The sequence below is a fragment of the Anarrhichthys ocellatus genome, unplaced genomic scaffold (genome assembly GCF_004355925.1).
Source record: "Anarrhichthys ocellatus isolate YVR2014 unplaced genomic scaffold, GSC_Weel_1.0 scaffold46, whole genome shotgun sequence".
In the NCBI taxonomy this organism is placed as follows: domain Eukaryota; kingdom Metazoa; phylum Chordata; class Actinopteri; order Perciformes; family Anarhichadidae; genus Anarrhichthys; species Anarrhichthys ocellatus.
In genome coordinates this window covers 2441877-2561389 of record NW_022280076.1, presented here as the reverse complement: position 1 = coordinate 2561389, position 119513 = coordinate 2441877, and the positions used below count along the sequence as shown (strand labels likewise).

Below are 119513 nucleotides of genomic sequence, written 5' to 3'. Positions count from 1 at the left end.
GAGAGAGAGAGAGAGAGAGAGAGAGAGAGAGAGAGAGAGAGAGAGAGGTTTGATCAAATGCTGTATTTTTCCAATTCATCCATCTTCTACACAACTTATCCTGTTCTACTTATCTCATTGTGAATTAAGTGACAGAAAATGTACAATCTAGACAAACTGCCATTATGTACATATATTCATATTTGCATTCACTTCTCAGAGTATTTGTAAAGTTTCCAGTTTGCTATTTATTTGTCGGTGTGGGAGGAACCGGGTGTTACTGGTAGTCAAGCATTCAAAAACAAAACAGTGCAGGGAACAGTACACAGCAACATTGCGACTGAATGTAGAATCCAAGCACTTCAATATTAACAGTGCTGTTTAGTTTCACTTCAATAAAACAAAGTATTATAACTTTGCAGGTTTTCCACCCCTAGATCTGTTTTAAAAAAAGATATCATCAATGACAGATAAGCTTTGATGATATCTTTCAGACAGATGTGAATCACCACTCTGAAGTAACAATGGACTTTGTGTTGTAGATACATTCAGTATACTCAGCTGTCTTTATCTGCTGTGTTGTAAGGTACTTTGAACTCTGATTCTGCTCAAATGCTTATTTTGCCTGCTTATTAAATTTAACTTTGAAATTATTATGATAATAATTTTAGCTCTCCATAATTTGTATATATTTGTCCCTTAGTCCCAATATTTAGCACTCATTTCCCATTTCACTCCTTCAAGTAAGAAGTGCAGGTTTCCAAAAACAAAAATGTTAGATATTAATGTGCACATTATGCACTTAAATTCTATGAGTCACAATTGTTGATAAATTTAAAGCAATGAAAACTGATTATATGAAATCATAATATAGTACTTTAAGTTAATCTACCTTTCTTTATATTTTTAAATCATACAAAACGAGTGCTTACTTAATATAATAATCATGTATTGCTGCACTATATTGACGACATAAACATGAGTCATGACAACATCGTCCCACCCAGCTAATCAGTTAACTCTCCACTCACAGGCACAAGTCAAATAAAAACAGAGGAAAAGTTTACTACTGTAATATTCAAAGCCTGTCACACAAAAACACAATACAAATGACTGATACACGCACTTGTACCTATGTTCTAATTTCATGTGTCTTCACCAAGTAATGTCCATTTAATACATCCACAATCTCCTTTACAGGACTCTTAAGTTGTCATTTAATTATTATTTGAAGTGTAAATAGACACGGAAGACACATTAAATATTGACAGAACAGGACTTACCCTGTGAGGGCCACCTCTTTGCCTCTGTGGTGCCTGCTGTTGCTGGACGTTGCTGCCTCGGCCTCGTCTCTTTCCAGCCATCCCGGATGTTCTGCTTCCTTGACTTCTAACGACGCCACCAATGCTCCCACCTGTCGCTCCTCTCTGCTGGCCTAACTAGTGCACACAGGGGACTTCTAAGCATGTGTGTGTACTTCCCATCGGCCTGCCGACCCTGATGACGGGAGAACGTGGTGAGCAAAGTTCAAGCCACTCCGGTGAAGGTATTCAGAAAGGCAGATTGCACTTGACATCAATATTGAGCTGGAAAAATGAGTTCTCTTTCTTCATGGTGGTAAAACGTAGGCTTGAAGCAACAGGGTAGTGTATGCAGTGTTACACTATTATTAAACTATATAAACAGTCCAGCTGTGACACGTAGAGAATAGCGGCTGCTAATAATGTAACGTTTCGTGCAGAAAAATGCAAGATAAGACCAACTATGAATGTGAGTATGAGCCCAGAGCTTTCACATTGGCTGCCTTTGGGACCAAACACAGAGGGACAAAGCTGTCCCAAAGTAAACATTTAGTCAACATCAACTGAGACCCAAGGACCAAGTGACACCATGAACCCTTACTTTTTTTCTATCAATTAGTTTGTAAAGTAAAAAAATACAATACTATAAAACACATGACCTACACACATGTACATTAACATTATACACATATAGAGATGCATTCATTTCAAGTAAACAAAAGCCTGAGTCTGACTGGTTATTTTGGGGTGAGATATTCTCCTCTGCAACAGTGACACAGTCTTGGAAATGCCCAAAATATGTTTCACTTTCCCTCTGATTTCTTGCTCATGAATAAGGATGGACACAGTAAACAGAGACTGGGTTGTTTTTACAGATCAAATGATCAAGAGAGACACAAGAAACTCTCATAACCGGTTTGAGTACCTGGGAACCAGGAGTGACTTCCAAGGAATGTTTCACCTGCAACACAATGACCTGGGGCAAGGGGTGTGGTTATCCTCGTGAGAGCATGTAGGACGGGAGTATTGCTTTGCTGTACAACCTCTCACTTCCTGAAGTGAACACTGCCCAAATATGTGGAGGTACAAACAGAGGATGACCTGTAATGTTCTGGACCTTTAACCAGAACAGGAAATGTTATCCTACGGCAAAGGTAAGACTCTGATAAGAGTTACATTTTATGCTCTCTGGTTGTTGTCGTCAAATGTGTTCAGTTAAAATCTAAGGAAGACACTGAACACTCAGTAAACATGAGGTTTCTACTGCAGCAGAAGGAAGACCAGATTTCTGCAGATTTCAGTTTCGCTTATAATCACGATATCATTGGTTGAGATTATTCACTGGAGGTGGGTGTTAGAAAATCAGATGTTCAAGTTATCGTCTGGCACTAACAATATACTCAATCATACCATTGGAAGGTAAGTAGATGATCAACTAACCTCTTACCTTTGCTTTAGTCGAGTGAGATTTGCATTCAGAGCAAAAACAAAACAAAACTGCAGCCTGTGGTGAAAAATACAAAGTGTCAGAGAGCCACCTGAAGGGTTTGAACAGTATTCTCCCTGTGTTGTGGTGCCTGTTGTGTAATTTCTGTTCTTATTACTATGGGTCAAATGTTGTCTGACTGGTGTATTTTTATATATTTTTATGGTCTGACTGATAACTCTCTGCCTGCAGATCATTTACATGTGCTGGTGTAAAGCATGTTCCTGTGGCAATATCTGACACTGCTCCTGCCGATAACTGTTCAAATATGCAAAGGTAAAGCCCAAAGCTAACAACTTTGAAATGTAAATATATGTGGACAAACACACAGCCGTTATTGTCAATAAGTGTAAAGCAACTGTACTCCATAAGCAACATTTGAAGAACTAAAAACCAACACATTTCAGCAAATGGTTGTTACTGTGGTTTGCAAAGACCAATGGCACTGTACAAACATAAACGTGTCTCTCAGCTGATAGACATGCAGCCATGCAACGGTGATTACATGGAAAACCACATTTATTGTGTAACAGTTGCTGAGAACAGCTGATGGATTTTCTTAAACATGAAGCTACTCTTCCATCTCAGTAGAACTTTACATACTTGTTCATTTGAGTGCTGTTTGTTTTTAGTCAATAATCAAATGGTTGAGACTGTTTTAAGCAAGAAAAGAAACAATCTAGATAGTTCACATGCTGTAAAAATACAATAAAAAACTTTATCCTGTTGTAAACACACTTCATCGTTTAATTTGCTCAGCAGACTGTTAGCAGGAACAGAGAGGGATGTTTCTGTTTTGAACGTCTATTGGTTGTTTTGTTCTGTTATTATGAGCTTGATAAGTGATATGTTATCAGATTGTGTAATGCTACTGAATGAAGCAACACGCATCACATTCTTTCTTGCTTTTGTGGTTGGTTTGTTACAAACTGTACTGTGAGCACAGCCACGTCTTAACTACAAACCACCACGCCATGTGATTGATTGTGGATGATCTTACAGTTTGTCATAACCATATCCTGCGCTATTCTAAGGCTCTGTGACGAGATGTGTCAGTGATCTACTTGATGTGAATTGTCTGCATTTTGCGTATTGGTCCACTGAGCTCAGTGTTGTTTCCCAGTTTAACTTGTTCATGACGTGTCTGGTGGGCGAAGCTTCGTTAGAATTCAGTTTCAACCTTGTGCCGCACTGAACACTCCCACACTGAGTCACAATGGGAATATATCACTGATAATGCCAGGAGCTTTGGATGATAAGTCACTAAAAATGTAGAAGGGTTTCAGGTCAAAATGGTCAATGTCTCTTGCAGGAGATTCTTTTGTCATCCTCTCCTAACCAAATACACCTTTCTCTGCTCCTTCTGTTTTTCTCACCATCACTTCCAGCTCAGAGATGTGACGAATTTTCAGATCTAGATCTCAGTCACGCGATCATTGGAACCAGCCTCAAGACCAGGTTGTTGCTATACACCAGGGATAATGGCACCTGTGGCACACTGGTGTCCCACACCGACCTGTCCGCACATCCCCAGTTCAACTCGTCCAGACCGACCACCTTCATCATTCATGGGTATCGGCCAAATGGATCTCCACCGATGTGGATGCAGAAGTTCACGGAGCTGCTGCTGGCCAGGGCAGACCTCAATGTCATAGTGGTGGACTGGAACCACGGAGCTGCCAATCTCAATTATTTCAAGGCAGTGGAGAACACGCACAAGGCAGCCGACAACCTCACCGCGTTCATTGAAATGATGCAGGTATTTGACATTCTCTGTGACCATCTGATGTGTTGTGTGTAACAAGACTAATGGCCGATCTTTTTCAGAGGCACGGCGCCACTCTGAGCTCCATCCACATGATCGGAGTCAGCCTTGGGGCTCATATATCAGGCTTCGTAGGCGCCAAACTGAATGGGTCGATTGGAAGAATTACAGGTAAGAGTGTGCACTTTCAAACTCTTTTTTTTTCTCTCAGAACAATCTTTAAACAAACCCCTCAGATATTGGAAAGAGTAATTAGACAAGTATACTTGGTAAGATTTTGCTTTTTTTTGTAAGTTGACATCTACATCAGTAGAAGAAATACTGCACATATTGTCACCACAATTTAATTAGTTACATAACTGACTTATCAGGTAATAAAAATTATAGTTGTTGGCACTTGGCTGAGGTGCTTATCAAGAATATTTCATTGTAATTGTAACACTTAAATGAACTTTAAGTCTTAAATTGCTAACATAACAAGCAACTAAGAACACAGAGTGGCAAAGTCCTTGCTGACAAAGAGTTTGTCAGATGTTGAGAATGAAGGTTGAGTTGCTGAGTTGTGGCCACATATCATCGATTAGGTTTTGGCCATCTGAGCAGTGTCAGTGACCACAGATATCCACATCAGCACATCTGGAGTTCAGTCATATAAAACATAAACCAGACATGATGGTATCAAATTACTTCTGTGTGAAAAATAACAAAATATGCCTCGAAAAGAGCAATACTTGTTTGTCAGAAGTAAAGGGTCTTAAACTAAGTGAAATCATTACATTAAGGTGAAATTCAGTCTGCCCAAGCATGCTTTTTCTAGCTCCCACCAGCTAATGTTGGGTTTGAGAATAAACTTGAAACTCTGCTGAGATCTAATGATGTGATGTTTGCAGCTCTGGATCCAGCTGGGCCTCAGTTCAGAGGCACCCTTCCAGAGGACCGCCTGGACCCCACAGACGCCCAATTTGTCGATGTCCTGCACACAGACATAGATTGTCAGTTAAACTAAAAATACTGTATAATTTCTTCACTCAGTTATTTGCAATCGTTTTGAATTTGTTATGTAAGTTATTCCTATTAATCATGTCACGACTTACGCAGCCCTGGGCTTCAGAGAACCTCTGGGTCACATTGATTTCTATGCTAATGGTGGAGCGGACCAACCCGGCTGCCCGAGGACCATCCTTTCTGGTAAGGTCTGTAAAATAATGGTTGAAGTTGGATTTATAATCATGCACACAGGGATTTGTATTATAAGAAATGGAACAAAGCTGTGTGGTAACAATTCTGACTTAACCCTGTGCAGGAGGATCCTATTTTAAATGCGACCATCAGAGGTCAGTGTTGCTCTTCTTCGACTCTTTCAATGGGACGTGTACCAGCAGAGCCTACCCCTGCACCTCCAACAAGGACTTCCTGGATGGTGACTGCATGAGCTGTGACCGCTTTGGTGCTGCTGGATGTCCTGTCTTTGGTTGGTGCTTTAATTATCGCTTCGTAATGAAGAACACACATTCAAAAATAAACATGTCCAACACTGTTATTTGAATCATTCAATGAAATAGATATAAACAATAAATAAATGCATCTTGAAGCATTCTAGATATTTATGGTCTAGATAAAAAAGAAAAGTAATGTGATGGTCTTTCTACATGGGTGTGATCTGATGCAGCTGTTTCACTCAAATCCAGGGTACGATGTGACAAAGTGGAGAGATGTCCTGCTGACGCTGGGCCAAACAAAAACCTTCTTCACCACAAATACAGACCCTCCGTTCTGCAGTAAGTAACAGAATAATAATCATCATCATCATGCTTAAAAACTTCACCTCAGTACATCCACATATATTATTCATGTTTTAAGAGATTCACATTAAGCTGCATATCAAATATAAAAATGCTTAAAGTTGCAAATGTTTAACACTTCTCTAAAAGCAGACCTGGTCAGAGGATTTAAAGAAAGAAGTAAATAAAATGTAAAACAAGGCCAGCTAACAGAAATGTGTTTTATGTCTGAGATCCCTTCCTAACTAAAAGGAGTAAATCAAATCTAGCAGCTATCTTCCAAAGTCCAAGTCTTCTCAGTGTGAAAGCACCTCTTTGTTTCACCGGGCAGTGAGGAGAGTGGAAGACTGATTTTTCTACCTCATACTGCCATTAGCTTCAGATGATCTCATTAGAAAGGGATCTCTTCATGACCTTAATAGGATGGATGATGTTTTAAATGTTCATGTGGGCCCCTAACTATTATTTTAACACACACACACACACACACACACTCCTGTATGTATAGGTTTGATTTTCCTAATCATCTATCTTCCCTTCACACTGGAAATGCAGCATTAGTTTAGACATAATCAAAATAACATAGAACTTTGAACTGAAGTTTTAGTGGCATCTAGTTGTTTGTGGTAGGTTGCAATCAACTAAACTATGTTTTTTATTTTTACTAAATGCAAATTTGTCCCACATTAATGGCATTCAACTCTATTTGGAAACCTGCACCTGCAACCACCTGTGGCTACATGTTAATGAGTATAAAATAAAAAAAATAATTCCAATTTCATCTGACAGTATATGTCATTCATGAGGGTGATTTGAGCCAAAAAAGGTCATAAATGGTCTGCGATCAGTTCTGAAAGGAAGTGTATATATATATATATATATATATATATATATACATATATACTACAGTAGTACATTATTCCTTTTTAAAGACATGTTTATGTCTATAAAATGTTTTTAAATGGATGTCTTATTTTTTAATGACAGGGACAAACTACAGGGTGGAGGTGATGATATGGAACGGGGATTTACGTTTTGGATACATCACGATTAAACTTCACAGTAACGGTAAAGAAGCAGTGGCAACCATTGACCAGTGAGTCCTCACTTTATTTATCCTGAATTCTGTAGCAAATAATCCCGCATGACTTCTCTGTGTCCTCCTGTTGCTGCTTTCTCTCAGTAACGTCTCTCTTTTTTGTTTTTACATCAGTAAAGCATCAGAGTTCAAGAAGTACACAGAGACCACGTTGTTGGCCCAGTTTGACAAAGACATTCAGTCGGTGAAAGAAGTGTCTCTCAAATTCTCCACTGGGAATGCATTGAAGCCCAAATATAAGCTCCGTGTCCTCCGAATCCGTCTCACACATCTGGAACGCGAGGAGAGGTATGCAACACGAGGTTTATTAAAAATGTGTAATTTTTTTCGGAAATTTGATCTATTTGAAATTGAATTTGAAGTGTTTTCACTTTAGTAATGCTGACTCTGTCCTTTTATAGGCCTCTCTGTCGATACGACATTCTGCTGCAGCAGGACAAAGAGGTCTCCTTCAGGCCAGTTCTCTGTGAAGAGTCCAACTTCTGAGACCAAACTCGACACCATGTCAAACATTTTAAACTTTGCTGGTGCTGGCAGAGATTCAGCCGACTGTTCAGTCCCTCCGGGATTGTAAAAGAAAACAAAGACTGTAAAGAAAAAAAACTAACGTGGCTGCATTGTGATCTTTTCGGATCTAAAAATGAAATGTAATATACTTTATTATGTACATGTGTTTTTAAGAGAAAATATATAGTTTTTTGATTGAAAAAAAAACAACGTTATTTATTTGCATTTCATTTGTAAGGGGACTTGGACTTTTCGAATTGAAAAATAAATTCATCTCATAATGACTTCTGATGACATGTTATCTCAGCAATGGATGTTGAGACTTCAACAACTTAAGCAATCCTGGTTTTACACATTACATTACTGAACTAATACTAATGAATGACTTTCTTTCCATAAAAAGTGCTGCACTTATGTTCGAGAGGACGTTTCCTCGATCACATCACTAGTTACTAATATTTAGTTGTGTGTATGGATGCCTTAATCATTAATAAAATCTCAAGTCAATAACCGGAAATATTTTTAATTAATTCCCCATCATCACTACATACTGACAAGCTTGGTCAATACATTGTTTGTACGATCAAAAGGCAAATTTACATTTTTGAAAATGAAATGCACCCAAAATAGGAAAGAAGCTTCATGTTTGTGCCTCCACATCACATTATTATAAACTAAAGATAGCTGATCAACTGCTGGCTCTCATTTTATATCCTCATATGTTTCACTGTCAAATGTTTTCCACACATTTAGATAACGGACAAATCATTGAAAACCAATTCATCAGCGATGATGTACGATACATATTCATGCCAACAGTCATGGGAAACAAAAAAAACAAACATTTTTTTCTCTTCATGAAAACCTCGAGACAACTTAGACAACATTTCCCCCACTACAGGATGCTGTAGATGCTGTAGTTATTAAGAGTCCATCTACAGAGATATACAAAACAGTTTGAGGGTAAAACAGAGCAATGACCTGCTCATTTCCAGAGATAACGGTCAACAGATACTCTGCTCCCACGGTGCCTCATCATTAAAACATTCAGCCCCTTTGGCTATCCCATTCACCACTCCAGAAATGTTCCACCGAGGCAAAAACGTTTTTCTAATAAATACAATCAAAAAGGAGTAAGGAGTATTTTTCTAAAACTTAGAAAGTGTACAACAGGACCTTTAAGGGTGTCTTTGATAATGGAGACGTTCTCCACTCCACTCATTTAGACATGTGCTTCTTCATACGTTGAATCTCCATCTAGAACAAAACAAAACAAAAATCAAACAGTGCAGTGGGCAAAAAAAGATGATCTAATAGTGTCACCTTAAAAGGTGCCAACAGCCACACTGCTTTTTATATATTATTCATAATAACATAGAAGAACAAAACAACATTCTCTTGAATTCCTTTGTTTCTTCTTGCGGTATACCTGCAAAGTCAAGCGAATCCTTTTCTCCTCATCGAGCTCATTCATCAGCAGTTTGATTTCTTTGCTGGAGCACAAGATTTAGTCAGATTAGTGCCAGAAGGCAGTGACGCAGTGAACTTAATGGGCCGAGGCAGGGCAGGTAAAAAGACAGAGATTACATTTTAAAAAGACATACTTGTGCTGAGTCTTCATTAGCTCAAACTGGTCCCTCAGGTCTCTCAGGTCTGTCTGCAGTTGTTCCAGGTTCGGTGGATGTCTGCTCGGCGGGCGGTCGGAGTTGAGGCCTGGAGGAGCCGCCTGATGTAGTACAGCAGAGAGAGCCTTTGGTAACAGGGAGGTGAAGGACTGCATGGGCACACTTTTGGGTGCTGCTGCCTGTGGAGAATAACCCATTACTGGCTGACAACATCAAATCTGAAATATTAAATTGTATTTAAAGTGCGCAACGCCTTGACTTTTTCTGTTACACTAACAGGCAGGGCAGACCCATTGGGAAGTGTTTCCTGTGAGTTTTCTTGAGGTGTTGAAGAATCCGGCTCTTCACTCTGGTTTTCTTTTCTCTCCTCCATCATGAGTGTTACCTGTAAGTTAAGTCTAGTTTGAGACATCTGATAAGTAAAAGACATTTAAAGGGTACTTCACCCAATGTAAGTACATAAAAAAACAAGTTTCAATCCAAGTACATTTTATTTATTAAACTAAAGTACTTTTTAACCCTGTTTTGAGTAAGGAGTTACACTGGATATCCTTCACTGCGGTGTGTGTGAAGCAGCTCAGAAAAGTTAAATTTATCTCAAGGACAGGTGGGACACAAACACACCAGACCACACACTTCCTTACAGTGAGCCAAGCTATGATAGTAGTGTGTATGGATAATCTAACAATTCTATTATTAAAAGGTGTATACTTGCCAGAGTCTGAAGCTCTGACTGTAACCTCTCGTCTGCAACATGAGCTACCTGCTCATTGAGCTTCTCCGCGAGCGACACAACTGAATTAAACTCTTCAGGGTCTTTGAGAGAAACGGAGAATGAATGTTAAAGCGCACCTCGTAGAAGCTAGAACGTATTTAAATCACTGTGGAGAATATCGGCCATTTTCACAGCAGTAAACCTACATCTTTGTGATTCCAAGGCCTGCATTAACATGCAGCATTCAAGCATGGTAGTGTTTCAAAGTATGGTGCAACAGATAGTTGGAACAAGAATAGTTGCGAGGCTTACCAGGAATGAGGGCTGAGCTATAGCTGCCCATCGTGACAGAGGGGAACACAAGTGTAGAGAGTGAAAGACAGAAAAACCTGCAGAGTCTTTAAGTCTACATCTACAAATAAAAAGATTGGGGCAAGTTAGAGGAGCAGAAATCAACAGATGCTTAGTCTCACATCATGCTACACCTTTACATCAATTAGAGAAATAAATATGCCAATACAAATATGATGTGCTTTTCAGTTCGTACATTATCCTCAGATTCTAAGTGCTGGAAACCACGTGTGGGTGGTAGACTAGAGGCAGCTGTTTCTCTCATGCCACAGCAGAGAAAACAAATGTGCAACACATGCTGCGACCAATGCAAAGAAAAGGACCACAGTCACAGATTATATACTGTACAATCTTTAGTTAACAAATAACCAGATTATTGTCAGTTACAGTCAAGGATCTGGGGCACACGCTCACCTTGTTTGGCCGGCGACACCGGTGAGATACAGCAGCATCTGTGGCAACGCGACACCGTCCATTGTAACCCACTGTGGTCAACAGGGTATGTTGTGATGAGGAGGGGTAGCCTGCCGTCAGGGCTAAGTTTAGCTCCACTCTGCACAGGCTGAAGGGCGAGGGGTGTGTTTAAAGGGACGAACCAGAGCACAGTTACACAAGCAGTGACGTTTAAATCGGAAACAGACCAAAAGCAGAAAGGGTGAAGATTTGCTTTTATTGTGAAATCTCAGTATGTGTTTTGAAAGGCTTTCCTCAGCTCTTCATGAAGAGCACTAAGAGGAACATCCCACTGTTAAGCATGCAACGATTAAATGATTGTCAATTATTAAACACAAACTATTTTGACAGTCTGTTAAGCATTTTGAGTTTTCAAATTTTCTGATTCCAGCTTCCTAAATGTGAATGTTTCTTTACTCTATGACAGTAAAGTAAATATCTTTGAGTTGTGGAAGGAGGACCCACATGTCATCGGGGTTATCTTAGCTTAGACTCAAGATTTGACAGAAAGTGAGTTAGAAAAATTGCATTATGAGAAATGCAGGATCCAGCGAGCTAAAAACTAGAAGTTGGGATCTCTGCTTCAATTTTGACCAGTCGTGTTCAGGTCAGTTTCTCTTAAAGTTAGGGAATAAAGCTGTCAATTATTTCCAAAAATAGAATATAAATGAATTGCCATAGTTAAGATTTTACAGCTTTGATTCTTAAAAACAGTATTATTTCATTTCTCTTTTGTCAAAATCTACTAAGTGGAAAAAAAAAAAAAAAAGACAATCTCAAAAAGAGCGTGTTAAATTTGGTTTTATTTCAAGTAACAATAAACTGAACATGTGATTATACAAGTAGTAGCTAAGTGTCATTGGACAAGCTGCCGAGTCTAATCAACACACCCATCAATCAAACAGGACATTTCATGAGATTAGTCTTTACAGACAGTACGGGTGACATTCTAAAGTAACCGTTTCTTGGACTTCAGACCTGAAATCGATTCCTGCTGGTAGACAAAAAAAAAAAAAAAAAGCTAAAACTACCTCAGTAAAACAAAGACTGCCAAGACCACAGGCGGCACTCCTAAATAATTACACTCAAGAACAAAGAAAGAGCAGAACAATAGAACGCAATGGCATAAGTCACAAATACCCAAAAACAAAAATACTGCGATACCTTAAAGATGCAAATGAAACATTTGTACCAGAGAACAAATGTAAGCGACAACACTTCCACAATATACAGGCAGGTGGAGATTTCAAATGAAAGAAAGGTTTGTGCAGTCCACCCAGCAGAGAAGAGATAGATGATGAAGATGTATCCCGTCTGCAGACTGTGGGAAGAAGAAGAATCAAATTATAGATCGCTTTGTTGTGATAAATCCAGATTTCCAAATGACAACAGACCTACTTATGGCCTGAAGGTGGACAACTATCCACTGTTCACAGTAAACGGCCTCACGTGATGGAAACTCACCAGAGGTCATCACCAGCGCTGCTGGTTGGGCCCTCGGTTGTACGGCGCTCGCTGCTGACGCTGCACTCTCATGCTGCGGTATTTGGACATGATGCAGTGACTCTTTCTGAACACTGGCCTCTGATTTGGGAAGGGACGCGTCACTAAGCTCTCCTTATTAAAAAAAAAAAAAACACAAGAGATTTAAATATTAGTCATTTAGAAAAGCAGAGTCCATAAGCCATTTCACATTTCCAAAAAAGAACAGAGCGATCTCCGAGGAGGGCATGCGTACCATGAGAGGTCTTCTAATATTTCCAGACAGTTCAGGGCCCGTCTTCCTGGGACCACCGGGGAACCGTGGTCTCTGTAAAACAAAATGATACAGTATGTATTTAGCTCCCAACTCACTCACTTTCTTTTAGTCATATTTGCTTTTGCAAAACACTTGAATATAATGAAACATTTCAAAAGTGTGACATAGAGATCACAGAGAGGCACAAGCTCTGCACAGACGTATGCAACAGTTGTTTCACCTGCATGGGTCCTTGTCCTGGTCTCCTGAAGGGCCTCCCGGGTCTGTAGCTGTCCTGCATCGTATTAAAAGGCCTGCGAAGATGTAAAAGGAACATCAGAAACAGGACACAGGTGCTGCATAAAGCTTGCATTTCACCCACTGGAAACGCTGCACTTCTTAATAAATGATAAACTTGTTTCAAACACGGAGACAACACTGACTGTATGAAACGTACCTGAACACCCTCTTGTCCATGTAGCCCTGTCTGCGGTCTTCAGGCGACGATCTGGAATCGTTAGTCTTTGAGAGTCGGCTGTTCGTTGTGCCCTCTTGATCTGAACTGCGGTCTACAAGAAGAAAAAGAGAGAGACAAAATAAATAAACTTAATCAACAGACATTTTTTTCATTATGTCTTTATACTATCGTTTATTGTTTTGCACCAATCACCAAATGAATCATTCCTTCTATGTGCAAACAAACAGCAATAAACCGTTTATGATTCCGATAATAAACCTGTATCTAAACCTACAGAATAAAGAATATGTGGAAAGGAAATTGATATGAATCATGATATCAAAACAATGTCACAAACACAGGCCTCTGGTCGCACGAGGACAGAAACAACTCACCGTTCTTTGGGCTGCGATCCTTCGTCGGCGAGTCGTCCTTAGAGGAGATCGGCCCGGGAGGCCAGTGGGACAGAACAACGAGGTCACGTTTCTCTATGGGAGAAGAAGACCTGAGGAGAGATTAGCGAGGGACGCGTTAACGACATCAGCATTCCTTTTACCAGTATCACGTGACGCCTATGTCAGCGTATGAACATCTTAAATGGTGGCCTGGATACATTAACATCAAAACACTGAAAGTTATCACAGAGGTTTAAAAGAGAACGGATTGCAAGTAAAAACATAAAATCAGCTTAATTCTTAGAAGCAGTTTAAACCAGTAATGAACAGCACTGTTTTGCAGGCAGAGAAATGATCATAAAGCCACGCATCACATGGGTACTTACAAAAACCATGGAATGTCCATGCTGCTTTACTCCTATTTTTGTACCCTGAATCAATCTGAGCCCTCTTCATTTACTCAGTGATCGTTAGAGCGGGCTTCTAGATATCGGTCTACATCACCATATCTTCTATCCTCCCTCTCTCAGGAGCACAGGAGGACAACGCTTTGTTTTCACGGTCGGACCGACACTTTGTTTTTCTGAACTTTGTCATCGGGTCGCTCCTAGTTCGTTGAGTTGTCTTCGACCTTTTGTCATCCAAAGGGTTTCACGTGATTGGAGTCGCTCCGAAGTGAATTGCTGTACATTTCCAGGCGGGTGCTCGTGTCGGATTAACAGCGTCTTTGTTGTAGTCGTGCGGCGGTTTTAAGAGATGATCCGGTGTTCATCTGCCTGTGAACGAGTCCAGGTTTCAAGGCAACTGACCACAGCCTTCGTAGTGCCCACAAGCGAGACTTCTAGTCCTTAATATCTCCTATTCATCTTACGTTTGGGGGGCATGATTTAGGAAAAGGCGGGGATTTAATAAAAGGTCTGATTGGGTCTGTTGTTATATCACAGCCAAGGAGCCGGCGCTGTCCTCTCCATGTTGTAGTTTCAGGTTACAGCGGCGTTAAGAGCAGAGAATTGAATGAGAACATCTTTTGTCCATCATCAATGTCTTCGCAGGTTGACATGTGAAGGTTTGGGTGAGAGACTTTGTAAAGCGGCTACTGAATACTCAGGCTGATGGTGTGCACCTCTGAACATTACATTTAGGTCACGTCAGATTAGATTTAGGAACTGACGACGGCACATGCCGACCTGTGGGTCCAGACCCAATGCAGTAAGAACCCGGCAGCAACAAACTGGTCTTGCTTCCGTCCATGTCGTATCAAGTTGGGATTCTTTCATCTCGTTCTTGTCTACTTTAAATCTCTCGGGTCTGTCTTGTCATTTTTTAAGAGCTTGATGTGTTTTGTTCTCAGCTGCTTCATGAGATCTTCTTTCAGCCATTTAAATTTGTCACATCAAGGCCTGTTTCACTGCAGGCGTTGTTGATATTATTACAATAGAAGTGGACAAATAACTGCTTTATGGTCGCAGGTTTGACTTGGGAGCGGTGCGTTTCATCAAAATTCTCCAGCTCTGACACGGTTGTCTGAATGTGTCCTTGAAGTTCTCACGAGTGCAGAGAAGCAAAAAAAAAGCTCCAGTACTTGGCTGCACAGTATGAAGTCGTAGTTAAGCTCCTCTTTGTTCTGCCGAAGGGGAATTTTGGACGTACACAAGGATTCAAACGTCAGGTGGTACAGAAATGTGTCTTCTATTCTTTTTTTTGTCACACAAAAATTTGGCATTACTCAAGAGCCTAAGGTTCACGTGTGCACGTAGGTGCACGTTTAATGAATGTGTGAGGATAAAAAATCCTGAATATGGTGATTAATGTGCTGTATTAATCAACAAAGATCAATTGTTTGCCGACGCATTTGTCTTGGCTTTAGAATGTTTGTTTTTGTAACTTTTTTTTAAGTCCATTACAAAATTACATTTCATTTTTGGTAACTTAATGTCCATAAACAATGGTTATGGAGTTATGATCACTTAATTTATCAGTAAAAATGAATGCAGGTGCACGTTGTCATCTAACTCTGATGGTGGCTATTTATGTCCTTCAATATAAATCTCTCTTTGTTGGCTTTTGTCGTCTTCTTCGTCATCCAACGATCACGTCATCCATCTTGATATTGTAATTATACAAATCCCACGATCAAACACGCCATTTACTTGTAACTTTGCGGCCTCGTGTTTTAGTTGGTGCAGTTAGTTATGCATCTCTTTTTCCGTGGTCCACGATTGGCTGACATGTTGCCAATGGTTTTAAAGGGGCAGCGCGACAATTTCGCCGTAATCGGTTTAAACGGAGTCCTTTTCCTGTCTTCGTTTTCCACACAGACTGTTTTACACTACGCGTTGCACCTTCAGCTCCAATGTGTTCTCTAACGAGGAGGAAGGAGTCTTCACAACATACCGAAGAGCACTTCTTTCAAGCTTAATGCCGACAAACTGAGGAATCCTTCAACAGCACAGATCAACTATTTCTCCACACTCGTCATCGAGGGTATTAAAACATTTGTCGGGTTTTAAACACGTTGACTTTATCGCCCTCTCTCTCTCTCTTCAGCCCGCTTCTGAGGAAGGTATTTTGTAACATCGGGCAGCGCGCAGACAGGGAGGCATTTGAAAACCTTTTTGCAGTTTCTCATCAACTGAATCAGTGTTGCACATATAGCTCATCCCGATATCTCCATTCTCCACAGCTGGCACCCCCTTCACATAGAGACATTCTTTCTTGACTTCCTAATCATCATCATCATCAAGCCCCTGCGAACAGTGCTAGAAGGAAAATACCATACCTGTGTGTGTTCAGGGACCGGCGAGACTCCACCTGTTCTTTGCCTGAATCAGAGTCCCTCGAGGACTTGCTGGCATTGCTTTCTTCTCGGGGGGGTGACTGCTGTGGTTTGCCTCTCCTCGGCTCCACTTTTTTCAGGGGACCTGCATTTGCCTGGAAGCGTCTCTTCCGGACAGCAAGAACAGAGCCAGCATTTTCCCGCGCGGCGGGGTCGTCCAGGCGGGGCCTGGGTCTCACGGATGTTGGTATTCTGAGCCTCATGAGGGACTCCGCTTGGACTTGTCCGTCCTTAACCGGGTAACTTCTATCCCTAAGAGACACATGTTTACCACCGAACGGCCTGGGAATACCGAGCAGCTGAGGCCTCTCTCTTCGCGGTTGTTTCTGATTGCCGTGCTCCAGTGCCGGGTCTGGCGAGGGCATGCTGATGTCCGATATCCTCCTCTTGCGGGGTCCCGCCACTTGCCTCTCCTGAGGGTTCCTGTGGTAGGAGGACGATGGTGACGGACCCCCTTTCCACGAGGGGGCTCTGAAGGGGGGCGGGTGAGGGACATCCTGTGCCCTCTCTCTACTGTGGGATCTGCTGCCCTGCCTCCCCACCGGACCACGCTGCCGCCTGGAGTCTTGCTCAGATGACCACCTGCACATCCATCAAACAATAGAGAAATCATTACAACGATAGATCCATTGCCATGTTTAGTGGGAGGCGGAACTTTTTTTAAAAACTTTTATCTTAATGCAGCCCCTTCATAATGCCATGACAGAATGAAACAGGTAGGAGAAGTAAATTTTCAAAGAGCATTTACGATGAAACACTCCTCTCAATGCCAGGTGAAACCACATTTACATCAGACCCCCATTAATCCCCTCTAATAACTACGAGTTGGGGTAGAGTAGAGGTAACCATTACGACCCCAGTGACTGGGAGGACTGGGCCAGCTTCAGGCCTCCTCTTAATAATTTTACCCAGCTGGGGCTGCTGCTTCACTCCTGTACCTCTCTGGACATGAGCCTCTGCCATGCATCTCTCTGGGGTTCCTCTGTGAACAAGAGGGCCCGTGTTCTCCATTGTGTGGATGAGAGAACGCTCCGGCCTCGTTCCAGCGCTTCATGCCGTGACCTGAGTGCTCATAGGGCCTTTCTCTGGGACTGTAATTCCCACGAGGGTCTCGACTCCGCTGCTCCTGATGCTGAAAACCGGGCTGCCTTTTGGAGCCCCTGAAGGAGCCCCTGAAGGAGCCCCTGAAGGAGCCCCGGTATGCTGGTGCCGAGCCGGGCCTCCTGTCAGCTGGGTGGTTGCGAAAATGTCTCGGGGAGGGCGACCTGTGACCTGAGGGGTGGCCGTGGAGAGGCGGGCCCCTTTGACTCTGGGATCCTTGTGCAGGGCTGCGAGAGGATGAGTGGTGCTGGACATGAGGGGAGCGATTCTGCCTGAATGGAGAAGGCCTCCTCTGGCTGTGGTGGGGTTCCATTTTGGGAGGGTACGATTGAAAGGAATCCTGATTCTGGGACCTCCAGTGATTGAAACGTGGCTCCCTTTGTTCTCCCATCAGGGGGGCTCTTTTGACTACTGGGGGACGTCCTCTACCTCTGGAATCTCTCCAGTGAAAAGGGGCCTTTGCTGGGTAGCCCTGGACATCTCTTCGATTTTTGGAGTGAGGGTTGAAATTCCCGTCATTAGGTCCAATGCCGTGACCCTCTCCGTAAGGTCTGATAGGACACACGAAAAACAAACACTTTTAGTTCACGACACATTGTATAAAGATTTACCAATCATGAACATAATACCAAAGGGGCATTACCTGGGCTTCAAACGAGGTGGTCCAAAATGTGGTCGAACCATCTTGGGAAGTGAGTGAATAATCTATGAAGAAAACAGAAAACATATTGAGTCTTGGCAGCCTTAAGTAGAAAGAATGCTAGATTCCAAAAAACAATCTTTGAGCCAACCTGACTCCATCGTCTGAAGCTGAGTCAGTTATGTAGGTGTTAATTTAATCCATGTTTCTTTTACTCACCATTTATTTCTTGTTCTCTTTATCTCATTCATATTTTAGACAAGCTGGGTCATCAGTTAAAGTTACTATAACATAATGAATATTAAACAGCAATCCAGTGCTTGTAAACTGCAGTCAAATAACAAAAACTACATTGTACTTTGGAAATGATCAATATTCACAAGTACATGCGGTTTGAAATTGATGGTATGAAACAAGCAAAAGCACTTATATCATTTAAATTACTATTCAAATGTTAAAATGCTAGTTTAGAACTTATCACAATGTATATAACTTACATCAAATTCAACTTTTTATATTATAAAATGTGTGTATTAATAGTAGTCAAGCTACATTAAAAATTGTAAATCAAACCATCACAAAAAAAATAGTTCAGAGTGCATTTTCCTTCAACCGTTTTAAAATATCTAAAGACAACCCACAGCAATATGTAATATATCAGCCGGAGACAAAGGTCCATTCACTTAACTAACCTAATCAGTACAGCCACAGATAAACAGAGACGACTCATTGCAATAGACTCCTAAATACTTTGTATTGACAATATGTAAACGCCACGATGCAACTACAGTGGGCCTGAAATCCACAGAAGAGAGAACTAAATAAAATACACTAAAACATATTTCTACATGCTCATATTTGTGTCCTCGATACTAAAATGTAAATCAGACTGACCCACTGTTTACTCTAGATCGTTATCAGACGCAAGATCTTAGTGGACAACGTACAACACCATTTTAACGTAAAGAAAAGATGAAAAATCAAAGTAAGCCCAGCAACCAAAATGGACGTAAAGGTAGCTTCGAGCTGGTTTCGCTTGAATGTGTCCCTATGGCCGCAGTGGGTTCAGTTTCAGCACTTGATCTCTAAATCCTGGTGAGGAATCTGGGCAAGCTCGTGCTTCCATTTTTGGTGCTAACTTACTGACCACTAGCTAGCTCAGAAAATAACACGACACAGTCACTGTTTTCTTCACGTGGGTGACAAACAAGCCCTTGGCTGCAGTAGTGGGTATAACAGTGACGTTAGTAAAGTAACGTTAGCTCAATCTGTCGGTCTTGTTTAGATTTAGCGACTAAAAAATAAACGCAGGTCGAGCTAACCAGCTAGCTAGCCTGTGTGCGTTGCGCTAATTAGCTCCCAAACTCTACTGAGCTCTACGTCACGTCGTGAGACACTCGGACAAGTCGGACAACAGAAATCCCCAAACGTTATTTGTATATCACTACGTGAAATTTCGTTCACTACTTACCAAAAGACAAATCGTCGACTCGATGAAAGCTACGTGCCGCTGTTCTTCGGAGTGGCAGCTGAGCTACCTCGCCCCTCATCAACACAGCGTTCACGTGTGTCAGCCAGACTGTAGCGCCACCTACCGGCTCGGAGTATGTACTACACGGTCTACACACTTTCAGGAAGGTTTTTTAACCTCATAATATTCAGTTTCTGTTGGGTGTTGAGGATGTGTCTTATTAAATTGTATCTACCCCATTTATATCAGCAAGGGTAGACTGTAGTTTAGACACATCTCTTATTGAAACAACACATCCCCTACAACCATTGAACAAAAACTTAATGAGGATATGCTGCAGGTTTTATTGCAGGGCTTTTGTATCAGACAGCTTTGGTTTTAGCTTGTTGTGTTTAAGGACAACAACAATACATCTGTTGGTGTGATTTCTCTGAAGTCTTCCATCTCTTCACTTCATGTTTTTGTGCCCGATGCTATTAACGTCTCCCCTTTTTAATTGCTTAATAACACAAACACACATTAACACACAAACAAAAACACAGACTTCCCAATTTCACATTTTATTGTTTCGGATGACATTGTTATGACCATGCTAACCATGCACAAAGTCTAATTACATAATTTAAATAGTTAAGCTGACTGTGAAAGACTGTTCTGAAATATGGGCGTGAGCAAAGTTGAATACTTTTTGAGGTGGTTGTATATACTGTAACATTTATTTATACTCATTTGCTTTTCTTTCAAATTAGTCCCCTTTAAAAAAAAAAAAGCATAACTTAAGTCAATGTGAAACAGCAGTGTTTGAATATGCAAATAAACAGCCAATCCTCCCTTTCAAATATTGTATGCAACATATATATATAACGCAATTTAATTTAAGAAGATTAAATCACCTGTTTTTCCAGATGATGTATTGTCTGAGGAACACAAATCTAAATGCCCCTTTATAATGACATCATAATGTGTATACGCTATTGGTATAATTGTTTTCTGCAGCATGGCACAGGTTAATTAAGCGTTTCCAACCAGGGTTCAAGTACAGGTCGCACACGCAACAATCCCAGTAGCTTAAACAGAAAAGATACACAGTCAGAAGACTGTAAAATGGTTTGCACAAAAAAAAAACAGTAACTAATCGGTCCCTCACAAGGCATCTCTACTGTAATCACATGTAGTTAAAGGAGCCGGCTGGATAATTCCTACACAGGACCACACAGATGATGGAGGGGAAAAAACTTTAACAGCATCTTTATAGCTACAGGGCACGCTTACAAGTTGATTGTTAGGCAAACATTCCTGCCACAGAGCACTTCAGTCTTACACATCAACCGCCAGATATCTATTGATTGGAATCTATGTACTTTACTGTATGTCTAATAGATTAATGCATCCATTAGCGCTGTGCCTTGGAAACCCTTTACATAGCAAGGCACACCTACAGAAAACTTTTTAAATGACATGAAGCTGCTCAGCTGTCACTATTTTCATCGCTGGAAATCCATGGAATCACTGACGTTAAATACGTTTTTATGAATGCAATTACTGTACATTCACAATAGAGTCCAAGTGTTCACTCTAGTCTGCAGCAAAGATGTAGTATAGGTATGTGCCATCATTTGTGTTGATGCCTGATTTCCTCAATGTTCGAATATTCAAGTCGACAGCTTTGGAATAATCCTTCTCACTTACGTGCAGTTAGAAAAGTCCCAGTTAAAGATTAAAAAAAGGATAAATCATCTCATAACAATCCCGCGGTCAGACCTTGTTGGGTTAGGAAGAGTAAAGGAGTCCTGCTGGAGTCTAGTTAGCCAGATAAATCCTTTAAATTCCAGCAAATCAATCATCAACACATGCACGAACAACATAACCTTGGAGAGACATTTTGGAAGTATTAAAAATGAGGCTAACAGGAAAATGAAATAGTCATGCCTTTCCCAGCAACATTGCATTCGATTTAAAGGCTTAAAGAGGGCACGTGGAAAGTTAGAGGTATAAACGCTGTCGTCAATGCTCTGAGCTTTGGTACTCCTGTACTGAGACTGAAGACCCAGTGAGGAATCTGTGCAGAGAACATTAGAGATTCTTACCATACATTAGCAATGGTGTGTTTTTCCTAAATATCTATAATATTTAAAACCCTGTCTTTTTTCATAATTATTTCACAAGTCCAGACACAGCTTCTCTCCCTGACCCTCTGTCACATGTGCTCATCCAGCAAACGCACTATTAAACAAAATCTTTCACACATACTTTCAAATTGTCAGTTGCTACGTGATTAGAATATAGAATATTTGTTTTCTTTATTTTGCATGTCGTTGTTTACAGTTTATTTTAAGTCAATGTCTATGGCTCTATTCCCATAAATGTAGTGACACACACTCAAAATGTGACGTCCCGTGAGTGAAATTGTGTGACAGAGAGAGTAGGAAAATGAGAGAAAGCAAGCGAGAGAGAGAGAGAGAGAAACAGAGAGAGATTATTAACGGACTACTGGATGCTAAGTTTATTTGAGGACGGAGACGACATCCCAATGAGCTTTGAGTCCGCCATGGGACTAACAACACCCTCAATCAGGTTCTTGTTGCAGTCGCCGACGTTGCCTTCAGAGGACATTTTGGGATAGGTGACGCTGCCTGTCAGGTCGATCAGGTCTTCGAGAGCCCGGGTGTTGCTCACGCTGCTGTGCTGGATTTCGTTGACTGGCGAGAACTTTGGGATTGAAATCAGTTCCTCCTTTGAAACGGGGCTGGAATATCATAATAAAGAAAGCAATTACATATAATATTTGTGTCCTCGAAGACCACGTATGTAATGTGGTCAGTATCTCTTTAATAATAATATTAATACAGGGTTCCCTGATGTCTCACCTCACCTCCATGGACTGCACCTCATCACATGACCCCATATTCTTCACACCTAGGGGCTCCAGCTTGATGATTGGTGGTGATAGGTGTCCCAGCGACAGGGGCCCCACAGAGGGTCTGATGACCTCCCCTCTTTTAGCAGCTGTTGACACATGCAGGCTTTGCTGTTTGCTTACCTCAGCAGTTAGATGGCTTCTCTTCAAGGCACTTCCTTCACTCTTCACCGCTCCATTCATCATACCGCCCTCCCTTTGGTTGACTTTAGCATCTGCTGTCGTCTTTTTATTAGTTTGGTCTGCGGCTCTAACATGTGCTCTGTGCTGCTTGTTTACATTCATTTCCACCACTCTCTCCTGCTGCTTGAGAACGCAGGCTTTGGCCTCTCTGTTCAGTTGGCTGCCTTGCTCTTCACTGGTTTGTTTGGTGTCCGGTCTCTTGTCAGGAACACTGTGTGTTGGTGTCACTTGATGGGTGTTGTTTTTAACTTGCAAACTCTTCTGATTGTCCATCTGTGCTGCTGCTTCTGTCTTCCCCAGGACACTTTCCTTCGTGCTGACCTGCTCTTTAACCTGAAACTCAACCTTTTTGATTGTTTGCTCATTCACCTGAGCATTAGTTTGAACAGTCTTCACTTCACCTGCGGAGAATGAAAAACATCACAGTGGGCTTCACTTTGTTTGGACTGTCCATTTAACATCAACTGGATTTCATTTGAGTCTATTCTCGCTAGCAGTCATATTGGATGCCCCATATTAATAGAATAATTACTGGACAAGTTCATGCTAAATATTGACTTTGGCTCATTTGTCAAACCCAAGTCAGTTGAGATTTAACACAGGACACTCCAAATAAAGCGTGAGGCTCACATTTCGCAGAGCAGTCCCTGAAGGAATCTTCCAAGGACGTTTTCAAGAGCGGCTAATTTTACAGTCAGCTCCCAGGACACTGCTCGACTTTAAAAGGTGCCCTGTCAGCACCAAGAGGAAAGTCCTTGGCTGCTGCTCCATATTATACAAAATAGTGTATATCCTCCACCAGATGGTTTTAAATGAATGGCCCAAAGAACAAACAAGTTGCTTGGTTGATGTAGACAAGGGTCATAGCTGTTCATCCTTCTGCCAATGCATTAGAATTATTGCATAACAAGAAAATAACAAGAATGCTGGAAAAAAAATATTGGCGTGTGTCCATAAACCAAGATTTCACACAAGCCAAGTCATAAAAATGTACATTACTGCAGTGCATGCTCTAAATAAGCCAATTAACGAATCCCATCATAACCTATACATGCCCTGTTTGCATTTTTACAGCTGCAAGGCATACAGAGCGGGGTAGAGAAAGCAGGGGCAGCAAGCAAACGTAAGTATTGGCAGGGTGACTGAGTAACATACTAACCTGGTGGTGAGACAGGCTTCGTCTCCACCTGCTCCTCCTTCTGATTCAATGCAGAACAGAGATGATCAAGTCAATGTTTGTGGTAATCAGGACACAAAACCAAAGTATCACCAACAAAATAATTTAATAAAGATGATAACAACAGAAAGTCAGAGTCTTAATAAATGAAAGTTGAAAAATCACATGATCAGCAGGTGCTTAAAGGCAGCCGGACTACTGTACGAGAACAGGGGGCGTCTCTCACAGTACCTTCAAGTCAGCTTCACCCTTCCTAGTTCTCTTCATGATCTCCTCGATTCTCTGCAAAAAAATACATTAACAATCAATCACTGTGTGAACTTTCCAGAATTCAGAGTTTAAAATAGTTCAAGTGCAACATGCAGTCAACATGAGTGCTGTGACTGTCCTCAGGATGTTTCTGTTTAAAATGACCTTTTTTCTCAGTTGCCTCTCCTCCTCTTCCTGTTGCGCCTGCAGTTCTCTGTCTTGCCGCTGTCGCTCTGCATCCTCCTGAGCTTGGACTTGGGCTTTTTCTTTCTGTTAAGACAGAGCACAATTTACACGACGTGCCAAAGATTATCCTGAAATTCACATAGAAACTACCAAAAATCTAAATCCAATCAATACAGTGACAGGGCAAAAAACAACTGCCTCTTATCATCTCTCACCTCTTTGTCCATCTGGCTCTGGTGCTCCTTCTCCTGCTCCTCCTTCTTTCGTTTGTCCTCTTCTTGTTTCAGCTTGTTAAGATCTTCCTCATGTTTCTCCTTTTCCTTCAGTTGTTGAGTCTTTGCCTCCTGCTGTTGCCGCTCCTGTGCGAGTTGCTTCTTCAGCTGCTCTTCCCTGTATCTGATGGTACATACATACACTTATTGAAAACATTCAAAGATTTAAATCCCACAGACAAATCATTGCAGCCTCTTACTCATAATTTCTTCAATGAACTCACCGTTCCTCTTCCTCCCGCTTTTTCTCTTCCAGTTCTTTCTGAGCTCGCGCTTGACGCCTTCGCTCTGCCAGCAGCCTGGTAGCCTCCTCTGCATTTGTCATGCCAGCTGCCACTTTCCCCGTGGACGCACATGCTGATTCTGTCAAACACACAGAAAAGACTGGGGTAAGATCATCCAAGTGTGCTTCAAAATCTTAATGCAGTATAAGGTTACAAATACTCTGCTGTCACTTGAATGAAGCCCACCTTTTTTCTTGTCTCCATCCTGAGCGTTGCTTTGCATCTTCTTCTCTGAGAAATCCACATTGGGAGACATGTGGTCCTTTCTGTCAGGGGACTGGTTTTTTTCAGATGTGTCAGCTCTGAGATGCTTATCCAAGGTTTCTCCTTGAGATGGTCTGGATTTAGTGATTTCAGCGTTGACCACATTTTTCACATCTTGTGAAGATGGATTCGTGCTGTTGATGTCGGTATTCTTTCTCGCCACTTTGGATTGTTCTCCGTGTCTCTCCAGCGTCTTGTCTTCTGGTTTCTTATCATCCGGTGACAGGTTTGAACGTTGTCTTGTAGGAGAGTAATGGTACTGATGTGCATTGCTCGGAGAATGGGAACGCATTTTAGATGCCAACCTGCACACAGATAGATTTTTGGCTTAAGAATGAAGTGTTTCATGACAGGAGAGATATGTTAAAATAATGCTGTGTGAACAAGGTAATGCTCCCTGCTGACAGCAGCGTTTGCCCGCCTTTTAACAAAAAAATAATCTTACTTTGAGGTAGTAGGGGAAGTCAAGTGCCTGGTGACATTCGCAGGGGATTCGGATCTTCTCAAAGGGGATCCACAACCTGGAGATGCAGTTCTTCTCTCTCTGCGCAGCCGCTCTTTCTGTAAGCAGTGTTAGAGGGATTTAATACATTTTGCAGCTCGTATTCATTAGTGTTTGATTCTTACAGATGTTGGCATACATACAGTATGCTAAGGTAGAGCACATGTATGAGGTCTGACCTTGGGGGTATTGGGAGTGGACTGAGAGCCTCCTTGAAGTCCAGCTCTGTTGTGATCTGCGGGGTTCAGGGAGCCGCGGAAAGGTGACCTGTGAGGGCTGCAGGGCGCTACATGACGACAAACACCATTCTTATCAAATCTCAAAGTGACAGAGGGGTGCTAATACAGTAGCCGGGGGGAGGGCTTGACTGGACAGTGTGTGCTGCACCCAGCCGAAGCTTACAGACTCATGTTTTGCAGCCAAAGTCAGTTGGCAGGTCTGTTGCAAGTCAGAAGGTATAAATGTATATGGGATACAGGCATCCATGGTCTACTGAGTGATACGTTTTATCTTCTGTGGTTGAAGTTGTGCTAATCAGCTTTTTGGGTAGAAAACCTGCAAACTTAAAGCTCAAATCTAGAAAATATTTCTAAGAGGAACGTTGTCCAGGTCAACGCCCAGTCAGCACCTCTGTCCTGGAGGGACACAGTTTTGATCTGATTCAGGCAAAAAAGAGGACATTGATTTCCCAGAATTGGATTAGAACTGACTGAGGGTCTGCTATTGAACACGTCTTTGTCCTTTAACTGCCAGTCTGTTCAAACGATGCAGCCAACCGTCAGACATAATGGGGTGTGTTAATGCCACTGCTATCTTTAGGAATTAATCCTGAGTCTGTATGCTACTATGCAGTGTCATGCAAGCACACACATCTCTCTTTGCCACACCCAAAACAATGACAGCAAATTAAAAACCACACACACACAGACCTTTTTTCAAACTCACAAACACAAAAGCAAAGGCCCTACGCACAGAACAAAGATCTTATTGCCATCTCTTGTAACTTCTCATCCATCTGTCACCATCTGTAAAGAGTAATCTCCAAAGACTACAGCCCTCTCAGTGAGATGGCTGTATCTGTGTCTGTTTTATGTCGATTCTAGGTCATGTGCAATTAATCCCCCAAACCGTCTGCTCCAGGGACCCGGAGTCATCGCCACTCAGCTGCTTTCATTTTGAAAGATATGTTACCGAAAATGAAACAAATACTTCTGACTCATCTACAAGCTGAAAATAATACTTCTAGTGTTTAGGATCATTGAGATTTCCAAGTCATTCTGATCTGTTGTCCTTTAGCCTGTTTGTAATTTGTGAGAGGTTACTAATCTGGGGAAACTAATCCGCAGTTTGACTTCTAGGGAAATTTGAAAGAGAGTCATGTATACTGAACATGTGTTCTTACTTAAGCAAACATACAGGAAAGCCAGGCTGAAGGGGACAAATTAACGGAGCAAAACATGTTACTGCTGAAAAGATTCAGCCGATGCTGTTGCCTTTTCTTATTGTCCTCTTTTTCCTGCATGCTGGTCCGCTTGCAGACATAATGCAGAGTTTGCCTCTCAAGAGAGGGAAGAATAAAAGTCCCTCGAGAACATTAGGAAGATGGAAATGTTTCCGCTTGTTTTTGCCTGAATATGAGGTTACATTATAGTTTGGATATGTGCCAGTAAATGCTCCTGCACCGATAACATGTTCCTGTTAATTTGCATCCCTGAAGCCTGTCTCCACAGTGTTGCTATTCCATTTTGTGACAGTGGCTCAAAATAAAGCCACTGCAGCAGAGCACAAACACAGCAAACATACCAGCCTAAGCCTGCAGAAGTACTTTATATCTCACTTGCACAGAGGCTCAACAACAGGGCAGCTTAACATGCATGCATCACAGGAAGAACATGTTTGCCTTTGGTCTAAGTTTCAGCTTGCCAAAAGGCAGACAAACACAAAAATGGTAACTGTTGGTTGAACAGGAGGGGTGATATATTTGGGAGGGTCAGGGGGTGGGGGGCTTAACTTTACCAGATTCGCTGACAGCAGGAAGGGGGGAGGCAATGCCATGGGAAAAGGCGGAGGCAGCAGAGAAAGGGAGTGGGGCATTCTCACTGTCACCTATAGGCAGCGGGCGGAGCAGAGCAGAGCAGACAGAGCGTTATGAACAGTTTATCTGGGCAATTCCTCATCCAGCTGTCAAGACCTGGATGGGAGTTAACATACCAGCAGGGATGGTGTGATGTAATGCCTTATGTTGGTCTGATTTAAAGCTACGTTGAGTAGGCTTTGAAAATCTCCAACTGTGGTGACTCCCCAGCGGCTATCGTAAATGTCACTGTGGCAGACAGTCATGAGCACAGATAATTTCAGTGTTGTTTTCCCACCTCCATTATGTCAATCATCCACCACAGTTTAAAAGGTGTGATTTAGTGCTACATGGACACCAGTGCAGATATGTAACGCCATCCCGTCTCTGTGGGAATCCAGGAACACATTTCTGCTCATGCATACTTCAGCAGCCAGGCTATCAGCAATGATCGGGCCATGAGAAAGGCTCTCCTTTACACACACACACAGACAAACCTATAGCATACATACACACATGCATACTGTGTCATGGTGTCTCACAGAAATACAGCAAAATGCAATCCCTCTGGAAAAAACTGTTCTCCCATATCCTGCTGCTTATCAGTTTCAGGTCATTCAGGTCTTGCATCCATGCCTCTTCTATCCCAAACCACCTCTGTTTGCAGCTGTAAGCTCTTTTGTACCTGCTCCTGCTGGGCAGCCTCTGCTCCAGCGTTTGGTCCTCTGCTCCAGCTGAAGGCTGCGCTCCAGAGAGCGTTTCATCAGGGCCTCCAGTCGCTCCTGAACACAACACAGCTTATTTGGAACACTGTCACCTCACTATTTTGTTTTTTTGTCATTTCTACACACTGCCAGGGATGAGGCACATGAACAATCTTTCTATGTATCTTTCACACACACACAATCACAAATGAGATAGGCAATAGTGTATAGTTAGATTAGAATTCATTATGATTTTTGTTAAGTCAGCTGACCCTGTCCTCCTCGAGCTGCTGCCTCCTCTTCTCCTCCACTGCAGCTCTGCGGAGCTCCTCTTTCTGCCTCTGCTCGTCCAGCCGCCTCCAGCGTTCCTCCACTGTGCGTTCGTACTGCAGCCGAGCTCTGCGCTCCTTCTCCCTGATCAGCCCGTCCCTGGCCACTGAAAGAGACACGATAAATTCTGCTCCAGGTTTCATGGACAAAAATCTGAGTTCATGGTCCCGTGTGGTTGCCGGTGGCTTTTTACTATTTGGCTGGTCGTGTAGAGTTCAGAATATATACCACGGAAGAAATAAAAGATGTTTTACTATTTTGCAAGAAGAATTTGATCAATTTTGATCTCTCTCTTCAAAATCATTTTCAGTGTATTTTTCATGTAACTAAACACTCTTTAATCACATCCTTCAGTATTATCTGAACTTCTATGTGTGTAGTGAGTTTGTATCTGTCAATACACACGCGAGACTATCATGTAGATAGAAACCCTTGTCATCATGAGGCAACTGCTGGGACTGCATGATTACATGACCTACTTTGGTGGACTTTCCTATGTTACTGTCCCATTGTCTCAAGTGACATAGCTCATCATATCAAAAAGCCAGTGAACTCAACTTCTACTGGCTAGCAAAGTCCTTCCATAACCAATTAAACTGTGGAGAAAAAAAATGTCACGACAAAAAACGTTGCAGGGAAAACTGCACTGAAAAGATAATCCCAGCAGGAACAGGAATTTAAAGGCATTTCAGATTTTCTCAGTTCAAACAAATCAGCCTGTTTATTTGCACAAGAAAAGGACATAACCTACCCAGGCTTTTCTCCCGCTCCTCACGTCTCTCTTTGGCTAATCGCATCCTGTCGTCTGTCTTCATATAACCCTCCACAACTGAAAGATGAATAATGATGTCAGAGAAAAAACATGGAAAGGAGAAAGAGAGAAAAGCAATTTAATGGAAGCAAAAGATAGAGACTTACTTTGTTTACCTGCATGGTTGTTATTGATGTGTGAAGGCGACGCGTGTCCATTTATTTGTGGCTTCTTCTCTGTGTTAGATGGAGCTGGGATCACCATGACAGAAGGAGAGAGAGCACAGTCAGCCTGGTCTAAAGAGGAATGACATCAGCACCAGAGTACTGACCTGCAGTGCTGCTTTGATACCAGAAGAGGGAAACATTTTGTCATCTCTGTGTGGGGCTGCTCTATGTTAAATGCATTGTGTTGCAAAAAGCCTGAGAAGCCCTATGCCTAGGGCAAACTGCAGCAATATGCAGGAGAGGGGAGGAAGCTGTCCTTGATGTGACAGTCACTCCACAGATGCTGAATGCCTCTTTCGGTTAATGTTGCTTGACAACAGAGCAGGCCTGATTGTTGTATAGGCCTACAGAGTCATATAATGGTGTAATAATCCAAATAACTGCGTAGTCAGTCATTTTCATCCAGATGAAAGCAGTTGGAAGGAAAGAGCACATCGTGTGACAAAAGCTGGAGAGGATTACTCACTAGTTTTTCCAGTTCGGGCTGGAGAGCTGTGACCGTTTGTCGGAGATCTCTTGTCAGGAAGTAGAGTGATGGACGGTGATGCCATCTTTTCACCTAACGCAGAAAACAAACAGAAGAATACAAGGAGCATTGATCGAAACAGCAAGCTGCTATTCTCACATCAATATCACAACGGTTGTAAATGGTTGAACATAGAAGATGAAGGAAACCAGAGTGAGATCACAGGATAAAAGTATTAGACACATCTATTATGTAATATGGTGATTAAGAGTTGATAACAGTCTCCAAATAATGACATCCAAATCTTGGACGTGCCACTAAATTGCCACGTGAACTACAGAAATAAAAAGACGTTTAAAATGCACTGAATGAATATGTGGCTGCCATAGTAACTGCCTCACTTAATCAAGTGAATTTCTCTCTTTTCAATCAGGGCTTTTATTGTGTATACTAAAACCGAGGAGACAACACCGAGGCCCTCTTAAAGGACCAATGTGTAGGATTTAGTGGCATGTAGTGGTGAGGCTGCAGAATGCAACCAACTGAACCTCTCCTCTCACATCTCCCTTTGTAAGCATGTCGGAGAACTTTGGTGGCCTTCGGGTAACGTAAAAAACACAAAAGACTCTCCCAAGAGCCAGTGTTTGGTTTGTCAGTTCTGGGCTACTATAGAAACATGACGGTGCAACATGGCGGACTCCATGAAGATGACCCGCTCCCATATGTAGAAACGAAGGCTCATTCTAAGCTAACAAAAACACAATTCTTAGTTTCAGGTGATTATACACCAATGAAAACAGTTATGTTGTATTTTATTTCTGCTAATAAATTCCTCTAAATCCTACACACTGGCCTTTTCAATGTGGTTTAGCTGATGTCAGACAGGAGAGCTGTTTTTTTCACTTGACCTAAACTTTTATGCTCTCCTGACTTAACGTAACATATTCATCATGCTTGTACCATTTATCATTTTCCAAGATGACATGTTATTGATTTCTACAGTACTAACAGTGTGACAGTGGTAGCTATATAGCTTTTATTATGAGGGGAATATCCCTCATACTCTGTTATGTATTTATTTTATAGAGCTGTCCAGACATTATTCTGTAACATTAACCCTGTTATTGTAAAAATACAAGCTGTAAAAACAAAATAGTGTGCACAAGATGCTTCCATAGACAAAAAGTCAAACATTGATGATTTTCTTCTTGAAGAGTTCCAACATAAAATGCCTCTTCACCTAGTACTTTCTCAATGAAGCAGCTAATGTGACAGAGGAAAGTCTTTTCTCCTGTCTGGATAGAGTTACACATAATTGTGTCAAATTTGATTATCAATCTGCAGGGAGATTTTCCTTCTTTCAGAGCATAGAGGGTAAATGCAATTTGAGACCCAGTCCTTCAACCCACAAAGTCATCCCGAAATGATTTGATGCTCAAACAAAATACACAGTATAATCCATGTGCCTGTGTCTTAGGAAACAACCCAGCCGTCCTCTCTCTACCCATTTGAACCCTTTTATCCAATTGAGTTGCGTCATCACCAAAAAACGGCTACACACATGATTTTGCTTGAAAGTGACTTAAATCTGTAATGATGATAAATTGTGAAACTATGGCAGAGGACAGAATCACACAAAAGATGCACCCCAGTTCTGTTTTGCTCACTTTCACTCGTGATAAAAAAAAAAAACGGCTGGGGTTTTGCGTTTATTCTAAAGGAAATTAAAAAGTGCACATTTTAGACCTGCTTCCATTGAAAACAATCTGATCAGAGCCTCAGAGAATAAACAAAACAGTGGTGCCGGATCATGACCGCACAGCCTGCATCGTGCACAAAAGCAGTGGATTTGTCAATTGCGTCATTCATGAGTCTGCTCTAAATCGAGGAGCAAACACAACAGATCCCGACAGCGCGATGACACCAAACCTAACAAACGTTACATCAAGCTCACCTGCTATTTCACTGGATGATGTGGCTGTTTTCGCCATAGCAGCTGTCACAGGAACAATACACTCGAATGAATGGACGTGCTGTCACCCAAAACAGTCCGCAGTGATGTCAATGCAGCACAGGTTAACGTTGCCCTCCGCGGCAGCAGCAATACGCACAGCCACAGCGGGAAGAAACAAGCACACACCATTCAACTGGTCTGAAGGTCATTGTGCAGGCTGGAGATGACGGGCAGGACACGAGAGTATTATGTGTGTGAATGGAGGAGAGAGATGCAGGGGCTGGAGCGGAGACGATGATGCGCACACAATCGAGTGTACCGACCGACCGAACACACTGTGCGTCGCAGCGTATAAGCCCGCCCTGGTACACAAGCCATCAGCAATTCACCGGTGGATGTGGGGGGGGGGGACTTCCTCTGTGCGCGCAGCTCAAACCAAATTTAGCTGCTTTAATGCAACAACAGGCTGATGGACAACACGCAGAAACACTGCGTGCTCGCCTATAGGTCGAGTTTGCACTGTAGATACATTAATGCAACAATTAACTGTTTCCGAACTTGATTTTATCATAACACACAAGAAGTTAACCACAGATTACCTTGAAAGTAGATTGAAGTCTCGATTAGTCCCCCTCACTCTTAAATCTCACTTGAAGATATTTGAAAAAAATACTGTAAATAATAACAATTATTAATTGTTATTATTATCATTATTATTGTTGCTGTTGTTATTAGTAGCAGTACAGTTGCATTTTCTGTTTGCATTTTTTAAAAGATCAATCTGGGAGAGCCATGAATTAAAAAAAGGCTCATTGATCGAACAAATATTGACGGCTAAGGGTTAGTGGTGCACACACAGGTCTGTACACCAAGCACCATTCTGCTATCACAGCTTTGTGAACCATCCAGCATAGATGTATTCACCTGTTTGAATAGTAGTTTTGACAGTATCTGACCATGATAAAAGCCTTTGCAGTCGTCACAGTTGGTTCAGGGCCTTGGGGCAGAAATGAGCTGCGGGCCCCCAAATGCTCCCCATTCTTCCAACTCTCTGCACTGAGTGAAGGTAATATTGTCTTTAAGTGCCCATCAACTAAAGTGCACTGCAGACTACACATGTCAGCATTATTTTGTCTGTAGTCCAAAAAACAACTTGTATTCCTTCTGTTGAAGCACATCCCAGGTTTACTGTGAGTCAGATAATACATGAATTTAAGAATATGTACTAATATGAGGTTAAGCTTTAAAAATGAATTTGACAGGACAATAAAGCAGCTGTGACCTGAAGGCTCTTGTTATTTCTGAAATCTCTAATCAGGTCACAGAATATGATGGGTTACAGAATATGGTGCCACACTATTTAACTACAGGATAACTGCTCTGATGAAAGTCTTTTGGACCGAAAGCTCAAATAAAGTGTACTCTGTATAGATCTAATTGTGCGGATATCTATTCTAACAGTCACAAGTGTTAATTTCAAATGTTCAGGTTGGCCTCCCTCGAGACCCAGGCCCTCTTTAAAGCTACAACAAGGAGCTTTCATTTTGTGTAGATTTTGGCAGTCCCTGTGGACAAAAGTGGTAGTGTTTCCGTGCACCACGTCCCCTTTACAAAACCTCTCATTTCATTGCAACAGGGGTCTGACAATCTGCTCTGCTCAGTCCAGATTCTGATGCTCCTGTGCCTCGCTTCTCTCCAGCAGGCCCAGCAATATGGCCTCGGCCTCCAGCTGCGTGGTGTTTGCTCCTAGTGGGGATTGGCGGAGCAGTTGCCTGCGAATTGGAAACGTGCAGTGATATTACCAATATTAAAGTTGCAAATAGTCCAGGATATTACAGGTCCATTGCCCTCCCATCAGTGTTGTGTAAAACAATGGAGAGAATGGTGTGCTAGTTTATATTGAGAGGAGGGTTTTCCCCCCTTACCAAAGGAGATTTAGGCTGGCACTTTCTATAATTGAGTACATATTAATGCTAGATTTGGATATAAGGAGAGCAGTGGGGGCAGTTTTGTGTTCAGACTGTGCTGCTTCCCTGATTGTAATCAGCTGGGAGAGATTGAGGGCAAAGGCCAGACCTGGTGGAGAAAATCCTGACACAGATTTATAGGCCGGAGAGGCACTGATGCAATGCGGGTTATGGGTCCATGTAGGGATAGAGGGAAATGAGATAGCAGAATGGCCAAGGCAGCATTAAGATAGGGGGACATTGGTGTCAGAGTTTCTTTTGGCAGAAATGAGTGGTAGTATACAGAGATAGAATAAGTAAGAAATGGCAGAGAGAGTGGGAGGAGGAGGAAACGGACAGACATTCTTTTTTCCATTCAACCAAGTCAACAGTCATAGTTTAGTCAAGTTAGATGATATCAAGTCAAGGGCCCTGTGGATGAAACACAAGGTGGCCACTCAAAGTGGCCAAGTTGGGAGTGGATACTTATTCTTTAAGACTCTGCGGGGGAGAGTAAATATAGAAGCCAATTTGCTAAAAATATATAATTTATTTTCTTCAGAATATACTCCCTATATCCAACGATGTGTGCCATCAGGAGATGTGGTGACTCCTCCGTCCAGAGCGAGGAAGCAGTGAGCTGCACGCGTTTAAAACCAACAAAGAAGAAGAAGAAGAAGCGCGGAGCCGGAAGGATGTCGCTTGACAGAAGGACCTAGCCGTTCCCTGTGTGGATTGTTGTGAGCTAGCTCAGGAAAGATGCTGACCAATATCTCTAACGTGCTGAGGGCTTGTGCTCAGAGAAATGTGAGTACATACAATCTAAATAACGGACGGTGTTAGCCAATCACTGCATGACAGTCTCCCTCTGAGACCTCCAGCGTTCACCCAAAACAACTGTCATCGCTGTCCTGACCTTGTGAGGCCGAGTGATAGCTTGTTTTGCTAACAGAGCTAAAGTCTGCACATTAATCAAAACTCTTAATGATAGCTTCAGCGGTTTGGGTTTTAAATGCCGTGTCACGTATTTTATCCATAACGCACATTTTGCGTAACGTTAATTTAGTCTCACTAAACGGTAGCAGATGCTAGATCTGGGTGTCAACCCTCGGTACTCTTTTTGGTACCAACCCAAATGTGTTATGTGCAGAATGTCAAGTACTGAAAGCTGCCATCAAATGTCTGGTCAGACTCGTACTGTTGTTTACCTATTGTTGGTCATAAAGGTCCTGATTTAAATCCATATTCTGTTTAGACAAAGCTCCACTACAGCTGCTTGTGTTTAGTACATTTAATTAATTGGTTAATTTTAATATTATTCTATTTCATTGAATACTTACTTTTATTGTATATATTGTGCATTTTTATATTTTATATTTTTTATTTTTAATATATTTTATTGCTTTACCTGTACCATAAATGCTGCTGTAGCGAAAAAATGTCCCCTTCTGGGATTAATAAAGTATCTATCTATCTTTATCTATCTACAACTTTTGACTTATTTTGTTGAATGGAAAAAAAGCCTTTTCACAGAATGCATATATTCTACAGTAAGAAATAAAGTATTGTTTTGTGTCAATATTGAAACTCAGAAGTCGTTTTTGGCTCTAGTGTTGATGTAAAAATGTAAAAAATCTTTGTTTCCCACGGCAGGGAGCTGCAGCGGTCGTGTCAGCGCGCACGTACGCCGACTTCACAACCGAGGCCACCTTTGAAATAAAGGTAAGCTTTAAACATTGAGGAGTTCTTTTTTCTGCCATACTGATCCAACACACATGGCAGGTTGTGTGTTTTATGTTTTTTTTTTCTTCCCTCTAGAAATGTGACATCCACAAGCTGGATGAGGCTCCGGCCACTCAAGTGGTTATGACTCGTGACGAGGGTCTGCAGTACTACCGCGTCATGCAGACCATCAGGCGTATGGAGCTGAAAGCAGATCAGCTGTACAAGCAGAAGATCATCAGAGGGTTCTGCCACTTGTATGACGGCCAGGTAGAGTGACCTATAACTGTTCCTAGACTAGATGCTGGAGTTTCACTTCTATGTTATAGCAATATTTATGTTTGCTGCTCTGGAAAGAACATATAATGGCATTAAAGTAAAGTCTGTTTTGAAATGCAACCGGATATCATATATTACTTTAAAACTGACGATTAATATCTCTGATTTATTTGTTTTTTCGGTCCTTGTAGGAAGCCTGTGCAGTTGGTATCGAAGCAGGAATTAATTTGACGGACCACCTGATCACTGCGTACCGCGCCCACGGCTACACGTACACCAGAGGAGGGACTGTGAAGCAGATCATGGCTGAGCTCACCGGTCAGTGTGCAACGCTGAGACATTTTAGTTTCTGAGATGATTTTTGAGCTCCATCACTGTTGATTCTGAGAGGTTTTTTTTAATTTACAGGCAGAAGAAGTGGAATTGCAAAGGGCAAAGGAGGCTCTATGCACATGTACACTAAAAACTTCTATGGAGGAAATGGAATTGTTGGAGCGCAGGTATGTCACAGAAATGGGTTTGAACATAGATTTGCATGTCCTAACAGTATGTCAGTGTGACGACTAAAAGCAGGTTTAACTGGTAGATCTGCTTTTATAGTTTTCTGAAATTCAGTCACAAACTTTCTAGAAATATTATGGCAAGAAACTAACAACAAATTGTTGATTATCTGTTTTATCATTCATAAGTTAACACTGAACTTGAGGCAGCACCCAGACGACGTTATGTGAGCACCAAACGAATCACAAGAACATAAGATTCTGTGTTTCTTGAAGCAGCTTCTTATGTTGTTTTAAAAGAGAGCTTTAGGGCCTGTGTCGATGTAGCATGTTGTGATGTAAGCATGAGACTCTCTGGCAACATTAAGTGTCCGCCCAGCCGATCAGCTCCCTCAGATGGGCTCTTTGTTATGATAGTGTCTGTGGGACATATACATTTTCAGGATAGACAAACGTTGCCAAAACAAGCTTTTTCCTCCATTTTCTACTACAGTGACATAACCAGCGCTTTTCTGATAAGTTCAGAGATTTTCAAAAAGAGGATCTCGAAGCGGCTGCACAAAAACACCCAGAGTGCTCAGAAAAAAAAAGATGCTGGGTGCAGCGCTTCTTCTCTAGACAGTCACAAACACTCTCTCCTCAGTGGAAAATAAAACCGCTGGCCCTCAGGAAAAAAATCGCTATGTTGACACAGGCCCTTCTACATTAAGATTTACATCATGTAACCTGAGACGTCTCTGAATTCTCCTCAGGTTCCCCTGGGTGCTGGTGTGGCTCTGGCCTGCAAGTATCTGGGCAACAATGAGCTGAGTGTCAGTCTCTACGGTGACGGCGCTGCCAACCAGGTATTGCACAGAAAGAGGTTTTAGTCGAGCTATGTTTAATTAATGGACGAAATCAACAGCAGCTTCGTTCACAAGTAGGGGGCCATCTTTCTTCAGTAGTGAAGGTTTTACTTTACTACTGTACTGTTCCTCTGTGCTCTAACCTGCTCATCATGTTCAAGGGAAACAGGAAAACATTGGATTGGCAAGTTTATTGATAAATACATTACATTGAACTAAGTCTACTTATGGAACATACGGTTTGTCATAAGGAGTGAAATGGTACAACTCCCCAAAAAGATCCAATAAGACGCTTCCTAAGCTGTCTGTATAAACAGACGTGTTTAAGATCTACTTTGCTTTGTTCTTCTAGTTTAAGCTCAATGATGTCAACAAAACAAAGCGCCATCATACGTTTGTGCTATGTTAAGACATGCTTTCTGTCTTTCACAGGGTCAGATTTTTGAAACCTACAACATGGCAGCACTCTGGAAGCTGCCCGCCATCTTCATCTGTGAGAACAACCGGTATGCCATGGGCACCTCAGTGGAGAGGTCTGCAGCCAGCACCGACTACTACAAGAGAGGAGACTACATCCCCGGTCTCCGGGTACTGGTTTTACTCTTTTAACCCCCCGCCATTCATAAAACAGACTAATAAACAGACAATAGAATTAGTTTAGTTTAGTGAATTTGAGCAAGATATGTCTGCCACTTCCACAAACGACACAATGCCCTTTATACAAACTCACTTATTATTTTTTGAGATGTGAAACTTGTTTTTAAAAAGTGTTGGTTGGTGGGTGTTGTTATCGTTGTTATACAAAATGACTATAACGTGTTTCCTGAAAGGAGCGCATCATAATTAAATGACATTTGGGGGATTTGTTCTTGTGTCCAGGTGGATGGGATGGATGTCCTGTGTGTTCGGGAAGCAACCAAGCTCGCAGCGGATCACTGCCGAGCTGGGAAGGTGAGTTGAAAACATTGAATTATATCAAGCGGGACATTGGATCATCAGGTAGCCATCAGTTATTTTTGTCCTACTTTTCACCAGGGTCCCATTCTCATGGAGCTTCAGACCTACCGCTACCATGGACACAGTATGAGTGATCCTGGTGTCAGGTAAAGGATCATCTTTTGTCATTTTTTATTTGTTCAAATGTAAGTATTTGCTGTAACTAATTACTACACGTGTAATATCTGTACAGCACTTCTTAATTGATTAATAATCTGACCTCCCAATCTCGTCTTCACTGTGCTGCTGCCCCTTGCTTCTGCCACTGTCCCACAGTAGTCTCCATGTACCCTCCTTCCCGCTGTAGTGGACTTGCTATACCCAGATTTTCAAATCATGAAGTTGTAGCACTTGCATTTTGGTGTCGGGTTTAAAAGAATATATTGTATTAGTGCATCCCCACAACATCCCTGCACCAATCTCTCTCCTCTCAGCTACCGCACGCGTGATGAGATCCAGGAGGTCCGTGGTAAGAGCGACCCCATCTCCTTGCTGAAGGACCGCATGCTCAGCAACAACATGGCCAGCGTGGAGGAGCTCAAGGTAGCAAATATCTTCAGTTTGTTCGATACAAATAAATATGCTGCTAGGACAAGTTGTCCACTGAAGATATTGTACACTGTACACTAAAAAGTCCGACAGCAAATGCCTATAATCTTGTGTCTCAATGTGTCTGTAGGAGATCGACGTGTCGGTGAGGAAGGAAATTGAAGATGCTGCTCAGTTTGCCACCACGGATCCTGAACCCCCACTGGAAGAATTGTGCGACCATATGTTTCACAACAACCCACCGCTGGAGGTGCGCAGCACGAACCCGTGGACCAAGCTGAAGTCTGTTGGCTAAAGTTTTATCACCCACTGTTTTCGTCACGTCATTCACCCAGTAATATATTAGCTGCCCCTCACATATACACACACATCATACAATGTACCATAAAATGGTGCCTCGGACCCAGAGCTCGAACCATCAACAAGTACATTTATTTCGATACTGTACAGTTTAACAGTTGGGCCACATTCACAAAAATGTTCTGAGGATGAAACCAAGATTAACAAAGACACTAAACTGGATACTCGTTCAACGGTTTCAGTGGACAAAACACCCTAAAGTCTTTTTTTTTTTTTTGTCACAGTGTTCCATAGTGTCATGAAATTCTGTCCCATATTTATTTATAGTTTTAGTAAAAATATTAACTTGGTAGCCAACTCGCCTATTGTATAGCTGTCGTAATTACAATCACCATCCCTGACGTTGGTGGATTATTTAAAGTCTTCTCCTCCTGTATGAAGTACATGCACCAGACGATATGAATTAATACCTGTGAGTAATTCTATTTATTTTAGAGGGAAGCTCAATACGTTACTGAAGCTATTTTAAGGAATCTCGAGGTCTCTTAACATTAAGCATTTAGTCAGAAGGTTTTTGTAAATCTGGCCCTAAGTGAATACATTTAGTGGATTGTAAATCTGCTTGTTTGATGGTTTTCTCTGGTCACCTTTGAGGTGTAATGAAGTGTCCATCCATCACTGTTCATCTCATAAAGAGACTGACCTGTAAAAATCGGCTTTGTACTCTATACTGAAGTGTACGTGATAAATCATTCACTTTGAGTTAACTAGTTCTTGTCTTTTTTTTTTTAAATTATTATTTAACCCCTTGTTACAAAGACACCATAAAAGACAGCAGCTTAAAGACCATTTATATTTCTTTCAAAATACTGTATGTGAGAGAGTGTGTAGGGAATACCGAGGGAAAAGTTTGAAATATTTCAATTTGTCTTGCCAAACCAAACGTGCCTGGCAAAAAGTTCATCAGATGAGCTTCTCTGTTCACATCAAGTTTCCAAATCAAAGAGGGATGTTGGGTTAAGTATTGTTGGTTAAGTAGCTTTATGGGCTACTTAAATGTCTTGTGCTATTTGACCACATCAGCCGTGGTACATTATTGGCTCAAATGTACAGAGATGCATGGATATTTTAAACTTCAGTCTATTTTTTCTTGTCAAGTACTTTAACACATTATTGTTAAAATAAAAGGAAAATGACTGCTGACAGCTCGGGTAGCAAAATAGAAACCTTTTCGTTGTAATGTGAAAAGTATTTAGTCAAATAAGAAGATGGACTAAACTTTGAAATGTCAGTACCTGTCTTCGTACAGCTGCAAATACCCACAGTGGGAGTATTTGTTGTTACATCGACGCAGGCAAACACTCTATGGAAACCTTTTGTTTTATGTGTGTCCCTGTAATAAAAAGACTAAGATACTGAGTTTTTGTACTCTTCTTTTTCTCAACTTTGACTGTTTAATGAACAGTAGTCAATGCATGTTACTTTTTCAACAAAGTAATTACTGGTTAATAGATGCAATAGGGTGTGGCTTTCAACTTAATACCTTTTCATATAGGAGGACAATACCAGTAGAGGTAGCACCGTTACTATTTTTTGGACATTTGAATATTTTTTTTAGGGTGAGTATTAAGTCCCATGTCGGGTGACTTCAAATAAGAATAAAGATCAAATATAGACAAAGTGAAGAGAATCAATAATACTATTTCAGATAAAACTAGATAAAGAAATAATTAGAAAAAGTAAGGACTAATGGAAGCAAAACCACTTAAAGTTTGTGATAAATGTCAAGCATTTAAAAGTAGATGTATGCACTGAGACATGGAGCTAAGGAAGAAAAGGTTTGTGGAATTATGGCCAGGCAGTTGTATTTCTTTTCTGTCTATTTATTAAGGGTAGTGGGTCAAAAGAGAAATAATGTGGTAAGAGGAAGTGGGGCGTCGGGAGCTAATTGGCTCCAGAAGATGGCAGTAATGCAACGACAAGGATGCAAGCTGCTGCAAAACCTGGATCGAGAAGAAGAAGAGGAAGAGGAGGAAGAAGGCTCCTTAAATCCTGCCCAAAAGGCTGAAACACATTCCCCATTCACTGGTCGGGTGCGCTCAAAGCGACGACGCCATGGAGTTTCTCTTGCACACTAATATACAGAAGGAGCTTTTCCGCGCGCTCTGCGCCGCTCTCCTCCTCCTCACCACTTCATCTGCAGACGAAGGCGCTAATGTGAAAAACTCCCAGTGTCACAACTACGCGGGAGGACACGTCTATCCCGGAGAGGCTTTCCGCGTGCCAGTGTCCGACCATTCCCTGCACCTCAGCAAAGCCAAGAGTAAGTTTTGTCTCGTGAGTTCATCCAGAGGTGGAAAGTTGGCGCCTGCGTAACGAAAGTGCGCAGTGATATTGTTATTCTTCCTGCAGCTTCAGCGTGGTGATCCGTCCTGCTGTCAGGACCATGCAACTTACAGACAGTGTCCGTCCTTCTGCAGCTTGTGCTCGCATTTTATTGGCTGTGTCTTATTGTTTAATTCTTAGTTGACCGTTTTAAGATGTTGGTGTCACTCACACAGGAGGCCTGACTTGTAAGCAGATGTTTTTTTTAAGGACACGTCATTGTGTAAAATTCATTGGATTGCGTCTCCCTCCGCCCCTTCGACACATGACCAACACTGCTGATAACTTAGAAAACCATCGAAGACGTCTATAAAACTCACGAGCACATGTATACGTTCATATGAAATGCAGTCCTGTAAGCAAATGTAAGTGTTTAAGTGTCTTCACATGAATGATGGCATTTTATGTCAGATAGGAAAACTGCAAAGCAGGGCAGGACAGTAAAGATTTTAACATTTATAAGCGAACATAAATATCCATATCACGTGCAATATTACTTTTCAATATCATTGCCAATATTACTTCACTATTTTAGTTTTTATTAGACACTGGTGTCAGTATTGCTTCTTATACATTTTATATTTTTCTCCTGTTTTTATTCTTATGTCGCTGTGATATACTTTTTCTATTTTAGTGTAGTTATTTTACCTTACTCTTGGACTGGAATAGAGAACAAAATATATCATTTTAGAGAAGCGTTTCAAAAAGCATATACAGTAGGTATAAGAAAATAATACAAACAAAGAGCAAATGTGCATAATACTGAGCCATATGGGACATGACATAATGCAGAACAAAATCTGAATAGAAACATAAATAATACAAATGAAGATACAGAATTGAAAGTAATAAAAAGAAAATTATACTGTCTTTAATTTTTCCCGGCACATTTATGTTGATATAACCATGTTACATGTAGTCATTTGCAGCATCTAAACACATATCATAGATGTTTTAAAGTTAAAGTAATAATTCCTGGTTTCATCAATCCACATATTTTTCTTCCTACCTAAGTTTCAAAGCCCGCGCCGCACTGGGAAGGAACAGCCGTCATTAATGGTGAATTCAAGGAGACGAAGCTGTCGGACTACAAAGGCAAATATCTCGTCTTCTTCTTCTATCCTCTGGACTTGTGAGTAACATCTGAGACACACATGACATAATCACTTCATTTGTGTTGTTGCACAACAGTCGGTCCTCATGTAAATGTGCTCCGTCTTTTGCAGCACATTTGTCTGCCCCACTGAGATCATTGCATTCAGTGATCGCATGAACGAGTTTAAAGCCGTCAACACAGAGGTGGTCGCCTGCTCTGTCGACTCCCAGTTCACCCACCTGGCCTGGTAAGATCGTGTCCCCGTTACACCGACAAGATGCACTCAGACTTAAGACAAAACCTAATAACAAAAGACGTCCTTAAGTGGAATAATTATCAAAATACTTTGGAATTTCACTAAATTAATTTTAGGGGGTTCAAGCTGATGTTAAGGTGTGAATCATTTATATGAATTGTACACTCAGAACATAGCTTTATATTTTCTTGTTATTAACAGGATCAATACGCCCAGAAAGCAGGGTGGACTTGGACCGATGAGAATACCTCTGCTGTCTGACCTCACTCACCAGATTGCCAAAGACTACGGAGTCTACCTGGAGGACCAGGGACACACACTGAGGTACGGTTTCACTTTCACTGTTATGGCCTTTCTCTATGTTTTTATAGGCGATTTAACTTAATGAAACAATGTTGCGCCACTCTGGGAGAACAAAAGCCGATAAGTTATAGGTATGAAACACTTTAAAATGTATACGAATGACATGTGATGCGTCTGCAATGTGCTTCATAACTTAGCTGGTTATTTTAAGAAGTCATTCTTGAGTCTCACTTATCTGTCCGTCTCTCTCTCTCAGAGGACTCTTCATCATTGATGACAAAGGCACCTTGAGGCAGATCACCATGAACGATCTTCCGGTGGGAAGATCTGTGGATGAGACTCTGCGGCTCGTGCAGGCCTTCCAGTACACTGACAAACACGGAGAAGGTACGACGAGCTCATTTTACCGGCAGTACCAGGAAATTAATAGCTGGTTTTCAGTGTGTATCTCAGTGAATTTTTTTTTTAGCTATTTTACTTGTGCTGACTGCAATTGTGTCATTGTCTTACAGTTTGTCCAGCCGGATGGAAGCCTGGCAGTGACACAGTGAGTATCACTGACTGATTTGGATCCTTGGTCATTAACTAGTGTTGTTCAACGACACATCGACGATCTCAGATCGAGAACCACGTGTTTGCAAATCAGTCTTTGTGTCCAGTTTTGCAAAAAGCATTTACATTTCAGGTTCAGAGAAGTGGACGGTGACCATTGCCTGACTATTTAGTTTGTGGCCTCACAGGAGATTTACTAATTTACTAATATTCGGGAAACACACGGAAAGCAGGGCTAGTTTGTTGTCAGGGATCTGCATTAGTCACAGCCTGATTCAGAGCATACACATAGTATATTTCTATCACTCATTGTGCACTAATTTAATGAATTCTCTCCCACAGATCATTCCCGACCCTTCAGGCAAGCTGAAGTATTTTGATAAACTCAACTGATCTGCGTTCCTGTCGTCCAAGTCTGTGAAATCCATCACTTACTGAAAGTCCAAATAAAATGTGTTTTCCTAAAACGCTGTCTGTCTACTCTGTTGGTTTCATTAGGTGACTGCTCTAACTGGAGAAACAACTAACAAAGAGTCATCCGACATATTGGCATACTTGCTGGACCAGTTATCTGTTTTGAATTTGCTGCGATGTGTATGTGCGGTAAACACAGCTGCGGGTTTATTCATATTTAAATAAATGACAAACAACATCGCTTTACTGCCTTGTCCTAAATAATGAGGGAACAGGAGAATGGAAGTGTAGTAATAAAAGTGAGAAACGTATCAAACAACATGCCTGGGCTGAGGTTTTGCGTGTGGGGAACATTAACTGAAAACGTAGATGAATAATGAAAATAACATTATGTGATATTCTGCAAAGTTAAAGAAAAGTAATGGAGTTTAAGTAATTTCTGGACGTTCGCTAAGCTTATAACACTAATTTAAGAATACTGCGAACAAGAAATGTCCAACTAGCACTTATGTACAAATGACCAAACTTTTTGAGAAGATTATGATTGCCTGATTAGGCTTTGCAACTGAAATATCATGTTTGTGAGGGAGGATTATGGTTTGTACATAGTAGCAGACACACGATTGCATAAAACTTGATGCCGAAAACTAGACACTAACTATCCGTTGTCCCTAAAAGACATGCTGTCATTTGATCACACCAAACAGTCGGCAGAATATCATCTTAAGGGAAGCTACCAAATTTGAAATTCTGATTCTGTTTCTATCCAAGCGTCACTGTGCGAGTCCGTCTGGAGTATCAACACAACGTCCCAAACATTTGACTTACAGCTGCTTTCCTCATTAATCATCACAACAAAGATGTCGCCACATCACAGGCCAGTTCTATAATACGGAAAGCTGAAACCAACGATGTCTCAGATATCATGCGACTCTTTCAGGGAAGCCAAATGCTAAAGCCTAATATTTTAACAAGCTAAAATAATAAAATAATCGTTTATCAGTCCCACAGTGGGGAAATTTTCAGTTTTCCGCAGGAGAAGGAGATAGTAAACAACAACATGCATCAGCATGCAATCATTTTCCTGTTTATGGCATGTGCATGTATTGGGAGCATTGTTGATTGTGCAGTATGAGGAAGGAAGGACCTGTGGTATCTGTCCTTCACACACTGCGGGTGCAGGACATCCCGGGACACAGCTGGCCTTCTTAACCAGCCTGTTGAGTCTCTTCCTGTCAGCAGTCGAGATGCTGCTGCCCCAGCAGACCACTCCGGAAAAGGTCCTCGGGAGTGCTCCCTGCACTCCCGAGGACCTGAGTCTCTTCCGCAGATAGAGTCGGCTCTGTCCCTTTTTGTGAAGTGCATTTGTGAACCAGTTTATTGTTCAGGTGAATACCCAACAATAGGAAGTTTGGGCCATTTGAAAAGAAAACTGTTATAATTCTACCGCTTTCTTGTTTTTTTTTGCCTTTTAGGATTTTGCAAAATTCATGGAGATGGAGGACAAAGCCACACTGACCAAGAAAGATACTTTAACCTTTTAACTTTTAATGTTTTAAATCTTCATACATTCTCATAAAATCAATTTCCCACTAGATCTAATTGAAGACGGCTTTGATGATCATCCTACTGTTTTATTGCTGAAGTCCCAAAAGAGCAGAGCTCAGAAGGTAAAGACATTTCTCTTAACACACAACTTTACAATTTAGAAATCGTATTCCTTAAGGAATAGGTCAACGCTTAAAATTCAACTCTTCACTCATGGGGTTTTCCTCTAGGGCACACTGTGATTGGCTTTGCACGACTTCACATACGACCTTTGGATTGGAAAGGTATGATACATCATACAGGAGAAGGTTTGTGGTAAGATTTTCCTCAAGTGCTGTCATATAATGAGGGTTGAGGTTAATGAGTTACAGAGAAAGTCTGAAGGGGCATTTTTACACACACTCATGAACTAAGTGTTATTTGTACTCTTCACAGTTAATTTTTTCACCAGGTTTCGGCATTGGTTCACAAATCATCAAGGTTCGAAGTGAGGTACCATTACCAACGTACAGCTAAAGCTTCTCAAGTGACAGACTGTATTCAATACTTCATATGTCCTATTTTTTTTCCACCAGTAGACAGCAGTAAAGACTCGCTGTAGCAGCATCTCCGTAGCACAAAACAACTCAAAGACTAGTGAGTTCTACAAGCGAAGAGGAGCAGCTCTCCTCTAAGAAGGATCTGCTTAAAATAACTGCCAGATGGAGTTTTCTGTGTATTGACTCGTACTGACTGTTGGTATTGGCAATAATCATGTTTTGTTTGGTCAGTAAATCTGTCTTCGATAATTAAGTGGTTTTCCGCTCATCTGAATCTTTGCTGATCAGTGAATGAACACATGAGGTTTGGGAATATTCTTACTATACACTCAGAGGCCTGTAATAGTAAAATGATGTAAACATTTGAGAAAAGCCACAAAGTTTTTGTTTAGCAATCATATTTTGTATTGCCATTACAATAAATCCATACTTTTTAAAATAACTTCAAATAACTCATGTGCCAGTAGTTTATTATCAGTAGTTGAAGGTCTGAGATCCTTTAAGTAAAACTTAAAGCAAAAGTCTGGTTTTGAATATGTTGCTTTATAAAGTAGAGAAGTATTATCAGCTAAATGTATTTAAAGTAACACAATTAAAAGTACTCATTGTGCAGCAGAATGGTCCCTGTCAGTACTATGTATTATATATTGTGATATTTGATTATTACTACTATAAACTGGGGGCTAATTTTAACTATTCCACATTTGTTAAATGTTTGATTTTAAACAAATGTGTTGAAAGTAGATAAACACTTTGTATATAATAGCCTATATTAATTTGTAAATAAACTGTCAGTTCAATGTATTTAAGTAAAAATGTATAGATACTCTATTAAAAGTTAAATACTCTATTAAAGTAGTCATTAACTTGCAATTAAATAGTCTTTTTATAAAAAATAATTCTAAAACCATTTCTTATTTTTGACCAGGAAGCTGAGGTTATTGTGAAGAAACAATTTGGTTGAAACTACAGTTGCGATTAAACTGATACTGTGACAGGGTGGAAAACTAGTCAGCGGTTTGTTTAAATGTTGGGTACTCTCCGTCTGGAGGTCATAGTTTAATCACTTTTTATTGTCCACCTCTCCGTCGCATACAAGTCTGCTGTTTGGGGAACCGAAGCAGTCCTCGACCCATTACTAGCTAAACCAACCTCGGGGCATAAACTAATTAAAATTAACGCCACACTGCACGTTTTGACGAAACCCCGTCTGAACAGCCGTCCTCAGATTATGGCCTGTTTGGTGCCTGCCGGTGTGATTTCCACCACAACCCTTCCGCATTTTCCTGCTGCTATCGGGCTGTGACGTGTCGTGCTGACGGCGGCCTCGGAGCTGGAGGAGCGGGGGGCTGTAGCATGACAAGATCTGGCTCCAGACGTCCTGCTTTGCTTTCAGCGGAGCTCCAGAAACAACCCATAACCCCTCCTTCTCTGCGCCTCTCCGGCCCGCCCAAATAACACAAAATTCCCGACTGAATCCTGCCCGAGTCTGGGGGAACCAGGCGGCCGGGGAAGCCGAGGTGCGGACGGAGGCCATCCCTGCAGCATACATCTGGTACGCGGGTCGTTTTTTGCTCCCGTTTGCAGAGTTATGTTTGCATGTGTGCGTGTTTCTTTGTTTTTGCATGCATGTGGTATTTTAATTTATTTCTTCATTGTCACCGAGAGGCCGCAAAGGGTTGGGCCTTTTCTTCTCAGGCCCGGGCCTCAACAGAGGCCGTAATTGGTAATTCAGGCCTATCCGGTTAGCTAGCCAGCCCGCTTAAAGGAGCGGGTTTTATGTAGGCGCCAGTCGTCGCTGGCTCACGTTATTGTAATTTTATTTAACAGTAAATGTGCATTACAGCATTCTGCAGAAGCGCATTTACCATTCCTCATCGCCAAAGGGGTATTTTTAATCGGTGTTAAAATTAGCATTCGTCCAGACATCAAGCTAACAAAATGGCGGACGCTAACGGCTGTCTAATGAAAATCTGTTGTGGAAAACGAGTGTGTATGTGTGTGTGTTTAGCAATTTTCCCGCTAGCTGGCTACTACAGAGCCGCTTCAGTGTAGAACTAACGTAACATCCCTTACTATTTCATAGTTTTATGTTACTAAAAACATGTCTGTGCAATCTGTGTTTTGTCCGCGTCAATCGGGACTGTGCGTGTGTATTCAGTGGCAACGCTGCTCAAGTGGTCAGTTGAAGACATTACCGTTAACGGTAACCGTTGGTTTAGTCTGACATGAATGAGTATCTAACTCAGCCCGATCACAATGGTAGGTTTTAATGTGTTTGCTTCATCTTTCACCACACTTGATGCACTGTTGTGCGCCACAACGCCTCACAACCTTGCCATCATTTTCCACCTGGAGGTGGGGGATGGTACGTTCAGTGTAAATTAAATGGCACCCTGGCAGCATCGTCCACACCACTGTTTACATCTCTGCATCCCCGTGTGTGTGAGAGACAGGGAGACATTTTTATCACATGCTATCTCACCTTTATCTCCATGGTGAAGGTATGTTGGTGCCAATTGGGCTGAAGTATTTGTTTAGTTTTGGTAGCTATGGTAGTGACAAATTTGCCATTTCACTTGCTGTCCTTTGCTGCAGACACAAGCTAACACTGGAAAACTATCTTCTTTAATAGTAATTTATTCGGTTGTGTGTTTCCCCTCTAGAAATGCTCTATTTGCCTGTGAGGCCAGATTTCTCTCCAGGGCATTTCTTTACAATATCAGGTGTCCTTATCTTATTTTCTATCTTTGTTTGTGTGGAATAAAAAGCCAAAACAAATGAGGCTCTCTACAGAGGAACCCACAACAAAGCACAGTGGGCTATTAAACAGAAGTTACTATGGCTTCAACTAACAATTACCTAATATTAATACAATATGTATTATGCAAATGCATGTCTTATTATGGAAGGATATTGAATACTAGTGCTGATTCAATGAATAATAAGTAAAGTGTTTTTCTGTTATACAATTTCAAATAGTTTAAAATCACATGAAGGACCATGAGCGTTCATGAGTTCTGGATGCAGATTCAATTGCTTGAGATTCACAGTTCGAACGCAGTACAAAGAAAAAACAACTTTTTAAGACAGTTGTCAGTACGTATCATTCTATATTATACAGTTTGTTGACTTAAGTCACCTGCTGCAGTGCATTGGTCCAGTCTGCTTTTAAGGAGCATCATATTGAAGGAAAATGACTATACATGTATTAAATAATAAGTGAGATTTAGTAAGTTACTTTGGTAAGTAACAGCATGTTAATGAATAACTTATCAACGGAGATTTGAGTTTTCACGGTTCTTCTGTTACGCTTTGTTTCCAACAGTTTTTATCACCAAATATCTAAACCTCTCTGTCATCTGCTTTCAGCTGTTCAGTAACAAATGCAGTGTGAGGACAATGGATGAGGATGTCACCAGGCTTGCAATACATTCTGAAGAGCCCAAAATAATATTACACGGATCGGGTAATTGACCATGCTTATATTGAATCTGTCTTTGTTTACACAAAGTTTGTTTTTGGGGGTATGTGTGAGTTCATGGTAACACCGCATGGTAGTGGTTCTTTGATTAACTAGATAATGGGACAAGTGTTGTTTGGTATGTTGTGGTTGCATTATGTCGGTAGGAAACAACCACACATAATCATCTGATTTACGGTGTGATCCTGTTTCTTCCAGATGACGGTGGTGCCGGCGGGCAGGAGTTTGTTGTGGAGCTTCAAGAGACTGTGTTGGTGTCCGAAGGCGAGGGGGAAGGCATGGCAGTTCACAGGTTTGCCCCAGACGAGCTAGTCATCCAGGATGCTGTGGAGGACGTGGTTTCCGAGTATGTGCACTGTGATGAAGATGAAGATGTCGCCGTTGAAACCTGCGTGATGGCTCTTGAGGGGGACGAGGAAGGTGTCGCCATGGGGGACATCCCTGAAGATGGGCTGGACTCAGAGCAGCAGGACGACGACCAAGATGGGTGTGGAGACTATCTCATGATATCCTGTAAGTTTACGTCTCTGCTGTTGTGGGATTGACTTTAAATGTGCCTTTGTTGTTTGAAGAACTTTTGACTTAGATTTCAAAATATTGACTCTCTTTACAGCTGACACCTGTCCAGCTACACAGTTAGTAGACTATTACAGATTGTAACAAATGCTAATTTTAAACATCTCTGGTAAATGGTCTTGCAATTTTCTAGTCTTCTGACGACTCAAACTGCTTTTAGCACTAGATGTCTCCATTCACACTCATTCATACACTGATGGTAGCGGCTACCATGCAAGGTGCCACCTGCCCTAACTAATCATTCACACACCGCAGCCACAGCCTGCACATGTTCTAGCGGAGCCGGGGATCGAACCACCGATCCTCTGATTGATCACTGAGCCACAGTCGCCCCGTAGCAGCCAGTTTCTATATATTCTGCAATAATTTCAGACCCTAATTGGTACCGGGTCTGAGGATGGGTATGAAACACACTGTCGTGTGTGTGTGTGTGTGTGTGTGTGTGTGTGTGTGTGTGTGTGTGTGTTAGTGGACATGCAGAGAGATGAGATGAGATGACAGAAATAGTGAATTTTAAGCACAGCTTTGATTTTCTGTTGTATTAATAAACCAAACCTACTTCTAAACTGACTATTTTTGAGAGAATTCATGGTACCTAATCTCAGACTTGACTGGGTAATATTTATTCAATATTCAGACAAGCTAGTTCAACAACAAAATATGAATTGTGATACATTTCCTAGAGTTCATTGATATACTGAAATGGTGAAACTATATCCAAGCTTTATCTTCAAATAGTGATGAAGTATTAAGTTGTCACATGTTGTAGAATTAACACTGTCACCAGCTCATGGCTGGCAGATCTCACACACTTGCATGTCTTTAATGAAGTGTGTGTGTGTGTGTCCGTCCGTCCGTCCGTTCGTCCTTCCGTCTCGCTAGTGGACGAAGCGGGAAAAATGGTATCGGAGGATGGAACGGAGGTAACGGTGGAGGGAGCTGTGGAGGACCAGGAGGTGGAGAAGGATGAGGATGGGCAGGAAGTGATAAAGGTGTACATCTTCAAGGCTGATTCTGGGGAGGATGACATGGGTGAGTACTGGTTAAGCTTAAACCTCTATTAGAATAACAAAGTGCCTAATTATAGCCTGAATACCAGTGATTCCCACAGGATACAATATTAGATTTGGGTTTTGTTTCTGAAAGGGCTTTTAGATGGTGTAAGAATATACGTATACCAAATTAATTAAAATACAGTCTGCTCCTATCTAGGTCACTGCTTACATTTAAAATAAGTACTAATTTGTAGTGTTAAAGAGGTATTTAAAGGTCTTAAATGTAACTTGGTGAAACCCTGGAAATAGTTTGAAGCCTCAGTTTTCCACAGGTTGACAAATATCATTTTGTGACAGATTTGCCAAAAATGTTGAGGATTTAGAAGTTGTGTTTTAAATTCTGCAGGAGAATCGGTTGACATCAGCGATGGAGACGCGGAGAGCGTGGCGTTAACGGAGTCTTCAGGCCAAACGCTCCGAGAGAAGATGGTTTACATGTCAGTCGGGGATTCTCATCACAATCAAGGAAACCACGGTGAGCTCTTGGATCTAACGACGGGGGGGGCGTGACTGTCATGAAACTAAACATTACTAGTGTTTTGGTTTTGTACATGTTGGGCTCATCTACAGGTGGGTCCAAGGTGACTGATGAGGTTTATATGGAGGTGGTGGTAGGAGGCGAAGAGCCAGTAACTCACGACCGCTCGTATGACAGCGTGTCTCTAAGCAAGGACTTCATGCCTGTGGCCTGGGCAGCTGCTTATGGTCAGCACCCCTGTCTATTAAATTGCTTAAAAAAACAACACTGGCAGCCTGTGCATCAACCTGAGTTTCTTGCCTCTGAGTTTCTTGGCTTAAGCTTTTCCAGATGTTGGTGTTGTTTATTTCCGTGTTAAAGGCGTTGTGTCGGTCTCACAGGTGCGGAGGATAGCGAGAGTTGTGAAAACAGAAACGGTGCCGCCAGTGCACTGCTGCACATTGATGAATCCGACGGGGTGGATGAAATCGGCAGACAACGTAACAAGAGCAAGAGACGGTCGGAGCCTCGCCAGGTACAGACAGGTAAGAGCAACGTAAAGTTCACGTATCTGGAAGCTGTCTGCTGTTGGTGGCATAGCTAGCGAGCTAATTGCAGGCTGTGTTCTGTACATCGTGTTGTAACTCCCGATCGAGCAGCAGAACCACTGATGCTCCGAGCTCTAGTTTTGATTTGGTGTTGGGGGACCGGTCATGCTGAGGATGGCTCCAGGGAGTCATCGAGCCTTGAGGTCAGGCCCTCCCAAAAAACACACAAATGGTGGAAAGCGGTTAAACCGTCTAAATTCACAATTCAGTACTGTATTCTTTTCATAGTTTTTCAGCGATTATTCTCTAGCTTGTGATTACAAACAAATTACTTCACCCACACTTTAAATGTGCAGTTTAACCAGCAGTCAAACAAAAACATTTAGAGTTTTAATACAGGAAAAAAAAAAAGAAAGCGATGCATTGCGTTTGTTGTGGTTTGCAGCTTGTGACTTTAGCGTGACTGCAGCCGGTGCAACCAAAGTTTAACGAGCATATTTCAGTTGCCTTCTACTAGTTTATCCTGATAATTTAGAAAAATATTGTGAAGATGCCTCAGCACTGGATTAATAATGTGTTGCAGGTATCCCACTTATTCACTGTAGTACATGCATAATGATTATGTAGAAGTAGGGCTTCACCTAACAATAATTTTTCAATCATAACAAGATTCATTTTTTTATTACCTGATAAATATAACAATTAGTTTACCCCAAATAGATGTAATAAAGTTCTATTCATTAGTCGCATAGATTCATTTTAATTGCTGTATGTCATAGCAACCCTTTCCCCGAGCTGGAGAATCAGTATTTTCACATAAGCACTTCACTTAAGATGGTGATTACATAGCTTATGTCCTTCACACAGGCGTATCAGGTGTTTATTGTGTTCCTTTGTGACAGTTAGCTTAGCTTCTAATACTGAGAACCTCTCAATGTGGTGCATGATATATGCTGCTGCACTCAGCTAAATCTTACTTGTTGATTTTCCATTTTTTGGTTTACAATTGTATGAATTTCCTGATTCCAGATGGTATTGATCTTAAATAGCTGCAATCCCAGAACAATCTTTGAACAACCTTAAAGAGTGATTCGATTAGTGATATCAGTTGTTTTTATTTGATTGTTATTGATAAGGAATATATGGTTCATATTACCCTTTTAAATAGACCAACAGTTTACTTGACGAACATGTTTATGGTCATGTTGTCATTTGCGTCTCCCTCTTTCTCATTTTTCTCTGCAGCCATCATCATCGGCCCGTATGGTCAGCCTCTGACGGTTTACCCCTGCATGCTTTGTGGTAAAAAGTTCAAGTCACGAGGCTTCCTGAAACGCCACACCAAGAATCACCACCAGGAAGTTCTGACGAGGAAAAAGTACCAGTGTACAGACTGTGACTTCACCACCAACAAGAAAGCCAGCCTCCACAACCATATGGAGGTGCACGCTCTGAGCAGCAAGGCCCAGTTCGAGTGTGAAATGTGCGGCAAGGAGTTCCACCAGCAGGCGGCGCTGTTTTCTCACCGACTGCAGCACCACCATCGAGAGCCCAAGAGCCAGCCGCCTGCGACACCAAACAAGATGCATAAATGCAAGTTCTGTGACTATGAAACGGCCGAGCAAGGGCTGCTCAACCGGCACTTGTTGGCGGTTCACAGCAAAAGCTTCCCCCACATCTGTGTGGAATGTGGAAAAGGCTTTCGACATCCTTCAGAGTTGAAGAAACACATGCGCACGCACACGGGCGAGAAGCCGTACTCCTGCCTTTACTGCGACTACAAGTCGGCCGATTCCTCCAATCTCAAGACGCACATCAAGACGAAGCATAGCAAAGAGATGCCGTACAAATGTGAGCGCTGCTTCCAGACCTTCGCCGAGGAGGAGGAGCTAATTCAGCACGGACTAACGCACGAGGAGAATAAGACCCACCATTGTGCCCACTGTGATCACAAAAGTTCCAACTCCAGTGACCTGAAACGCCATATCATATCTGTTCACACCAAGGACTATCCACACAAATGTGCCATCTGTGGTAAAGGCTTCCACCGGCCGTCTGAACTGAAGAAGCACTCGGTAGCCCATCGCACCAAGAAACTCCACCAGTGCCGGCACTGCAACTTCAAAATTGCAGACCCTTTTATTCTCAGTCGCCATATCTTGTCTGTCCACACTAAGGAGCAACAGGCCTCTCCTGAAAAGAGTGAGCCAAAGAGGACAGAGACGCACACTCCTGTTGCGACGCCTAAAAAGTCTGCACCCAGCGCGTCCAGCGCCGCCGGCCCGGCCGGCAGAGTCAGTGCAGCCAGCTTAGCCAGCAGTGTGACGGTAGTTATCGGTAAAGGACAAAAAGAAAGGCGAATCTACCAGTGCCAGTACTGCGACTACAGCACCGGGGATGCTTCGGGTTTCAAGCGACACGTGATTTCCATTCACACGAAAGACTATCCGCACCGCTGCGAGATCTGTTCGAAAGGCTTCCGACGACCCTCGGAGAAGAACCAGCATATCATGCGTCACCACAAGGACGTGGTGCAGGCAGACTGACTCTGACTGAGCCAAATACTGTGCCACAACCAAGAACAATGTCGAAGTAACCATCACACCCTCAGCGCGCCACCCGTCACATTGAAACGATGTGGCGCGTGTGTGCGTGCTGCACTTAGTCCGTTCTGTTGTTTTTCTCTTTTTTTTTTTTTTTTGATCCTCAGCCTAATGTGTGTTCAGAAATGTATACACGTGTACATAACATTAACGCTCTGTCCAAGATAGCAACAGGACCCTTCTGTAGATTTGCACTTTTAACTGCATGTCCCTTTGCTGGTGACAGTGTGCATGGCAGATTGTGCAGATGTCTCTTTTGTAGATATACATCATTTATTTTTTTTTTATTTTTTGGAGGCAGCAATCAGTTGTCAATCACAATGGTCCTAATTATTTGTCTCGAAACTGAAGTGTGATTTGCAAAAAACATTTGCATCATTTTGTTAAAATGTACTTAAAATTGAATTAGCAACCTGTTCCCAGTAGCACTTGCCGTCTTGGTACAGATCACGATGGATGCAGTAATCGAGTCATGTGTGTGTCTGTATGAGAGGAAGAGTGAATGACAAACAAACATCTGTTGTGCTTCCTGGAGCTCCAACCCCACCACTCTGTAACATAGTGCTTTTGGTTGTGTTGTTAAAAACACAAGGCGGGCTGTGTGCGGCACTCGGAGAAAAGCAACAATCCCTCTCTGCACAGCGGTCTACGATCCTTCAGTTCACAGTGGATGTGTCATGGTAGTGAATAACAGTTCACATATGCACCTATGTCACGATGCCATCGTTTCCCCGTCACTTGATTATCATAAACCTATGATATGTCCGTCTCAAGTCAGTAAGTGTACTGTACATTGTTCAGAAGCAGCAGAGATTGAAGCCCTGACTGACAGTATTTCTAATCCATTAATGCTACCTGGAGGGGGAAATCCCATTGATTTGGAAAAAAAAAACTTTATTCACAATTATTACTGATGACAAGTGGTTTCTTTTTCCATAAACAAACTTGTTTCTCACATGAATTGACATGATATCTGTTAAATCACAGAAGAAAACCTCATCTACAAACGTCTGTATGATACCGACATTAGGCCGGGTTAAAAAAAACAAAGTTCACATCAGTGTCCAAATATGAGTATCTGGCCTAAATAGGAATCATACCGTGTAACTGGTGCTGCTGTTATGAAATTATGGATTGAACTCACAGATGTACTTTTGCCAGTAGAAAGGGAAAATGTATATCTTTTTAGATGCAACTTCAGAAGACAGGTGCTGGTGGTGTACTTGTACTATGGCTTTTTACATTTTTGTTATCACCTGTGATTATTCCTGTTTTTATATTTATTTCATTTACAAGTTGTTGTATAGTTATGTGTAACTAGACTTCTATGGGACGTAAATTATTGTTTTGTATACCAATCTGTACAAAGCGTGTAGATGTAAACACTTGATAAAACGGAAATCTGAACTGTGTTGTTATGGATGTACTTCAACGTATTTGTTAAAGATAATAAAAGCAAAGTATTTTAGCCGTTTTGTTTTCAATTTGCCACTTGGATATTTGACGTTGTACATTTGTATTTCTTGTAAACAAACTAAAGTTTTCAGTCGGTGTTACTCATCAAAACACATCGTATGTGTCCTTCAGGTCTGACAGACGGTCCGCTGAGATTGGACGTTTCAGTGAAGTAGGAGATATATTGTGTTAAACTTAAAAATTTATATATGGATTTTACTTTTCTTGTGGAAGAAACATAGCCGACACATTACTCACTGCAGAGCATTTTAATTCTTCAAAGGAAAAGTATTGTGTATTGAAACCAGGCTTTACATCATGTTTTGTTGCGCTGGAAGCTTTTCTTCATACAACAACTGAGAGAGAGCAGAGAAGATGAACTGAACTGATTGATTGTAAAATATTCATCAACGTTAACATTAAGTCTTCAGACAGCCTTGTGACAATGACCGGTGGCAGAACACTAAGCAGCTGGGCACTCCGCTAAAGAGGGATGAAAACAGCAAAGTAAGGAGAGTAGGGCAAAACATCTCTCTTAATCAGAGGTTGTTTTCAACATAAAACCTCTCTATTGATATGAAACGTACCATTTTTGGGAAGGAAAGCAATATTTTCAGGCAGGATGCCAGTCTCCAAGGAGAACTGCCTGAACTTCTCCAGCAGGTCAGCACTGAGGTCCATGGCACGGCCTGTCAGACCACATGATATTAGTACTGCTTGACTGTACTGAAGATTACATTCATAGGACAGAGGGTAGCATCATGGCTAATGAGAACATTACCATATAGTTTGTTGACAACGGTGGCATTACTGCCCTTGCTCTTCATGGTGTGAATCAGTGCGTACTCGTCATACTTCACATCGACCATGCACATGTCTTTCATTTCCCCCAAGCCTGACAAAGGGAGGAGGGCGAAAGAGATCATGTGATGGCAGAAATTATTGTTACACGCATGCCTGTATGTGTGTGTGTTTGTGCGCGCATGTGTGGGTGCACTCATGCTCACTTGTGTACGTGAACTTCCCAGGCACATCAGTCTTCTTAGCTACGTTGTTCAGTCTCCAACAAGAGCCGTCGGAGCTGCAAAAGAAAACATTGAAATGTGAGATGAGCACCTTAGTTTTTACCCTCCTTTCTTTCTCTCCCTCCTCTCACACTCACTTAAGACTGGTGTAGGAAAAGTCCAGTTCCCCATCAGCAGTTATGGTCAACATGGCAGTGCCCATCTTCATGCTGGCTCTGCGGTTCACAAACCACTCGGTGTTAGTGGCAAATCCAAGAAGGTACCACTTCCCTGCTATCTGCGGACACACACAAGACAAACGTTAACACCATCTGGAACACTCACGGTGGTCTGAATTTAGTAGCAAGTGGCACATTCAACTTCAATTGTCTTTTCAAGTGGTCATCTGTTATCACAAACAACTTTAGATGTTTACACTCAACAGTCTGTTAGTGAACAATAATGTGATGGCAGGTTTAGAAAAGTTGGTTCCTCATTATTCCCCCTAAATGTCACTTACTTATTGCAAACATGTGACAAATGCACAGCAAACTCAAGTACATAGCTGTTAAACAAACTGTCCTGGAGGGATATACAAGTCAAAGTCAAATACTCCTTGTCTTACATATTCTAGCAAATCTTGTGCATGCCATCAAATAACTTCCTTTGACAATTTAATAATCATGTGTCACTTTCTTGCCAAATCCTTTTTAGCCGGTTGGGAGCAGGAATTTAATTTAATAGGCAGCATGAATCAATATTGTGACTAAGTCTCATAGTCACCCATTTAGGTGTCTTACCCCCTGTACATCGAAGTCTGCCTGGGGTACGACCTCAGAAGAAACCGTCAGGGAGCAGAGCAGAGCTCCCAGCAGCATCAGCGGGAAAGTCATAGCTACTGAGGAGCAGTCGCAGAAACGATGATGGAGGAGAGCGTGGAGGAAGATCTGTTGTCGAAGTTCTGCTGACAACCCTTTATATAGCGGAGAGTGAGATTACCTTTTCCCCTGTCAGCCAGCACACACACACACACACACACACACACACACACATGCACACCCACAAAAACGCTAGAGCTGGGATGGGTTCAAACAAGTGAAGGTTATGAAAAACACACTCACAGTTTCACAGCCACAAGGTCAGCTTTGCCAGGGCAGAACTCAATCAACCACATGACAGTAGACAGAATGCAGCACAAACTATATAACCTGAATAAGAATTCGGGTGGAGATTATATCCCGTCTGTCACATTTCTGAGTTGGACAGTATTTGTTAATGCAATTGATGAGCATGAGCTGTAAAAAAACGCAGTAAACAAAGCAGTGGCTGCCTTCCAGTGCTTTCTGTGGCAAGAGACCACAGAATCAAATTCATCTGTCAGCAGTTGCGATAGTAAAAAAACACAGAGACAACACAAATGCCCTTGCAGATTAGTTTGGTAATCATGCTTCACCATGATGTGAATTGAAATGCTTTCCAGGGAAACTTTAGTGTCTCTTTTGTGGGTTTAAAGAGTGTAAATACTTTCCCCTCCTCATGACCTGAACAAAACAAATGACTAAACAAACCAAATACCATCAACAATAGGACGATGCTGTTACTCAACGCGAGGAATAACTGTTTTATCACGTCTGTATTCATTTAATTTGTGTCTAGTTTTTATCTGAGAATGCCGTATTGACCTTGATGCCTTGGCATCATTAAAGTGAACTTTTTGATAAGAAGGACAAAGTCACCCACACTTAGCTGGCCTTCATATGTGTCCAAATAAGTCGCTCTCCCTCAGTCTGAAACTCTGTTGAAGACTGTCGATTGCCCGCTTGCAAGTGCAACAGTAACTCTCAGAAAGACACAAAGCTGCTTTGTACGCCTCGACGCCAAGGTCAGTTCTACCCAACTGCAAACTTTGACTGAACATATAATTATTAAATTCATGCTTACCTTGTCCTACCTGGTGAAAATGATGGTTTTAACTGCTGTATTTTATTTAACCAACTTATCATCTACTGCTTCAAGAGTAGCCGAAAACAAAATTTGTATAATAGTACTATATACTAAAACATATAGTATTAAACATTATAATAATAGTATATATTATTCTGAAACGGTTCCTTCTGCATAATGAGTACTTTTGCTTTTGATTCCCTTTATTGAAGATCTTTCCAATATATATATGTCTTACTGTGACTTTTGTGTGTGAGCTCTCCACTTTCTGCCGGATTTTCCCCCGCTGCACAGATGCAAACACAGATCCAGTGGTGATGATGAGGAGATTTATCAGTGCGATAAGTTGCAGCAGTCAGGTGCAGGCCGATACATGCCACAGTACAAACAGTCCTCCGACCTACTGTACATACCTTTCCAGTTTAAACAGGTATGCCTTTTGCCCCAAGAAAACAAATATTTAAAGTAATGTTGTGTCAGAGTTTATATTTTTAATATAATATTATTTATATATATATATTATATTTCATAAAGAGAGGCTCATACAAACCAGGGCAGCTGCAGGAATCTATACACAGAGCCCATTTACCAGTCATTTCTAAATTGTCACAACTAGTGCAGATTCTTAAAACTACTTTAATTTAGACAATATATTGGTTTGTTATTTAAGTATCATGCAGATTTACAAAAGCTCAAATTAAAGGCACAGCGTGTAACATGTAGGGGTATATATTAGCAGAAATGGTACGGCCATGTTTCTACGGTAGCTCAGAACTGACAAACCAAACACTGTCTCTCGTGAGGGCCTTGCGTGTTTTTTTACTGTGGTATCTCCAGCTGCTGTCTGACTTCCATCGCCCCTAAAGTAGTGTTATGAAGTATGGTTGGGATGGCCTGTTTCGCACTCAGCAGCTCGTGTTACCTTGCGCTTGGATAGGGAGGAGTGAGCAGAGGGGTATTCAGTTGGTTGCAATGTGCAATATTTAGTGATAATGTGATAGGGTGATGATGACTTCATGCCATGTTGGCAAAATGGGCAAAATGAGAAATCCTTCAGTTATTCCAATGTGGGAGCATTTACACATTATTTCTAAATTGTTCCCCGACTGCTATTCATTTACAACAAGCCTATAAGCATTTGTGTTTCTATCAGCTCGTTAACAAGTGAAAGCAGAGGCTGAAATACAATGTAGCCCCGTCTTGATGAACTAAATTGGTTGTATTAGAGTCATTACGGGATTTTATGTCACTAACTGCAAGTGACGCAGGTGGCTCGGTAGGCATTTTCCCACCAGTTCGTAGATACTACTGTCGTTCTTTTCACCAAGCTGTCAGAAACAGGCTCTCCCATTTGGTTGTTTGTATTTACAGCCTGAACGAAATTGAACGCAGTATTATTCCTGACATTTTTAATAAATAAATAACTTCCCTTTTAACAGCCTCAACTATTAATACAAATGTAAATGATCACAGAGAAAATATGACTGCATATTTTGTTAACAGCTCATTGCCCAAAGCAATCACAGTCTCTTGTCTGTCACAGGATACATCTGTCCTGTGTGCTCCGAGGCAGGCATGCATACTCGCATACAGTACACGATCAAAGTATATACTGTACATTCATCGAGGTCAAGATAAAGAAATGAGTGAAATGATCAGAAATTAAGTTTATGGGAAGATAAGAATCAGGGCATGAAAATAAAAAATGGCAACGAGGTATAAAAAGGCGTGGTTTTATTGAAGTCAAGACTTTATTAATATGCTGAATCTGTTTTGTTAAGATCATGAGATTTCTTCTGGATGAAGTTGAAAAGAAGGTAAAATTCTTGTGCCAAGTTCTTGTCGACTTTTACAGAGGAGCAATAGAAAGCATCCTGACTGAAAACATTACAAACTGGATGAGCAGGTCCCAACACAGAAGGGCTCTACAGCAGGTGATTAAAACCACCCAGAATCGTTGGTACCCATCTACTGACCATCAGTGACATTGGTGACAAGAGGTGCCTGCAACGAGCTTAAAGGATATGAAAAGACAATACCCACTCCAGCCACAGCCGGTTCACCCTGCTGCCATCTGGCAAGAGGTATAGAAGTATCAGCTAACGTACCACCAGACATCAGAGTAGCTTCTTTCCTCAGGCTGTGATACTTCTTAATTCATCCTATAATATAGTTTCTGTGTTTTCTTGTGCAGCAAAGTAGGACTACGAACTGCATTTTGTTCCCACAACCTTGTTGTATGATGACATTAAATGAACCTTGTAACCCGAGGCGGGTGCTAGAGGAAAGTTCATAGAGTGACCAAAATGAAAAGAGTGTTTCCTTTGGGCCTTGTCTTGTCTGGAGCAGCTTGAATGTGTACAATGTCGTGGTGATGCTAGTGGAGAGGCTTCAACTTGTGAGTGCAACTTAATTCTATAAATGTACACAATTAAGCACTGAATATGAAATCTAGTGAGTCTCAGCAAATGTTGTCATTCACAGGGTTATACAAGAAATTTAAAAAGAGCGCAAAACTTGTAACAAATGAATTAACAAATCAAAACTTCAGAAGCTAATCCTCTTGTTACATATCGTCCTGGCAGTCAGGACCAACTGTATTATGTCAAATGATTGTGGACTTGACAGAGATGTATTATAGGCAGGTCATAGTAATGTAAAATATTTAAACTGCTGGAAACAGCTGTACATCTAGACATCAGATGAACAATAGGCATCCTGCAATGCTTTGTACACTCCTGAAATCAACAGTGGGGGAGGGAGGATAAAAAACAGAGACAGCTTCCTGTTCTTAACGTCGGCAGCACTTGTCGGGGGAAATGTTCAGACTGGCCTGAGGGTGGCACCAGACCAGACTCCAGAGCCTCTGCTGTAAACGTAAGGAGTTGATAAACTGAGGGATTTAAATGGAGGAAATGTATTGATTTGAGCAGTTTAATCGATGGCTCCACCCAACATGTGCATTATGAGACCTGATAATGGGAAAAGTGTGTGGAGTGAAACACAGGAGAGTACATACACTGTTCCGTTTGCTGTTTATTATGCTATACGAGTGAATAGATTTACTTATACACATTAAATGTTATACATTATGGATTGTGGCGTTCAGCTTAATATAAATTAATAATATCTGTAATTGATTATTTACAGAAACACACTCAGCATGTCTTAAAATGTGCAGGTCGGGGCGGTCTAAAAGGAGCACCACTGGCACTATCAGACAGCAACGTTAGAAAAAAATCAATAACACAGAGCAATGCAGAGGAGAATATTAAGTTAATACAGATCGCATCAGTCGTAACAGTAAAGAATTACTGACGCTGCTCCAGGAAGTTATGACTGCACACCACAGGGGTCAGATGCAGCGCTCTAGTTCCATGCCTGTCTTGTTTTATCGAATGCTGAATGAACAGCTTTGATTAAAGTGCTGGGAGGCATTACATGGTATTTCTCCCAGTTTGAGTCAGAGGATCTCCACAGGGAGGCATCCAAAGGCAGATAGATACCTGAGACACGGAGCCGAAAGCGTGCTGTTGTTCTTTATTTGCTTGACCTTGTTGTTTCTTTCATTGTTTAAATGGCATGCGGTCAAAACATTTTGAATTCAGTCAGACAGCTTAAATAGATGATCACATTCTGCAGGTGGAGAAAATATATACAGTCATATGGATGATCCTTTGTGGCTGCCTGTATGTTCTTTATTTCCTTAAATAAATTGTGCAACAACGTCCAACCCAAAAACAATTATCAACGTGTAGTTTTTAAGCAGTCATCAGCACCTTGGAGTTACAATAGTTTTTTAAAGTGTGGTATGAAGAGGCTTGAATGCAATAAGCATTGGAAGATATCAGCTGATATATCCTAAGTAATACATGAGATGTAATTCTTCAAGCATTCTGTTTAAACAGGCTGTTATCATGACGTGAATGGAGAGTACCAAGGGAAACTATACTAAGTCAGTGAGACTGGCGCGAGGAGAAACCGAGGCATGTGCCATGGTGAGGAACTCAACCCAGTTTTGATAGAAGCCACGTGAATACTCTCCTGTGTCGATGACGAGTCCCCACAGGCGGCTCTGGCCTGTTTTGTTCCTCAGAGCCAGCTGAGCCTCCCGCTCCGTCACATTGAAGCTGATATTCAGAACTTGTACCACCAACAGAAAAAGAAGTCCAGCCGTGACAATGCTGCTGTACCAAGCACAGGTGAAGCAAAGGGCCATGCTGTTGAGATGGAGAAAGAGTGAATGTAGCTTTACAGAAATATAATTTAGGGCCTAATGTTTGAAATGTATTTCAAGTATTGTTGCAATCATATGGTGTAAATCCTGTATGATAGAAGATACCTGCAGGTCTAGATGTTGTCCTTTGGGTGTATCCTGTATAAACTACAGGTGTTTCAAACAGATAGTAATAAGTTGTTTACTGGATTGAGCGTGTGTAGCAGTTGTGATGGAGACAGAAGATGAATGAGTGCTGTACCTGGACTGACTGTAGACGCCGGGGCAGTAGAGGAGAGCTGTCATTAGATGCTGTCGAGGACAGAGGCTGCATAGCACCACACTGATGCCATATAGAGAGGTCAACAGGAACACAGACAGGGTCAGCAGGAAACTGCGATGGTTTGCCTGTCCAACACAGCTGTTTATCCTACAACACCTCAACGCATACAGACGCAACACAGAGACACAACACAATGTACCAGTTTAGAGATCAAAGCAGCAACACACTGCCTGATAGTGTGGCTATTTACACCTTCTGTTGTATGTAAAATGATGCAATAGCACAATTTTAAATGTGAAAGACTTTTGTGTTATTCCTGGTCATATTAAAGCAGCTGTGTAGTCCTCGTCCTCCTGGTTGCTCCAAAATGGTGAATCTTTGGGAGCTTGGACCCTGGTGTACCTGCTTACAGGTGTAGTTTAAGTTTATATTTTAAATGTTTTTTTTAAATGAATGCCAGTTTTCAGTGCTTTGGGCGCCACAGTCGATAACATCCATAGTTTTAATTTTGCAGTAGAAATGTCAGCAAATGTTTTAAAACCTCAGTTCTCAAAAAATAAAACCAAACTTTTCTTCATGGGTAAGCAAGACAATATGTTTTTGCAATCTGTCAAATTACTTTTAAAGGCTGACTCATGGCCATTTTATTGACAAATGTGCTATTTGTTGACCAGAATGAGAGTGTTTGTCTATTTTTAAGAGGTTAAGCACAGACAAATTCATCACAAATGTTTGGACCTGGTATTAGAAGTTCACCCTGTAAAAAGTGCAACTGAATTTGCTAATGTTTGCGTAATCAAATGGTCTAATGTTTAATTTAAACCCGCCCTAGTTTCTCTGCGTGGAAGAAAACAGGAGAAAAGTTGAGCTTTTGCTAAAGATATAGTCATTGTTGTGCAATCACAGGGCAGTTATCTAATCAACCTTCCATATTCAGTTTCATGACCTGTTGTGAATGCACAATACAGAAAAAGTATCAATGACTTAGAAGTGATTCACTGGCCACGCAAGGAATATAAATACATATGTTGTGTCCAACCCACCAGATACAGTGGTGGTCCAGACGCCGGACACATGATCCACAGGTTCGGCAGTGTCCGGCCCGTGGGGGGCGCATTATTTTGCACACAGGACAGGTACTCCATTTTGCTGTCAGGGCCTCTTTAGTTGTCTGCAAATCTGTTGCAATCCCCGAGGATGCTGCTGATTGGATAGATACATTATGTTGTGCGGAGTCCTTGTTAGCCTCCTGACCTTGACCGTGTGCTTCATGTAGGGAAGTGGCCACCACTCCTGGGCCCCTCTTGGTGTGAATAAGACACACTACAGTGAGAATCACCCCAGCGGTCACAGCGCACTGCTGCAGCTGGCTGACGTCTCCACGAGGTAAAATCTCTGTGATGAAGAGGTAATACATGTAGAACAGGGAGAAGAGGGCGAGGGTGAGGAAGAAGAGGGTGCGTCTCTTCTTCCTGTGCGTGGCGTAGTAGTACCAAAGCACCAGGCCGGGCACAGCTGTCAGGATGATGATACCCAGCAGGTAGTGCAGCGCTGCAACCCGCAGCAGCAGAGGTAGCAACACCAGGACCGGGATCATAGAGATCTCTAGTTTGCCAACGATGGCCCCACGTACAGGGGACTGACATGCACCTTTAGGGGGTCCGTCTTTCAGCCACCTGTAGAGGACAGTGGTCATCAAGTCATAACTACAAACATTTGTAATCATGAATGTCAGTAATTGGTTTTTCTTGTGCTACACACATTTTTCAATACACTCTAAAATCAAATGATCATGCTGCTTTCACATAAGTAGTAGTAGAAGTATGAACTGCTTTTTTTCAAATGTAAGATTTACAGTGTAGTTGTAATGGCATAATAAAGATTTGTTTATTTTTTATTTGTGAGGAAATCTCAGGTGTCAGACTCTTTAAGGGGTCCCAGAGAAAAAACACAAGCCAGCTGCTGATTGTATAGTTTTCCACTGACAGATATGAGAGTGCCGTATCTATCTTTCTTGGTCATACGTGATAAAGAAAATGTTACGTAGAGCAGACTTTAAAAGACATACTGAACTTTTCTAGGCTTATTTTACTTTCCAGTACAGCACTTCAGTATATTTTCCTGAGTACTGACCCTTTTTCTTTAGCCCTTCATACCTGTTAAAGGCTTCATCCAGATCGTCACAGTCACAGCAACATCCGTACTGGTCGATATCACACTCACAGCAACACATAGGATCATCTGGCTCTGGAGGCTTTAACTTCTCCCATTTCATAATGGCTTGCTGAAGATGACTTTGACGTTTATAAGCTGTCATTTCAACACAAAAGGCCGTCAATTTAAACTCTGTACTCTTGAATAATAAACTACACATTGACAGAACATTGATGAAGGGGGGAAAATGTTGAAAAGGTGTAACTTACTGCTGCATATGAAAAAGTACAACCATACCACAACGAATAGCACTCCTCAGAACAAACATGTTTTTATTGATTTCTATATGTTCTTATTTCTTATATTCTGCAGTTGGGATCTAAACACACACTCTGAATCCCCCCCCCCCCCCCCACACACACAATACAGTATTATACAGGTTATAGCAACTTTTAATGGACTCAACCTGTTACTTACTACAAGACCTTCTGTTTATTATAGAAATTAATGAAGTCCAAAATCAGAGGGTTCTCAGTCCCCAAGAGCTTCTAGTGTAATTTGTTGAAACAAGGCCACAGTGTCCACTGAGACAAACGTTCTGGGTCAGCAAACCCAAGTCCTCAAGATGTACTTGAGTTATTGTCTGTGTGAGTTATTATTTCATTTTGTCAAACAGAGCCTGATCCGGATCTGCAGAAATGAACTGAGTAAATATTAAGAAGACAAAATATACACTTCAGTCAACTTTTGATTGTTTATCTTATCCTAGTTTCCTAATATAACAGCTTTTGTCCGACTAAATATCAGACTGCATTAGCTAGTGATGATCACAATGACTTATTTAATATTATAGTTGTGTTTAATAGGAAATTCCACCTTTACAAAGCCAAGATGAAATATTTTCTCCCTTAACTTACCTTTAGTCTCTGCAACAAAAAAAACCCAAAACCATCAACACACGTGGGCTGGAAAAGTCAGATTTACTGTCTCCAGGTAACAGTTATCTTCTGCAAACGATGAAGAGGAAAAAGAGTAAAGGATGACCCCTCGTCACCACGCTCCTTCTGTAAATGACTGAGGGGGGAAAACAGCAGCCTACTTTCTCATCAGTCATTTGTGTTGAAAAAGGAAATTGGCACGTTCCTGCTGCGGCGACACCGTATCAGTGCAGCGAGATGGTTTTCATTTCTTGGATTCCCTCGGTGGCAATGTCCCAACAGAAGGCAACTTGGACTCCTCCTGACAAGTTCACTTTCCCCAAGACTATCATGTCATTAAGTAGTTCACCAGTCGTTCTTTCGCGTAGCCTACTTCTTACCAGCTTCTATCAGTTACTATTAGAAGTTTGAATACATGGCATGCTTGGTAAATATCGGTGCTGCCTCAACTGTTTGAGGAAGGCGGAGAACCAGGAGCCTTTTAATGCCTCTCTCTCTCTGCACAGCTGAGGTGTGCAGAGAGTGTGAGGCTATGTTGAGGTGTTCAAAAGATGCAACGACAGACTTGACAATCCACACTGAGCTGGACCAGAGAAACATGACGGGTAACTCATGAGACGAGAGAGTGAGCGATGATCCAGAGGGCCGCCCCACCCTCTGGGATCACATTTCCTCCCACTAGCAACCCGACCTCGCTGCTCACACACTCTCTTGAAGAGTGTGTGTGTGCGTGTGTGTGTGTGATCAGAGGGGTTTCTATACATTTCACTCTTCGTGTGACATTTGTGACAACACTAGTAACAGTGACAATGTGATAAGTGATCTCTGCAGGGAAGTTTTCTTTTCTCTTGCCCCCCCCTGCAGAGGGTTAGAGCACAGGGTCGAGTAGCTACAACTGAGCAAGCGTCAGGAATTTAGATTTAAATTCTTGCTCATGAACACTTGAGCAGAGAGCTTGTATTCAGTATGTACCGTGTTGCTTCATATGTCAGTGAATATCTATTTTATTTTCTTTACACACAACAGTTGGTTAGCTGATTATAGGGAAGCCCGTAAAAAATGGAAGCAAAATGGAAAAGAAATACAGCTTTTTGAAAATGATCAGTGATACGTGACAGCTCAGAGAATTGGGAAAGCACACATGCAAGAGTCTGTTTGCTCATATTAGAGACATTATAGTCAATGAGAGGAGAATTTTCTTATTCTATTTAACTTCCAGCTGTAAATATTTACACACAGTCTTTACAAAAGAGAAAGAGAGCCAGGTGCATTGTAAGCTATGAATCCTGAGACCACAGAAGTCTCTTAATGTCCACCAGTGGGAGTCTGGATGGACTGAATCAATGCAGGAAAAACAAAGATGCTGCTCTTGCTCTTGTGGGTTATGCGTCCATTAGTCTGGATGGAGGCCGGAACCCAAGATAGCGTCTCTAATCTATTTTGGAGGAATTAATGCTGGGAGTCAGGCTGAACTAAGAGTACGTGCTGAAGATTACACATCGGCAAATGACAACAGACGCCAACGAGTGGATGTAGTGAACAAGGGGAAATGTCTCTTGCTGTCATGTTTGATGAAACTGGGCCTTGTCTCTGCTCTTTGCTGTGCGCGTCATCCTCCACATGTTTTAGTAGAGTGACATTACTTGAGTTTTTCAAGTTAAAGGCCTTCTCAGTTAGTTTCTTTTGAGGGATTTCATGAACACCCAACTTTCTGCTGAAGTTCAAGCAGTTTGGGTTATTTCAGAATAGATTGTTATAGTTTTGTTTTTTTGCAACCAGTGAACAGAAGTGTTTGGAATGCGAAGGTTGTGACGTAGAGACGCCGTAGACGGCTCTGGTAGTGACCTGTCAATCTTTATTGCTTTACTCTAAATAGGACCATCATTTACTAAACAAACATCATGCTGTATTCAAGAAGACTTTAAAACTAGTGATTGAGACCATTATGCTCAGAGTTTGACTTTTTGTTTTTAATACCGGGTCTATTAACATTACATTCAGAAGAACATATGGGCGCCTTACATTGTTTCTTGGGTGAGTCAGGATACCAAATATGTCAAGCTAAATTTTAAGGGAATAAGTATCAAACGAACTGTGATTCAGTGTTTGGCGTAGTGTGTAAAATGTTTTCTCCTCACTCCTTCAAAGCTATTAAAAACACATTTATGCGAGAAATAAGGTTTCAAGAGGTTAGTCAGTCAGAAAGTCTCCTTAAAGCATTCAAACATGCGTGTGTGTGTGTGTGTGTGTGCCACCTAGAGGCCAGTCACTGAACATCTGTGTGGTCATGAGTTGTAGCAGTCAAAGGTTGATTCTGACTCTTGTTCAGCTGTTTCAAAAGGTAAAAGTAGACTTTATATCACTTTCCTGTTCCCATGAGTTTAAGATTACTACCATTTGTAATCAAAGGTGTTTATACTCTGCTTTATAGAGCGGCCTATCAGAGGAGTGGAGTTGCTCTGTAAATTGAAGATTGAAAAGTTCTGGAGAGACCAGAAAGTGATTGTGTAAATGACATTAAGCAGCGACAAATGTCCCATGAACATGATAAACAAACAATAAACTTTAGTTGGTTTTTTTTAAACATTTATTTCAGGAGACAGCAACGTACCACAAATATAATAGAGAGACATCTGATACAACACAACTCTAACAGACTCATTCATTCACATTTTTGCAAATAATATCAAGTATTTTGTCCACAACATTACGATCACACTTAAGAGGTAAGAGAGGTGGAAGAATGCCTTTAACCCCCCCCGATACACAGTAACGCAGTGCATCCGTCCCTTTGCCTGTGTGCATGTTCCCATTTGATTGATAATATGTATTGATCACGTTACATCTGGGGGAAAAGAAACATCCCTGTCCACTCTTTGATGCAGCCATTGGTTGAGTGCAAGTAAGGCTCCTGATTGGGGCCCACTGATTTTAACCACATGTTGGCATGTTGCTACATTCGCTGAGTAAACCCTAGTTTCGGGTGTCTTAGAGGATTCCAGCACTGTGTTTTCTAAAGTCCAAAATCAACTAAATGCAAAGGAAATTTGTGCAGGAATGTTTTAAGGAGACGTAAACACTGAGGAATAAAAGAGTTCACATGACTGAGGCAGACATTAAGAACACGGGCACTATGTTGCACTGCACTGGGGTTTGGATATTTTGGGAGAGGAGCCGACTGGTATGGAAGCTCATTCCTCCAGAGTCCTGAAGGCGTTCTGCATGTCCTCCACCAGCTGGGCGAATTCGGCTTTGATCTTAACTTCGCCATCCTTAACGGGGTCCTGAAGAATTAAACAGAGAATAAAAGTTATTTATCTTGGCCGATAAAATCTAGACACAGACGTATAAAACCCTTCACGCAACCGCACCTTGAACTTCATGGAGCTGATTTTGTACAGGATCTCTCCCATGTGCTCCTTGATCATAGCCCAGGTGATTTTGTTGTCACTCTGTGCCGTGGACTCCACCGCGTGTCGGGCCATGTCGTAAAATGAGATCATGTTTGAGAGGATGCCAACAGTTTTGTAGAAGGGGCAGAACCTGTGTGTGGGGAGAGGAGAACGTGTGAAGCTCACAGTGTATGTAATCATCAAGTGACGGGATCTCCCTTTTTTATATCCAACAATTTGTTTTTCATCGTTTCCGCAGAAATCACTTAGACGGGAGAGCCATTTCAAGCCCGCTGAATGGAAAAGATGTTTTGTCTTCACCTATCGTAGGGGGTGTAACCGTTCTGCTGCAGGAAGTCATCCTTAATGAGCTTTGCAACTTCCAGAGTGATCTTATCGCTCTCTGCAAGAGAAGCCTGTGAGCGAGACAAGATCACGAGGATCAGTCCAAGTTATTCCTTTCAGGAGTTGTTGATTAACCAGGTTAGCATGCAAACACTATGCATCATTAACTCTACAGCTCTAGCAGAAGCCTCTTCTATAAAACACAGATTTCACACATCAAATGCAGCGATTATCCGGCTGTAAAAATGTGTGTGTCTGGAGAAAAATGTTGGAAATTAATTTCAGGGTTAACCGTGTTTTATAATCCTAAACCTCACCTTGCCAACAAGCTGCACGATCTCAGCCAGGTCCTCCTCCTCCTGTAGAATCTCTTTGGCTTTCGTACGAAGAGGAACAAACTCGGGGAAGTGTTTGTCATAGTATTCATCCAGAGCTCGTGTGTACTTGCTGTAGCTAATCAGCCAGTTTACTGAAGGGAAGTGCTTTCTCTGAGCCAGCTTCTTGTCCAATCCCCAAAACACCTAAAAAAACAACAACAAAGGAGATTGACACACGCCAAGAATGACTGCAAGATTAAATGTAAGGAGCCGATACTCAGTGCTTACCTGAACAATGCCTAATGTGGCTGAAGTGACAGGGTCTGAGAAATCTCCACCAGGGGGCGACACACTAACAGGAAAGCACAGTATTTAAGGAAAAGTCAGTCTAATAATTGATATATAATATATAAATAACTAGGTTTGTTCTGTTAGGTTGCCTACTTTTCTTACTCCCATGAAAAAGGAACTAAAAATATATAAAGCTTATCACAAAGCAAATTGAACAAAACAGAAGATTTAGGGCACCAACTTGATTTAAAGTTGTATAACAGATGTTGGAGAATGACCTATTTTTCCCTGCTTATATGAAAGTCCACTCACGCTCCTACGATGCTGACGCTGCCTTCTCTCTCTGGATTTCCCAGACACTTCACACGTCCAGCGCGCTCATAGAAGGAGGCGAGCCTGGCGCCCAGGTAAGCAGGATACCCGCTGTCTGCAGACAAAGACGGACACAAACTGTCCCACAGCGTCCTCGCAAATACATACAAATCAATCACATCCATCGTGAACTTACCAGCAGGCATTTCAGCTAATCTTCCAGAGATTTCTCTCAGAGCTTCGGCCCATCGAGACGTCGAGTCGGCCATCATGCTCACATGATAGCCCATGTCTCTGAAGTATTCCGACAGCGTGATCCCTGCAGAGGTAAATGCATTCGGTTTACAAATTGGATTCTCCAAATGATTACAAACAGGAAAGAAGCGTTTCCACACTGCTTATAAAGTAACAGGAAAGGGAAGATTCACTTTGTGTTTATGCGTTTGTGTGCCAGCCGTGGACGGAGGCATTAGGTTTTCGAGTTCGGTCCATTAACGTGAACACATTTCTCAGGAACGCTTTGTGCAAATTTCTTCAAATTTGGCACAAACGTCCACTTGCACTCGGGATTAAACAATGAGACTGTTCTCTATAGAGTGAACGGTTGGTACCTGTGTAAATTGAGGCCTCTCTGGCAGCCACAGGCATGTTGGATGTATTAGCGACCAGTGCTGTTCTCTTCATGATGCTCTCAGTCTTGCCATCAACCTCCATAGTAAGCTGTTGGGTAAGAGCAGTGTTAACATAATACAATACGAACGCTGACATCTTTGCTCTAAACTAATTTCAAAATCATCTTTCTCTTTACTCGTTTATTCTTATTTAAAAATCACAGATAAGACAAATTGAAACTTTTCTTTCTTCCACCTACCTCGGGGAAATCCCGCAGCACTTCAGACATTTCATTTCCACGCTCTCCACAGCCAACGTAGACAATGACGTCACTGTTGGAATACTTGGACAGCGACTGCGAGATCACCGTCTTTCCACATCCGAAGGCGCCGGGTATAGCAGTGGTGCCGCCCTGCACGCATCTGTACAGCACGGAGATCATGCGGTTCAATTTGCTGCTCACAGATTTTAAAATCACACAATATGAAATAAAAAGTAGTTAAATTGTTAAAATAGAGGCCGAAGTTGCTAAAAAAAAAAAAAAAAATCAACTACTCACGGGAAAAGTGCGTCCAGAACTCTCTGACCCGTCAGCAGCGGATGATTAGCCGGTAGCTTCTCAGTGACTGGGCGAATCTGTCGTACCGGCCACACCTGCATCATGGTGAACTTCTCCTTCACGCTCTCAAATTCGAGCTCCAGAACCACATCCTGAATGCAACGAGATCGAAAAAAATAAAAATTTGTCACACATGAATTTTGATCCAACAAACGAGCGTTTTTGCCTTTTGACTCACAGAAATGTCATAGTTTCCAGGGGGGGCTAGGTAGGTGACGGTGCCTCTGTTGCGAGGTGGAAGCATCATTTTGTGCTTTATTAGAGAGTTCTCGAACACCATGCCGTAGATATCGCCACCTGTCACGTGACTGCCGACCTAGGGAGGAGATTGTGTGCAATTAGCCAGAACATTTACAGGAGGAGAGACATTCACGCTCTGACTATTTATCGTACCCGAAGACTCTGGCCGGGGGAAAATTCCCATTTCAGGTCTCTGTTGAGAGCACCGATGTTCACTCCTCTTGGGATATAGATGCTTTGAGTGAGGTCATTGATGTCCTTCAGTGGACGCTGGATACCGTCAAAGATGGAGCCCATGATTCCCGGTCCAAGCTCTACAGAGAGGGGTTTCCCCGTCCGAAGGACAGGGTCACCGACAGACACACCGGCTGTGGCATCAAGTTAAGGTAAACCACACAAACCGCAAGCACTTTTAACGCGAGTAAAGTAGCTCTAAAATGTGTATTTTTTTTAACATTCATTATGTGAATCTAGTTTTAAGGACGCTCTTGACTTGTTACATGTATAACAGAGGTAGGCAACATGGCAGCAGAAAGGATACAAGTCTCCTCGTAGACCTGGATAGTTGCCATGTCTCCCTCTAAACGGATGATTTCTCCCACCAGCTCACTGTGACCCACGCGAACCAGCTCGTACATGGCTGCTCCGGCCATCGCAGTAGCTGTCACCACTGTTAAAGAAATACAGACATTTATACAGTGACACACATTTATAGATCCTTAGCTGTGTAAAATAAGATAAACTACTGGATTGTCTCCTAACATGTTAATGTACATTTTGTTACTATAAATCCCTCTTTCAGAATTTATATAGTTATTGAAAAATGTTATAGGATGCATATTGTTTAAAAGAAGAATAATGGGGTTTTAGCACTTCTAGTGCTCGCTGTAACTGCAAGAAATGTTCTTAACTATCCTCTAAATAAAGAACTGAAAAAATATATAGACAATGAACGAATCTGTTGGAATGTGAATTATGCTGAAAATCATCAAACATCCTAATATTCTATATCAATAGTTAGTCCGATTTCTTTTTTAATAATACAAAATAGCACCTGGCTTTCGGACAATTAAATGCAAAACAATGCAATCTATCCATTTAAAGAAAAAGGACACTAAAGCAGACCTGGTCCAGAAACTCCATGCACAAATCCAAACTCGCTTTCTCGATCCTCATCCTGGATCTTGGGAAGGTTTGAGGTATCCATCTTGATAGTTTCTGTCCTGCAAAAATAAAAAAGAGTAACTAGTATGAGACACGGATGCTTCTAATTTAAACTGAATACACTCAGCAGACACATCTTTAACACACACAGCAGACACATCTTTAACACACACAGCAGACACATCTTTAACACACACAGCATGCACTACCATTACACTTTACACAGTTGCAGCACAGTGCTCTCCACAGGATAAATGACAGTCAGTGGAAGGTCAAAAGCTAACTCAGTTGAGTCTTTTTCGTCTTCACCCAGGGTTAAAGATAAGGTTGAGTTAGTCACTGTTCATCGCTGAGGACATGCTAGCTAGCCAGTTGGTGTCATAATGGTTGTCACTTCAGACACGTAACATTAAGAACAAAGCTGATTTGTGCGTGTGCGCGTCTAGTTCAGGCTACTAGCTAGCAAACACAAGCTATCCTCATCATCATCATCACATAGAGGTTGAGCTAAAGTGACGATCATTCGCGTAACATTTGGTCCTAGATTGGCAGGAAACGTTAAAACCTCATATTATACAGTAAATATAAATATCTTACCGTGTCTTAATGTGTTGTTCTCCCGGGTTGTCGTTAACGTAGCAAAGGAGGAGCTTCACTGTGGTAATCACCTGCCAGGCACCGGACTGTCACGGGAAGAACCATCTCCATTGTGGCTCCGCTGTTTCGTTCTGTACTAAATTGAGTGGAGCCAAAATGGCGTCCGAAGCTCAACAGTTTCCCAGTCGACAATAAATTCCGCCGGTTTAAACCTCCACCAGGCGCATTACTGTCCTCTGCTGGATATAAATGAATGAACCAAGGTACAACAACAATATATTTGCAACTTCATTCATGTTTTAGTTTTTAGGCTACGGGTTTTACCTGGGTAACAACCATACACGTCACTTTAACTACTTCATAACATGTCACACAAATACCTAGACACATGGTGATTCATACAGGATTTTATTCAATCATTGAGTGTCATCTCTGTCGGGATTATCAGCTACAACTGTGATTTTTAACATGAAATTCACAACAGCTTCAAGATAACACTGTCAGATGCTGATTGGCATCTAAAAAAATGTCTGCCATGTCCACACACCCACAATGTTAATTTTCAATTTAATTCAACTTTATTTCAGACACATATGTCCATATTAGAAAAATAATAAATCTTTTGCATATCTTCTAATGAATACAAACAACACCATGATTTGTTATACTATCTAGGTTATACTATAAATATAGCTACTATAGAGGAAGAAGACAATAGTAAAGGAGGAGACAATCACAACATGACTTTCTAGCTAATACTGAATTTTTTAAATGATATGTCAACATTTTCGAAGACACATCACAATAAATAACAATTTAATGGCAGAACAAAACTGTATTCGGACCGGTCATGATACATCCCGTGGGTAGTGGAATGGTGACAGATTGAGGTAGCAATTACAAAATGTTGTATGGAATTACTCGTCAAACATTCACATAATATAGGGAGGGTTACATTTAGTCAAAAATATTATCACAGATGTGAAATTTCATAAAATTATGAAAATACATACTGAAATCCTTCAACGTTTTACTTCATATATTGCTGCATTCATTTATAAATATTAGGCCTTTTTCCACAATAGATATTTTGACTTGTCATATTAGGAAAAGTACAACTTATAACTTCAACGATGGCACTGTTCTTGTCAAGTGTCTCAGTAAGCCATGACGGTGTGACAATGAGTCGGCGTGCACATTACCAGGATCTTGAAACTGAAGCAGCTTAATGGAATGCAGCCAATCATTTTATTGTTTATACCTGTGCCTTTCCTACTGCAACGTCAGAATGTCTTCAGTGAAAAAGGCCTCGTACTGGGACATCATTGTTAGGGTCTACTGCACATTTCATCAGTGAGTACGGTGTGTTCAAGGTCTCAGTTTACCAGGTGAGGACATTTCAGAACGCCAAAGTCATAACTTCTGAATGTGAATCAGTACATTAATAATGCAAGATAAAGTAACTGTGCTCTGGCAGCAGTGGGATGTCATGTAGAGTCCACTAGGTGGAGCCAAAGAGAGTAATACACAGTTTTGCTTTAGTTGCATTGAAGATCCAGTGAAGCAAAACTTCCGCTAGATGCCACATGTGCTTGGTGCTTGGTCAGTCCGACCACTCGTTTTCGTCCAGCTCAGAGTCCTCATCAGAGTCGCTGTACTCCACCGCAATGCGCCGAGACAGGATGGTGGCCACGTCGTTCCCCACCGGCTCCCGCTTGTTCTGCTGTTCCTGCTGCTCTTGCACTTTCTTCAGCTGGATGCCTAATAAGGGCACACAAGGTAACACATTGTTGGCCTGTCCCACACAGAACATATATGGTACAGAAACAATGCCAATACCCCGACTCACCCATGCGGATGGCGGACAGCAGGCCACTTCTCCCATCCCTCACGGGTTTAGTCTGAGCTCTGCCACCTTCGCTGCATCCTGCTAGGTGTGAGGATGCAGCCTGGGGAGGGAGGGGTGGAGGAGGCGGGAACATGTGCGACCCTGGAGGAGGCACAGGTGGGAGCGGGTAGCCTGTGCCTACGTGCATAACTCCATTATATGGTGTTGGAGGCTGCGCACCCAGAGGAAAAACAAAGGCTGTCTGGCCTGATGGGATGGGTGGGCCCGGGGCAGGAGGCGGGGAGAGAGAGCTGGTCGACGGCGAAAGAAAGAGGATTAAGTTGCAGTGGAAAAGAGATATTACATTTCATTCCTTCTCTGCTTATGCAACAAAAACATACTTGTAATCTGCAGGTGGAAGTGTTGGACCGTTCATTCGGTCCGCAGCGAGAGGCTCTGCTGCTGTGGCATAGGTTACCCTCTTGTAGTTGACATCAATGCTGTGGTATTCATGCTCCACAGGTGGTGAGGAGTGTGCGTTCCCAGGCACGTAATCATGTGACTTGGAGTGATTACAAGCAGTGGCGGGCACTGGAGGGACGGGGTATCCCAGGAGGTCAGGCCTGGATAAACAATGAAATATCCAGATGGTGTATTTGTTGTTATCAAATAAAAATTCAAGCTTTACACGACAGAAACTATTGCTATTTGAGCCACAAGGTCCTATTCATGAAAAAAAAGATTTACCCCTCCTACTAAAGTACACTGTATATTTAATCCTCCCAATCTTTGTCTTAGATTTTCGCTACAATTTCCAGTGTCCCAGATTTTGTTTTGATTATCATATTTCTGCATATAGTACATATTTTCAAAGGTTTTTTTTAAAGTTACATGTTACCTTTCTTTGACATTTAAAAGATTGACAGGACACAGAGAGTGCAGTTTGTGACATTTAAAAACATCAATTCCCTCGGTTGCATCTCTACTTTCTGTCAGAAAGTAAGCACTAACCTGCCGTCTGGGGAGAGCGAGCCCTCGGATGATGCCGCTCGCCGAAGACTCTGCGGATGGCGGTGATCTGGACGAAGCTCCTTGTCGAATGCCATCATGTTCCACTCCTGCCTGCGGTTTCGGGCCTTTCTCACCTTCTTCACCTCGCGCTGAAGGGTGCTGCTTTCCACACATCTCTTCTGTTCCTGGGAAAGATGGATGAAGGGACAGCAAAGGAGATGAAAACCCCACTCGCCAAATAGATACATGAAAATAGAGCAGTAGGTAAAGGTGAGCTCTCACCCGTTGCCTCCTCCTTTCTTTCCTCTTGTCCTCTGTGTCCTGAAGCATTTTCTCCCTCCACAAGTCAAAAAAGTACGACGGGTCCGAGTAGAATTTCATGGGATCGGTGGAATCCTCTCTGTATTCAAATACAAAAACAATGAGACAACTGAAAATGTTCATGGTTCAGATTTTGTAGTTTTTTCCAACGCATGCAGCACCTGTAGGCTGTGAGGTCGCTGAGGGGAGGAGGCCTGTCGCTGCTGTTGTACATCTCAGCCACTGAGTTAGGAGTGCTGCCTTTGGACAAAACCTGCTGGTCCTGGACAGTGGAGCTTTTGAATGCCTTCCTCAGGTTAATGTCCTGAAGAGAGACTACGAAACAGTAAGACAGGCGGTTAAACTTGAATACAGTGCATGTGAGAATGAAAATAAGTCATGAAATCAACAGACAGAACTAACCCTCCTCCACGCTGGAGTCCAGCTGGGTGACCTTGACGGCCAAGCGGTCGATGCGGTCCTGGAGTGAGTTGGCGCGCACGTAAAAAGTGTTGGCCTCGTTAAAAAGCTCCCCGAAAACATTTTCTGCATGATTACCTGCAAAAACAAAAGGGGCAAAGAACCAGGAGTGAAGGTAAGGAAGCTGCCAATACATAGAAAGGTGTTTCAATCCTCTGAGGTAAAGAAATAAGTGCAGCATATTGCATGAGACAGGAAAATATATATCTTATGTTTGTACATTTCTGAATGCTCTCTAGTTCTCTGGATTATACACATTAAGTGTTTGGTCCATGCAAACACAACAGCATTAATGGCACACGTCAAACAGCTCTGATCCACTTAATGTGGAATCTATCATTAGACAGCCTATGTTTGTGTCTCCGCCCACCCACTCTCCATCTTATCTGCCCGTACTAAGCTTTACAGTAAGCTCTAAGCTCCTGTAACTTCACTAAATACACACACACACACACACACACACACACACACACACACCGGCCAGATGTCCAGGAGTAAATTTGCTTCCCAAAATTGTCTTTCCCTCCACATTTTACTATCTGTTTCACCTATTTCAGTGCACAAACTGTAACTCTTAACACACAAGCAAACCAATGCTTATATAGACATTACCATACATCATTAACAATTCAAAGCACTCCGCTTCTGTACAAATTGGCTGATTTGAGTGTACAGTTGATAGATGTCAGTACTGTCTAGTGTTGGATAATAATGTCTACAAAATGATAAATGATTTGCGTGCTTTTTTGGCGTGTTAGAAGCTAAAAGTTAAAGTTCAAAACTGTCATACGGTATTTTATTTTCTGATAATCACCTTCCAATGATCAAGGAAATGTAAGCACTCTTAACGCAGTGAAGAACTTGTTTTATGCTCCTTTGAGTTGATTTGTTCAAAAGCAGCTTCCCTCCTGTAATGATCTCACACTAAACAAGCATCTGAACATGCTGTGATACAAACTGAATATGAGTTTAACTGTGATCTTACTCAGACTACTGAGCTGGCGGATGATGGCGGACAGCGTGTTGTTGGTGACACATTCCAGCTCGTTGCCAATCCCATCAGCCACGCTACCGTGGCACAGGTGCCGAGGCTGAATGTTTCTCTTGAGCAAAGGCATGACCTTCTCTCACATCTCGGCCACAGCACCTGCTGGAGAACAGAGGACAGCTCATTGTATACTACAGTACGACCTGCAGGCTACATCTATGGACACATTAAACCATCTTCACAAAGCTACATCAAGTGTGTCAAACGAGGTGTCTAAATAAATTCAGGTTAAACTGACCCATGCTTTAGGCATTGAATCCCGGTTAATGCATGCAACCGATACTGTGTCGTTAATGATTTTCAGTATTTCCTCTATAATTTCACAGGTTTCAAATACAAATAAACACAAATAAAATGTATAAATAGTATATTCTTTAAATACTGTTGTAATTGTCTATTTTATCTCACTGAAATTAACATGAAAGTCAGCAGACTGTTATAATTATTTTATCATATTCGTTTTAAAAAGTGTAATGGACAGCATCAATATTAAACCTTTCCTGATTTTTGTTACATTTGCATTTGAATGTCACAATTTATCACCACCTATCAAAGTGGTACAGCTATTGTATGTTATTGGCCATTTAAAAACAAAGATTAAACATGCTCATCACAGCTGTTTTGATTGGGGTTTTGTGATAATAGAAGTGTGAAGACTACAGATGTGGCAGTTTTTCATTTTATGTGCAAGTCACTTTACACTCCTGTATTAAATGGACTTAAAACAAGAGATTGAGTGATTGCCAATAATTACAGGTTGAGAAGAGCCAGCACACTAGTACCAATAAGAACATCAACTTACCAAAATTACCATATTTTGTGCACCATGGCAAACAAGTCAGACAGAAACGCTGAATCTTTATTTACATATGGAGCTGCATCATTGGCAGTGAGAGTTTGGAGCCATTGAAGCCAAAATTAAGTTCACATTCTAGCATTTTAACAACTATTAATCCGAATATGAAGTCATACATTTGGGGTGATTTTCTTGGTTTCTAGGACAGCAGTGTACGTCGACATTCAGTGGCATCAGTGTCAACAGACAGTTTCAACCCGTCTATCAATTGAAGACGAACAAGCAGTTTGGTCCCCATTTGAAATGTAGCAATGGCAGAAATAAGAAATACATTTTACAAACAAAACCTGCTTTCGCTATTAACTATGTGAGGTATCCCCCCTAAAACATGTTCGAAAAATGCTCTTTGAATAGCCTAATTATTCCCCACAAAAGTCCAATTAAAATTATTAAAGTTATATATGCTCCTCCCCAGTCACAAAAAAACGGAATTTATGAATATGCAAAATTGTTGTGAAAATGAAATTATATTGTAATTACTTCTATTTTATCTGTTTTTATCATGTCAAGTGTCTTTGAGTACCTTTTAAAGCACCATACAAATAAAATGTATTATTGTTAAGTGTTTTCATGGTGGCACACGAGCGTCAATTTCCCATAATTCCCCGCGTGAGCGTTCACCGCACTTTGCTACTAACAACATGCTGGCGCGACACTCCTCTCAGCTCTCGTGGCTTTTTGAAGCAGTTTGTTCTTCTTGACAGTCTAACAGCAGGTAACTCAATCATGCACGTAAACAGAAACATGGGATATCTAATAAGTCAGCGACACTAGAAGATGCTATAAATAAACCCACTATTATTATACTACTATGTATTGTATCTCACGTTTACCTACCATAGAGTGGCCGGTGGGTCAGTAGGCTCGACGTACGTTTATTTTCACGTCAGCACGCCGGGAGGGAGCAGTACAAGTCGGATCCATGCTGTTTTATCCAAAATAAACAAACCCTTGGCTGGCCTGCTGCAGTCGTGTGTTGGACGTTGACTTTAGTCATCTCTGCAGGGCGGAGTTCACTCTGAAAACAAATCTCTCTGGTCCAAATCACAGCTTGAGCTTTAAGGGATTTGGTTAGCAGATTTACTCCCTTCATCCAATCACAGTCATCATGCCAGCCGTCTGACATCCAGTGTTTTATTCCTGGATGTATTGGTCCGATTATTTTTATGAATATAAGTATTTTGTGGCCTTCTATGAATTTGATGTTGACATGGTTATTTCTAATAGTAACAATTAATCAAGTAAAGGCTGCAAAAGTCTCTAAATAGGGAAAATGCCCTTCACAATTTTTCCACAGCCTAACATGAAGTCTTAAAATTCCTTATTTTGTCGGACCAAACCGAAAAATGTTCAGTTTATATACATCAGTATGTCAGTCGCAGCTGGGACAACACTTGATTTGCTCTTTTCTCACAGATGGCATCATCTGGATTGTGGGAGGGACTAGTGTAACCCAGATATGAGAGTTTAAATCTTAGTACGCCCTGATACTATACTCATTACGTTACAGTTACAGTATTGCTTGTTTCACAGAGACATTGTTTAATGCAACTATCTGGATGTCATCTCCATTGGTGATGGGATTTAGGCACAAGTTAATTTACATCGCACTTTTCACATAAGTTACAAAGTGCATTACAGGAAGGAGAAAGGGAGGGAAGAGGGGTGGAAGGGACAGTGGATGAAAACAAGAAGTGTACAACCCACAAAATACAAGTTAGAAAATCAAGAGAAAGTTAAAGGTGTACACAGATTTTGGCTTCTCTGAGACTTTGCTGGAGGCTGTTCTGGAGAGGAGCCAGGCTAGCTGTTTCCACCGGTCCTTAAGATAAGATAAACTAACCGGCTTCCACTTTAACTTTAGCATACAGGCGTGAGAGAGGCATCCATTTGTCTAACTCTCTGCAAAAAAAAGCATGTTCAATGTTCAACTATGAAAAGGCAGGGATTCATGAAGACAAGCTTCAACTGGAGCGATAACAAAAGCTTTTGATGACTTTCTGTTGTCACTTTGAGCTTGTGACTTTAATCAGGATGCAGAAAACGACTTGCATACTCTTCTCATTAAATACAGTGAAAGAAACAGAAGAGCATCCTCACGTTGCATTGTAGCTCCAAAGCTTTATTTTAACGTACACACAGTACACGTATCATACAACAAAACAGATTACAGAATGTCAGTGTCATGGTGAAAAAAACACTTCAGATATTCTCTATTTCTGACTGTTTTGTTTTGGTACATGTACTCCTGATGACGTCAGTTTGCTGTTGAGCAATAGGAGCGAAGCATTTCCCTGAGGGGTCTTCCATATTTTATACAGTGCCATAATCTCTTGGCCAGCTCAGAAGTATTAACCCCAATAGAGTGCTTACCCTCCCCATTATCACCATCATTGACCTTGCTGGTATCACACCACCAGCTTACCCACTTACTGCGCACCGGCCCAAACACTAACACCTCTATCATCCATTACGCACAGACGCCCAGACGGCCTCTCCTCTGATATTTGTCCTGCTATTATGGCTTTCTAGTCCTACTCCATACCGATCACTGCCAATGCCTTGTCGGTTATTACCCAGTGAGTGAGCCTCGTACTCACACACTGAGCTGTGTCATGAGCATCAGTGTAAATCCTTAACACTCACGTTTTTCTTTCATGTTTAGCTTTAAGGTTAGAATTATAATCTCATTCAGCGCTGTGTGTCTGTATCAAAAGAAAGTGTTGTGGAGTTTCTTTGTTGAAATCCTGAGTTACTTTTAAAGAGATGCATTGGCAAAGAGGGAATAATCAGACGAGCACCCACAGGTGAAGAAGAGATTCAGGTTCCCTTTACTTGAGGTATACATGTCTGGCAGTCATGAAACATTTCATTCAGCTTTAGTCTTTGGAGTTATAAAGTAGGTCTCCATAACAGCCCTGATGCTCGTTTACCGGCAATTTATTGAAGTTCAGTTAAAGTTTAGTTTACTTGCCACAAAGAGTACTTGTATGTCTTCTGTGGCTCTGGAGGGAGCTCTCTAGAATCTGAAAAAATAACCCTGATGATGATATATAATGTAATTAAGGTTCACGGTATAAATTGCAACATGGGAAGTGTAGTTTGGAGCATTGTTTGTGCTTGATCCATACTACGGACTACAAGTCAGGACATCTCAGCCTCCTCTGTTTTGATTTTGACATTTTTGTTTATCTGTCCTTTGTGAGTCACCTAACTTTATGGAAATACTAAATGGTTGGAGCACTCCTTTAAACTTCCCTGAAAAGGAAAGTTAAATCATAAAATGACACAGGGCTGTAGTATTTACCTTATCTATTTACTGTATCTGTCATTAGGTGCCAAACTTACACTACTTGTCATCTGTAGCTGATACTCTTCACCTTCACTTTTCATTTGGTGCCATCTTTTGGTTATTGTTGGTATAGCACAAGTGAATGAGCAGTTTATCTGTGAGTTATATACGTATACTGTCCTTTTAGATGATTGTAAACATGACTAAGTATGTGATTAAAGACAGTTGTAAGCAGCCCAATAGGATTCATATCTCTATAAATACGTTTTCAATTTTGACAGGAGCTGCCCCATCGGTCTATGTAATGTGTTTATTTCATTGATTTGTTAGGCTACCTATGATATGAGGCTTTCACGAAGAGGTTTAATGAATATGTTTCTTCTTTGAATAGATCCTGCTGCTGATCAGCCGTGTGAGCGATGAAGTTACGGAGCAGCACTTGAGTCTTACTCTCCACCTCAGACAACCAGACGTCACAGGTAAGACATGAACTTTTGAAAGAACCGAATAATCCATAAACGCGTTTATAAAAACGTTTCAAAATCTTTAAAACTTTATGTGAATATAGTTCCATTTAAACACATTTTCCTGTGGTATTTGGGAATATGACTAAACAATTCCAAATCAAGGTCCTAGCCTTTTTCAGAGCTTTCAACCATTTCACATGGTCTTCATAAGCGGAGGGAGTTTGCTCTTTCATGTTATCTCAATAACTGTTATCATTTCATCCTGTGCACTTATAGTTTTAGAACTTCTCATCCTTGTGGCCAAAAAGCTAAGCCTCAAAGTTCATTCTTGAACTTGCCTACAATAATGATATTAATAATAACAATTCAATGTCCACTTCCTAGCTTTTTTTGGGGGGACTTCAACTGTATCACATGTATTGTTTGGGAGTTTGTTTATCACGAAAGTGTATTCAATTAATTGAAATAATTAACCACAACTGTGTCTGTAAAAATAGTTTTATGCATCTCATTTTCAAATTATTTTCTATTGTGATAATGAAACACAAGCGCTTCTCTCCTGCATAAACAAATCATTCAAATTCACCATAACTTGTTATTCTAAAGCGATCATCAAATAATTATCCAACTGTTTTCTTCTCATCTTGTTTACAATGGGCCTTTACAAAACTCAAAACCTTCAATTTTCCCATAGCAGAGCGCGGCACATCCCACGACAGTGGGAAAAATAATCAGCCAGAGCTTAATGCCGTATCAAAAGCCTCACAGTTCCTTAGCAGCCGCCTTTAGAGGGGGTGACTCTTAGAATGCCTCAGCTTGTTTGTCTCATGGTTTAAGTGGTGCACATAGCCATGGAAAGATCATTAAATCACTGTTTTACCACTTGGCTTAATCCCCACAACAAAAGGGGAAGATACAAAAAAAAAAAGAGAAAATGGAGAGAAAAAAGTGGCGGACGAGATTAAGTAGAAACTTGATGGATCCAAACTGACGGCTCTGTTTCCCAGCGTTGCTAAGGGGAGTTAAGAATCTTGATTCCACATCTCCCCAGGCTGACAAGTGGCTGCTGATCGGACGTTCCCCGTTACCCCTGCAGTGGCCAGCCGCGCTTGTAGTGTCCGCCGCTGTGGCCATCTGCCGGATTAACCAGCAGGATATATTTTTATAGAGAGCATCCTATTCATATCCTGCCTGCAAAGGTTTACATTAAGGTTGAACTCGGGTGCACTTACAATGGCAGATGAAGTAAGCTCTATCCTTCTTACAGCACCCCTCCCCATCTTCTCACTGTTTGGGAGACTGATAGCACCGGGTTGAAAGGGACTGCTTCACCGTGGCATGAAAGAGGATCTCATGCGATGCCACTGTCTGCTGCTGGGGTTTTTTTTTCACGCGCTGACAATAAAGTGGTGCCCAGCATGAAAAAAACATTTGTATGTGCCAAGTGCAATTGTTTCTTCTAATAGGCATCAACAGGCCAACTTCTCTGTGTTACCATACAGGTGAACTCATTCCTGGGAAAATGTTTTTTTCTTTCTCAGCCTTGTAGGCGCGATGGCGTCCCCCTTTTTCCTCGGCCTAACGGGATTAGTCGTGCCAGTGCTACCCCGGCTGTCACGGTACTGTCTACTTCCCATCTCTCTTCTGGGCCTCTAATGTGATTAACCCATTCCCTGTGGTCCAAATGGTTCTGGAGGGTGGGTAGAGGGGGGAGGGGAGGAGGGGGCACCTCCTTGGCATGTTCCTCCCCATGCCTAACTCCCCATCGTTGGCACCTTTGTCAGGCAGGAAGGACCAAGGTCGAAGGTCTGTTGGGGTGTGGAGACGAGTACAAGTGGCTAAAGGAAAGAATCCATGAACTCAGACACCTGCAGTTTAAATCAGAAAGTTATTATTGAAACCATTTTAAAATTAGACTAATAGTTGTCTTAAAATCTTTAGTATGGATCCACAAGGCCATTTGCACATTTAATCACTAGATCTCACTTTACCGGCCCGCCGTGTTTGACTGTGATTGCGATCTGTTCAATCGCCTCAATCATTAATGAAAATCTGTTCAGGCTGATTTGTATTATGGCTTCTGCTTTCACAGAAATCAGCCCTGAATATTTACTGCTTGCTTAAGCGGAGACAATAATGATTGCCTACGCCCATCATCTTGTCAAATGTCAGTGTTGCGGGGCTTCGCCTGTTTAACACATGTCACGCTTATTTTCGACTCATCTGTCGCAAGTCTTCTTCAGGGCATCTGCTGCACGCAGAGGACCACATGCCCTTTGCCACCGCTCAGAGGGAGAGGCCTCCGAACCAAAGGGCTACATACAAAACCCAGAGCTGAAATCACCTCTACAGTGGCAAACACTTGTCACTTCACATTTTTACATGTGTGTGGTGATGTAGAGCACACTGTAGCTTCTCAGCATAATGAGGAACGTTCATTAACATGTGCATGAAAACTATTTATCTGATTCTCCTAGACTGTAGAAGTGAAATAGCGTGTTTGTTGTTAAGATCCAACACCACCAATGAAAAATGTGAAAGTAATGTATTATCATGTTTACTCAAACTCCATATTTTCTCGAAAAAAAATAGTTTAGTTACTCAAATGGCTATTTGAATATAAAATGTGCAGAAACCAACCCAATTTCACACCATATTTTCAGCAGAACAATTGATACAGCCAATAGAATATTTTAACTTAACTGATTTAAACCCTTTTTTGTATTTGAAGATTGTGGGCGAATGTTCCTTGCACCCTGTTTTGTGAAAGCCAAGAAAAAAACGCCGGTCCCTGTCCAACACCATTTACCACCATGCTGTGTTCAGCCGCGCTTCACGTGAGCGCACAGCCTTGGTCTGGTGACGGCACAGAGAATTAGGAGTCTTAATTAAGATTTTTTACAACTCTGCATGTGCTGTTCATTTGCGAGACAAAGGGCTTGAATAGGGCGGGGGGGTGGTGCGGTGGATCCTTAAACAGCTGCCTGCTGCTGAAACAAAACCCAAAGTTAACATGAAGATCCACACGACGAAGGAATGTGCAAACTTTCCTCTTCAAAGATAGTCTATAAGATTGTTTATTTGTAATGTATATCATTTTCAGTTTGTGCATGTAACTATATTCAGTTTCCACATTTATGCAACCTTTTTAGACTTGAAAGAGCTAAGAGAAAACAATTCGACATTGTGGCTGAAAGACAATACCGTGCATGAGGGGGTAGCGCCCCTTGTGTGGAGATTTGGTGGGTTTCCAATCCTGATATCCAACCCAGCACCATGTAATAGAAGGTGACACTTATTGTATTAGTCGGGGCTAATGAGTGTCTAAAAGCCTGTGTGACTGTGTGCGCCGAGGAATCTCATCGTGTGTGTTGGGCGGCGGTAAGAAAGGACAGTATCTCTGCAAAGTAGACGAGGCCATAAAGTGCAGCCACACGAGGCCTCTGAGAGTTTCAAGCAATTCAATTCTAATAGAGATATAAAGAGATATAAAGAGGGGCGAGTGAGTAGTTTATTTAATGCCCAACTTAGATTAGTGTAGGAAAGTAAACTTGAGTAACTTTTGTGTTCACTCAGTCGTAAAACAAACAAGACTCTGCTTTCGTCTGATCAAAATGTCAATTTAAGGAATCTGGAACAGCCGCCATGTTTTCAGACTAAGTGTGAAATCCTGGGTTTCCTGAGCCCAAGAGCCAAAATGTTGCCCTAATCCTGTCTCGGAGGACTAACAAATGAAATGTTTGTTCGACTCAAGAGGCGACGATTGCTTTGAGTGTGTCACAGCAGATCGTGTAGCCATTAACATTTATTAACCAAATTACAAATGGTACAAGACATTACATCAAAGCAAAGAGCAGGAGCCACCATCTTTATCTATGTGCTTCATTAGCATTTAATGCCGTCCGTTTTTCAACATTAATATGAGAGACATGCCGATTTGAAAGTCTAATTTCCTGCACACCAGCAGAATAGATCAGTGTTGCAAAATAACTGTGATTGAAGATGTGTTGCTGATCTGTTTTGCCTATGAGGCAACAGTAACATTTACACTGTAATAATTTAATATCTTCCTTGTTGAGTTGGGTATTTAGATCCATTGACTATAATACAAGATGGCAGCCACTGATAAATATTTTTTTGATTATATTTGTTGGCAATATTCACCAAGAACTCAGTTTGTTGGATGATAAATATGCAAAATATGTCCACATGCTGACGTGCAGCCTCAAAAAACAGTAAATGGTGTAGTACTGCTTTCTAACCACAAGGTGGATATCTAACTTAATGAATTGGGCATCATTATCAGGTGGAAATGTTCCTTTATTATACCATCACTTCCTGTCTTCTTGTACTACATGTTGATTCAGAAAAATATACTAATAACAGTAAGAGTCAATACAGTTCTTCTTTTTACTTTTATAATACATTCATATAATTTAATTTAGACTCTTTGGAAATTGAGTCGCTTAAATTATACATTTTTTTGCAAGACGTTTTTTAGACTAATAGAATGCACAATATTTAAGAGTCCCACTGAATTTTGAGTAGACTACTGTACATGTCTTGATGCAATGAAAGATCTGTCTTGAATCGTTGGTATTTAAGATAATCTGTAAAGTGTATGTAAACCTCAGCTACTGGAGTTATGAATATAAATGTATATATGTTCTGTGGCTTATTTGTTAAGGCATGAAACACCTGGCAAAGAGGGATTCGGTCAATGTGTGAACCACAATACATTATACCTCCTGCACTTAACAGCTAAATTGGTATTACTGAAAGTTTGAGATGGGAAAAAAATAGGAGAAATCTTTGGCTATTCACCATATGGTTCTCTGGTCTATAAATTATAAAAGTGATTATATATGATAATAGTTTTATGTCTTGCAACATGAGCAAAGCAAACCATCTGTGAAAAATGTGAAAATCTTGAATTTCTTTGGCCTGAGAGTAAACTCTGAGGCCAGGTTGACACATTCAGTCAGCTGATTCAGAGCTGCATTTGTTATTTTTATGCATTTTTAACTGAAATATTGATTTTAAGTAATATACAGTATATTTGTAATTTGATGATATCCTTCACTTCAACACATGCCATCATCATGTCTTATAAAACCAGAAAAGTATTCATATTTGTCTCTGAAGCTCCGGCCAAATATTCTAGGCAAGCGTCTGTCTTCTCTTATTTAGGCCACGGTAGCGATAAATAACAGTAGCTGAGAGTGTTTGGCATTTCTATACATGCCCATTAGAATAATGAGATGTCAACAGTTTTAATTATCACAGGTGCAACCTCTGTCTGCCAGCCAGTGCTTCCACTATACTTGGTATCTGTCGTTCCGTACATGTTTCCTTTATTTTTTGGGAGCTGGATCAGTTTTTTGTTCTCCAATGAAAGAGGACCTCGTTGTGTTGATGAGGCGCAACAGCTGTCCATATGATCAGGTGATTGACATGATAGACTGGAGTTAGACAGACAGTTATTGTGGCTCTTTATTGAACACCAATAGCATCTTAATTGAACATTAAAAGAATAAGAAAAACATTGTAAGACGTGCAAACTCTGAACCGTTTCCGTGCGCTCCTCGTTGTTTACAGTCCAATTAGTAACTTGAGATGCGAGGCTAGAGTTGGAGTTGAGAGACGATGTGTACGACCGGATTGTTTTCAAAAGTGCCAATTTACATTTTAAACCAATAAGGAGCTAAATCATCATCAGACAATAGCTGGTGGGTTCCCAGATTCAATTTCGGACAATGCATTCGGCCTCTTTTGCTCTTCACACGGACTGTTTACCTGCATTCGACCAAAGCCTGCTCGAGTTGGTCAATGCTACTTGGAAACCAGAATGCTTCTAATACCAAAACCTTGTTGCATTGCCTGCGAATGCAGACTCCGTTTATAAAGAGTATAAGACATGTAACAAGGTTTGTTTTTACAGATTGTAATAGCAATCTAAACTGTTCCATACGCAGTCATTTATGTCTGCGCCCTTTCACTGAAACAGGCCATTGAAAGTTATAGTCCAAACACAGGAATTCTTCTCATTGTTCCAAATTTATGAATGGCCTAATTTGTTGCCAGATCACAAATGTGCCATTTCACAAATGTGGCCAATTTGGGGACGCTTTCACCGATGGATGGCTTAGAAAAAAAAATAATGTCGTCAAACCAGGAGGCTGTCAACTAAAGGCACATGGCCCACTGGAGATATAATGACATCAAGGGAGTGGAATGAAAGCGGGCTTTTTAAACAGCCCGGTGCAGGCTTACACTTGGTACACAGGTCAACTTCAGTGCGCTCATCTGAACGTAACTCAGGTTGACACAATTTGACCTCAGCCGATGCCCCTCTCTGCTGGCCTTTTGTTTTCATGTTCTCTCCTGGGAATGTCATTTAATACTATCCCTACAGATTCTATAACAATTTCTAGTCTTCTAAGCTCTCATTTCTCAACATTTGCTTTTCCATTATTTCTCAGAACTCCTCGTCCTTTCAGAAATGGCCCTTTGTAGGCCTTTGCTGAGGCTGGGGGTCTGACAGAATTGTTTCTCTCAGCCTGGCCTTCAAAGGAAAAAAGCCCTTTTTAGAGGCTTGAATGAAGAGGCTATTGTTAATTTAACTTGGATGTTTTGAAATACAAACATTTAAACACGTTATCTTATTTTATCATTTACAGTTGATAATTCGCCGGGCTGCGATTTTGCCACTTTTTCGGAACTCCAAATGTCGGTAAACTTTCCGTGAGGCGGGTTGAATGACAAGCCTCACTCATTGGTCTTTAGAAACAGTGATTCCAAAGATTTCACAGTGAAATGAACAGCAAAAGATAAATATGTTTAATGCTGCTCGACACAAAGGTAGTCTAATCTTTGCTTTCTTCTTTGGCTTTAACCTCAGCTTCAAGCAGTGGAGTGGAGTGCGTTAACAACTGTTTTAAATGAAGCGCCATCACCTGCTCGTCACACAGGTGTCTTCTCACTTAGTTTCTCCTCCAGAGTTGTGCTTCATAGTTTGTAGAAAATGTAGGTTGACGCTTGTAGAGAAGTTTGGTTTGAGACTCAGAGAGCATCAGAATTAATTTAGCTCTCAGTACAGCCATAAATCAACTGAAATATTTCCATTATGATTAAATGTAGCGTGCTATATTGAGACTATTTTTAAATTCAGATTATTTTTTTAATTAGTTGAATTACACATTTTTGGGATTCTTTAGTAACAAGATACTTTAATCACAGCGCTACATGATTACTTTCAAATGTTAGACTTAAAGCATAATGCTGCATTTGTTCCATGTTCTGTATCACTTGCTAAATTGCCGAGACTTATTTAAATTGTGATCTTTTTTCATATCAAAGCAACTCTGTATTATAGAGCATTCCCTAAAGTGTTTACATTTTTTATAGTCCATCAAACACAACAATCCAGCACCCCAGTGGCCTCGCAGTGCTTTCCGAGCTGTTGGGCACAAAGTGCACATCTTTAACAAACCCTTTTCAATTCCTTTAATAAGAATCTTTGAAAAGAAAAAAGTCCATCATTTAGAGGTAGCAGGTGGATGATTGTGCATGGTTGACCGATCAGAAATAAAAAGATGCCCGAAAGAGCATTCAACATGGGAAAGGCGATTTTCCTCATTTCCCAATTAGCGTTTGGATTCTGCTGCATCTCACATTGTTGCAACACACCAACAGAAAAGATGAGTCAAGCCACAAAACCTTCTGTATCTTTTCAGAGGAAGCGGTTCTTTATTGGGGGCCAATGCAGCCTGTGTTTGTTTTCTAACAGTGAATGGGTCTGAGGTGTGAAGCTATATGAATACTGTGAGGTCGACCTGCCATGATGCTGTAAATACTAACGGAGCCAGTTGGTAATGAGTGAGGCCACGGCCCAGCTCTCTATTCAACCATTTCACCAAAGAAACTGAACAGGGGGACAGTGCTGTGCCTCAACAAAGATACGCATAAAAAGAGATACATTTCCCACAGACAAAATGAGAATCTAACTGTCATTGATCTCGCATTAATCTTGTTTGTAACTTTTTAAAGATGTTTATGATAAAGGGACCACGACAAGCAGATGACCTTCTCAAGATAGTTCATAAATAATAGATAAAAAGATGAATTGTTCACAGCTGGCACATTACAAGTCTGATGCTGACTTGTATCATATGTTCAGTCGTCACCACATCTTTAATGAGTTGCAGGTTTGGTTACCTGATATATTATCCAGAGCCACCAACGGCACCAAAACACTTGTGTCCTGGACTGAACAAAACATCAATTAAACAAACTTTACTTGTATAGCGCTTTTTATACAAGTTAGTGCAATTCACATTTCTCTGCAGGTACTGACAAGCTGATAGTTACGCAGTTCAAAGATGAACGGTAAATCATTGTAAGACCAATGCACAAGAAAAAACTAAATGATAAAAATTGAAATGATAGATGAAATATTGAAAACAAGAATACAATAAAAGTATATAATAATACTGGAATTGCCGCCTCGTGGTCGTATGTCTCCGCCAACCAGTCAAGTTGCAGTTTAACATCCATGTCTGTCCAAAATGTCATCACTTCATCATTTTATCCATTAGACATTTCTGTGAGATTGTCATAATTCAATAAGGAATTCCTGAGTTATGGTCAAAAAACGTGTTTTGTGGGATATCGCGTTCACTAGAACGGATGGAACGACGGACAACCTAAAAACATAATGCCTCCGGCCACGGGTGTCGCCGGTGCAGTGGCATAATAAAAACCACTTTCAGCTAATCTCTGGGTACTCGGGCGGCTTGGACCATAAAAACTAAAAGCTGGCTCACCTAAAACTTTTTCTTCAGCTCTCTCCTTATAGGAACACCTAAAAGACTATGTCCTGGTTCATACCTTGTAAGTCAGAGGACTAGATGGTGCAAGACCATTAAGTGCTTTATAAACTAATGAAATACATTTAATATCAATATGTAGAGACTTTAAAAATGGATGTTTGTGTTCTCTGCCTCTGGTTCTCAGCAGGGTGACCATGATGACTGCATGAGAGAAAGGTGTAAAAAGGGGGCAACTACATAATTGTTCCTTGTTTTACAACAACCGCGTACTTGAGCATCAACACAATAAGTCATCTTTGCCTGACTGGTGACCTTTTGTCTCGTATTAATCCCGCAATTTTTTCTCCCTCTGCCTCTCCTCTCTCTTGAAACTGTAACGAATTCCTGGGATATGACAGAGGAAAGTGAATGACTGTCTTGTTAAGGCGAAAATCAACTGTGTGGAGCATTGATGAGTGAGCACTGGGGGGGTTTCAATTTGACGTGAGAAACCACAGGCAGCCTGTCGAGAGCTGCAGGACTGATGTTAAATGAAGTGTGAGGATCATTATGTACAAATACCTTCATATGCTAATGAAGCATTAGTCTTGATTGTATCTGAGTTTAAAAGGCTGCTCTAGTTATCGAGCTTCAGGTATGCTTCATTACCAGGTAATTAGACAAAATGTAACTTAAAGTTAGTCGTGTCCCAGCTGAACTCTCAGAGACCTTAGATGGTCATGCAGAGAACAGGATTTAACCAGGAGGGCATGCAGCTTAGTCTTGTCAAGAGCGAGCGTAACGTAGCGAGAACACATTCAAAGAGGAGATTTTTACCACAACGTGTTAATGACACCAGACTTGTAAATGACCAGAGCTTATTCTGAAAAAGTTAGCTGAAATTCATCTTTTTTCAAATGCTACAGTGCAATCAATAGGTTTAACAAAATCCTGCATATCTTTTTGTAACTCCAACTTTGTAATAACAGTAACAGATTGGAGGTGCAGTCAAAAGCAACTCAGGCAGCGCTTTGAGTGTATCAGTGAGTTATTACTAATAGTTTAACAGACTGACGGGATATTCTGTCGGTAATCAGGTTCGTCACAGAGTGACTGCAGTTGCACTATTTGTCCATTGGATGTCACTATATAGATGATTATCTTAAAACATCTCACACAGTCTGGCAAGTTTATGAAGTGCTGATCAAACTTAGTAGTTTTTCATTAAGTCATTCGTACTTTATTCTAGCCTAATACAACTAGTGATGAATTTACTTATTTACATGTACAATGCTTCATGACACAATCTGGTTTTAACTCAGATTCAATTTAGACGTGTAACACTTATGTGAAATAATCAAAATAACTTATAGCCTATCACGAAGCACCATATTGTCTTAGTGGCACTTGTAAGATAATTATGTTATATTACTCAAAACTGTTAGCAAACAACTGATCATCATCCATCAAAGTGCAGTAAAAGAGACTTTACATAACAGACCATGTAGCTTTGGTCCAAGTTTACTGATATTAAGTTGAATACCAATTAGTTACATCAAACACCACTAAACCCGCAGTTACATCAGTCCCGGATAATACACATTTCTGCCATAATACAGTGCATAGTGACAAAAGAAAATGGACCGAATCAACGAATTAAATCAACAAATTTAGTCAAATTGAGTCTATGAAAGATATTGAACCTTCTGTTAAATGGTTAAACTGGTGTGAGTGCATATACAGTTGGTACTGTAGATACATGTTATTACAATAGGAAGTGATTTTATTTAGTCGTTCTGAAAAGTGGGCTGATGACATGATCAGGTTTTTTGAACATTGGATAATGTGGAGCAGGACAAATTCCTTCAAAAGAAATAAAGTGCAGGCTGTTGATAACCAAACGGTGTTGATAGACACACCATGCCAAGCTAAAGGCCACATCATCAATTAATTTGTGCACCTGCATGCATTGTTGTTGTTGTTGTTTGCTCCCTACTTTCTGCTATAAAGCAGACAACGTCGTTTATACGTCTGAAAAACATTTTCACATGAAAAAGTACCATCGCTGCAGAGTTATGAGGAACTCTTAAATATTTCTGCTCCAATTTCATTTAGTCTGCTGCAGAGATTTAATGGGAAAAAAACAACTTTCTCCTCTGATATTTTTTTTAGGAGACATTGTAACCTTTAAATGCCTATAGCTGTTTTTAATCCAAATAAAATCAAGGCTAATGCTTCATTACAGGGTATTTTTACCGAATGATCCTCATGCTGCTGCTGTTAATTTTTTTTTATTAACGCAATTACCGGGCTCTTAGTGGATGGGGTCGGAGAGGTCTAATTACCCTGCGTCATGCTGGTAAATAGTTGGAGGTGTCTCTGAGCAGGTGGCCCTGGAGGTAAGAGGGAGACATGGGGCATACTGAGGCGGGCAATTACTGGATGAATTTCACTTTAATAAATGTTGAGCTACATTTGGAAATTCAGATAACAGAGCTTTCTGCCTAATGGGTGCTGCACTGAGGCCACTTGAGCAAGAAAATTATCTGAAAGAGGGTTTAATTAACACAAGCTACATGATCCAGGGAGCGCGTGACAGAATGTTAAAGTGAGGGGGAGAGCGCACAGCACAGGGATAATATGAAAATTAGTGAGGAGGAGGGTGAGATGGGGGGGGGGGGTCAGGGTGCCAACTTTTATCTCATAGGTTTAAAGTCTAGAATTTGCTGCTGTTTTTTGCACATTACTAGGGATGAGCGTCACAAACATGAGGCCAGCTACACCCAGAATGTCATTTGATATTATCAAACTGTATATTTATAGTACCAACAATATTTGATTTGATGAGACGGTGAAATCAAATCAAATCCCTTTTTATTTCCTTCCAAAACAGCCCAGGAGCCGCTGATGACATTTCCAGCTGTTTATAGAACTTTAGAGAAATGCAGATTCTGAACAAAACTGCAGAGTCTCTCTGGTCTGATCATCTGGATTACCATTATTCAGTCAGATTTAATGTTTCTGTTAGCCCTATCAATCTCCAGTTGACATGTTGCTACAGGAGAAGCTATAGCTTAACTTTTTTTTACATAACTCAAAGAAATATTTGTGCAGTCTTTCAGACCGATTTTTGTGATCATTTTCCTGTCGCAATATACTTTTTGACTCTGGCGCAGGAAGATTCCAACTTAATCCACCCTACAATACTCTGATTGGTTGCTTTTGTAATAGAGTAAAAGGGGAACACGATTAAAGGAAACATGTCTTCTTAAAGCGTTCTTGAAGTCTGTGGGGGGATGAACACTATCCTTCTAAAATATATTCCCCTCATTTGGTGTTTCTGAGATGGTGGTGGAGAGTGCTAACCAACACATCTGTAGACTGTGAAGGAAACATCATCTGATTCCTGACCCCTCGTATCCTGCGTGGAACCGTCTGCATTCGTTATGTTTCTCCGCTCATTAAGTCAGTTCTTTCCTTTCATTTTGTCGCTCTCTGTGTTTCTGTGGTGTCCAAAAAGTTGTGCAGGTTTTAGATGTGGTGACAGAGGAATCCATCACAAAGTTTCTTGACTTTTTCTTACTTGCACTTGACTTTATTGCGAATGGCAAAAGCATTGTTGAAGCCTGATTATTAAGCTCTGAAATGAGTCTTGTAGTTTCCAGCTTGGTGATGACGCACTACACTTTAAAGTGGTACCCACTGTTGACACCCCCCCCCCCCAAAAAAAATACTCGGCAGGGTTATACAGTAAGCACTCTCAACTATTTATAGCTGGTGATTACTCAGATGAGATGTTGTTTAAAGGGAAACCTGTAAGAATACATATGTACATGAGGTGTTTGAAAAGTTACACATCATTCGGTGTTGCACCTACATTATGTGTCACTGAAAGGACGGTGTTTTGGCATGCGGCTTGTGTCACTTTTATGTTTTTAGTGTTTGTTGCACGAGCTGCGCTGAAGCTGCACCATATAGGTCTGTGTTGTGTGTATAGAGGACGCGGGGTTTTGTTTTTGTTTAAACAGTGCATATGTGTGGTTTTGTGCATGTAAGGTCCTCATGGTTTTACACACCGCGGTCTCCCTCCACTCTCCACTGGAGCTAAAAGCCCCGAAACAGAACGGTAATTGCCCAATTAGGGCCCTCGCTCTGTGGGCCGCAGAGCACTATGCGCCTCCACATGCTCACAGAGTCAGATAATTGAGCTGAAAGCAAATGAACGGATGGCAGACAAACAAGCTACTAGAAAATAATTACTTGGAGTGTTTCTTTTCAGTACCTGTACAGCGAATTTCATTATTGTCAATAGCCTCTAAAGCTGCTCGAAACGGTGGTATTTGTCATTTTCATAGAGACTTGATAATGACATTAATTTGTCTTAATGGGTTGGTTCTATTGTTAAAAATAGTAAAATGAGCTGAAATTGTCTTTCCTCAGCAGGTAGAGAGGACTTCACCACACTCCCGTCAGCCATGAGGAGATAATTTGGTGTGCTTGTCAAATTTTCAATAATTTGTTATATGGAACATGAGTAATGCTAATACCATTAATGTCCATTTTCCTCTAAATTCATTACTGCCCTTTTTCCCTTTTATGTTTTTAATGCTTCTGCCATTTTTCCGTGCTTCAAGAGGTTATACTAGGACTGATTAAAAACATGCACATTAAGATTTTTGCCTCATACACACCCACACGTCATTTATAACATCTGTAAGATATGCCTGCAGTCAGTCATCCTCCGAAACAACTGAAGTGTGAAGTGAAGTGTTACACCTGAAATGTCAGTTAGAAAAAGGTTAGGTTTAAACAGTAATTTAGACAATATCAGCTTTAAATTGTAAATAAACAACTATTAATAACATCACTGTCACCAAGAGGATTCTTTTTTTAAATTTAAGAATTAGAATTTGTGCTCAATTACAATATACTGTCTGACCAGAGAAATCACATTTCACATGTTAATATTCCTCTAAAAGAAAAGCTGATTTCATCCGAATAATATTCAGATACTTTATTGCCATTTGTTTAATTCTTTGTTTAATTCGTGTTTTAATTTTAAAAGATTTTCACAAACAGTATCTATAGAAATTAGAAATATAGATTTAAATGTTCACAATCACAGCTCCGAACCTTGCGGAGATGAAATGGAAGATTTAATAAAGCATTTAGTACATTTAATAATACATTTAATACAATATAATATATATATATAAAATCCCAAATTATGTTTTCTGATTATTCAAGTCACTGAAAATATTTAGACCAAGGATAAATTATCTACAAAGTGATGGATATTTACTTTGTTGATGTTACATTTAAGAATACTACTACAGCATAGTGTATTTTTATGTGAGTAATATTTAAAAAACAATAGTGTACAATGCAATCTATTATTCTGAAACCATCACAATAATGCCTGTACAGATTGTCCAAATGTGAGAACAGGTGAACAATTCAAAAGCTGGAAGAAACAAATCTAAATTGAAGTGAGTAAGTCAAATGGGCTTTTATTGTTTTCCCCCCTAAAATTACACAGTAAAAGAAAACGAGAAATAAAATGTGTGGAAATCCAGATTGTTTTTTTAGACATTAAAAGTTTAGAAAATGATGCCAAAAAACAGAAAATGATTTAAACTTTGAGGAGAGAGCGACCGTTCTAGCCCGAGGCAACAGAGGCAGCTGCTGGGAGGCGATACTAAATCTCTGTCGATGGCTCCCTGCCTCCATGTGACCCTCCGACATCCCTGTGACAAAACAACACCAGAGATCCTGAACTCGTGCACACAGTTAACATCCTCTGCACCTGAAGCGGAGACGGCAAGATGAGCAATCCGTCATCCCTTTCCTCCGTCGTTCCTCCAACCGTTAGCAAAACGATGTGAAGTGGGAGCAAGAGGAGGATGGCGGCACAATAAAACTAATATGAGTCCATTGTTCCAGATTTAATGCTGCTGCGTTGCTTTCAACACCAATAAAGAAAAGACTCGACAGAGCAGTTACAACTTAAAATGCTGAACTGTAATTGAGCTCACCAGGACATAATGCATCATGTAGCAGCTGCATTCTAAGAAATGTTATTTTAGGAAATAAAATAATGCACAGAAGCTGAATTTGGGGATTAATCTCATGTGTCTGAGAATTACATTTCTGTTTTAGGGATTCTTTTAAAAATCATTTCCCCCTAAAATTCATACTCTTGTTCTGATGATTTAAATAGATTATATTGTAGCTTTATTGTCATATACGTAAACTACCCATCCCTCCACTTATTTAAACATCGTTGAAGTTTTTTAATCTTGCTTTTACATTTCAAGACCGGATTAAAAATCTTTCTTTAATTGTTATCTCGAAGGAAACTTTTAATAAATGGCCAACAAATAGTGAGAAACGTTTTAGGCGACGCTGTTCGGTGTTCGTGGCTGGCCTGCAGAGGGCGCTGCTAAAAATACAATGAGACACTAGTGAAGGTTAGTTCTTTGTGATCAGTGTACAGTAGGTAGGCCATGTTGTGCTTTCATATCAGAAAATGGGAAAATAAATATATTTGTTTTCACTTTGACACACAACATATAAACAAAATAAATGTGATGGTAAGATGTTTTATTACTTCCAAGATTAACAATTAATATAATTCTCTGTAACATCTGGTTGTAAGGCCTCTTTGATGTTGTTGTGGTTGCTAATTTCCTTCATTCAAAACAGACAACTAAAGATTCGTATAATCAGTTTTGAGTAGTAAAAAACACGACATTTCCAATAAGGTTAAAGCCTACAATATATTATAATCAGATGAGCAACAAAACTCACCTGTGACTATACTTTAAAGTTATTTAATCACAAATGCATGGATTCATGTGTAAATTTGCCACGTTATGAAAATACATTTTTTTAGTTTACACTCTTTTAGTAAACTTACATCTCTTACGACTTCAGTGTGTTTATTCACTTGCTGCTCAACAACCTCAAACTTCACTCACCTCATAACTTCACAGAGAAGAAAATCATTAATGTGAAATCTTAATTTGATTTAGTTTGATCTGCCACATCGGCCAATTCTTTCTGTGGTTTATGGACCTTTCATTAAATAGGGGCTGGCTTCTCCATCATGATCTTCTCCTGCCTGTGCAGGTTATACATTAACAAGCAGTTTACCTCATCATCCCTGACACCAAATGTCATTGTCTCATTTTGTCTTTCTTGCTTGGTGTGTGTATGTTTTTCAAATGTATTGGAATGAAATCTGTCATTTAAAAAGCCTGCTGAAAGCGTTGCCTGTACTGTCAAATTCATCCTGGCTAACTTTAGGCATATAAGATCATATTTAACATCAGAAGTAGCCAAACTCTTTATGCATGCTGTGATCTTTTCTCACATTACAAACTGTTTTATAGTCACAAGCAAGCATGACAACTCTGAAACCAATTCAGTCCCTTTACAAAAAGATAGTAAAAACACTTGACCGAAAGCCCAATCACTGTAATTATTACACAAGTAGTTGAAAAGCACAATTTATTTAATTTCGTTAGTTTTAAGCATTTTGCAGACGCTTGCCTCGTCTTTAAGGTTCTGAATGGGCTTGCACCTCCCACACTGAATCGGTTCATAATGCGGAAGGATAGTGGCGGCAGGGTAACGAGTGCAAAGACCAGAGCCTTCTTCAGTCAGAGCCATTATCTACTGGAACAGGCTATTGAGTTAAAAGAAAGCACTAATGACCTGTCCTTTAAACAACAACTAAAGAGATGACTAAAGCAAACCAAACCTGCAATCACGAGTAATCATACTACCTCATCTCTGGCACTGCCATTACATGCTCTCATTGTTTTTATGTAATTTATTGTATTGTATTGTGCCGTACAGTGTTGTACTATAGTGTTTGCTGTTGAATTGTACTGATAATATTTAGGCATCTAAATTGTAATAACCTGCTCTCTAGCTGACTCTGGCACATTTACATTGAGGTGGAAACTGAAATGTTGATTATTGTGCACTGACCCTGGTAAATAAATACAAAATAAATGAGCTGGACTTCAGGTGATGCCTTCATTATATTGAACTTCATGAGATGTGTTTGTAATAATCTGTGCCCCCCGGGGAATTTATGATGCTGAACAGAATATTAGAAACATCTTAAAATACTAATGACTTCAAAGATGAGGTCAAAGGTGATTCAGGCCTAATAAGTCAGACAGTGTAGTAACATCTTTCATTGCATCTACTCGAGTGGTGCTGGCTGCATGGACTCACAAGCAATACATACCTCTCAAAGCCAATCAGCTGACTAAATTCATTGCTTCATTTTAAACACTGAGACGCCAAAATCTGCAAATCTGTCTTAGATTAGTAAAAAAATGACATTTCAATATCTGTAAGCAATCACATAAGTTTTCCTTTCTGTAATAAATAAGCTTAATTAATCAGATAAACTATAAATATTGTTATTCCAACTAACGATAGGTATGTGATTGCAATATCATCATATTATCTATGATGCAATATTTCAAGTACGGTTACAGGATTTATTTGTCTGTGGTCTCTAATATGTTGACTACATCTACAATCTACATTTTTCCCTCTCAACAATGTTTTATGTTTTTGAAGTAGTTAAATCTGTACTTGTGATCAGAGCACCATAACTGAATCTAAACCTGATACATTTTATTTTACAATAACCACAATGGGTGGCTTACGTGCTATCAGTATTGACATTTCTGCGTGTCCACGCATAAAGCTGAGAGGGAAATGTGTTCATATTTGTCTAAGTGATACTTCTGCTTGTATTTAGGTGTGTATGAGTCTTTTTAGATTGTGTAAAATGTCATAAAGTGCTATAAGTACCAGAGCATCGTTGTTTGACATGATGACTGAGCTGATGATTCATCTGCGAGGCCTGACTCCTGTTTGGAGCTTCTTATGTAACACTCTGTTGAATAATACTTTTTAAATAGAGACACTCTCGCTGTCTTCTTGGGATGATACACGACAAGGGATACAGGTTTCCTGCAAACATCTGGTGCCTTCATACTTTTATGGTGAATGGCAGAGTGAGTAAATATGTTATGATGAAACAGGAAGTGCTGCACTGGGTTGTAATGCACAAAGATAAATGGAAATTATTTGAATACTGTCAAGTGTTTCTCTGGATGTGAAATTTTAAAGAGAATGTTCAAAGAAATCCTTTCAAAACCATCTTTACTTTGTTTGATGGTATTATTCTTCAGGTAGATATTATATTATATACTCAGGGTGATGTGATCCATTCAAATGACCTGGGGCAGTGGTGGAAAGTAGTACATTTACTCAAGTACTGTACTTAAGTACAATTTGAGGTACTTAAACTACCCAACAGCATATAAAGTAGCTCAAATGTGCTCCACCTCCACCAGCTGGAACATTAATATGCTGCTTACGTGTGAAAGAGTCAGTAATAATATTGCAATGATATAACTGTTAAAGAGAACATTCTGGCCAACAAGTACTTTTACTTTAATACTCTTTAGTATGTTTTGCAGTTAATACTTGTATTCTTTTACTTAAGTAAAATCTTGAATTGAATATTTATGCCCCTATTATATTTTAGTTTGGTGCCTTGTAATTACATAACAGTGGAATATGATGCATTACGGTTTGATTATTGTGTATGTAATTTCAGAGAGATTTGTCTCTTTGTGATCTGTATTCATTGTTATTTTATTATTATTTTATTATCATTATTGTTAATCGCAGTATATCTTTTTTACTACTCCTACTATTAGAACTCGTTCAAGCTAAAACCGTATATCACCCTCGTGCATAAATGGCAATAGAGACCCACGAAACAACATTAACCAAGTATTTAAATTAAATTTAAAGGATATGCCCAGTGTCTCATTTGAATAATTCATTGATGGTGTATCTCCACCTGCTTCTGCCTCTGTGCCAGTGTCTGAATTTGTGTGACGGAGGGGCTGAATGGTGATGTGTGACACACTCCTGATGAAAAATAACAGCGGCCCTCAGATCTGCACAACGGCTGATGAAGAATCACTGACTTTTATTGGTGCCGAATAAAAGGATGCGATGAAAGAGTCAAAGGCTGAGGGAGAGAAAGAGGGATTCAGAGGGAGGGGCGGAGGAGTGCAAAACAAGGCCCCATCCATCACACGAGTTGGGAAGACACATTCCAGTGCCCTTAGCAAGAGGATACATTCACTCAAAGTCACAATAGAGGGGGAATCTGGGAGAAGCTGGGAGGGGCACTCATCAATACACAACCTCACCCTTGGGCTCTCTGTGCGCACAAACTCAATACCCCTTCCAGTCCAATTCAGTTCCCTCTATAGGCATGACAAATGTACATTTTGCTGCCGATGAATGCGTTCATACTCGAACAACAAAACAGGCGAAAAAACAAAATCACGGCATGGATGCTAATAGTTAAAATTCTTAATTCCCCTTCTCTTCCTCCCTCCCTTTCCCTCCCTCGCTCTCTCTGTCTGTCAGTCTCTCTCTCTCTCTCTGTCTCTCTCATTAACCGGAGTTGGAGAAATTTGAGCTGGGGTTGTTGGATATCTCTGTCTGGCAGAGTTAGTGGGGATTTTAGGGTGGAGGGAGCAGGTGATGGCTTTCTGGAGTGCACTCATTTACACTCCTCCCTTTCTCTCGCTGAGCAGCGTGAAGAGGTGCGGGAGACGAGGGGCCGCCTCCTCTCACTCCTGTGAGCTGCACCTGCCAGGGGTGAGAGGATCAATTGTGAACTCTGACCTCGTACCTTCCACAATGCCCAATTATTACCCATAGCATGTAATATATACATCATACATTAAGGATGGACAGGAAAATTACATTTCTGACATTAAAACCAAGGAGTTGTGCAGCTGCAAATCTTCAGAAGTGTAGAGCAAATAGGATGTAAACAGGAAAGATGTTCAACTAACTCCAACCTGCACTGTACAAAAAACACTAATTTACATAATGTTAACCTGCTTTTGCTAGCATTTGTCATCATAAAATATAAATTCTGTAGTTTTTACTTGACTGCTTAACTCCCTATCAGTGTCCAAGTGTTAGTTTTTTCAGTGGTACTTTCCACAATGTGCATGTATTACCCATACCATATATACAAAATGCATTTAGGATAGACAGAAAATTCTATTTGTTGGCATTAAAGGGGCCTAATACGAGATTGGCAGCGTTTCGATTGTATCTCAACAGGGCGACGTCTGAGCCGCCAGCTCGTAGCAAACGGTGCTAACAGCGCTAACGGTAGGTACAAACAAGACGAAAGCGCTATCGGTGTTTACCTGAGGGATTTACTATATTAAGGCTCTGGATGTTATATATTGCTTCTTTAAACTCACATAGTTGTATAGAGTACGGATAAGGGTACAGACCAGCAGAGAAATATAGTAGACTGACCACAATCACACTTTTTCACATTGACAATTGAACATTAATCAAGATATTGTCTGTACGATAAAGAAGTAGCTATTGCCAGCAGCCATTTAGCTTAGCAAACCACAGTTACTTTGCCAAAGTAAGTCTGGCATAAAACCACAACTTGTCGATTTTACTTTTCAGTCTTTGTACAAATTAAATAGACAACCTTAGCCCTTCAGGTGCTGGTAAGTGACTCTTAGTACCAATGGACAGAGCAAGATTAGCGTTTTCACCTCCACTGTTTTTAGTTCTTATGCTAAGTGAAGCTAACCGGCTGTTTGCTGTAGCTTCATATTTACCGTACAGACATTAGAGCCGTATCACTCTTCTCATTTAACCCGTGGCAAGAAAGCAAATGTCAAACTATTCTATTCATCTTGGACTAAATTGTAAATTATCTGTTATTGCCTAAACACTTAACACAGCGAGAGAAACGGCTTAAATTGACCCTACACTGCTCTTGGACCAGATACACATGGATCTAGATATTGATAACCTGCTGCTTGCATTTCCCATATAAAAACAGTTTTTACTTGAAGGCTTCGCTCCATATCAGTGCCCAAGTCTTCATCCCATCACCATTGTGTTCATTATAAAAAGTGTCCCAAAAAGGAGGCCTCTTATTTTTCGGTGTCATAGCATTGAGTATTTTGCTGTCATTGAACTGGGTACAAATGGGTATTATTCAGTGCACTTGGATCTATTTGGGGTTTTGTCAGGACTTGGAGTAGTGTGAAAGTTGGTGTCAGTGGACCCCTGGCCTAGTCCAGCTGAAAGCCAGTGTGTTAGTTTCTATGGTAATGGAGAAATAGTAACTACCTCCCAGCAGCGTCCCGCCGCGTGTCGCCTCCTGAATAGAGAGCATCTGCAGAAAACTGGGGGACCCTGTGAGATGGGCAGTGACCCGTCATAACGCAGACTCTCACATATATGGTCATATATAGACATTGAATTAGGCCAAACCTCTTCTTCACACTGCTTACGTCATAACTCTTGAGACCGAGCCATATATTCCCCGTTTAGTCAAAAGCAGTGTGTGAGATGGGGTAAAAAGCCGTCACAGAGGTCATTAGGATGGAGGGAGGGGGGGAGAGAAGTAAAATGAAACAACCGAAAAGTGTGGGGAAAAAAATCAAACAAAAGCTCACTCCAAATCACAATGCCTGCAATAGAAATTTGAGAAGAAAAGTTATGAAAATCATACTGGGTGTCGACTCTTATTTATGCAAATGTACCTAAATTTCTCATTCATTGCTCTGAAAGTGATGCTCAAAAAAGACTCAAATCCATCCTTTGAAGAGTGGGTACGATTTGAGGTTTGGAAAATGTAACCAGCCACCAACCAACCAACTGACATGTAAAACAAAAACTTCAGAAACTACTGAAAAAATAAAATGTATCCTAAGATTTCTTTAGGTTATGTGGCTGAAAAGTGGGCAAAATAACAATGGTTTAGTTTTCAAATGTTAGGAAAGTTTGTGTTGACATTTAAACATTTGTATCCCAAAACAGTAGTGACCTCTGAAAGGAGGCTAATGTGAGATGAATGGAAAGGAAATGGGCCAAACCGCAGGAGGTCATTAATGAGAAAACCATAAACTTAAAGGAATCACAGTGAGTCAGCTTCCTTTAAGAGTTTTCCCTGAAGCTCATCCTCATCCTGTTGTTTAGAGAAACACTCTGAGAATGAGGTGATAATGAACTGCTGAGCTGAAAATTGGTAAGTAATGGTTACATGAGTAGTTTTTGGAGTGTTTATCCCCCCTCCCTCCTGCTCTAACTCTCTGACCTCCCTCCTCCCGAACCCTTACCCCCCTTGGTGGTTTCCCATGGCCTCCAATTGATTCAATTAAGTGAACACACACATACCATATGCCTAAAGATGTTTTTTCTCGACCAAGCACAAAACGGCTTGGCAGCTGCATCAATTAAACATATTTGATGCTGATACTTTTGCTAAAGTTTAAGATAGAAGTTGAAATAGTAGGAAATTTAGCTATCTTCCTTTTTGTTTTTCCGTTCTCTCATCCTTTTGATTTTCAGAATTAAACCTACTGGAAACATCAGAGCATCAAAAATGAAAACTCAAAAAGAAAAAAAGACAATGAATGAAGGAGAAAGTGAATGAGGGGAGGCAAGAGGGGAGGAACAGAAGTAAAGCGGTGAAAAGGAGGGAGGAGTAGCGAGTCACCATCAGAAGTTGTTCTGCGCCGTAATTCGGCTTTGTTTTCCCGACAATAAAGTCTCCTGCGTGTCGGCCTACAGCATAAAATTCGGCATAGAGAAATGAGGCAAACATTGAACATCGCAAAAGACGCTTTGCATTCTTTCGCTTTTGTACGTGTGGGACTGTTGATGAAAGAGCAACAGACACAAAATAGGGAACAAAGGGGGCAGTGTGGACGGAGGCACTATCACTGACATCCCCAGCACTTTGAACAACTTGTCAGCGCAGACACTGAAGCAACTGCATTCTGTCACATTTGTGTACAAAACCCTTGAAAGGGCTGGCTGACCTGCCCATATCCCTTTATTGGGGTTCAAATGGCAAGAGGCATTCATTGTGTCTGGGAGAGTTCATTAAATTCATTGGTTTGACCTGTTATTTCTTGGCCAAAAGTCGGCTGATTTGGAAAAATGTGAGTCAGCCATACGTAATAGCCTACTGACCTCCGCAGGGTAACAAACCCTTTTGAAGAGCATTTCAAGGCTTTTATATGAATGGGGTCAAAGGGGAAGTTTGAGACATATCTATAGCAGAACCAATGGATTTACATCAAAAGGGATTCTGAAATCATCCGAAGATATTTAGACCTCTAATGGCTCTGTGGAGTTTTTCTGACTATTTTTTTTAGCAAAACCCAATTTCTAATTATTTTTCATTGATGAGGAAAGTGTGAGGATTGATGAGTCTCACATGTCAGAAGACACAGTTGGACAATTCAATAGTTAACAAATGCTTTGTGTCTTAGTATGACGGACATTGGATGGCAAACGGCATTGCTTTGTACCATTTGTTTTATTCTGAAGTTGAAAAAGTTCATGGAAGACATCTTTGACCATTTCAGTTCCCAGAAAATCATCACATTTAGATGTAAATGGGCTCATTAGAGAGGCCAGACTGTCAGGTTTGCATCTATTTCCCATTAATTCTCGTCAAAAACAAGCCATGGCCCACAGCATGTGTTTTCCTGCTGAGTATGAATATAAAATGATTTCAAACCGCTCTCTATTCTTGTACAAAAAAAGTACCAAAATGGATGACAATCGTGTACAAATTGTCGAAAATATATTTTTCTTTTCATATATTTTTCAGTAAATTGTTTACGCATCAACTGTTGCTGGTGCTGGATGTGGAAGTGGATGTTACATAGCTCACAAACAGGAGGAGAACTTTTTTTTTTTAACTTTGCAACATAACATAGAGAAAGCTGCTTTTATAGCTACATGCATTACCAGAATATCTCATAAATAATAGTCACAAAATTATTTTATTTAATATATTTTATTCCATTCTTTATAAACAATGTCTGTTTCTTTCCCATGCTGCCTTCCGCTGCCTACCGAATGCCCGATTCCATGTGAAAGCAGTATTAGTCTTAAATGTTTTTTATTTTTTTCCTCTGTCATTTATCTCGTACTTGGTTCTTTGTTGTGCCCATGAATGTTTTCAGGCTGTAGACAGTGAGTTCAGTTTGGGTTTTTGCTATTTTTTCCATTTTGACACAGTTACACTAGACTGCTCAATGATCTTTTGGGATTTACTTAACAGAAAGTCAACACATCAGTAGTGGATGCTACGCCAAGGCACTACCCAAGGGAAGACACAAAATGAGGCATATCAGTCCTTTAAATAACCCGAGCACTTTGTAACTTTCTCTATAAATATTGAAACACATTATTTATACTATTATTTATACCATACTGGTGTTTATGTTTGTATTAAAATACCTCATTATGACCAAAAACTAGTCGGAGTTAGGGTTGAACAAGAAATGCTTCAGATATTTGAAGCTTTACCAACTACAGCAGAATCTTGGGGACAGGTAATATGTTTTACAACGTAAACATGTTTGGTTTTGACGGTGACCTTGATTGTTAAGCAGTTAAAACTTGGTTTGGAGATGTGATAAAGAGACTTGCAGTGAGAGCACAGACCAGAAAACTCTGAACTGCATAATATCTGTATGGTAGCTCCCAACATTTAGTACTTTGCTACATTTGCTTCCTGGACAACAAAGAATGGTGAACAAAAAAAGAAGCCTGCTAAAACTACCAAACTAAACTCAGAGGGTTTGTGGTAACAACCAGCACCAAACAAGCTTGGCACTATCTTGAAAACCATCTGAGAGTAGTCATGTTCAACATCACTGATTGGTCCTCCATCAACAATGTAGCTCTTTGTCAGATAGCTGTTTAATTGTGTGTATTAGTTATTCATTAACTATGTTCAGTCATTCAGTCAGTGTGGCCAGCCGTGTAGAGGCAGCCATCGCTCTGAGGACGCACCGAGCAACAGCACTCGACCTGGACTCAAACACATCAGGCTGAGGCATAAATTAAGCAACTGTTTTTCGTTTTTCGAAATTATTTTCATTTGAAACACTAACTTTAAAAGGCACAGTATGTAATTGTCTGCCGGTAGGGGTCTCATCATCAAAAAAATAACAAAAGATGAAGCTTTGTGATGTTGTGAAGTAGCATGAGATCATGGGAGTCATTGCCACGATTGCCGTCATGTCTCCTTGGCCTTTGATTCATTTGAGCTTGACTTCATCTTCTGTTGTGCAGCAATTTTGCAGATTTGAATACTAATATGTGCACACATATGTTTATTGTTTTTCCTCTGTTCATGTTGTTGTTGTTTTCTTTGTATTCATTTGTATTTTGTGCCTGTTAAGCACTTTGGTCAACAGCGGTTGTTTTTAAATTTCAAAGTTTAATTTGATTTGATTGCAGGATTCACTATTCGCAGAAGTCTCCTTCTCTCCAAAATAAAAGTGATTAAAGCCAGTAAAAACTCTGAAGTTAAAAATCAGTGCTTCTCTGATGCTGTTCGTTATTAACAGGAGGGGCTGCGGGCCGAGCTGCTGCTAACCTTTGCTCAGCTTGTTTCTCTGATAAATTAAGATCCAATCTGATGTTCGATGATTAAAATCTTTCATCAGGTTAAAATATACAGATAAAAAAGACAAAGATATAAAAAATTTATCGAAAAAACGTGGCTTAAAATCGGATAAAAAGTCTATTTATTACAGCTTCTGGCAGACGACTACAATGCTGACGTTTGTGCAAAGGGATGTGACTACATTGACGGAGACCAAATGACATGATACCTTGATTAAAATAATTTGGGATAATTCACACAACTCAACCAAATAGATAACACACGTCTAGTCGTATTTAGACATTTTTAATGCAGACAAATAATTAGTTTGATCTTTGTCTTTCCATTTTGTTAAAGGTGACTTTCCCAATGCTGCTGATTGCAGGTGTGACTTTTCGTAAACACGACTATGATCCTCCTACATTGTTTGACTTTGATTATAGTAACTCTCTAATGGACCTCCATGACGGAGGGTTGCTAGGAGATTTTTACGAAGCTCCTCAATGAACCGCAGCTCAGACTTTTGTCAGCATGAGGTATGGTGCGTCATTTGTCATATTCACACATGTGGAGATGTGACTGTGTGCAGCGTTGCCTCTTGCTTTTCAGTGGTGTATCAGTTTGTATATTTGTAACTTAACATATGAAATGTGCTGAAGCCTACAAGTGATATATAAACACAAAGAACTGAGGCGGCAAAGAGGCCTAGTGTTTGTGACACAATCTAGTCTTGTATCTTGTAGTATTTTAAGATATGGACTTTTAATATCAAATGTGTAAAGATGATAGTGATACTGCTCAGGTCACTGATAGACGCTGTTATTGGGTGGCTTTGTCTTATTAATGGTGCTCTCTTTGCAGCTTGTAAGTAGAAATTTCAAATCATCAGAAAGAACATAAATAAACATAGAAAGGAAAATATGAAGGAAGGGACAGAGAGCTGTGTGAAAGTTTTATTATAATCAATAAGATTTATCGACGTTTTGCTTTCTCTATATCTTTGAATTTGATCGACACTTGTTGAGGAACCAGGGGAGGCTCAGCGTCTTAGTTGTGTTGTCAGAAGTAAAAAAAATGTTCTTCATATTATGCTGTAGCATTTTATTATTTTATTATTTACTCAGAATCTATCTCATAGTAAGTCAACCATAGTTACAGGGGCACAAGTGCAGTATTTTAGGCTTTACTCACCTAATTGTATTGTTCTGTCCTGTATGCACTCCTACAAAATATGTGACTTTTGTGGCAGCGAAATTGGGATTGTATAAAAGTTCATCGAGCTAGAATTGTGACGCTTTGTGCTTTCAAAAGATGTTTGTCAAAGTAAAGTGAAGGATCAACCAGATGTCTTTTACAATATACTTGTTTTACTGTTATCTGTTTGTCTGTCTACCATATTGTATTGTAAATTTGAATATGTTTCTATTTTTAAATGTCTTAATTATTGCACAGTGTTTATTGTTTATTGTTATGCACCATTCACCAAGTCAAATTCCTTGTATTTGTACCGTATACTTGGCAATAAACGGTTCTGATTCTGATGTCAGCCAACACAGTACACTACAAATCCCTCTTCAGGCTAACATTTGGGCTGCTTCTTGTTAAGTTTAACAATTTAGTACTGAAGAAGGGAAATGTGAAAGAAAGGTTTCTCACAGCAAACATTTTTGAGCAAATAAAAAACACATTTTCGTGCAAAATACTTAAAATAACTAGAAAAAATAAAAACTAAGCATCTGAAAACAATTTAAAGTCTAATGTTGAATTGCTGGATGTTTCTCCTTACTTAAGTTAAAGTAAAAATGTGATTTGATGTGTTTAATTGTGAGGCAATGCTGAGTAAAGCAATACTTTTTCATTTATTATTTTGAATATCATCATCCTAAAATAATCACTGAAACAGCTCGACTTTCTAAATATGGTCAAACACTGTTCAGCATTATAAATACAGTTAAGATAGTTGGTTATTTATTCCTTACAACTGCAAATAACAAAATGTTAAGCAGTTAGTTTCCTCAGTTTCACTCAAGTCCATGTTCACCTGTAGAGCCTTATATCTGACACATCATGACACCTCAAATGACTGCATCTCTTTGTCGGTCTCCCTCTCTCTTAAGGATTCATTAGTCCCTATAGACTCCAGCAGCCTCAACATATTGTACCATTCAGCTGGTACTTATGTGTCATCTGTTATCTATTGGACTGGTGTTTCTGGTGAGCATATGAATGATAATCAGGCCTTTGTGCGTCCATAGAGGTGCAGCAGGATCCACAGTCTGTGATGTTGCCTCAGGCGGAGATTAGGAGGGGCAGCCGGCCCTCTGTGTCACGTCGACAGTCACAGCGCCCATCCACGGCTGGGCCAAACCCCACTGGGACCTTAAATCCTGTTACACTGTCAGCTAAAACCATCATTTGTATTAGAGATGTGTGGGTGTTTAAGTGTGTGTACATATTAAGTGAGGGGGGATAGTGTCTTAAACTATGAATTATTCATACCAAAAAGAAAAGGAGATATTGACTACATCTCCATAAACAGACTGCTCTCTTTATGTCATCAGGCACGAGATCTTTGGGTATAATTGCATAAAAGCCCCTGAAAATGTGCTTCTCCAACGGCACAGCAGGCACTGGTCAGTGTTATCATCAGGGATGAACTTGAGTGATGGCAATTGTTCCAACTTAATATCTTATAAATAATTTACTATTTCAGGGGCATTGCTTTCCCTCTATCAAACATAAACGTTAAGAAGCTTTACCAACCCACAGCTGTATGCTAGTTACTGAACACATGGAGCTCACCGGTTTGTGGGGGAAAACACAGATATGGATGTGATGAAGCATCAATCTTATCAGAAGTGGCTATAAATGTATATATATTTTTTATATTTTAGCTTGGGATGAGAGCAAAAAAAAATGTAATAGAGTTGAAATAATGCGAGTGGGCTATTTCCCCTCGATTATTTATCTCAATAACAAGTGATTATGGAGAATGAGATTCTTTGCACTTCTGGCCCGCGCCTCCAGAGGGAGGTCAAAACTATTTGTCAGTCTCCAGTTGGGTTTGCAAATTAGGATGAGCCTCCCTGCGTGACGACCCATGAAACCTCTATTCCTATCCACGGGGTGACTGCTGTACATAATTTGAAAATTAGGGCCTTTGATAACATCTTTATGTTAAGCACTACATCAAGCTGCCACCACATGCAGCCTATCTGCCGCTGCAAAAAGCTGAATTTGAGACACGATACTTTTTAAATCTGCAGTGTTTAGCCCAGGGCTGAAACAAAATACACATTTTGTCTATTTAATTTTGTGCTTGAGCACATCATCTGGCACACTCTTCATGCGAATAATGGTGCTTTTAACGTATGATGAAAACATGTCATTAACTTATTACCTCATTAAGAATCGGAATAAAAGCGATAGATTTGTATTTACAGGTTTCATAGAGTGCAACAAGATTGACAGACTAGTTAATGGCTGATTCCTGGCAGGAAATGAAAGGACAGACTAATAGAAAAATGGAAATGGCTCTCGCAGATACAACAGTCATTCGGACAGATATTTTGTGTCATTAAAGGGTTTAACTGCTCCTAATGTCTACCTACTTTAATGGCGCAGCCTAATTACAGGTCCAGCCTTTATGGAAGATTGGCGGTGTGAAGCTGAGCGCATTAGGCCTCTTTAATGAGGAGAGAACAGATAGCATCACACCCTCATGTGGGCATGTTTTGGAGCTGAAGAGATAATACGCTGGACGTGACAATTTATGGGAAATATGCCTAAATCAGGCAACATATAAACCTAATAGACGACAATATCAAAAATAATTAAATAGGCGAACCTCTTCTACTCAGAGAGAACGAATAATGAAGCAGAACGCAGGTTCAACTCTAGGACGTAGCGATGCAATAACTTAAATGTATTTGACATTATCATTGCCCCCTCCATCAAACATGACGTCGCGGGGCATTGCGGCTAACTCGCTCTGTTTATGATCTCACATTAATCTTTAATTTAAGATATCAACAAACTGTTTACTCGGAGCAAGAGAAAGCACATTCCACTATTTACTCACACATTACGGGTCCCGTCCCTTTGAAGGTCTTGTTCAGAGAGCCTTAAAGTGAAAGAAAATGTTTTCCTATTACTTAATTCAATCAGTGCGCGAGGCGGGGGCTTCACGCGCCGCGCATTGGTCTCCTCTATGACAGAGTCGCCTTTGTTGCGTCTATCCGCCGCTGTCACACACTTTAATTCGACTCTCTTTCTCTCTCATTGAAACCCCTCCACAATGACATTCAATAAGGGCCGCAGAGTGAAAACCTGGTTATTTTTACATATTCTTTCCCCCGACTCGGCAGGGGCCCGAGCAAAGGAATTAATCACTGCTCTTTAACAGCACTGCCTTCAGGCAATGACTTGTCCCTTTTTTGTGCCCAGAAATGACACATTAACCTTAAAATGGATATGCATAAACTTTACATTCAGCTGTTGCGTTTATGTTTGCGCTCAACACTCAGTCAAGTAGCCACACAAGTGCAGAAGATCTGTCACATAAATAATTAACTACTAAAACTTACAAAAATGAATGCAAGAATGGTTGGCGTTTATTCAGAAAAACAACGTGGCGAAAAGTAGATACAGCTGATGATAAATGCATTCTCATAATCTCAAGAGATCCTTTATTAATCTTAAAGAAACGATGGGACATTATTCTGTCATTACTGTTAATAAGCTAAATGTAGTAGGCTACATTAGCAGTTGTAAATATTTCTGAAAGTTTCCCCTTCTCACCCTGGTTATACAGACATAATTAAAACTACATACATACCTAATAGGCTGCTCAATGTCTAAGACAAAAGTTGAATACATATACCGGCTTTCCAAATGTGACAGGGACGTTTTCTCTCGCACATTTAAGCTGTGCTCTATGATAAAATGAGAGTGATGATAAAAGGGAGAATGGGCAGTGCCGCCTCTTGCGGCGTGGGTGGGGCTGACAAGAATAGACTACATTATGCAGTTCATTTAGTTAACAAGTGAAATAATGGGGAAGCGTGCAGTGGGAATGCCGAGAGAAAGGCACAAAACCCTATTGAGAGCTCTTGGCCGCTTACGGCGTAACCGTCACATGGCCGAACCGAGTCCACGGCGGCTATTTAAGGAGCGGCGCTGCGCCTTCAGCACCACTTCGCTGTCCACCGTCCTGAGGAGAGCACGCTGACACGACCGCTCGCCGGCTTCAACTTTTCAACCACGCTGCAGAGCAACAAGTTTGCAAACATGCCGAGGTCTTTTCTCGTGGATTCCTTGATTTTACGGGAGGCCAACGATAAGGGGAACGAGAACCACCCGCCGTTATTCCCGTACGCCGTGCACTCGCCGCACCACCCTCACGGGCTGCCGGGCTCCTGCCACTCCAGGAAAGCCGGGCTGCTGTGCTTCTGTCCGCTGTGCATGACCACGACCCAGCTCCACCCGTCTCCACCGACTCTACCGCTTCTGAAGGCGTCCTTTTCTCCCTTCAGCTCACAGTACTGCCACTCGGCTCTGTCGAGGCAACACGCTTCATCCAACCTCAGCCACGGACCGGGGATATACCAAGCTGCGTACTCAGTCCCAGACCCGCGACAGTTCCACTGCATCTCCATCGGTGAGTAAAGGGCTCATGTAACGTTTCATTGCGTGGGCAAAGCCACATTTCACCTGTTGTCATAATATCGCCGTGGCTGACGATCTATCTCTCTTTATTTTTTCACAGAAAACAGCAACAGCAAACTTCAAAGCAGTAAGCGCATGCGCACGGCCTTCACAAGCACACAACTTTTGGAGCTGGAACGAGAGTTCACCTCCAACATGTACCTCTCCAGACTGAGGCGCATCGAGATCGCAACATACCTGAACTTGTCCGAGAAACAGGTGAAAATCTGGTTCCAGAACCGCAGAGTGAAGCACAAAAAAGAGGGCAAGAGCAGCGGCCAAAGGACTGGATCACACAACTGCAAATGCTCGTCCCTGTCAACCGCGAGATGCTCGGAGGAAGAGGAGGATGACATTCCCATATCTCCCTCCTCGTCCGAAAAGGAAGACGTGGACCTCTCCGTCTCCCCCTGAACTCTCCCGCTTACTCCCCTCTAAAACATTTTGGTCCTCTTGATTTTGAATACAGCCAAAAAAAAACGACTTGTGTTCAGTCGTCTGTACATAGAAAGAGAATATTTAATCAGGGGTTTGCCCTGAATTATTGTATAGCTGTATACATGTTGTACGTTTTGTATGTAGTTTTTTTCTGAAAACGGTCCTTTTGTTGTTGCCAATCCGATGAGTATGGGAGGCATATTTGTAAAAACAAACCCCCAAAAAACAACAGCAACATTGTTTATTAGTATTTTGGGGCAGACAGTATTTTGTATACATGGTGACTACTGGTTAGATTCATTCTGTGGATGGAACTGTGACTTCAAATATGGAAAGTTGGAGATAAATTCCCTCAATGTCACATTGCTGAAATGACTCTGAAATTATATCTTCAGTGTAATTGAAAAATATTTATTTATTTAAAAATGTTGATACTTAAATAAAAATATTTCTGAGCGGAAGACGATGTTGTGGTGTGAGTTAAATATTTTGGTCTTTGCGCACCACTGAGTGCGCACAGTGGCGCACGTAAGCTCTGGTTGATATCAGCAGTTTGGCCATTAACTTATACTAAAAAAGACGCTGTGAGAAGACAATCAATATAAAATACTGTGTGATAGTCTTTGTTCAAAATGGTAACATGAATTACATCTACACACATTTAATCTCGTCCTGGCTGCGCTGTGGCAACATGTGCAGTGCATTCATTTAGACGCAAGACCCATTTTCTTTGCCATTTTAAATATATATTTTCATTCCATCTTACATGAAAGTACAGCTAATGTGCGTGAGGGGTGTTTGGTGTACGAGAAGACGACTAAGACGGTGATTGACAATGTTCAAAATGTCTTCTCAGCGAGCCAAACATAAATTGGGGAGGACAAAAGTATTCCCAGCTTGCACTACGGACAAGCAAAGTGTACTTGTGTATCTAGAAGAAGCTCATTAGGCAACATGAGCTGAACTCCACCCTGAAGGAGTAAATCAAATGCTCAATAATCTTTATCACTAAGAGGTGATAAAGACGTTGTTATGGGGTCCTTTTATATGCTTTCCCTGGGGGACACTCAACGCAAATATCACTGCCTGGCCCTTTGGAGCTTCTTTCAAGTTTAGTCCCAGCTGAAATGATCCCTCTCGTGTGACTGAGTTAATAATCACCGTGGGTGTATAATAGTGCATCAGGAGTTTGCATATCTTAAGATATAGATCTAACATGAAAATGAATGAGGAAAAGACAGTTTGGTGTCCATGACCCACATTATTCTTATTGTTCTTACGCACCAGTGTGGTCCAGTTTATTGTCGGTTTTATGAGCTCCAGGTGTGTTATATTAAGAGTTAATATAAGCCTCTTCGGCTCAACCAACATCATGTTTAAATAAAACAAAAACATAATCGTTGGTAGTATATAATGTTATTTCAATGGCAAATCACTAAATCCACAAAATGAAATAATGTGCCAAGTAAAATAATACGCAGCATCCTCAAACATAAATTCAGTCTTGAAGGCAAAATACTGCTGTTGGCTATTCTGGCAAAATAGGTCTAAAAAGAGTAAATATGTATTTGTTATTATTTCAAGTTAAAAAAAATATGTCATCTGATCACCAAAACATCTCCATAAAGACCAAACCAGGAGTTGTTCCAGTTTTGTTCGCCTATTTTACGCACCGCTACAGCTGCTCTCTGACTGAAGCTTTGGTTCTCAAAATTATATTTACTATGTTGAATAGGCTTTAATATATATTTGCTTTACTGGGAACGTATCTCTATACTTTTATAAAGGGAGTAAAAACTCTTAAATGGCGTACAGCACATTATCTGCATCAGTGTGCCTTTTTGGATGTGAATTTTCACTTGTAAACTTTCATTTAATTGTTCACTTAACCATTTTAACAAAACTCAAATATTTGCATTTGTTAAGATATGGGATTAGACTATTTTGTTAATTGCACCATAGAGCCCCATTTTGCTCACAACGTCCTCTGCAAAGCGCCCTTTATCCATTCAATAGCCCGGGGGTATGCGCCCTGGGGGAGCTTATACGCTCGGTGCTCCAAATGCTCAATTTATTTATTCTTAATTTTGTGCCGATCAATTCATTGAAGCAAAAAGGACTACGGTGTCTTTTTAAAAAGAAGAAAAGGGAATTGTGGACGTAACCTTGACGGAGCTGAGGAGAGGGCTCCCCTGACGCTGGAGAGCCGCTTGAGTCAACAGGCGCCCATCTAGCAGACTCGCCCTTGTCTTTATTCTGGCTAATTTTTTATTTACGGCTTTTCTTTGACATGTCTCTTATCTATCAGATTAAAAGAACAGCTTGTAACAAATCAGTCTGCACGATTTACAACAGCATTAAAAGGGGACAAAGGGAGCAGGCAGTCAGTACCTGAGAGTCTGGTAGACGGCGCGGCGCTGCAGCTGATTCGATGGTTTGAAAATACGCACGAAACAAAATACTTGAATCCTGAAAAAGAGCCTTTGTACGTTTCTTTAGAAATCAAGCAATTCTGCATGACAAAGGACAATTAATAAGCCGTCTTTTCACGACCAGCAGCTGGTTTCCCCGTCAAGGAAAGTTGGAAAAAATTCAGACTGAATGCGCGCAAAAGCCCTTTGCGCGCAGACAGCAACCCAAGGTGACCCATTTGGCACAGTTAAAATAACCAAGCCGAAGTAAAAGCGAGGGAACTGTCAAAAACATTTAAGCTGAAATATCTTGAAATTGCAAATCCCTTTATGTGGAGGGACGCTGCCGATGTGGGTTAGTCGTACAAAGGAGGTGGTTAAGTTGGAGAGGCTTTGGAAACGGACACGTGGCTTCTCAATGAGAGCTCCTTTGGACCCGCGTGGCTTGCTGTGGCACTGCACATTCAACTACTTTAAACTTATCCAGCTTAGTAAATGTTTATACTAAATCTAACATGTTAACATACAAACTTTAACAAAATAGTTTATACACTTTTTAACACTTTGGTACATGTAAAACGTGTACGTTTACTCATTTTTAAAAGAAAAACGCCTGCTGCTCCAGGCTTCCAGCCTCGCTTGTGAATGTAGAGAACTGGGTCATTGTTGGCTGAGGGGAGGCTATTTTCAAGAGGATGTTTTTCAAAAACAAGTATTTAATAGTTCAATGCACCTTTATCTTCATATTTCAGTACTTCAAGGCGTTTGGTGGCGTTTTTTATTTAGTGTGCAGCTGTTTCCTCAATACATTGGAGGAAAATAGACTGCTGATATCGAAATATGAGTAATTTTGTGTATGAATTGGCAAAGGTATTACCTTTGAATTAACATTGGGAATTCAGCTTAATATGAATTTTGTTCATAGTCTGTATAAAATGTATTGATATCTATATTTTGGTACAGCTTCATACGAAGAACTCAACCTGCATTTCCAGTTGCTCTCGATTTTTTGCTTTTATTTTTTTAAACGACTGTGGTTAAAGTGGTAAAAATTAAACAGCTACATGTTTCATTATGGAGCTGTTAGTGGTGACAAAGTGTGTTCATCCCGCTGAAGTGGCAGGGAAGGAAACCGCATTGCATTGAACTCCGACTGTTTTCTGCAGCAACATTTGAACCCATTCAGCTGTGTATAATCTGTTTAACAGCTAATCAGTAACGTAAGATGAAGGACTGGCACGCAGCGTCCCTTTCCCTTACTC

The 119513-nt window shown here is 40.9% G+C and overlaps 13 protein-coding genes across 28 annotated transcripts in view; 5 read left to right on the top strand and 8 right to left on the bottom strand.

The window, feature by feature from the left end:
• The window catches only part of LOC116395359 (choline-phosphate cytidylyltransferase B-like), a 5207-nt gene extending 2350 nt beyond the window's left edge, over window positions 1-2857 (bottom strand). The window contains exons 1-2 of the mRNA XM_031869195.1: window positions 2728-2857; window positions 1263-1476 (exon numbers count right to left, since the gene is read on the bottom strand). Of these exons, the coding sequence (XP_031725055.1) occupies window positions 1263-1343 (81 nt within the window). The 5' untranslated portion in view covers window positions 1344-1476; window positions 2728-2857. The remainder of the gene's footprint in view (window positions 1-1262; window positions 1477-2727) is intronic.
• lipia (lipase, member Ia) lies at window positions 2315-8200 on the top strand. Of its 2 annotated transcripts, none has more exons than XM_031869192.1 (11): window positions 2315-2434; window positions 2959-3042; window positions 4155-4525; window positions 4594-4702; window positions 5422-5523; window positions 5630-5719; window positions 5835-6002; window positions 6220-6309; window positions 7300-7408; window positions 7526-7699; window positions 7813-8200. In XM_031869192.1, the coding sequence occupies exons 2-11, from the start codon at window positions 2985-2987 to the stop codon at window positions 7895-7897; spliced, it is 1356 nt and encodes a 451-aa protein (XP_031725052.1). In that variant the 5' UTR covers window positions 2315-2434; window positions 2959-2984; the 3' UTR covers window positions 7898-8200. The 2 variants fall into 2 exon arrangements, with proteins under 2 accessions (XP_031725052.1, XP_031725053.1); XM_031869193.1 differs by lacking the exon at window positions 2315-2434 and adding an exon at window positions 2454-2699.
• Window positions 8201-8432: 232 nt separating this feature from the next.
• On the bottom strand, window positions 8433-11106 carry LOC116395360 (SH3 domain-containing kinase-binding protein 1). Of its 5 annotated transcripts, XM_031869198.1 has the most exons (7): window positions 11024-11084; window positions 10571-10593; window positions 10259-10359; window positions 9821-9928; window positions 9523-9722; window positions 9348-9411; window positions 8433-9175 (listed from the first exon to the last, which is right to left on the bottom strand). In XM_031869198.1, exons 1-7 carry the CDS (start codon window positions 11059-11061, stop codon window positions 9137-9139), a joined length of 573 nt encoding a protein of 190 aa, XP_031725058.1. In that variant the 5' UTR covers window positions 11062-11084; the 3' UTR covers window positions 8433-9136. The 5 variants fall into 5 exon arrangements, with proteins under 5 accessions (XP_031725058.1, XP_031725059.1, XP_031725056.1 ...); XM_031869199.1 differs by having other exon boundaries at window positions 8433-9411; window positions 10571-10670; window positions 11024-11106; XM_031869196.1 differs by having other exon boundaries at window positions 8433-9411.
• A 741-nt stretch (window positions 11107-11847) lies between these two features.
• On the bottom strand, window positions 11848-19793 carry LOC116395356 (serine/arginine repetitive matrix protein 2). 2 transcript variants are annotated; one of them, XM_031869190.1, is made up of 10 exons: window positions 19701-19793; window positions 18233-18294; window positions 17397-18140; window positions 16432-17070; window positions 13653-13762; window positions 13258-13369; window positions 13042-13114; window positions 12801-12872; window positions 12527-12679; window positions 11848-12383 (listed from the first exon to the last, which is right to left on the bottom strand). In XM_031869190.1, exons 2-9 carry the CDS (start codon window positions 18271-18273, stop codon window positions 12536-12538), a joined length of 1935 nt encoding a protein of 644 aa, XP_031725050.1. In that variant the 5' UTR covers window positions 18274-18294; window positions 19701-19793; the 3' UTR covers window positions 11848-12383; window positions 12527-12535. The 2 variants fall into 2 exon arrangements, with proteins under 2 accessions (XP_031725050.1, XP_031725051.1); XM_031869191.1 differs by having other exon boundaries at window positions 17427-18140.
• A 451-nt stretch (window positions 19794-20244) lies between these two features.
• On the bottom strand, window positions 20245-32628 carry map7d2a (MAP7 domain containing 2a). 5 transcript variants are annotated; one of them, XM_031869283.1, is made up of 17 exons: window positions 32241-32628; window positions 30287-30379; window positions 29761-29844; window positions 29594-29671; window positions 28785-28948; window positions 28494-28590; window positions 27751-27840; window positions 25914-26020; window positions 25678-25793; window positions 25155-25537; window positions 24909-25047; window positions 24628-24808; window positions 24392-24496; window positions 24209-24259; window positions 23960-23999; window positions 22568-23201; window positions 20245-22446 (listed from the first exon to the last, which is right to left on the bottom strand). In XM_031869283.1, exons 1-17 carry the CDS (start codon window positions 32275-32277, stop codon window positions 22188-22190), a joined length of 2658 nt encoding a protein of 885 aa, XP_031725143.1. In that variant the 5' UTR covers window positions 32278-32628; the 3' UTR covers window positions 20245-22187. The 5 variants fall into 5 exon arrangements, with proteins under 5 accessions (XP_031725143.1, XP_031725144.1, XP_031725145.1 ...); XM_031869284.1 differs by having other exon boundaries at window positions 23960-23996; XM_031869285.1 differs by having other exon boundaries at window positions 29770-29844.
• A 2246-nt stretch (window positions 32629-34874) lies between these two features.
• Window positions 34875-40796, top strand: pdha1a (pyruvate dehydrogenase E1 subunit alpha 1a). Its single transcript, XM_031869317.1, has 11 exons — window positions 34875-34993; window positions 35840-35908; window positions 36005-36178; window positions 36379-36505; window positions 36596-36687; window positions 37440-37532; window positions 37965-38120; window positions 38412-38483; window positions 38568-38635; window positions 38963-39071; window positions 39208-40796. The coding sequence occupies exons 1-11, from the start codon at window positions 34946-34948 to the stop codon at window positions 39370-39372; spliced, it is 1173 nt and encodes a 390-aa protein (XP_031725177.1). The 5' UTR covers window positions 34875-34945; the 3' UTR covers window positions 39373-40796.
• A 581-nt stretch (window positions 40797-41377) lies between these two features.
• On the top strand, window positions 41378-44436 carry prdx4 (peroxiredoxin 4). Its single transcript, XM_031869288.1, has 7 exons — window positions 41378-41700; window positions 42777-42894; window positions 42989-43105; window positions 43316-43438; window positions 43674-43804; window positions 43930-43964; window positions 44312-44436. Exons 1-7 carry the CDS (start codon window positions 41493-41495, stop codon window positions 44360-44362), a joined length of 783 nt encoding a protein of 260 aa, XP_031725148.1. The 5' UTR covers window positions 41378-41492; the 3' UTR covers window positions 44363-44436.
• Window positions 44437-47474: 3038 nt separating this feature from the next.
• LOC116395374 (zinc finger Y-chromosomal protein 1) lies at window positions 47475-56660 on the top strand. 2 transcript variants are annotated; one of them, XM_031869231.1, is made up of 8 exons: window positions 47475-48025; window positions 49843-49939; window positions 50153-50467; window positions 51413-51562; window positions 51932-52060; window positions 52156-52290; window positions 52444-52587; window positions 53836-56660. In XM_031869231.1, exons 2-8 carry the CDS (start codon window positions 49873-49875, stop codon window positions 55134-55136), a joined length of 2241 nt encoding a protein of 746 aa, XP_031725091.1. In that variant the 5' UTR covers window positions 47475-48025; window positions 49843-49872; the 3' UTR covers window positions 55137-56660. The 2 variants fall into 2 exon arrangements, with proteins under 2 accessions (XP_031725091.1, XP_031725092.1); XM_031869232.1 differs by lacking the exon at window positions 52156-52290 and having other exon boundaries at window positions 47477-48025.
• Window positions 56661-56909: 249 nt separating this feature from the next.
• Window positions 56910-58597, bottom strand: LOC116395375 (lipocalin). The gene is made up of 6 exons (XM_031869233.1): window positions 58453-58597; window positions 57811-57950; window positions 57656-57729; window positions 57430-57543; window positions 57236-57337; window positions 56910-57131 (listed from the first exon to the last, which is right to left on the bottom strand). The coding sequence occupies exons 1-6, from the start codon at window positions 58543-58545 to the stop codon at window positions 57112-57114; spliced, it is 543 nt and encodes a 180-aa protein (XP_031725093.1). The 5' UTR covers window positions 58546-58597; the 3' UTR covers window positions 56910-57111.
• A 4030-nt stretch (window positions 58598-62627) lies between these two features.
• On the bottom strand, window positions 62628-67708 carry LOC116395382 (palmitoyltransferase ZDHHC23-like). 3 transcript variants are annotated; one of them, XM_031869241.1, is made up of 5 exons: window positions 67167-67708; window positions 66252-66405; window positions 65139-65771; window positions 64075-64251; window positions 62628-63816 (listed from the first exon to the last, which is right to left on the bottom strand). In XM_031869241.1, exons 2-5 carry the CDS (start codon window positions 66368-66370, stop codon window positions 63543-63545), a joined length of 1203 nt encoding a protein of 400 aa, XP_031725101.1. In that variant the 5' UTR covers window positions 66371-66405; window positions 67167-67708; the 3' UTR covers window positions 62628-63542. The 3 variants fall into 3 exon arrangements, with proteins under 3 accessions (XP_031725101.1, XP_031725102.1, XP_031725104.1); XM_031869242.1 differs by having other exon boundaries at window positions 64075-64242; XM_031869244.1 differs by having other exon boundaries at window positions 64075-64155.
• A 2048-nt stretch (window positions 67709-69756) lies between these two features.
• LOC116395422 (V-type proton ATPase catalytic subunit A-like) lies at window positions 69757-75202 on the bottom strand. 3 transcript variants are annotated; one of them, XM_031869313.1, is made up of 15 exons: window positions 75077-75199; window positions 74441-74538; window positions 73857-73985; window positions 73469-73683; window positions 73254-73391; window positions 73016-73167; window positions 72716-72878; window positions 72456-72564; window positions 72041-72163; window positions 71845-71959; window positions 71530-71593; window positions 71242-71445; window positions 70901-70995; window positions 70559-70730; window positions 69757-70471 (listed from the first exon to the last, which is right to left on the bottom strand). In XM_031869313.1, the coding sequence occupies exons 2-15, from the start codon at window positions 74520-74522 to the stop codon at window positions 70379-70381; spliced, it is 1854 nt and encodes a 617-aa protein (XP_031725173.1). In that variant the 5' UTR covers window positions 74523-74538; window positions 75077-75199; the 3' UTR covers window positions 69757-70378. The 3 variants fall into 3 exon arrangements, with proteins under 3 accessions (XP_031725173.1, XP_031725170.1, XP_031725172.1); XM_031869310.1 differs by having other exon boundaries at window positions 71845-72163; window positions 75077-75202; XM_031869312.1 differs by having other exon boundaries at window positions 71845-72163; window positions 74441-74533; window positions 75077-75202.
• A 1409-nt stretch (window positions 75203-76611) lies between these two features.
• wasf3a (WASP family member 3a) lies at window positions 76612-81515 on the bottom strand. The gene is made up of 9 exons (XM_031869269.1): window positions 81437-81515; window positions 79681-79845; window positions 78639-78773; window positions 78398-78551; window positions 78198-78315; window positions 77916-78100; window positions 77306-77527; window positions 76926-77215; window positions 76612-76837 (listed from the first exon to the last, which is right to left on the bottom strand). Exons 2-9 carry the CDS (start codon window positions 79811-79813, stop codon window positions 76680-76682), a joined length of 1395 nt encoding a protein of 464 aa, XP_031725129.1. The 5' UTR covers window positions 79814-79845; window positions 81437-81515; the 3' UTR covers window positions 76612-76679.
• Window positions 81516-114906: 33391 nt separating this feature from the next.
• On the top strand, window positions 114907-116293 carry gsx1 (GS homeobox 1). Its single transcript, XM_031869279.1, has 2 exons — window positions 114907-115355; window positions 115464-116293. The coding sequence occupies exons 1-2, from the start codon at window positions 114986-114988 to the stop codon at window positions 115814-115816; spliced, it is 723 nt and encodes a 240-aa protein (XP_031725139.1). The 5' UTR covers window positions 114907-114985; the 3' UTR covers window positions 115817-116293.
• Window positions 116294-119513: the final 3220 nt, after the last annotated feature.

Excerpts from the sequence above, each read along its gene's own strand:
- LOC116395422 (XM_031869310.1), bottom strand. The coding sequence starts at position 74,522 with ATGGATACCTCAAACCTTCCCAAGATCCAGGATGAGGATCGAGAAAGC. Across the intron at positions 72,879-73,015 it reads GTTCTGGACGCACTTTTCCC|ATGCGTGCAGGGCGGCACCA; the intron begins GTGAGTAGTTGA and ends CGTGCTGTACAG. Across the intron at positions 71,446-71,529 it reads CCACATTAGGCATTGTTCAG|GTGTTTTGGGGATTGGACAA; the intron begins GTAAGCACTGAG and ends TTGTTTTTTTAG.
- wasf3a (XM_031869269.1), bottom strand. The coding sequence starts at position 79,813 with ATGCCTTTGCTCAAGAGAAACATTCAGCCTCGGCACCTGTGCCACGGT. Across the intron at positions 78,552-78,638 it reads GGACTCCAGCGTGGAGGAGG|TCTCTCTTCAGGACATTAAC; the intron begins GTTAGTTCTGTC and ends ACTGTTTCGTAG. Across the intron at positions 77,216-77,305 it reads CTTCCACCTGCAGATTACAA|CTCTCTCTCCCCGCCTCCTG; the intron begins GTATGTTTTTGT and ends GCCGTCGACCAG.
- LOC116395360 (XM_031869197.1), bottom strand. The coding sequence starts at position 11,085 with ATGGACGGTGTCGCGTTGCCACAGATGCTGCTGTATCTCACCGGTGTC. Across the intron at positions 9,723-9,820 it reads CCAATGGGTCTGCCCTGCCT|GCAGCAGCACCCAAAAGTGT; the intron begins GTTAGTGTAACA and ends TATTCTCCACAG. Across the intron at positions 9,412-9,522 it reads CTAATGAAGACTCAGCACAA|CAAAGAAATCAAACTGCTGA; the intron begins GTATGTCTTTTT and ends CTTGTGCTCCAG.
- LOC116395374 (XM_031869231.1), top strand. The coding sequence starts at position 49,873 with ATGGATGAGGATGTCACCAGGCTTGCAATACATTCTGAAGAGCCCAAA. Across the intron at positions 50,468-51,412 it reads AGACTATCTCATGATATCCT|TGGACGAAGCGGGAAAAATG; the intron begins GTAAGTTTACGT and ends CCGTCTCGCTAG. Across the intron at positions 52,061-52,155 it reads TCACAATCAAGGAAACCACG|GTGGGTCCAAGGTGACTGAT; the intron begins GTGAGCTCTTGG and ends GCTCATCTACAG.
- map7d2a (XM_031869283.1), bottom strand. The coding sequence starts at position 32,277 with ATGGCGAAAACAGCCACATCATCCAGTGAAATAGCAG. Across the intron at positions 28,949-29,593 it reads GGAGCGGGAGAAAAGCCTGG|TGGCCAGGGACGGGCTGATC; the intron begins GTAGGTTATGTC and ends TGTCTCTTTCAG. Across the intron at positions 25,538-25,677 it reads ACTTCCCCTACTACCTCAAA|GTTGGCATCTAAAATGCGTT; the intron begins GTAAGATTATTT and ends ATCTGTGTGCAG.
- LOC116395375 (XM_031869233.1), bottom strand. The coding sequence starts at position 58,545 with ATGACTTTCCCGCTGATGCTGCTGGGAGCTCTGCTCTGCTCCCTGACG. Across the intron at positions 57,338-57,429 it reads CGTTGTCAACAAACTATATG|GCCGTGCCATGGACCTCAGT; the intron begins GTAATGTTCTCA and ends GTGGTCTGACAG. Across the intron at positions 57,132-57,235 it reads TGCTTTCCTTCCCAAAAATG|CGGAGTGCCCAGCTGCTTAG; the intron begins GTACGTTTCATA and ends ATCCCTCTTTAG.
- gsx1 (XM_031869279.1), top strand. The coding sequence starts at position 114,986 with ATGCCGAGGTCTTTTCTCGTGGATTCCTTGATTTTACGGGAGGCCAAC. Across the intron at positions 115,356-115,463 it reads GTTCCACTGCATCTCCATCG|AAAACAGCAACAGCAAACTT; the intron begins GTGAGTAAAGGG and ends ATTTTTTCACAG.
- pdha1a (XM_031869317.1), top strand. The coding sequence starts at position 34,946 with ATGCTGACCAATATCTCTAACGTGCTGAGGGCTTGTGCTCAGAGAAAT. Across the intron at positions 35,909-36,004 it reads AGGCCACCTTTGAAATAAAG|AAATGTGACATCCACAAGCT; the intron begins GTAAGCTTTAAA and ends TCTTCCCTCTAG. Across the intron at positions 38,636-38,962 it reads ATGAGTGATCCTGGTGTCAG|CTACCGCACGCGTGATGAGA; the intron begins GTAAAGGATCAT and ends CTCTCCTCTCAG.
- lipia (XM_031869192.1), top strand. The coding sequence starts at position 2,985 with ATGTTCCTGTGGCAATATCTGACACTGCTCCTGCCGATAACTGTTCAA. Across the intron at positions 4,526-4,593 it reads CGTTCATTGAAATGATGCAG|AGGCACGGCGCCACTCTGAG; the intron begins GTATTTGACATT and ends GATCTTTTTCAG. Across the intron at positions 5,524-5,629 it reads CCTGCACACAGACATAGATT|CCCTGGGCTTCAGAGAACCT; the intron begins GTCAGTTAAACT and ends CGACTTACGCAG.
- LOC116395382 (XM_031869241.1), bottom strand. The coding sequence starts at position 66,370 with ATGAAATGGGAGAAGTTAAAGCCTCCAGAGCCAGATGATCCTATGTGT. Across the intron at positions 65,772-66,251 it reads CTGGATGAAGCCTTTAACAG|GTGGCTGAAAGACGGACCCC; the intron begins GTATGAAGGGCT and ends TGTCCTCTACAG. Across the intron at positions 63,817-64,074 it reads GGCGTCTACAGTCAGTCCAG|CATGGCCCTTTGCTTCACCT; the intron begins GTACAGCACTCA and ends CCATCTCAACAG.
- prdx4 (XM_031869288.1), top strand. The coding sequence starts at position 41,493 with ATGGAGTTTCTCTTGCACACTAATATACAGAAGGAGCTTTTCCGCGCG. Across the intron at positions 42,895-42,988 it reads TTCTTCTATCCTCTGGACTT|CACATTTGTCTGCCCCACTG; the intron begins GTGAGTAACATC and ends CGTCTTTTGCAG. Across the intron at positions 43,439-43,673 it reads GACCAGGGACACACACTGAG|AGGACTCTTCATCATTGATG; the intron begins GTACGGTTTCAC and ends TCTCTCTCTCAG.
- LOC116395356 (XM_031869190.1), bottom strand. The coding sequence starts at position 18,273 with ATGGTTCGACCACATTTTGGACCACCTCGTTTGAAGCCCAG. Across the intron at positions 13,763-16,431 it reads CGGTCCCTGAACACACACAG|GTCTTCTTCTCCCATAGAGA; the intron begins GTATGGTATTTT and ends ATCTCTCCTCAG. Across the intron at positions 13,115-13,257 it reads ATGGACAAGAGGGTGTTCAG|GCCTTTTAATACGATGCAGG; the intron begins GTACGTTTCATA and ends ACATCTTCGCAG.